At 45.4% G+C, this 143798-nt stretch overlaps 2 protein-coding genes across 2 annotated transcripts; both read left to right on the top strand.

Moving 5' to 3' along the window:
* The first annotated feature begins 13266 nt into the window (after nt 1-13266).
* Nucleotides 13267-39076, top strand: SLCO4A1 (solute carrier organic anion transporter family member 4A1). Its single transcript, XM_062009211.1, has 12 exons — nt 13267-13329; nt 26358-27336; nt 28378-28468; nt 29310-29431; nt 30137-30248; nt 34536-34690; nt 35379-35574; nt 36158-36323; nt 36920-37092; nt 37443-37507; nt 38047-38195; nt 38927-39076. Exons 2-12 carry the CDS (start codon nt 26511-26513, stop codon nt 39074-39076), a joined length of 2205 nt encoding a protein of 734 aa, XP_061865195.1. The 5' UTR covers nt 13267-13329; nt 26358-26510.
* A 28824-nt stretch (nt 39077-67900) lies between these two features.
* Nucleotides 67901-125735, top strand: NTSR1 (neurotensin receptor 1). Its single transcript, XM_062009388.1, has 4 exons — nt 67901-68650; nt 106738-106939; nt 118557-118647; nt 121025-125735. Exons 1-4 carry the CDS (start codon nt 67982-67984, stop codon nt 121272-121274), a joined length of 1212 nt encoding a protein of 403 aa, XP_061865372.1. The 5' UTR covers nt 67901-67981; the 3' UTR covers nt 121275-125735.
* The last annotated feature ends 18063 nt before the right edge of the window (nt 125736-143798 follow it).

Below are 143798 nucleotides of genomic sequence, written 5' to 3'. Positions count from 1 at the left end.
GGTTTCTTTCTAACTTGTGTGTCTGTTGCCTTGCCACATCTTTGGAGGAGTCTGTGTGCTGGCAAGCCACAGTGCCTCTGGAGTGGCTGCAGTGGAGGACAAAGGGAAGTTCTGGGCTCTCTCTGTAGATTGCACTCAGAAATGGGAAGGAAGCAAACTGCTCCTGTCTGGGCTGAGCTCGAGGGGCCAGGCAGTGCTGCCCTGCAAGCATTTCCTCCACCTTGGCCTTCTCTGCTGGCAGTTTGCAGGTCTATGGCCAATTGCCTTCTCACCCATCATCCTTCTCCCATGTGCTACACTGCAGGCTGGCAGAATCAGTTCATTGGTGTTTGTTCAGCCTCTTGAATTCTTCCTGTTAAGTAGGTGTTAAATATTATTATTATTCTTTTCTTTTCCATCCAAACCACAGTGACAAACCCTCCCCTGTGCACGTTTAACCTATCCAACAGAGGCCACTCGCTTCCTAAGTTGGGTTATTTTAAGAAGTCCTTTAGCACATCAAATAGTCTCCATAGATGAGATTTATAGGAAAGTCTTGAGAGCTGTCAGAGTAATGTTTTTCCAGCATCAAAAGCTTAACCTCCCCTTAGATCTTCATTGCTGCTTTGTCCTGGGTTTGTCATGTGAGGAGATGGTGTAGCTGCACCAGAGCTCACTTACAGCTATCAGGAGGAAGGAGATGTGTTGTCAGTTGTTTTATTTTTGATTCCTTTTGAATGTGTCAGTCAACTGCCTCAAATCAAAGCAAGTGAGAAGGAGACTTTAATAGTTGTGATATGGAAACTTCAAACCTACCTTTTTTTATAGATACTAAGTAAATGGTTGTTGGGCTCTTGTAAATCATGACGTTTCTAAGTATATCAGAGAGGTTCTCGGCCAAGCTGCTGGTGAGCACAGGATCTGTTCCCATTGACTTCTCCCCCTTCAGATTACTCATTACTCTTGCACTGAATCACTTCATGATGCAAAAAAATCTGGGACTTTTAACAAGACCAGCTAAGGCTGTGATTAATGAAAGTGCAATGTGAGCTACTGTACAGCTCTTGGAAACCAGTTGGCTAATTAGTGTATTCACAGAGGTGGAAGTCATTAAAAGACCATAAAACAGAGGTGGCCTAACAATAATGTTTTCTTCTGACCTAGAACTGGTGAGAATAGGATGGTTTACTGGGTTAGGAACAGAGACCAAAGGGTCTGGGATAATCACCATCAATGAGGTCTCAGGATTGGATCAGTCAAGTAGGAACAGAACAGATTTTTACAGCAATGCAATCCAGATTGCAGCAGAGTCCTCTGGCAATGATACTTCACATCACGGCATCCTTTTTCCACCTCTACCCATCACCACAAGTTTAGTGGCAAACTAATCAAGACATGGGGACCTGTGGGGACAATGCATCCAGCTGGATCTCTTTATTTTTTTTTGTTCCCTTTCTTCTTTCCCAGCTTATTAGCAAATATGTTATTAAAACTTCATTCACCTTGCAGTCCCTGAGCCCTCTGGGTTTGCTTTCAGGAAAGGCAGAATTCAGTGTCCTAAGGTGCTTAAGAAAATCCTGTTAGAGGATCCCCTATATTTATATGGCTTATAGTGAATAACATCCATAACTACACTATAAGTTTCAGAGCAGTGTAACAGCTGGTTGGAAAATCTCTTGCTAAGATGGAAAAGACTTTCTGGGCAGAGGAGAACAATGCAATGATTGATGAGGGTGTCCGTTGTTGCCAGAGCTTTTCCCAGGAGCAGACCCACCACCCTGTTCTATCCAGGTTGGTGGAGACAGCCCTGAGGCCTTTGGGCAATACTAGCACTTTAGTGTGGTGGTAAATCTTAAACAACTCCAAAAATATGTGCCTGCTGCTTCTCATTCATCTCTTGTCAATGAGACACAATTCATCTCTTGTCTGTTCACATTCATCTCTTGTCAATGAGAGACACAGGGTGGTGTGAGAAGCTGGAAATCACCCCTGGTGATTAGAAGTGACTTACCTTTTGCTGCTACATGAAGTATCTCCATTTAATAGGCTCCAAACAATCCTAACCAATACTCTTCCATTGGGATGGGTCACCACTACAGCCATCTCCATCAGCTCTTATCATCTCTGCCATAGGTTTGTGTGTGTTTCTTTTGACCTGGGTACAAGGAGTAAAGAATAAAGTAGCTGCAGACACACAATCAATGATCATCTGCTGAAGCTGATGAATATGCCAAGACTGCTAAGTGGGTCTTCATTAGCTATTCACATGCTAAGATCAATCCTTATTTATTCTTCTCTCCTAGGTGAATCTATTTTTGACTGTCTTTTGTACTGAGCTTGTCTGGGGGGTGGGAGGTTGGATGGAGGGTACCACCACTGCCAGCTAACCAGATTATTTTCATGAAAAAAAAAAGATTCTGACACCAAGTTGGCATCAAACTGAAAAGAAGAAACAATGTGATGCCATTTACAGAGGGAAGGAATAATTTTCCCTGGTGACACCTCTAGTGGGAGGCAGAACTTTATCTCCTCTTTGCAGCTCAAATGAAGCATCACAGCACCAGCATTAACTGTGCTTCCACATTTCCAGCATGCCTTTTCATTACATTATTTATATTGCTGTAGCAGTGAACATGTTTTCCAGGGAGGGTTTGCAGGACCATGGCTGGAGATGCAAGCCCAGGATGTCCCACCTGGATCCCCAGGCTGTGGCATGTGTGGGGCTATTGCAGCCAAAGGAATAAGCCCAGTGGTCCCTGCTGCATGTAGATGAGCTTACAGTGAAGTGAGAAAACCTGATACACATCTTCAAGCCCACTGGATTAGGGCTTTTGGAGCAGCAGGTCATGACCAGCCTTGCTCCAGGGGCCCTTTTGCCCTCCCAGCTCAGCTGTGTGAACAGCATCCAGGGATGTTCTCAATGGGAAAGTGATTAACTCCTGGCAAGGATAGTGTCCTCATGAGAGAAAGCTGCCTTTTCATCTGCTTGGCCCCCTTTCCCACACTGGGCATTACTTACTGGTAATTGCTTACTCATTTCAGCTTTTGTCAAAGCCCCCAGGTCCTGCTTTGTGGGGCTGTTGGCTGCAGAGGCTTCTCCCCTCCTGCAGCCATCCATGGCCAAGGCTGCCCTCTCCCGACACACCGTGCATCCCAGGGATGTACAGCCTGAGCTGCACCCCGGCCAGCACCCACCCTGCTCCCAGCTGCACCCTGCACAGTACAACTGTGTCCCATCCCAGGGAGCACAGACCAACACAGCCTCCTGCATCCCCCAAGGTGGCCTGGCCTCATCACCCACTCCTGGCCATGCTGAGTCCAACCTGCATCCTCCCCCTCCAGCAGCATCTGGGTGCTGCTTGAGAAACCACCCGGAGCACTGAGTTCCTCTGCAGAGGATTGACATCTTATCTGACCAATTCCTGCCCTCACAAACCTGCCCAGCACTTCTTGTTTCTATATTCTGGCAGGGTGGGAGTGTGTACCATACTCATCTGAGTTATCTTGTTCTGGCTGAGGCTGTTCTTGCTGCAGACTACGTGGGTGACAGCTTGGAAAAGCCAAGTTTAGCAGCGTGCTGCTCCAGGAAAGCGTTTTTGTACGAACAGCAATGTGAGCCAAGCACTTGCACCTCTGGGGTTTGTAAACAGCTGATCTATGAGAGATTACTTCTTTTTTTTCCTCTGTGCTTTTGACCTTATTTGCTGAAAATGATCATTTAACCTTCCAGGAAATACCACAATTCTTCAATCTGACATGAGAGCATCAATCTTCTGTAAGAGTGAATCAGTTCTGCATCTCAGGTGTCTGGGACCGAGTTCTGGACATGGGAGTGGGACTTGCAGCATCCTGAATCTGGGACAGGAGGACCTGAGCCTCACACCTCTCATATCCCCATGTGCCATTCCACTGACTGAGCTGGTTCTGCAGCAGTTCCTCATAGAAAAATTGGGATTTCATGGGCCTGAATCCCCTTGAGCATCTGAAAGTTTTGTGGGAGAGGTGAAACCCTTCCCATTCAGCTCTGTGGTTCTGACTGAAGTTAAACAGTTTTACAGCTCAAAGTAATCACCTTGTCCTGCTTCAGGCTCCCTTTGTTGCCTCCTGGAAGACATATTAAAGGCTGATGCACTGTGGGAATTTGGGGCTGTGCACATGCAGCCCCCAGCTGACATTACTGAATGTGGTTTCCTGAGCCCTGGGTCTGTGGGTTCCTCATCTTGGCCATACAATCAGCCTTAGTGGGTTGCACCTCCCCTTGCTACTTTGAAGCCTTTCTGGGAAGGCAGAGAGGTGGCTGTGGGGTTGAAAGGAAGCTGCAAAGTCCTGTCCATATTGGGCCAGAGCAGCTGAGAGGGTGGTTTGAAGGTAAAAGGTTACTTATGCGAAGCTGCGGTTCTTGAGCTGCTCTGCAGCTTTCTGCCTCCCACTCAGCACAAGTGGCTTGCAAGACATCATTTTGCTCAGGAAGTGCAGGCTTTTAAAGTCAGCCTGTTTTACCTGGGGGGTGTACACATCAGTGTGCAGACCCCTTTCCTTATTCCTGGAGTGAGGGCGTCCCAGACCCCGCTGCAACCAGGAAAGGATCCACAGTCCCCTTTGCATTCTGCTGCCTTTCCCCCTGGAGCAGGTCAGTGACATCCCCAATCCTCAGTGTGCTGGAGATGTTGGATTTAATTGAACCCCCAGTGATACTCCTTTCAAAAGCCCTGTAAGGCTAAAATTTCTTCCTTTCTGCCGGGACCACCTTTCCTTGTTTTACCACTAGATGGGAGAGTGAGACTGGGCTAACTGCTGCTCCCATCCTCATCCCAGCAGGAATTCCAAGGGGAGAGAGCTGAGAAATGCCTGCAGGTCATCCTGCACGTCCTCTCCCCTCGGGAAGGGAGTGAGCAACCCCCAGAATTCTTGCCTAACCCCAAAAGTGTATGGTTAGGGGGGACTAATGCTTAGCTGGTGCTTTCCCTCAGTACCTGTATCCTGACTAGAGCCACTCTGCAAGGGGAATTCACTTACTCAAGAGTAGATATATTCTTGGGGTAGAATACTTTTGTTGTTGTTGATTTCATATTCATCTGTCTTAGAAAAGAGTGAGGTGGGAAAAACACTTGCAATTCACTCCTCTCATCCACTCCCCCAACCCTGCTTCCCAAGAAGCCAGGTGACCCCAGCAATTGCTTTGAGAGTTAAAGTAGCATTTTCTCCTCCTTTCCTTCTACACATTCTCCCACAGGATTCTTGTGTAACAATACTCCCAGTGACATTATTTTCCTGCAAAGATTAAAAAGACTTATACGTACAGGAGGAGAATTTGTGCCCTGGTCTGATGCCACTCAGCCCAGGAGCTGCAGAGGACGAGGGAAGGGAGGGCACCCAGGTCATTCATGTCTCGTTAAATTTACTTTCACTGCAGCACTTTCCCGTCTCCTGAGACATTTCCTGGGACATTTTGCTGGGACTGAGTATATTTGGGAATTACAGAGTTGCAGAGTCACTTTCTCAGCCAAGCCAGATAGCCCAGACTTTCTTGTTGTTATAAGCTTTAGGGCTTCTAAAAATAAGCATTTCTCCTTCCTTCCTGAGCTTTCACAAGGTTCTAGAAGGAGTCTGGTATTATTCTCCAACTGCTTGCATACCTATGGCAAAATATGTAGTCCCTGTAACTTGGAACTTTTCTTTGTGGAGTATTTTGCTGGCTGCCCAACCTTCCTAATTTGCAAGCCCTTTAGAGAAGTGACTCAACTGATTTGTTTAATGCCTGGTACAGTTGAGCAATGAGATGAAATAATGCCGATAACCTCCCTAACTGCAGCACTCTTGTTGCAGTTGTTGGAATCTCCTGGCTTTCCTTTTACAAAATGTAGCTGTCAGAGACTTTCCTGTTACAAATAAACTTCCTCTTCCAAAGAAGCTGTTGGGTTTTTTTACTGGACATGACCACTCCTATTTTCCATAAGCAACACTCAGCCCCACCCTGTGTGCAAAGAGACCACTGAGTCATCAGCATGAAACACTGACTAGCTCCTGCACCTCGCCAGGGAGGACTCAAAATTCCATTCCCCCACCCCACAAGGAAGTGAAGAGACATTTTTCATCAGTTGATGATTACAGATGAAAAAAATGTTGCCTGGAAGCAAGTAAAATAACCCATAGACATTCCAGAACTGGCAGGTTCAGGGCTCGTTGGCTTGTGCAAATGCATCTTCTTGCTGCTGGACAAAGCCTGGGGTGACTGCAAACAGGGGAGAGGGGCTGAGAGCATCCTCTGCTGCAGTGAGGGCTGGGGCTGGTCTTCACTCTTTCTGTAGGATGGAAGTGAGAGCAGCCATAAGAAATCTGTAGTAGATAGTTATTTGTATGTCTGCTTCTGGCCATGGACATGTGTGGGAGAAGCTTCTGCCCTTGGCCAACTGCTTGTTGCTCCCTGTGCTCCTCAGATGCCAAATGTTGGGTAATAAGTGGGAAAAAATGATCTCAAATACTCAGGAGCAACTCTGTAGTAACTCTGACCTGCTTTGCTACACCTCTGGCCTTTATACTCCTTTCCTCTCTTATCTCCCTCTCACCATCCTGATCCCTTGCTCTGATCCTGACTCACACGGGCAGCTCCCGCTGGGATGCACTCCAGCCTCACAGATGCAGTCCCATCTCTCCTGGAGGCTTTGATCTTTCAAGAGGAGCTATAGGGATGAATTTTCAAAATGAGCCAGAACTAGAGGGATCCAGGGCCTGAGACAGCAACAGAATTACACATGTGATTTCTCCTCCATGTTTACAGGGGCAATATTTTCCTACAGTTCAAAGTCTTTCTCTGCAGGAAGCATGTCATGTGCTACACAGTCACACCATAGTTTTGGTGCTATGAACAACTTTAAAAATCAATTTCTGGAGCACTATTTTCTATGTTTGTAATCTCTGAACTAATTACAGGACTGGAAAATCAATAGCTATCTGGAAATCTTTCCAATACAGCTAACTAAGCACTCTACATATCATGCTGGAATATATTCTTCACAAACACATGATGCTTATGACTGTCTCCCAGACCATATGGGTAGATTATATCACTGTCAATAAGTGTCTGTACATCATTATACTGCAATGGCAACATTTACCAAAATCTGCAGGAGGTATTGGGCAGAGCAAATCACACAATGCTTGAGATCTGGAGCAACATTTGTGCCAGCGTTTCAAGCCAACAACAAAAAAGGGTTGAAAGACTCAGTTAGTTCAACAAGAGTCTTCGAAAAGATTATGAAACAAAGTCATTAACAGTTCATGCCTCAGTTAAAATGTTGGATTTTCATCAGGCTTTATTTTCTTTTAAAGAAGGAAAACCTTTGGTGACTGAAAAGAGCCTCTTTGGTCTCACAGCAAGAGAGCAGGGGTTTTACATGGGTTATTCAATGGCAACTACACTTCAAAAACACTCATGGAGAGGAAGGGTGTTGCTCTGATGAATACAGTGTCATCTTGCTGTACAAACACACTGTGTTGACCATGGCAGCTTGGTTGGAGTCAAAGCTCAAAGCTGATGCTCTGCACCACTTCCCACGCACCGCAGGCGTTGCTGGTGTCTTAATCGGGATGCTGCTGCCTCGCTTGTGCCCTGTGAGAGCTCAGCCTGCTCTTCCTTGATACAGTGGAGTCTGTGCTGCTGCTAAATATTCCCATCAGACACGATGCCAAAAGTTCAGCAAGTGGATAAGAAGCAAAGACCACAGCACAGGTGATTTTCCAGAGGCTCCTGTTTGCCCCACAGCTTGGAACAGCAGAGTGAGGAGTTCTGAGCTGCCACAGCACCACAAAATATTTGATCTTAATGTTTTTCTCTGATTATTCTTCATAACTTTTTCTTTCTTTTGCACCCAGTGAATGGAGCAGAGGAAAAGAGGGATTGGGGTACATCTCTACCCTTACTCCTTCCCCAAGCCAACAGACTCCTGCAGCTGCACCCACCATCCTCAACTCTCCGAGGTGGTGATCCTCAGCCTGGCACAGAGCTTCAGGTTAAACAGCCCAGCAAGGTAAGGTGCAGAGTGTGGCTCGTTCCAGCCCTCTCAGGACACAGGCCACTGTTTATAGTCCATCCTAAATGAGAACTTCCCAGGTTAGTTAAGCTCAAAGAATTTAAATTTCCAAGCTGGGCATGACCCATGTAATAATTTTGATTGTAATTATAGCTCTTCTTAATTAGTGTGTGCATTTCTATAGGACTCCCACATCCAGCTAAGGATGTCCTGTGCTCAGTGCAGCACATGGGCACAGAGAAAGGAGCCCGTGGAGCAGTGAGGAGCTGGAGCAGCATGGCCAGGATGTTTATGGGAACAGCACTGCCTCATCCCTACCCAGAACAAACACTCCCACGGTGTGGTTTTGCTAATCTGGGTTGCTTTCTGTCAAAAAGCAACAGTTACAAAAAGCTGGTGCTTGTCATCCTCACAGTCAAAGTCTCCCTTTTAATTCCCGAGGCTGAAATGACCTTGATGTTAAGTCAGAGCTGCCGGGTGCCACGTACCATTCAGACTCTATGGGAACACATCTACAGCTGCTGCACTGAGCTTCAACGTGTTTTCTCTTCAGATGATGCCACCTTTGGACTTTTCCATCTTTCTGGCCAATGTAATGTCGTATTTCATTCAAATAAAACTCAACTGGAGAGGGAGAAATCATTTCCAGTTGTCTCAGTGACAGGAAGGGAAGGTTGTGGTGTCTGTAAGAGAGGAGAAAGGAAAAGAGCTTGGACCCTTCAGAAATCTTTGAAGACAAGCTATGTATCTCCTTTATCTCTTTTAAAATGAACACATCACACTGCACATGCTCATCAGTGAAGCTGCTAATGTGGTTTCCTGATAACCCAGAGGTACAGCATTGAGTGCTGCTGCTGTCTGGGTTACAAAGAGGATGAGGGCAGGACAAGCACTGAGGGATTACTGCTTCTCACCACACTCCCCTGGCCATCAGCAACCTCAGACACATCCTGAACTAGAAGTTTGCATTCAGATTATTTGGTTTAACGGCTACACCAGAGCATGTGTCACCCACAGTTTTGTCTAAACCTTCCTTGAACACAGTTACACTTTCAGCTCTTCAATGCCCTGTGGCAATGTTTGCCACTGTTTAATCAGAGGCTGTGCATGAGTTTACTCTAAACCTCCTTATCCTTTCATTTACAGGATCCTTTGCTCTCATAATAATAAATGCAGCTCACAGTGTTGAGCAGGATGGATTCTGATGCTCCAGTTTGCAAACTCAACAGAGCCCTACAGAGGTATGATAACACAAAGTCTGGTAAAAAGCCCAGAGGGGAAGTGTATTTTCCACTTCAAGCCAGCACCAGTCACCCCTCTAGAAAAATCCCATCTTTATTCATTATTTGTGATGTGTTTCCTGTGAATGAATTTCTGGCTCAAATTAGGGTTATAATAAAACTCTAAAGAAGTCTCCTTTTAGAAAAAAAAGATGCAGTTCTGCATCTCCTTCCTGGAGATTGTTGCTTGTTCTGCACCAGGAGATGTGAATCATGGAAGTATTTATAACAGCAACATTAGGAAATGATAATTTAGGCTCCAGAAATGTGTATTAGACATTATGTCTTTAAACAGTGGCCTAATCTTATAAATACATGCACACTTAACTGTATTAAAAATGTAGATGTTCCCAGAACTGGACTTTACATGGTAAATATCCAAAAACTTCCCAGCTTTCCTAGTCAGCTCTGTGGATCTTGGGAAAATGAGAGTAGTTTCATTTGATGGCATTAATCAGGTTTATGTTTGCACAGATAGAGCCCAAAGATTGTCATGATCATCTCATGTCCCACGTGGCTTACAGGACTGAACTTGAAGAAACATCTTTCAACAGCTGCTGGTGACAGAGTGATTGCAGCTCTGGAAGAGCCTCCAGCCAACTGACTTCTCTTCCGTGGCACTTCGTTTGCATTCATTACAAGCAGAGTCTTAATGATTTATGGAGATTCATAAAAAATGGCAGCCCAGAGCTCCTGACACTCCCAAAGCTGCTGACAGATGTAGAACACATCATAAATCCATCCCAGCGTGAAATGTTGGATGGAAATCATTGCAAGGATACCTGCAAGTGTTAACATCACCCATAACATCAGGGTTTGTCAAACCAAGATGCTCAGAGCCTCCCAAACCTGAGGAGACAGTAGCCTATATAATAACAATATAATGATTATACTGTTAGTAATGATGTTCCTAATAGGATTACCAGTCTCCTTGCCATTGTTCATTACTGTCCCTACCCTGATAATTCACAGCTGTAGTGATCCTGTAGCCCCATCCTTTCTCAGACAACCTTTGTGCTCAGCATCCAGCCCCAGCCCAACAAAAACCTTCTCCCCTTCAATTTTAAATGAAAATTCACCAGCAGCATCAGCTGCTAGCAGAGCTCTGTGTCCAGTCTGGCTCAAATGGACAAACAAGGGAACAAAGGGAGGTTGTCCTGAAATGAGAGAGTAGCAGAAGTGAGCAAGATTTAGGCCAGATGTCATCAAGGAGAGCTGATGCACCTCCCCATCACCCCTCTCCACCTACCTTTGCCAAAGGGAGGCTGTCTGTGGCTTGCAGGAGGACAAGGACTATGCTCTGGTGAGTACTTTTCTAATTCTTCTGTAATGTATCTTTACCTTCACTCTCGTTGTGTCCTTCCCCTTCACAGGTTGGCAGAATCAGGAGAGAATCCAAGCAATGCACAACCTGAGTCCATGCCAAGCCCCAGCACCCTCACATTTGGGTCTTTTTCACCTGCCTATGCTCACCTGTGTCCTTATCTAGGCTCTGTCCCAACATTGTCCACGCTTTCCACCCCTGCCTCCCTCAGCTTTCATTGCATCACATTCATTGGCAAATGAATTTCACTTTCTCCTATTTCCCAAGACTGCCACAAAGATGCTTTGGATGAGCCCTGGGAAGATGCCAGGCTCTGAGGAGCCTTTTGCCACTCAGGCAGCAAAGTGTACATTGCCCCACAAAGCCTGAGCCCCTGGGGCTTTCAAAATTGGGTTTAAAACAAACTGGGACAGACTCCTCCTCATTTACAAGGGAATCAGCAGAGATGGCAGAACTGGTTTCCCAAGTCACTGCCCAGTATCTTTTAAAGATTTTTGTAGGAGAGGATTATTCCAGATGACATCTGTCCTTCCTCATGGTTACTACTAATTCATGGACATCTATAGGACAAGCTCCATTTCTTTCCATCTCCCTCACTCAAGAGATAACATATTTTGAGATGCTATATGCAAAATCACCAAAAATTAAGTGAAATAATTACTCTGCCCTTCTGAGGACAACCTCACCAAAGGTAGGATGGACTGAAACGTGTGTGGAGGAGAAAGCAGAGCTGAGGAGCAGGGATGCATCACCCTGAAGCTGAAGTCAGTAATGAATGCACTTTGGCATGGGTGAACAGGAAACGTGGGGGGTTTCCCCAGCTCTGAGGCTTTTGACATACTGCTTGAGCTTTGCACATCTGTTGTCCTTTCCACCCTGTTTATTTTAAATAGAAATGGTTTGAAACAGGGCCTTGCTCACCAGATTGTACAGCACCAGCTGAAACAGTGCACTAACTCAGGGCACAGGAAACCACTCAGATATGATAAAGAACAACAGTGTGTGTCCACAGAGCAAATGCTTTCTGGTTTTCCTGACCACAGTATGACTCAAACTGCAGGCTCTTCTACGTCTGATTTTGCTTAAAAAGCTTATTCAACAGCTCCCAAATTAGCCCAGTAAGTGAAAGCAAAACCTGCAAGAAGCCCATCCACCTCCACGAGGTTCAGCAAGGATGGAACCAAAAAGGCAGCACCTTCCAGCTCCATCCTGCAGCTGCTGCTTCAGAGGATGATGATGAGGCAGCAACGTAAATACTGCAACCCAGAATGAGCCCCAGCGAGCTGCAGGGTCTTCTTCTACCTCAGCTCGTGCCCTGGCTCTCCATCACCTGGGAGTCCCTGAGCTCTGGCAGCAGCTGTGAGAAAGATGCAGCACTGCTGCCTCTGCACCAAGCAGAAATGCGTACTCCAGGGCTCAGCACTGCAGCTGCATGTCAGCCCTCTGGCAGCATCTTTGTCCTCCTCACTGCCTTAGGTGGGGTTTTTCATTTCCCACATTATCCCTCGTGCTCTGGATAATGGAGAGATGATTGCACTTTAAAGAGCTAAACATACAGTGCTGAATTATTTATCTTTGAACATGCAGAAACAGGCCAAATTCCCAAGTGATGCAAAACAGCCCTTATAAGACATGCAAAAGGGCTTGCAAAATCTGCATTAATAGTCCTGCAAGACCTGTATGATCAGCCCTACACACGTGTCACATCTGCTGAGATTCTTCCTGCCCAGGTGATTTATACTCTGGAGAGTGTGGGATGCTCAGGTGTGGGTGCTGGTCTCTGTGTCTCTAAACCAACCACAGTGACAGCAAGTCCCCAAACAGCAGGGAAAATGGTGCAAATAAGTGTGTTAACGCAAATCAAAGGGGTTTGGTGTGTTCCCGCAGCTTTTCTGCACAGCTCCTTTAGATCCGAGGAAAGCTGTACTTCCCCTGCAATCATTAACCCAGCCGTGCCCAGCCGGATAGTGCCTGGCACTATATTGCACCAATAAAGATAATGCCGAGATAGCTGTGTTTATGCTCCAGATAAAATAATACCCATGCATCTGCTCTGGTAATGGGGTTTTTTTCTTCCTTTTACACGGGGTCAGCTCGTTGCAATAGCTGGAGATAAAGAGTGAGTTCCTGCCATTGCTCTCTACCACCGCAGCCACGGATGTGGCTCCTCTCAGCGCGATTTCTCCCGTCGCTCTGGTACACGGATGGATGGATCGCTCAATTTCCTTGCCCCTGCGCATCCTGGGGGTGAAAGGAGGATGGGGAAGAGGGTGGGGGGAGCAGCCCGAACCCTGCGGTCCCAGGTGCGCATCGGGACGGGAAATTGAGCGTTTTTCGTAAGATGCACCTGCCTCGCCGCTCTCCTCACTCCGCTTCTTCTCGCTCCTCCATCCCTCTCCCTCTCCTCCCCTTGCTGCCCCGCTCCCCCTTCGTTTCCCCTCCACAAGACGGGGCTCTCTCGCCCTCCCTTGCCCGCATCTACCCCCGTCCCTCTCCTCCATCACCCTTTCACCTTCCCCTCCGGCCGCGCTCTCCCCCGCACCGCCCGCTTCACCGCGCTACCTCTCTGGCCTCCGCCATTGGCCGGGCCGCCGCCACCCGCGGCCGCTGATTGGAGGAGGCGGCCGTCCGTCAGGCCGCAGTGCCCGCCCCGCGGCGGGGGCCGGGGAGTGCGGGGGCAGCGGGCGGGAGGCGGCGGCGGCGGCGCTGGCGGCAGGTACCGGCGCCAGGCGGAGGGGATGGGGAGGAACCGGGTCGGTACCGCGCGGGGAGGGCTTCCTGGGTCGGTTCTGTCGCAAACACGTGTCGGGACGTACCGGGCGGTGCCGCACGTGTCGGCGGGAGCGGCGCGGGGAGCCCCGAGGAGGCGGTGATGGGCGCGGGTACCCGCGGGAGGATGGAAAGCCTCGAGATGGGGCTGGCGGCGGCAGCGGGGTGAAGGGGGGTCGGGGCTGGGGTGAAGCGGTTCGGTACCTGGTGCCACGCAGGGCTCCAGCCTCGGAGCGTGCGGGCTTTTGTGTGGAGTCGGTGGCTTGATGGGAAAAGCCTGTAGTGCGTAAAAAGGGAGAAAAGAGTCACCAAAATAGCCAAACTCCCTGGAATTTTCCCTTTGCGAGCATCACTTCTGGTGATGCTTCAAACCCAGTATTGCTACCTTGTAACTGAAAATCGTGGGAACTGTTTCACTGTGGTTCGAGGTTTTGGTGCGGTTTGGGCGGGTTTTTTTGTCATTCTATTGGAAACAAAAAAGATGCTGGGAAAAGAAGAAAAAGTAATACATTAGTATGGCAAAATGATCCTTGCAATAAGTAGATAGTATGCTAACATGGTCCGTGTGTCAAGAGGGTGGTAGCTGAAGTTAGAGAAGGAAGTAGCAGGCAGCACACTAAGCTGAAATCAGCGCACTGTCATCACCTGACCTGTATTACTTCTGCTAACCTGTTCATTCAGATGGTACAAATCAAAAGCAGTGTTATAATAAAACCCCTGGTTTTCAGTTCCAAGAGCTCAAAAGGCTCAAGTGGACATTTAACATGGGAAGTTGTGCTTTTTTTAATACCATTATCATATTTTTGGCTTTACCAGGCAATGTGCTACAAAAGTGAAGTTTGTGCTTCCAGTCTGGCACCTCCTTTTTTGATTTGTGGGTTCCTATTTTCTATAGTGCCACTTGGTTGTAAAAACACATGTTAAAATAGCATTTGAGGGGGAACAAACACAAAGGAGAACTTTAGTGTAGAGATGCTGTAAACGTGAGAGAAAGAATGGAAAAGGGTGAAATGTAGGGAGAGTGAGTCAAATAATGAAAAGGGGAGGGGAAACTAGCTATTTATATACAGAGATCTAGCCTACAGGCTCCCAAAAACGATCAGAAACTGCAGCAGCAGCCCTCTGTGCTGGGCAGGCTGTGAGGGACAGAGCACAGCCACCTGCCTTGCCACAACTCAGTTGAAACTACTCATTTGTGACAAGAGTGTCTGGGTGTGACAGCATCATTGGAAGCCCTGTGAAACATCCACTCCACCGATAGTGCCTTAATTTGCTCTGCACGTGGGGCAAACCAACAAAGTGACAGTGACCAAACTATTCAGAGTGACCCTGGGATGACAAATGAAATGGGAAGCAGCAGTTCCTACCAGGGTTGCATATTTCTGGCCAGAAAAACCAGGAACTACCTGAACAAGTGCTTACTAGAAACCTTTACAGAGATTAGAGGTTTGCAGGCAAGGGGGAAGATGGGATCAGCCACCAACAAAAGAAATATTTAGAGGCTTAGGGATATCTGCATCCAGCTGCTCAGTGCCCTCATGATTCCCAATGGCAAACTCCTCAGGGCAGCTTTAATCTTTTTGTGTGTGTGTCTCTACAGCACAGAGCATGCTGGTGAGGAGCCTGCTCTCCAATTTGGGGCTTTGCATTCTGAAGCAGAATGACAAGTGAATGATGGCTCTGCTTTACAGAGCTTATTTTGCTCACTCCACAAAGTGTTGATGCAAACTTGTTTTCCTTTATTTCATTTGACTGTACCATGTTCAGAAACTTGTCTTTGCCTGTGGGCATGGTCATAAACCACAGCAGAAGGTGCTTGTATGCTAGATTGCCAAATATTCTGCTTTACCATTTGGGTTTCTCATCTTCCTCACCTGTTTCCTTAACTTTCTGTCTCTAAGTTGGTTATTCAGAGCCTGAGGAATTTGTATCTTGCAGAATTCCATTAATGCAATGGTGAACGGTGCAAAAGCTTTGCAAGATTCTGCAACCACTTAGCAAAGCTAAGGGCTTATTGCTGATGGGTTAGTGAGATGCTGAGTATGATTTCAGGGGACAGCTTTCCCCTTTGGATTCTAAGCTTAATAACCTGAGATCTCAGTGTTGAAGCAGTGTGTGGGAGTTGTTAACCATGCACAGACTGTTTCTGATGTGGGCTGCCCTGAAACACATTGTTATTCGGCTCTTGCTTTCGATGACCACCCTGAAGTGTGCTGTGCTTCCCTAGTACATTAAAAAATGTCACTATCTTGGCCTAGGGAAAGGCAGAGAAGCAGAATTGGGGAGTAGTAGTAGCCCAAACCCCACTGTAGGCAGGAGTAAGGGCTCTGCCCCTGGGGTTGCTGGCAGCACAGCTCTCCCTTGTGCCTGTATTTCAGGAGCTTCCCCACCTCTCCCAACCCTCTCTAGCTGTGGGATCTCCAGATGCAAGATCCATTCCTATCCTGGAGCCACTCTCCCTTTTCAAAACTGATTTATTGCTAGACCTCCTTGTGATATAATTAGTTTTGTTCCATCTTGGCCTCGAGTGACCTCCCTGTGTATGAGTGGTGATGCTGAACTGGAGGATTTGAGAACAAAGAGTTTCTACAAACACTTTCTAGGGGAAAAAAATGCTCTGAGAGAGGTCAAGGACTTCATCTGCTTTATGAATCCCAGACAGAAACATCCATCCTACTTTGGTAGCTGTGATGAGTGGTTGTAGACAAGGACTCGGGGAGAGCCATTAACTTCAGTAGAGTTTTGTGTCAAACCTCTTGTTAGTACAGCAGAGAGCACGAGACGAGGTGGTGAAGTGTTTAATATTAACAAGGTAATGTTTTTCTAACCTTAAATCTCTCTTCTGGCAGAAGTACCCCTAAATCTCAGGTGCTGTTATATTGCTGCTATTCAGAAATGTCATTCCACTTTTAGATTGTAAATGAGCCTGAGCAATGGGCATATGTTAGTGGTGGAAAATACTCTGTTTATTCTCTTTTGCCCCATTCAGCAAAGTGCTGAGCCTTTCCAGCAGTTTGGAAATTCCTGGAGCAGTGAAGACAATAGTCCTATTTCTTTTCTTGTACTATTCCATTGGCATATGTATAATTACAGTAAAACTGCATTTGATTGCTGTTGTATATTGCTGTATGGCATAAATGATGTTCCATCCTGAATTCTCAGAGCTTGGCTTGGTTCCTGAGAGAGAGAAAATGAAATGCTGACAAGCTTTGTTTGACAGTTGTCCCCTCGTTTGAAGGAGTTAAGGAGTCATTTCCATGTTGAGAAAGCAAGGCCAAACACTTTCTTTTCCCAATAAATACTTTGACTTTGCAGTGTTCTGGCTTAAAAAAGAAATCCAAGAAAAAGTACCTTTTGGCACTTGTCTGACTATGGCTTCATATCTGTGAATTCGAGTGCTTTGGGTAGGCTATGAGAGGAGTTAATTTTTCTAGATGACATTAAGAGGTAAAAAATGTATGTTTAGATTCTAGAGTTCAGGTAAGTGACCCCAACCCATGACACTGAAACAAACAGGTCCCCAAAGCATCTGAAAGACAAGGGCTCTTTTAGATTTTTTTTGTTCCCTGTCAGCTTCTCCTCAAAAGCTGCACCCATCTTTTTAGTTTGCAATACTCCATATAAATCAGATTTGAAGACTTAAGTCAAAATTTCTTTGCTTTAAAAGCCCTGTAGCAAGCATCTCAGCCTTTGTGTCCTGGGCATGAGTCGAAGCAGCTGCAAGGATGCTCTACCCCTTGGCTTAGCTGGAAAGGCTTCTGCTGCCTTTGCTCCATGACCAATCTCATCCTGCACATCCACTTCAGCACAATCAAGGACAGGGCAGATGCCACAGAGCATTATGTTGGTGTAAGAATTCCCTCCCACCCCCAGAACAAAAGAATTTCCTCACAGTGCTTTCAGAGCAACTTCATTGTCTGCTGTGGATTGCTGGAGTGGATTCCGTCTCGTGTAGGATTTGGATCCTTCAAGGCAGATGTGGGTTTTCTGGAGTCCTCTGATCAACTTGGGATCCCTTTAGTGGTGTGTATTTTCCTTTTATTTGGTGTAAAACTTTGAGTATTTTAAGATGCTGAAGAAACTGAATTAAAGGGAGTAAAAGGTATTCAGCCTGAGGTACACTGACTATCTGCTCAAATATTCTTGGTTTAAAACACCACCAGTTTTCAAGAGGCAATAGAAAGGCTTCCATGTCTACCAGCACTGATCAGTCACTTTTTATTCCCTGGAATTACCTTTTCCTTTCTGTGAGTGATCTTGGGAACCCCACATGAATGCCTTGTGTGAGCAAATGCTGCTCAGGGGTAATCAGCAGTGGCAGAATCAGGCCCATCGTTTCTTAGGAAGCACCAATTAAAAGTCACTCCTCAGTGACCTAAGTCATTACTCAGTGACCTGGTCCAAGCTGATAACCAAGAACAAGTTTATCCTGCTGTGACTGTTTCTTGTAGCATCATGGTGGGGGCTGTAGGATGGGAGTGGGTCCTGACCAAGAGGAATAAAGTTCCTGAGACAGAAATGGAAACCCCACTATGCTGCTGCATGGAAACACGAATCACTTGAAAGCAATTTGCAGACTTCCAAGTAAATTTCTCCTGCAACAGCAGCTGGGAAATGCTGCAGTTCCACAGGTATGAGGAGAGGGAGGCTACGAAGGAAAAGTGGCTCCATATTGCACAGGGCCAGCAAACCCCCCTGAATTCCAGCAGATGTTTTGGGTTGGCAATGGGAACATTATATAAGAACAGTATATGCCTGTTTATTCCTTTATCTCAGGAAGAAACACCATTTGGCAGCAATTTGCTCCCTGGCAGTACAAATGAATTACTGACCTGATTGAGCATTGTTGGATGAAAGCTGTGCCAGCTTGGCAAGAGGGGCAGCTCACAAACTATGGGCTGTAGTGGAGAGTGTGCACACACTCCCTTCTCTGTACATTAGGATATATGCTTGTGTGGCATTGCTGTTGCACACTGAGCTGGGTTTCTTAGAGAAGCCTCTTAACGCTGAACAGTATTGCTCAGCATTTTCCCACCAGCAGCTCTCAAAGGAATTGGTGGAGATTCACCTCTTCTGATCAGTGAGGATTTCTATTTGCATGCAGCCAGCTGTGGAAGAAACAGAGAGCTGAGACCAGCACAACCAAGGCTCACCTGCCTGTTTGCAACCTGTTGTGCTTTGTGGTCATCTGGAGATTTTCAATGCTTTCTATATTATAGACATTTGCTGTAGCCACTGTGGGAACCTGCAGCATGAGGATTCTCTGTTGAAACAGACCTGAGGTTTCTAAGGAAGATGTCACTTCATGTTGGCTGCTTCTTCCCATCCTTGATAGCAGTGATTAGCAGCCTCACACACTGCCAACATAATGCTCTCATGCTCTGTCCCATTCTTCTTTGAGTCTGGGTCCCTGCCCTTTGTTTTGTGGTTGTAGATGTAGTTTGTGGTTGTGCTACTGGTTTGGAATTTTGAGTCAGAGAATGAGGAGAAGTCATCCCTTTGATCACTTCCTCTCAATTACACAAGGGGGATGTGGCCTTTTCCATGAAATCCCCAAGTACACCACAATGTGTTGACATCGAGGGTGTTGCATGATCAAATGCAAATGAACAGCAAGATGGCATTTGTGTTTATTCTAAGCGAATGAAAGACCATGAAGTGTGATGAAATAAGAAGTATGATCCTTATGCTTAGCTCATCTTTGGAGGGCAGATGGGAGGAGTACTTGGTGTCAGGAAACTCAGAGGCTGCAAACTCCAAGTCAGAAGTCCTACAGCTACATGAGCCTGTGCACTGGTCTTGTGTAAACCCCTGTGTGCCACGTCAGATTTGTGGTGAAAGGGTTAGTTTTGCACCTTCTGGCTTTGTGCTAGATCAAATATTGGTTATGCTGTGGTAGCCAACATGAAGCCAGAATAAGCTCAGGGGAATTTGCTTGACTAATCCAACAGAAATATGATTATTTGCCCATTGCTACTCCAGGTCATATCTGCAGTAACGGGGTGATTTAGTAACACACAGTGCTTGGGGAGACATGGCTCCAGAGAACCTGAATGTCATGATCTTGCAGTGGGCAACAGTGAGATAATAGCAATGACAAACTCAAATTAGGTACTAAACTTTAAACAAGTAATTAAGTGAGAGAAGTCCCAGTCTTAATGCAGGATGACTTCCTCGGGAATCACCTGAGATGTAGAGATGAGGGTTATTTAACATCAGGCTTTGCATGCCCTGGTAACTTCCTAGATGCTAATCTGAGGTTAACCTAAAATAAACAGCTGGAGTTCTACTGTACTTTGCAAAATAGCCCCCTTCAAGCACTGAGTTCATTTAAGTGCTATGGGGGAGGCTGTGCTGTTCCCCTGCTTGGCAGGAATCTCAAGACTAATACCTAAGAGGATTAGAGAGCATCACTGAATGTTAAACAAGATCAGGCTAAGTGGTGTGCACCAGTGAGCTTGTGCTCTAGGGGCTGTTTGGGGAAGCTATTACTTGCTGATCTGGAAAAAGAAGTGGATTTGGGTGGGAAATGTTCTTCCCTCAGCTGAATCCTCCCTGTAATTTCTGTGTGTCTCGTGCTCCCACTTAATGTGGTGTTTCCACCCTCTGCCTGTCTCATGGGTTCTTGTGCTCATTGAGGATGGTGGCTTGCAGGGTATGTTGATTATCAGCAAGATTCTTTTTCTGTAATGCCTTTGGCTCTTTTATTATTCTCTCTTCAGCTCTGTGCTCTCTGATTTGAGAGGAAGAGATGGGCATCCAGCCCATCAACACAGGGTTAGGCTGGAGAACTTGTCACAAAAAGTTCAAGCTAGAGGCTGGTGTTGTCTGATTGAGACCTGGTGGTACAGGACCTTCCCCAGAAAATCCACTTAGTATGGAGAAGAGGGGTTGGAAGGCAATCTTGTCCTGGTGAAAAAGTGAAATACTAAGTAATTTAGATGTGACTTGTAACCCCCTGTGTCCACAGCATGTAAAAGGAACTGCATGGAGGCTGTGCCCCACACCAAATCTCTCCCTTTACAGCACTGCATAACTCCCAGGGTTTCACAGAGGTTTCTTCCCATGCTGCAGCAGATATCAGGGATTTAAGATTTGTGTTTCATCTCCAAAATTTGATCTATTTGATTTGAAAGGAATAAAGGATTAAGAACCCATGAGTGGCTCTTCAACAACAAGGGTTTGTGTGAAACTTCCTCAAACCTCTTCTCACTCACAGTGTACAGAGGCACTGGCAGGAGGAATGTCCTAAGGAAAAAACAACTGGGGAAATGGGCACATTTCTCTAGACTTTTTTAAATGGTTGACAGTAGAAAGGAGTGGTCTGAGGTAAGGTATAAATAGTTCTAGCTCCAAGCATGATTGTGTTTCTGCTGCTGCTCTTACAACCAAGCCAAAAATAGACTGCAGGAGGAGTGCAGCCTGGTGTAATACATGAATTGATCATTCAGTGGAAAACAAACAAATAAACAACCCAGATGAAGGAGCTATCTCAATGAAAAGGCTGTTACCCAGCAGCAATGTGAGAGAAAAGCCTTTGGAAAGGCTTTGACTGTTGTCATCTGTTTTAAAGGAGGATGCAGCAATTCTGTAACATTAACACACCACCTACAACAGAAAGGCTTCATCTTATTGATGCCAAATCCATCTTTTTGCAGTGGGACTTCCACAAAGTTTCATGATATCATTTCTTCCAGTTTTCCCTTGTTCTTTTTACCATCACACTGATCAAAGCTCCTGCAAGCCATGGTAGATGTCAGCATTAGTGTATTTAGCTTGCTCTCAGCATCCTTGCCTTGTGTAACACAGGATGCTGCATTTTTTATATTTTGATTGCTTCTATCTCTAGATGCAGAAAATGGTCATGGCTCATGTTCTTCATTTGGGTTTTACTCGTTTTGTATCATAGAGGATTTGCCTGAATCTCCATCTCCTATGTGGAAACAAGGAAGGGATGGCTGTAGGAACTAAGTGGTACTTGCTGGGAAAAGCTGACTAAGGGCTTCTGCAGAAACATAATCCTGAATATTGAAATCCTTAAATGAGTTGAAATAATCCAAATGCTGGAAAATAATGCCATGCTGAGGGCAGGGCTAGATGCTGGGAAAATGCCTTGGAAAAGCCACAGAGACATTCAGCTCTATGGGCCATAATGGTGGCTGAAGAGCACAGTCCAGGGACAGCATGAAAACCTTCTCATCCTTGATCAAACTTATGGTAGGAAGAAGATATTAAAGCGAGAGTTGACATTAGGGAGAGGGAATTAGGTATTATAGCAAAAATAAAGAGCCTTTTGTCTGGATAATCTACAGTGGCTTGCTTAAATCTGCTTTGTGCATTGGCACTGCATGTTTTTAAAGATGGTCTAGGGCAGCTGCAGCCAATTGTATTTGCACAGATAAGCTGGAACAAGTCAGTGAGCTCAGAAAAATCTGGCTAGATTTATCTTCAAAGCATTTTCAAGCAGCTAATTGAAAATTATCCAAGCCACCTTCCTGATTTCTGGCATGTTAGTGCATTAATGTGCCAGTGAATGGGAAAACATACAAAGGTTGTGTGAGTGCTAGGCTTTACTATTTGGAATTTATTTAATTATAAATGTGTCCTTGCTCCTGTGATAATTCAAAGCCAGTTTCTACTGCTTTCTTCCATACTTTAGACTCCAGTGGGATTAATCACATAAGAACACGTGTCTGACAGGAGGGGTGTGCCAGGGTATTCCTGTAGCTTCTAGATGCCTCCTCTCCTGCACTTCAGCTGTCCCTACAGCACTGATGGTGAGTGCAGTGTTGGATAAATGGTCATCTGGCTACTCTTTAGGTGTGTTTCTCTTTCCTGGAGTGTTTCCATGTGTGCAGGATGATGCTGTTCCTGTAGGAATGGTTTATGAAAGGCTCCAGGCTGGTCCCTATGCTGCTCCCAGCAATAGCAGCAGCATCCTTGGTGGTGGTAAACTAAGAGGATGCTTTGTAAAAGCATGGTAACAAATGCTAAGGCTCATGCAAGGCTCATGTGAGCTGGGTAAAATTCCTCAGCTGCCAGGAAAGAACTCAGTGTTGGACACAGCCGGATCACCCTGTGCTTTCTTTTATCTCCCTTTAACTGGATCAGTGTCCCGAGGACAAGCTCCATTCGTGGGACTGAGACGTGGATTTATCTCACTCTTGAGAGACTTTCCCATTCCTAAACCAGTGAATGGATTACACTGGACCTATATGGTGTTTATCAGCTTCAACAGAAGTAATTCTGATAACTCTCTGAAGCCAAACTGTACAAGAATTCAGAATGTGTTACAAGAGAAATTAAATGTCCAAACCCAGATGAATTTGTCTCTTTCTGGAGTAACATGAGCTCAGTCCTTGGAGGTCTTCAAGACCCACCTGGACATGTTCCTGTGCAACCTGATCTAGGTGAACCTGCTTCTGCAGGGGAGGTTGGACTAGATGATCTCTAAAGGTCCCTTCCAACCCCTACCATTCTGTGATTCTCTATGACTTTACCGCCGTCAAAGTATCTGTTTAGTAAGGTCAGGCTTACTCTCACATTGAGGAGAATAACTAAGGCTGCCCAACACAGCCACTGAACACTGCCTGGGGCTGCTCATCCCTGGTTTTCAGGACATTTTCACTTTCAATCCTCCCTTCCTGATCCTTAGCAAGTGTCTCCATGTATGCCATAAAACTGAAAAGAATCAGGTCTGCTCATAAATCATAAACTGTGCTCAGGTCTGGAGAGCAGAAGTTATAAATAGATGATATTTACCACAATAATACCCTATATAAAAGTAAAAAAACCCCATAGAGTGAAAGGGAAGATGAACTGTCATTGGGCACACTTCAGCAAATGGGATTATTTTGCATGTCAGTTATGAGTTAATTTGTAACATTAATCTAATTGCAGTCCTTGGCAGAGACACAAAATATTTTTAATTGGTCCTGTGACTTATTTAAATGATCACCTGATGAAAAGCTTGGAAGCTTTGCTGTTGATTTAATGCTAAATATTAGTAGAGGGGGAGGATTTCATCACAAAATACAAATCATATGCTTTCATTGCCCTGCTGCTTTTGCTGTGTTGACTTGGTAATGTTGGCAGCCTGGAACCAGCTGTACAGCTGGAAAAAATCGAGTGGAAATCTTGCAGCAAAATGAGTAAATCTGTAGCTGGGAGATAATAGCATTGGGACTGATTCAATGTAAGCAAGAAATCACCAGCTGAGTCATTAAAACCAGAGATGAATGGGAAGCAATAAATGGATGGCTGAGATGAATAAGAATGATTACAAGTGCATGAAGCTGGTTGGGTTTTTTCCCTAAAGATTATATTTTATTCTCTAAAGTGGCATATGGCTCCTATGAAAGCTAATATTCCCAGTGAATATGTCACTGCTGGTTTATAAATACTTTAAGAGATTAAAAGCACCTCAGTGGACAGCACCAAGCAGGAATGGGCTTCCAGCCCAGCACCTGGCTATGAGTTGTTAGCCCACATCCATGGGGACATGGCCAGGATGTGGCCTTTGGGGCAGAGAAGGCTTCTGTGTGTGGGGAAACATCTGCTGCTTGGAGGAACAACTGGTTTCTTGCTTGGAAATGTTTCACCTTGGGTCTGCTGTTCAGTAAGATCAAGGGTAACCAGAGTTGAAGCGGGGGATGATGCGGTCTCCTGGGTCTGGCAGCCCAGACTCCTGCTACTTCAAAGAGAAGAAAGCTTCAGTGAAAAGCTGTACCTACTCTTTCCTGACTCATAAAAGATCAAACTATCAATATATATTGATAAAGTATGAAAGGAGATCTCCCAGTGCTGGTGAAGAGGCAGGAGGAGTGTTTCCTCCAGAGTGAAGGTGTGCCACTTTGGGAGTTCTTGGCTCCTGGTCACATCAGCTCACCAACAGGCTGTTTCTAGCTACTGACATCAGTGATAGCAAAATCAGTCCCCAGCTGATCAGCCTTCTTTCCAAGTAAAGTCTAAGGTAACATTAGGCCTCTGACACAGAAGGTGTGCAGCTCAGCAGTTACTGTGCAGGAGGCACAGCTGATTGTAAAGTGAACAGTTCTGCCCCTTAGAGCCTGATCCAGTCCCTAGTAATCACTTCTGACTTTTATAAAGTTAGAGTGCTAAAACACTTATTGTTTCCAATACTGCATGCAAAGATGAGAGAACAGACTTAGAGCTGTAAGAGTCATAAGAGTGTTGGAGGGATGAAGAAGTGAAAAAAAAGACAGCCTGGCATCCAAGGTGTTAACTTTTTGTGCCAACACATTTTGACAGCCTATCTTTGCAGCAAAATTTCAATGCCTGCACTTAGGTTTTGCACTTACATGTTACACAAAGCTATCCTGCACTGCTAAAGTAGAAGTTTCACAGAGGAGCCCAGTGTGGACCTGAAAATCCAGTAAGTACCCTTCTGGCTGCCAAGCTCACCCTGCACCCACACTGTCATCCATCGTAGAACACCTTTGGTTGGAAAAGACCTTTCAAATCATCAAGTCTAAGCCCTCCCCTCACACTGCCAAGCCCACCACTAACCTCAGCTCCAAGGGTTTGCAATATCTCCAGGGCTGGGGACTCCCCCCTGTCCCTGGGCAGCCTGGGACAGGGGTTGACAACTCTCTCAGGGAAAAAGTTCTTCCCAATCTCCAATCTAAACCTCCCCTGGAGCAACTGGAAGCCATTAAAATCTGTACCTGTAAATATTCTGTGCACTGTGCTCCCCAGACAGAGTAATTAAGATAGAATTATTTGCCAACCAAAGGTGTATCTCATTTGTTTAACATACCTTAAGGATCAGAGCTGGTGTAGCACTACATGTTTAACACCTGGATGTTTAACATTTGCTTCTGTATGTGGTCTGTCCCCTGCCCTTCTTGGGAGGAGCAGGACCTTGGTGCTGCTCTAAGCATCACTTTCTGCCAAGTCCTCCTGCTCTGGTGCCTGCAGGAGCTGCTGCTACAGGGAGGCATGTCAGTGCTTGTGCACACAGTTACCTGCCAAGCAAATGTTGATAAGTGTTTGTAGCAACACATGGATGAGTAGCAATTTCTTCACCAAACGCTGCAGTGTTCCCAGGTTAGAGCCACCTGAACATGGGTCACTTTTGGGAGGAAACAAATGTCCCTTTTTCCTGTTCCTTGCTGATGAGGCTGATTTGTCACCTCAAGAGGGACATTTTTATAGGGGTCTCTCTAAGAGATATTGGCAAAAGGCATTGGGAAATACACATGCTTTGGAAATGCTCTCTAATAAAAGACTCCTTTCCTAGCATTTGTGTAAAACCAGTATTCAAGGGGAGAGCCATACTGGTTTCATCATTTATAGTTCAGCCAAGGCATTTAAGGAAAAATCCTCTTGGCTGGTGGCATGATCAGGTGCTGTGATGCACAGGTTGAGAGAAGGCAGGCTGCATCCGTAATCAGGGCTGGAGTCAGCTGCCTCTGCCCTCCAGCTCCCACTCAAATGGCATGTAGTCTAATTAGTTATAGAAAGGATTTTACTGAATAGTTGTAAACAGATCTGAGGGCTTGGAATCAAATCAATCTGACTGTGGAAACTTTTCAGGATAATTATAAACTGTTATTGGCAGAAGGTGAAAGAGACTAAAGGACTTTTACCAGTGGGAAACTTGGAGCTGTGGGCACAGTTCCCCCTGTGCACAGGGGGAAGGAGAGGGATAGAGATTGTGTAAGTCCAGTGTCTACTCAGGGTCTTTTTGAGAGGAGGGATAAGGGGCTTCAGCTGGTAGGGAAACTGCCTTTAGAGGTGCTTTTTTTGAATACTCTGGAATGTTTAGTTCTTTTCTGCAGTGTTAATGGTGTCCCCATACCTGAGGTAGCAACAGCCCCATGGTGCATGGCACACATCCAGCTGAACTGCACAATGAAATGCTAATGCTCTTTTTACTAACAAAGAAGCAAAATGTTAGGGGTTTGGGCATGGCTTTATACCAAGGCACGTGTGAAAATTCTCTCTTCACAGATCAGAATGGTCTTGGCTCAGACCTTCACCATCTCCCTACTGATATAAGCACCGAACATTGCATCTCCTGGACAGGCAGGTCCCCGCTGCCCTGCAAAGCCACCCTGGCACCAGCCTCACCTCAGCCTGCTGCTCAGCCCTGCCTTCCCATTCATGGCCATGCCTCAGAATTCAACTGGAGAAAATGGCTTTTGTTTCACCCAGACTCTCGACTTCCCTCACTCATCTCCTGCTGCCGGTGAGGCCAGACGGACGTTGGGTGCTGGGAGCAGGCAGGAGGCAGGTGCCACCCCACTGAGCAACGGCACAGCATCCTCTGGAGCACCCAGCCCCTCCGACTCGTGTGCTGAGCCCCTCTGCTCCATCACCCCAGGAGAGGACGAGACCCAATTCAGCGAAGGGATTAAATACGTGTCAGCTGAAAGGGAGGAACTGGCATGTGGCTGGGGAGGGTTCACCCCAGGCTGCTTACAGCTCTTTAACACATCCAAAGGCGTTTTGTTCTTCCTCTGTGTGGCTTCCTTCCTGCAAGGCATGACGGTGAACGGCTTCATCAACACGGTCATCACCTCCATCGAGCGCCGCTTCGACCTCCGCAGCTACCAGAGCGGGCTGATCGCCAGCTCCTACGACATCGCCGCCTGCGTCTGCCTCACCTTCGTCAGCTATTTTGGGGGGAACGGCCACAAGCCAAGGTGGCTGGGTTGGGGGGTTCTGGTCATGGGCTTGGGCTCCCTGCTCTTTGCTCTGCCTCACTTCACCACGGGACAGTACGAGGCACGTTCGGCAGTGGAGGTGGGAGTCTGCGGGGGGAACCAGAGCCTGCCCTGTGCCCAGGCTGCCTCCAGCCTCTCCAGCTATAGGTTTGTGTTCATGCTGGGGCAGTTCCTGCACGGGATGGGAGCCACGCCGCTCTACACGCTCGGTGTCACCTACTTAGATGAGAATGTCAAGACCAACTACTCCCCTGTGTACATTGGTGAGTGGAGCTGGACCTGTGAGCTGGGTGATGGGAGGGGGAGCTGCTCCATCTGCCTTGGCACCAGATAGGACACGCTGAGCAGTTCCACAAGAGTTGCTCCCAGTCTTTTGTTCTCAATGATGAGCAAGGTGGTAATTGGAGAGAAGTGGCAGCTGTTGGGGTGGGTTGGTTATTCACAGGCAAGAACTGTAGGTGCAACTGGGTATTTTCACTGATGCCTCTTGCTCTGGGCATTGGGCCAGCTGGGGAGAGCCCTCCAGCATACCTCAGTGCCTGCGTGGCATTACCATCTGTGGCAAATGACCATGAGGCCATCCATCCATCCATCCATCCATAACCCCTTCGGTGCCATAGCACGGCAAGGACAGCCACTGAGCTGCTCAGATACAGCTGGTACAAAGCACAGCTAAGAGAAGAGGCTGAGTTCACTCTGCTTGGTATTGCTGATCACAATTGCTGAAGACTTACAGTCCCATTTGGTGAAATTGCTGAAAGGGCTGAACTTTCAGCAATTTCCAAATGTAGCAGTCTGCCCATACAGTTGTATCAGAAGGCTGTGCAGGGAAAGGAGGAGATCACAGGGAGATCATCAGTAAGTTGATGATCTTTTTATGGCAGCAAACCAAAATAAGTGCCATTGGTGCCAGGTTTATCATAGAGGGTTGTGTATTGCCAGTGGGGAGACAACACTGCTGCCCATCCTGCCAGCAGTCAGGACGTGGCAGTGGGGTCAGCCACGTCCCTCTAAATGTGGTTTTCCACTGAACCAGTTCTGCCTGCTCCATGCTAGAAGAATTCCTAGGCGAGATGCAAAAGTTTCCCTGGGACATAAGTGTGAGATGAAAAACCTGTTAAAACTGTCTGGCTTTGCTTCTCAGTGGCTTAGGGAGAGGGATGTGAGGTAGCAGGAGGCTGAGCATCCTGGATCCAGGAGGGAATTGCGCTGCTGCAGTGGGGCAGGGGATGCTGGGCACTGCTCTGCAGCATCCCTGGCAGAAATGCTGCTATTTGTCTAACATGGCTTGTTTTCCCTTCCAGCTGTTTTCTACACTGCTGCAATCCTCGGGCCTGCAGCGGGTTATCTGGTAGGAGGAATGTTTCTAAATATTTATACTGAAATTGGCAGAGAGTAAGTGGCTAAAAAACAATCTTGTTCCTTTCTCCTTTCTGCTATATGTTTCCTTTGGGGTAATAACAGTAATAATGATAACAATAATGATCTGGAGGCTGGGTGGAAACGTGCCCATGGTGCTCAGCAGTGTCTCTGTGGGCGTGCTGAGGCTGGAAGGGTGACTTGTGTTAGTGCTGTCGCTGGAAGCAAACTGCTGACAAACCTGTCAGCTTCAATCCTTCCTCACGCTGCACTGCCTGTGCTAATGAGGCTGCCAGCAGCAGGTGAATTTTTTGAATGAGTTCTCTGATGAGTCAATGCTACCAGCAGTGCTGCTCATCCTCCTGGTAATCCAGCCAGGATGCTTAGTCTCTCTTTGCTTCATAGTATTTGTAATTTATTCTTATCTCCAGGCTCTTTGGCAGGTAAATGGGTTAAAAGGGGGGAGGGGGGAGTCTTTCCAGAGGATGGAATGGGTTATTTCCACTACTTTTCTTGCAAAGGGTGGCTCTGTTGTGGAACAGGAATCATAGCAACCCTCAAAGCTCAGATGAAATGGGAGGAGGTGAATGTGTAAACCAGAGATTAACGGGGAATGAAATGATATGACGTCCCAGGCTCGTTGGGTGTTCTCTCCAGTAAGGCAGACAGTGCTGTGGTGTGGCAGGAGGGATAGGGGGGCCCTGGCATCCCCAACAGATCACCATGAGACATGCCAGAGCTTGATTTCCTTTGCTGATGTCCCCCCTGCATCCTCCCAGCCCCTTGACAGCTTCAACCAGGGGCAGCCCAGCTGTCCCACTCCATCGCAAACCCCCATCTGTCTCTCTTCTATCTCTTTTGGCTTTGCTCCTTACAGGATGGACATCACCCCAGAGAACACGCTGTGGGTTGGGGCATGGTGGATTGGCTTCCTTGGGGCTGGAGCAGCCTCTCTCCTCATCTCCATCCCCATCCTGGGGTACCCCCAACGTCTCCCAGGTACTTGGCTCTGCTATGGCTTTAGGGAATTGGGGCTGGGACTGCATGATACCCACACTCACCTTGAGGCTCACAACCTTGTGTACATGTGTAGCTTGGGGTGCAGGAGTAGAGGAAGAACTTCCAGTGTTTAAATTGGAATTCCTACATGGATTTCACCCCATGGCTTTCCAGCTGCCTGTTTCCCTGCTCCTCCCTTGCAGCTTTTGGTGGAGGGAGGATGTCCCATTGCATTTATGAGGAGCAGCTGAGGGAACTGGGGGTGTTTTGATTGGAGAAGAAGAGGCTCAGAGACCTTGTCATTCTTTCCAAGTCCCTGACAGGGGGTTGCAGTGAGGTGGGGGTCGGTCTCTTCTCTCAGGTAAGAAATGACAAGACAAGAGGAAATGGCCTCAATTTGTGCCAGGGGAGGTTTAAATTGGAAGTGAGAAAAACTTCACTGAAAGAGCTGTTAAACACTGTCCCAGGCTGCCCATGGATGTGGTAGAATCCTCATTCCTGAAGGTATTTAAAAGCCATGTCGCTGAGGTGCTGAGGGACATGGATTAGCGAGGCAATGTGAGGTTAGTGGTTGGACTTGATGATCTTAAAGGTCTTTTCTGACTGAAAGGGTTCTGTGATTCTCTCCCTGCAAACCCACTGCCCCAGCAACATCCACATCCCTTGTCTCACGTGCCCCTTGTCCCGTTTGCCTCTCATTTCCAGGGTCCCAGCGCTACATCGTTATGAGGGTGTCAGAGGCTCATCAGCTCAAGGATGGGAGCCACAAAAAAGCATCAGATCCAGACTTTGGGAAAACAGTGAAAGATCTGCCTAGGTGAGAAAACTCTCCCAAGGAGCCCTCCCCACAAGTGAGAGCCATGGGCCCAAGGCGAGCTCGCTTTCTGTGATGTGAGCTCAAAGGTTTTGCCCAGCTTCAGACATAGTGATGCTGTCAGGCAGAGCAGCTCTGACTGGAGGTCTGGTCCCATCGACAGCTGAAGGCTCTCAGCAAATGCACTGAGCTAGAAATTGTGCTGGTGATGGTGTGGGAGAGCAGGGAACAAGTGACTGATCCTGTCTGTGGTTTTCAGAAGCTCACATCCACGTGTGAAAATCCACCTGCAGTCATATAACAGGCTGAGTTTCACCGAGAGTGGCTTGATGCCAAGCTCTAAGGGGAAGATACACAGGTGTTGCCATCTCAGTCCCCCTCCCCAGCAGCATTATTTCTTCCTCTCTGTGTCTGACCTCACCTGGCCTGACTGCATGTTTTCCAACATCTCCTCCCCCTCCCCTTGGGGCTTTTCTTCCTTTCCTCTGTTTTTGCTTGCGCTAAATCCCTGTTTTGTCCTTTTAATGAGAGAAGAAACAAAAGCCCTGACCCTTAGAGCTCAGTGCCAAATCTGAGGAACAAGATATCCTGCACTGTACCTTTCAGTTCCCTTTCTCTTTTGTTCTTAGTTTCCTTTTTTTTCTATTTCTTTTCCCTTAAATCTTCCAGCCACATTTTATGTGTTGCTGCTGCTTATCTCTCCTGCAAAGCAGTGATACAGCAGCAAACTTCATCCCAGGGCTGCTGCCTGGCTCTGTGCATGGGCAAGCACATCTGCACCAAAGGAGCTTTGGTAGGAAATAGTTTAAAGGGTGGGATCCTGGGTGGGAACAAATGAGTGGCCAAAATATAATGTGATCTTTTAACCTGGAAAGGTTTGCTATGGGCTTTTGAAATCCTTTCTGATCTGGGATGTTTTGGGGGCTTGTATTTAAATGGAAGCCAGGGGAAGAGGTGCTGCTTTATGTACAGCTGGTGTGCAAGCTCTGGATATTACAGAGATGTCTGGATGTCAGTTTGTTTTGGTGCTTTGCAGGAGATTTTTCCTTTCTGTACTTCTCTCAGGACCATTCTTAGGAAGGAGTTTACATCTATGTATGACAGCTGCCCAGTGTGAAGGCAAACGTTCAGTGTTGCCAAAACCTGTGCTGCTGCCAGCATTTACTTCTGAGCTTTAATTGTGGTGTTTTGCCTTTGTGCTGGCAGAGGAGGATTGAAGCAGGTGCTCAGTACAAGAGTTTTCAGCAGCAGTCGCTCTGTGTTGTGTCAGTGCAAGTGCTCACATTGGTCTGAAACTCTTGGAGACTTGGTAGGAAGTTTACCAGGGCTTAAGGCAGTTTTATGAAGAGTATTACAGTGAAGAGATCTCAATCCTGTTATTAAATGGCATTCTTGACTGGGTGCCATCTTCCGAGGTCACGGCTTGTTCTCCTCACGGAAATGAAATCCAAAAGCTGCATTTCAATGATGACAAGGTTATGACTGAAACCAACACAAACAGGGCAGCACAGAGGGATGGGATTCAGTGCTTGATGCTTTTCCTCCTTACCTGGAGCAAAGCTCCCACTGTTTCTCAGTGAGGGCTGTCTGACAGCAGCTACAGAGGCAGTTCTCCTCCAGCAGCATCTTCTTTCCCCCTCATTCCTGAAGAACAAACACCTGGAGGTGGGCAACTCAGATCAGCCCAGAACTTAGTGTGGTTTTTGTTTGAAAGCAAAAGCCCAACAGGCTTTTGTATTCCCTGCTTTTGATTAATAGAAGGGAAATGCCTTAAAGGGTTGCTATTCTGGAAACCTGCATTAAAGAGGAGCTCACATCTGTGTGTGCAGCTCTTGGAGACACGTGGACCAGGCTGCAGAGCAAGGCCAAAGGACACAGTTGCTTTTGTTTTAGTAAGGGATTGAATGCTACATGTTTTCTCACAGTACAGACAGTAAGAGTCTCACAAAGATAAGCAGAGGTACTGATGAAATAAAATACTATTTCATGCCATCAGGTCCCTTCTAAGTGAGCTTAATGAATTGCTGTGTTCACAGTGCTGCCTAAGAGCAGAAGCTTACAGGAATGCAGCCCATACAGCTTAATCCTCTGCCCTGAAGAGACTTCTGTCTTAATTAGTGAGCTGAAAAGGTCTGATAAAATAGCATTTCTGTTTCTCTGGTTCCATATGATTGCTCTCATGAAGTAACTCCTGCTGTCAGTGCATAGGGATTCAAGGAGAAGACACACAGAGCTGTGCCAGGAGAGGAGGCTTTGTCCTGGTGAGCTACAGAACAGAGTTGCTGAGGATTACTCACTGGTGTGTCAAGCTCTGATCTTCAACATGAGAAGCTACAGTCAAAATGTCATTCCTCCCTCCTGGGTTAGGTGGTAGTGTGAGGCTTTGGTTTGTCTCGTGGCTTTATGGAAGCTTCTGTGTGTTTTAAGGGGAGGCTGGTTTCTGTTCCTGTGGGTTGTGCTCTCTGTTCTCTTGGTAGTGGTGTCAGCAGGTGTTACTCTGTGCATGTTTCCATTGACATGTTCTAAGATTGCATAAATATCTGTGTACCATCAATGACTCATTAGCTTGTGTTCTGTTACAGCCCAGGGGTGTGCTGGGCACACAGGTGTTTCTGGGAGTAGCAAGCTGATTGTACAACTGGTCCCAACATATACAGCAGGACCATTACATGACAAAAGAATACCTATGTGTGCCCATGTCAGTAAAGACTTGCAGGATCAGTCTTTTATAGATGGTGAGATTCTTCTCTTGGCAATGCTGAGCCTCCTCCAATCCCTTTGGCTGCAAGAACTGAGAACAGTCATGACTATTCAAGAGTTAAGTGCTTTCTGGGTGTGTCTGGAATCTTAGTGATAGCAATGAAAAAGTCTGTGTTGACTTGATATGCCATAACACCTCAGAACTACATCATCTGTCTCCAAGCAGATTAAATTACATGAGTAAATCCTTACTCTTAGCACTGAAAAGAGTTCCTCTGCAGTTTCCTACCAGCATGTCTAACCCATAACCTTTAGCAAACAGGCACAAAGTCATGCTAGGGCCAGGGCCAGCTCCTTTCTTTTCTCCTGAACTGTAAAAAAAGTGAAGGCATTGTACATTTCCTACATCAGCCACAATGTCTGGGAGTGTTTTCTTGCTAAGAGATTAGTCTTTCTGCTTCCAAATAAAGCACAGCTCAAAAGACCATTCCTGAAAAATAGCTTAGTAACCTAACTAATCCCAGCTGCTAGACAATGGTTCTTATAAAGCCCCCTGTAATCAAGGTGTAAGAAAGTGTGCTATTTCTGCCTTTCATCTTCTTTCTTCTTTTGGTATAATGAAATTCTCCACTTGATGTGGGTAAAATTGCATCAATCTGCTGCTGAGCCTCAGCACGTCTCTCACTCAGTTGTACTAAGGCAGCTTTTCTCTGATTTCACGTTTTCTCTGAAGCAGTAGGTGGGAAGTGGCTGTGCCTTTCAGTTCAGGAGCATCTCATGGCACCCTCATGGCTGCCATTGCCACGGGATGATGGGGTTGTGCCCGTCTCAGGAATGGGGGAAATCACATGGCAGAATTTCAAGCATGTTACAAAACGCTCCCTGCAAAGCAGCCTCAGCCCTCTCAGTCCAATATCCGAGATAGTGAGAGATAATTGAGACCATCCCATGTGCCCAAGGGCGTTTCTGTGTCTCTGGATCAACTTTCTGCATAGAAATGACACATGGCAGTTTTTTTCAGACTTATCTGTGGCTCTGCTATATCCCAATGGATAGAAAGGAAAAGGTATTTGCTCAACTTACCAAGCTTAAAGTAAAACTGTGCTTGGATTGTGGGAGAAAGATTGCTTTCTATTTTCCAGTGGGATATGAGGTGTCTTCAAGGTGCTTCCTCCATATAGAAAGGCTTGCTTGGCATTTCTCCTGAGCTGCAAAACATCCATGCTTATCAGAGACTGTTATTCTCTGCCACTGAGGATGAATAAAACCTTTAACTGACTGAGATTTGGTGAGCAGTAATGTATTGCTTCAATCTGGCCCTGAATGTTGGAAAATTAGCACTGAAATCATTCATCTCCAAGTCATGGGCACCCTGAGTGGGAATTGTATCACACAGCACTGGTGTCTTCAGCATCCTGCCTTGGCTGGTAGGACTCTAAGTGTAAGTGGAGAAACTCGCTACTCTCTCAAGCTACATGAGACTTTGGTGGGATACCTCCTCGTCTTGTGGTCCTTCTGACTTGAAGATAGAGGACAGACCTGAGAAATGTGCCACTTTGATTCAATTCCAGTATTGTTTGTCCTTCCCAGATCAGTACTGCTGCTTCTGAAGAACCCCACCTTCATCTTCCTTTGCTTGGCAGGAGCAACTGAAGCCACCCTCATTGCTGGGATGTCCACGTTTGGACCCAAATTCCTGGAGTCTCAATTTAGTTTAAGTGCTTCTGAAGCTGCTACCTTCTTTGGTAAGAAAACCAGGGTTTTGCTATGTTTTTTTTTTTCATTTTGCTTGCAAATGTGAGAGCTCTATAGCTCATTTAGAATGGAGACAAACAGTCTGAAGTTCATTTACAGAGCACTTATTGTCTTCAGACACTAGATAGGATTGTTTCCTGTCCTCATATCTGTAGCAAGTGCATGTTCAGAGCTGTGTCTACTGATATCAGGAAGAGTAGTGTCACTCCTGTAGCCATCTGTTACCCTCTAGAGGAAGGCAAAATAACTGTAGCCTGTTCTTTCTAGTGCATTGCCAGAAAAAGTTAATGTTTCCTTTAAAGAGGAATGTCTGAACTGGGGGATTTAATTTGTCAGCATCCTGAAGCTGGGAAGATCCTCACTTACCTGCCATATTGTAGGCTGGGGAAATGGTGTCCAACAAGCATTAATACTCATGATGTGCTACTCAAAGAGTCTGTTTTAAGATCTCTGGATAGGAAAAGCTGCCTTGCCAGACATTCCACATTCCTTGAGCTGTTATGGAAGACCACCTGCTCTTTGCTAGAGCAGTCCACTGAACTCCCACCAAGAAGCCACACAGCAACCAAGGGGTTATTCTCATACAGACACATTGCAGTTAATGTGTTCAGACATGAAAACTCTTTGCTGACACTTCTAAACTTGCTTATGGTGGGGGGTTTTGCCCCTTTTTTGCAGGCTATCTGGTTGTGCCAGCTGGAGGGGGAGGCACGTTCCTGGGAGGATTCCTCGTGAATAAATTCAAACTCCGCTGTTCAGGAATCATCAAACTGTGTTTGCTTTGCACAGTGTCAAGTCTGCTGGCTATATTCATCTTCTTCATTCACTGCCCTAACATGCCAATGGCAGGAGTAACCCAGATGTATGAGGGAAGGTAAGAGCAGTCATCCCATCTGTCCTGGCTCTGCCTGGCTCTGGTCAGGACAGGGTAACTCCAAATCTTTGGGGCTGGTGATAGGCATGTGGGAATGTGCTGGTGATGGAAGATGTCTGGGCAGTCTTATGGGCAACTACTGACCTTGAGACCCAGAATATAGATGTCTTAATTTTTGCAGCCAGTTGGAGTTCATGGAAGAGGCTTCCTCTTTAGTGAGAGAGTGGAGAGCAGCAGTGCCAGAGTAAGAGATACCTCACTCTTCATTGCCTTTGCATGATCTCTATCCAGTGGGATAAAGTAGACTAAAAGTGGGAAGTCTCCTCTCCAAAATGAGGTGTCTCCCTATGATCTGGTCCCTTAAACTCCCTTGGTATCTGTGGGAAAGAGAGATCCAGGGCACAACTCCTGTTCGTTGTTAAAACTGGGTGAGGTGAAACCCTTCCCTGGCCTGGCTTCATGCTGCTTGGGGATCCACTGCATCTCCTACTGTACCCTCTTTCTTCTTCCCTTGCTCTACCTATTTCCTCCTGGAAAAGGCTGTTCAATGTCTCCCCACTGACTGCTCCTCTGTTTCCCTTAGTGCTTTGCCTGGTGGCCACCTAAACCTGACAGCAGCCTGCAACGCCGAGTGTGGCTGTCTACAGGAGACCTACAGCCCTGTCTGTGGGAGTGATGACATCATGTATTACTCTCCCTGCCATGCTGGCTGCAAAAAAGTGTCTGAAAACCTCAGGAATGGCAAGAAGGTATGTCTGAAAGCACTGTGAATTAGCAAGTTAGGGCCACATCATCTTTGAGGTGTTTTGGCTGACTGCAGAAGTCTTGAGCTTTGCTGCAAATCAGTGTAAGAGCCTAGTGCAGGGTGGATGCTCTCAGGCACAGCTTGGAATGAAGGCAGAAGGTACTCTGAGCTCCCTCTGCTTGACTTCTCTCAGTGTGTCCAACTGCTTTTGCTTCCCTCTGGATCAAACCATGCTGAAGTCAGTGGTAAATCACCCAGGCAGCTGGGGATCTCCTTAGGTGCCTAATTCCTCCCCCAGTTCTTATTTTGGTCTTCAATGAACATGATGCACCTCCTCATCCTTCCAGCATGTCACTCTTAGAGACAAACTAAGGTTTAATGAAGGGTAATTATGATATTCAGCATTCAAGGACTGCCTGGCAAAGCTCATTTGTCTTATTTAATAACCTGTTTTGAAACAGAGGTGTCTCAAGAATGAAGCTTGGTTGCTGTTTCACTCTGCTCTGGGAGCAAAACAAGCTGGTTTCTAACCTCCTTGAATCTTTTTCAAGCTGTGACTATCTCTGTGTTCTCCCTGGCTAAATGATCTTTCTTTCCCAGGTCTACCATGAATGTAGCTGCATTGAGAAAACTCTCCTGCCTGGCCCTGGCTATGCAGAGGCAGGGAAATGTACCTCCTCTTGTGTGAAAAGGCCTCTGCTCTTGTTCTTCATGTTTGTGGTGATCCTTTTCACCTTCCTGAGCAGCATTCCTGCCCTGACTGCCACCCTGAGGTAAGCACAGCATTGCCCTGTCCTCTACCAGTGCTGCAAGAAGCCCCAATATCCTCCTTTCCCCTTTATCCTGCTGGCTCAAGCCATGGGGAAGGTGTGATGGGAATCACCTCATTACTGGCAGCCTGGAGATGTCAGGACTAACTCCCTTCTCTCCCAGCTTTAGCACTGGCAGCTCTATCCTCTGACACTTTATAGCAGTAAGGGGAGGACATTGTGCTGGGGTGAACCTCAGTCTCCAAAGAGGATGGAGGTCCTGTGCTTGCTGTGCCCAAGCACGTGGTGTTGTGGGGTGGGAAGATGCTGTGCAGCCTGGCAGCCTTCTTAAACAATCTCCTTTTGCTCCCCAGGTGTGTTTCTGACAGACAAAGGTCATTTGCCCTCGGGATCCAGTGGATTGTAGTACGAACACTAGGTATGGGACAGACTCACTTTGGCTGTTGGTATGGTCTGTTGGCTTTGTGGGGCAGATGGCAAACTGTTACCCTAAGAGTAAACCACGTTGGGCTGGAAAATAAGAGGACAAGACACATGCTGCTGAAAGGAGGATGCTATCTCTTGTTTGCTGTCATTCAGAGAAACCTAATTCTCTTTGCATTTGATTTGCAAGCTGAATGAAGGGTTCTGTAGCATGGCACAGGGAGGGCAGAGGAGCAATGTCTTGACAATGCATCCTTATTTTAAGAAAAAGGGGGCCAGAGGCATTGAAGCTTCTGGGTAAGTCTTTTAGCTCTTGTTCAACATGTAGTTTGGGACAGTGAAAAGACCTGCTGCACCCTCAGGTCTTGAAATTCAGTGTATTTTGGATCCCTTGTAGCTCTAGGCTTTGCAGGATGAGATTGCTGGATGATGGAGCTGCAGAGCCTGATGCTTTCCTGCAAACATCTCATATCCTGCAAGGCTGGTGCATAGATGTTGCCCAAACTGAAGGTCCACTCTCTTCTCTTCCCACAGGAGGCATCCCTGGCCCCATTGCCTTTGGGTCCATGATTGACAAATCCTGCCTGCTCTGGCAGGACCAGTGTGGTGAGCAAGGTTCTTGCTACGTTTACCAGAACTCAGCCATGAGCCGCTACACCCTCATCGCTGGACTGGTCTACAAGGTGATGCTGCCTGTTAACTCCACTCTGATAAAGCAAGCAGGTCTTTAGGAGAGACAGCATTTTGCTCTGGGATAGAAATGTACTAAATTGGGTTGTCCTGATCTGCCCCTCAGCCCAAATTAGACCCTCACTCGAGAGATGTTTTCAGGGAAGGCAAAAGCTCCATTTGCTTCTCACCAGGTAATGCTCCTCCAGGCACCATCATTCTCTTCCATCCCCATTACTTTCCAGGCTTACAGCTTCTGTTGCACCATGTGAAATATCTCTTCTCCTTACAGTTCCCAAAGTGATTTTTGCTGGATATAGAGTAAAATATATAACTGCAATGTGTTAGTAAGAGTGAGAGATGGCATTGTGGACAGGCTGTAAATATCAATCCCTCCATCATTGATGAAAAATAAGAGAGCTTATCTCTGCTTCTTATTTATTGGATGAAAACCATCATTTTAACTGCCCCAAAACAAGGACTTGCCCTACATTGTAATGTCTAGCAGTTGCTGTGATAAAGAGCCTTTCAAAACCCTTACAACAAATGGGCTGAGGCAGTGTGAGTGTGGGACTGAACAGGTTTCACTGTCCCATTGCTATGGGGCTGACTGGACTCAGATTTTTACCCCTGATACTGCATCATCTCCTCCCCAAAGCTTAATTAGCAAATCTCATCCCAAATGAGGGCTGAGTGCCTGGATTTAGGGGGAGCAGAGAGTAATGGGGTGTCTTTGTGGTTGCAGGTGCTTGGAACAACCTTCTTTATAGTCGCCTGTTTACTCTACAAACCTCCCCCATCAGAGTCAGCTCCAGGCAGCACAGATGCATCTGAAAATGGCAACTGTGACCTCCAGGAACACAAACCTTCACTGCCAGCTGAAGAGGATATATAGTGCTGTACATGTGCAAGTGACTTTCTCACTCTCAAACATACAGTGAAGACATTGTGCAGTCCCTAAAGGGTTTTAAATTAACAGTAATATCACCTTGTTGTTTTAGTTGAAGATATAAATGAATTAACCACTGGTGTGCTTGCTAATTTCTTAAAGGCAGAAGCACAATTAAAATTGTGCTCTGATGCCATATGCAGATATTGACTTTTCTTTAAAGAAAGGGCTGCCATAGCTTTATTCTGTGTCTGTGACAAGCAAGGACTTGCCTTCTCCACTCGTGGAAATAAGCACCTGTAACTCCAATGGAGCACGTGGGGTTTAAACCAGCAGAGGATCTGGGCCCTAAGATCTCACCTGTAAAGTCAACTGTAGCAAAAACTTCTGTTGAGACTTCCTAAGCCTGAAAAGAGCCCTGCTGCTCTGCAGTCTGCATTGCAAAGAGGACCACTGGCCCTTCAGCCACTGTATGCAAAGCAGACAGTGTCATCCTCCTTCCAGTGACAACACAGCTTTGCTCCTTTTTGTTTAGGAGCAGGTTATCTGATTATGCAAATTCATCTTACCATGCAATGGAAGACAGGTTGGAGAGGAGATTTGTCTGGCAAACTCTTCAGTACACTACAGGCAGCCATCCCTTTGGCTGCCTCATTTCATTGCAGGGTTTACGCCATGCTGCCACTTCCTTTGGGGGTTTATTTTCTTGCATGGTTTGAAAGTGATGCCTTTTGCAATGTACTGCAACACTTGACCTTCTTTCTTGCCATTTGTCAGGTGTGGGAAGACATGAGATACAGATCTATGCAATGCTTCTCTTTTGATTTCTCTGGAAAGGCATTCAGTTGAGGTAGATAAGAAAAGTCATCATGAATTGGATTTGTCTCTAGAGGACTAGCTTCAGGGAGAGCTTGCCCTAAGGACAGGCTGCTTTATGGAAGGGGGATGCAGAAGTGTAACTGGCCTGCTCACAGAGTGCAATGACCTTCAAATGTGCATTTGCAATATTGACCAGGACCTTTCTGAGGGGGGAAAGGAGTGGAATTTGGGTGGGTATATGTCTGGCTTCCCTCTCTACCCAGATCAGGTGAGGTTAGTGCTTAGTCTGCTTATATTTGCACAGCCCCACGAACCAGGGACAGCTCTGGGGGGCTGCTGTGGATGGCCCCTGGGGTCCTACGCTGTGCAAACCATGTTCACTGGGACAGGAACCCTGTTACTGAGCTGCAAAGCTGATGCTTCTTTGGTATCAGCTGCTCCTTAGAATTACTTTGCAGAAGTTTTTGTATATTTTGTGTATTTATACTTTCATAAATGGACACAGGATGGGTATTTGTTTCCTTTATTAGCAAAGGACCGACTCAGAGCAGAGGCAAAGCCATTCCCATTGCAGTCAGGGATGGCAGTGCTGGGAATGTGGGCAATCTTCATTAAGGGTGGTCAAAAATGCAGCTGCTTCTATTCACAGATCCCCTTCCACCAAAGCCAAGCAGTGACCTTCTCACTTCCATGTTTCCCAGCCTGTCAAGCACTGGGAGAGACTTGAGCATCTCGACTGCTGGGAAAGCTGGAGATGCTCTGGGTGAGATGGAGAGTAGCTTTTGTCTGCTTGAACGTGGGCAGATGGCGCAGCTTTGATGGAGCACAGCGTTCAGGAGAGCCAGGTTTTAATCAGAGGATTAGACCCAGTGATGCAGGAGTTAATCCCAACACCACCTAAACACCAAAGGCATCTTCACAACCTCCACTTGCAAAGACCAGCCTGTCTCCAGGCCTTGCCTAGCCCTTGCCCTTCCCCACTTCCACAAACTGGGTACAAGCAGGGATCTTAGGTGGGGAAAATGCATGAATGTATTTTGGGAACATATTTTAAGTGTGATTTATTTATGGAAGGTAGAAGTTTTTTTTTTCTTAATGTATAAACGGATACTGCAATGCAATCCTAGTGTTTATAAAATGAGCTTTATCTGAGTGTGTTGTTTCCAGAGCAAAAGAAAAGCTCGTGGGATTCTGGGCATTGATTATGTTGCTGTGGGATGGGTAAGTCATGGATTTAAGTAAGGAGCAGGGCATTCCTGTGCAATAAACAGGTTATGTGGGTGTGCATGTAACTATAAATCCTTGAAAGTATGTTTCCCAGTCTCATATGAAGTGTTATATTGCTACAAAAGCATAGAAATATAATCAGTATTTCACAGATACTTCTGTGTGTGGTTTTCATCAGTTGTCCCCCCTTTCCCTTTTACTGTTCTCAGCAGGCACTGGCTGGATCTGTGCTGCCAGGGAAACTCATCCTGCAGAGCCTCTTGCCAATGGGGTCTGGGCTACCCCATGAGGGTCCAGACTTCACTACAGGTCATTGTGATGTCTCCAGGGATTTAGGTTTGTGCTTAAATCCTTAAAGCCCCTTGTGGATCCAGGAGCTGCAGGCAGCATCATCTGAGAGGTGAGATGGCAGGTGACACTGTGGACTCAAGTCTCCTGCTGACTTATCCCCTCCTCCTGACACAGAGAGTGGTTGTTTTTTGAGGGCAAAAGGCAATTTTTAGTTGTTGAGGGGGTGGAATGAAGAGAGCAAGGTAATACCTTTGCTGCCCTCCTTCATCCACAGACCAACCCTGTTAGAGCCACCGAGTTTCTCCCAGACCTACACTACATAAACGTGGTCAAAGTCCAGTGTCACCCAGGGTTTGCTTAAGGGGTGATTCACACTGTTGAAGAGTACAAACAACCAGTGGTTGGTATTGAGGAAAGGCCACAGGGATGTAAAACAAATGAGCAGGCAGAAGGGAGTCCGAGCAGGAAGAACTGAACGCTATTCATCATAGACAGCAACCCAGACAGTCAATGGGCTGGTTTTCTCTAGTGAAGGCTTTGGAAGCTTCCTGGAGGTTTTAAAATGACAGTAAATAAAAGCTTTGAATGTGATACACAGATGGTTTTGCAGAGCTTCCTCTCCTTGTCCTGCTGCTCTGTCCTCTGCTCCACACCCGGCTGTGCAGAAGCGCCTCGATGCCCCTCGGTGCAACGCTCAGGCTTCATTTCAGCCCTAGAAATGGGGGAAATCCTGCTAATTCGCTTGTATACTTGAAATTAATAGAGTTCAGGAAGGGGAAAAAAAAAAACCCAACCAAACCTGAAGCATCAGAAGAAGAAAAACAACCCCGGAGGGTGTCCCCGGTGCCACTAGATGGCAATGGAGACGGCAGCACGGGCAGCGGGGCTGGCTCCGGCTCCGCGGGTGCCGGGTCCAGAGAGGCAATTCCGGGCACTGCATTCCGGGTTGGCACCAGCACACCCGCAAATAGGTTTTAAAAGATTCGAATAAGATCCAAAGTAAAATGGTAGCATCTAGAAAGAGCTTTTCCCAGGGAGAGCAGGGATGGGTTGTAAGCAGAGCGCTGTGCAGTGGGTGAGGGTTCAAACACACCAGCTGTGTTCTTTTTCACAGAATCACTGAATTTCAAGGGCTGGAAGGGACCTGGAAAGCTCATCCAGTGCAACCCCTCTGTCAAAGCAGGATCACCTAGAGTAGGTCACACAGGAACTCATCCAGGTGGGTCTGAATGTCTCCAGAGAAGGAGACTCCACAGCCCATCTGGGCAGCCCCTGCCAGTGCTCCCTCACCTCAACAGGGAAGAAATTTTCCCTTGTGTTTCTTTAGAACCTCTTCTGTTCCAGCTTATACCTGTTGCCTCTCATTGGCCCTCACTGAGAACAGGCTGGCTCCATCCTCCTGACACCTACCTTTTACATATTAGTAAACATGAATAAGATCACCCCTCAGATTCCTCTTCTCCAAGCTGAAGAGCCCCAGCTCTCTCAACCTTACATCAGAAGGGAGATGCTCCACTCCGTCATCTTTATGGCCCTATGCTGAACTCTCTCCAGCAGCTCCCTGTCCTTCTTGAACTGAGGGGCCCAGAACTGGACACAACATTCCAGATGGATGATCTCTAAAGGTCTCTTCCAACCCCTAGCATTCTGTGATGGTGTGGTTTCATGAGGGCAGAGTAGAGGGGGAGGAGTACCCCACCAATGGTACGGCTTCAGGCAGTGAAGCTGCTGGGCTTTTTGGAAAACATGACTTGCAAAGACCTAATTGATGGTGAAGGGGGAGTCAAGGCTGTTAAAGGGGAGCACTGAAGCTCTCTGTGCCCTGCCCATGCTCACCAAGGGGTATGTGGCAGCACCAGAGCAGTCTGCATGATGCAAAGAAGGATTCACAGGTGATTTTCTATCTACTTCTCCCCATAGCATTTTTTTTTCCCTTGGCTAACACAGGCCAAGTGGTGTTACTCTGCCCATGGCATATTAGCCATCCTGGATCTGACTCTCTTCTTGCTTAGGACAGAAATCAAATTGATTGAAGTCAACTAAACACCACAGAGTGAGGAACAGAAGTGAAAAAGATAATTAAACTGCAGGAGGATGAAATCTTTACATCCCCACAGGAGATCCATGTTTGTTTTTGTTGTGCAGAGAAGCCTACCTGTGTTTTCCCACAGTTATGAAGGATGTTTGTTTTGGAGCACAGCAATAACCCCAGGGTGCTCTGGTCCAGCTGAACTCAGTGGAAAACCTTTTATTGAGCCCAGTGGGCTCTGGGTCAGGCTCATAATTAATAACTTCTCTGGCTTGCTTTAAAACCAAACAGCAATACAGAAGAGTGGCAGGTTAAAGGAAATGTGTGTATTTTACCAGAAGACTCAGCCCAGCAAATGTGGTGGTGGCCAGAAGCTGTGTGGGGTGGCTGTGGCTCTGCTGCTGGAACAGCACTGGGTTGCCATCAAACAGTTCAAGGGGCTTTGAGAGGACAGAACATAGTGGCATTTTCTGTGGCCAAAAGAATTTCATCTGGAACAGAATAAAAGCCAAACGTTTTTGGTCTTCCCTTAAGTTCTCATCTTGACCTGCAAGCAGTGATTTTAGAAGGTGAAAATGAGATTATTCTACTTTTAATGAGGTGCTACATTTCTTCTCCAGCTGGGGACCCTCCATCCAGTTTCCTACAGACACACAGAAGACTGAATCTCACATGAAACTAAAATGTTCAGTTGTGTTACATCTTGCCTGCTTCATCACCAAGTAACACTCTGCCAGTTAACAGAGGGTGCTGAGAAAACTCTTCAAAATATATACAAGGGGAAGGGTCCACCAAAAACTCCCACTACAGAGCTGCCTTTCTAGGAAAGGGGAAGCAGAGCTCTGATAAAAATAATACTGCAGTAGCTGAGTGAAACACCAATGCACTAGTAACTATAGAAACTGTAGCTGTAGTCATCAGTGTTCAACATGCTAATGTGCCCTGGTTCAAACTCCTAAGAAAAATGTGATGTCTTACTATTCCAGGTATCTGGTTTAAAAATACAATCACAGTTCTAAGTGGAGCAGTGATGAAATCACAGGTAAAACCTTTCACTTCAGCAGAGGCAAGAGTTAACAGTCATGAGCTAGCTGAGCCTTTATGGCATTACAGATACAATTTGCCCAGAAGTTGGCACCTAAGGAAGAGCTATGAAAAACATTTTTCATAGGAAAAGAAAACTACCCATGGTCTTTGCCTGCCTTTATTCCTAAGGATGCTCAGTGGGTTTGGCTTGGGAGATGCAGACACTGGGTTTTGTTTTACTTTGGGGGAAAAACAAAGCAAAAAAGGAATAGAGTTGAGCTGGATGCTCTGAGGGTGGATTATTAACTTAGAGTGGGAAATTAGCTTCTTCTAGTGAGCAGTGAGTCTGTAGCAGCTCAAGTGCAGGTCATCCACTCACTGAAGGCACCAAATGGAGTCAGGGTAAGTTGTGCCCCTTTGGCATGGCCAGGGGAGAGCTGGCATTGCATAGAAACACAGGGAATTGTGCTGCAATGTTTAGACTCCAAGCAAGAGGCTGTTGGACACGTAATTTTATGGAGTTTTACATCAGTCAGGATCAATTAGAGGTCATCCATCTAACTCACTTATTGAACACTTGCTGCTCTGCATGCAGAAGAGCAACTTCTGAGGAACAGCCAAAGTTGCTGGAGAAACCCAGTCTGAGTTTTTCTGATGCATGCTTAATTTTTCTTTCCAGTATGTTAAAACTTTCTTCTCTTTTTCTTTGTGTTTTTCTCTTTTTTTTTGCCATGATACCCCACAATTCCCAACCAGCTAACTGGGAAGACTTTGCTTTTTCCCCTAATCCTTCTAACAGTTCCTTTGTAGATTCTCTCACTAAAACACTGCAGAAGACTTCTTTCATTTTCTCTCTGTGCTGGGTGCCAGGCACTGAGCAGTGTGTTACCTGCAGCTGCCTAAATCAGATCACCAGGAAGAAAATTGATGAAGAATAGAGGCAGTTTATCAGTGTTTCTCAGGGATTCCACACTTTATATGACAGTATTTTTCTCAACTTGTGTTTCCAGCATCTTATCTGCTTCTTGTATTGCTCTGAATCCAATGATGCTCTTCTCTTAGAGATAAATTTCATCTTATTTTTTTCATAGCCTGTTATAAGTGTTAGCACAGAGATCTCTGTGTGTGGGATGGCTCAGGGGAATGCCCAGTGGGGACTGTCATTCCTTGTGAATGCTCAAGAAGCAGGAGGGCATCTGGTCCCCCCTGAGAGTCACCTGAACAAAGTGCTCCCACTCTGTGTGGGCTGGGGCTCAGGGGAGTCCCTACTCCAGCCCTGAACAGACTGACGAGCTGTTAAACCTCTGCCTTCTGCCTCAAAAAGATTAAAACTAGAAGTAGAATTCTTCCCACAGAGCTTTCCTGCCCATCCCCTGCGTGGCCATGGGAGGCTGTGGGTATGGGCACAACCCAGCTGCTCTCCACCCTGGGGTTGCTGGGGGAAATATCTCCCTCCAGAGCATCCCAGGGCCATATGGGTGATGCTTTTGGGAGACACACACTGGAGAGATGGAAGAGGAGGGGGGAAAATGTCTATACCCATGTTTTGCTAATCTAATTAGGCAAAAGAAACATCATTACTGTTCCTCTCGTGTCTAATTGATTCACATTCCCACTAAGCACAAGGCTGCTCTCATTAGCAGAGCTTCAGAGCTGCAAATGCCTCTCTGCCTGAGGTTGCAAATATGTGGTGTATCTAAAAGGCACATGTCTTTATAAAACACTTAGCACTTTCATAGGACTGGTAGTGATGAGGAGAAAGGGAGGAGAAAGGAGACAAGCCTTAAGTACAGAGTAAGCATTTAAAAGAATGCAAACCAGATGGATGCAGCCCATGGAGTTTGATGCTCACCTCCTGAGGAATTGCTGGTGAATATTGTTTGTTTCTTTGAGAGGGTAAAAATAAAGTTACCTCCAAGAAGCATTTGCAAATCATTGTGCATACAGAAGTGTTTCTGCATCCCTGGGCTCTCAGGGGAAGGGCACTAGAAGTGGGTATGTTGTGATCTGACTCACAGATAAACTGCTCAATGGATCCACTTCCCAGGCTGCTGCTATTTTAGTTTGGCATTTGTTTACTGGTTTTTCCTTTCATTTTGCACATTTCCTCTTCCAACACCCGCCTTCCTGGCATCACCCACACTTCTCATGTCAGCAGGAGAGAGAAACCAAAGGCTCAACAGGTTAAAGGAAGATCTCATTGCACATGTCTCATGTTAGGAGGCAGCTATGTGTTATTGAAGTTTATTCTTCTCGTTCCCAAAGTATTGGAGCTCACTGCAGCAAAACTCAGAGCTGAGCAGACAGTTTTCCTACCTGGATAAGGAGCATTAGGAGATGAGCAAGCTTCAAGCACCAGCTTTGGGACATGCTTTATGAACCTTTCTCTTGCAAGCAGCTGTCCTGGGGTTTCTCCTCTCTTCATACCCTCCTGCCACCTCTCCACAGAGCTTCAGTCTGCAGCAGAGCAAACCCCAATGCTGTATAATAACAAATTCTCTTCAACAAATTATCTCTGCAACTCAAGAATAAGCACAACATCCCAGACTTAAGGGCTCAGTTCTTTTAAAATACATATTTTAGGGTGTTTTCAACCTAAACCAGACCTTCTGTGGATTGAAGAGTTCCTGCCTGCATCCAGCCCAGCTTGGGTTTTTAAAGAAACACCACATTAGCTTCTCCTGCCCAGGATCACAGCAAATCCTCTACCTCTTGAGAGTTTTAGTTACCAGCTTTCATGGAATGCTTATACAAATCCTGTCAGTAGATTAAACCACTGTCTGAGCAGTTTATACTCCCCAGGCTGTGGGGCCAGCACTCCAGTCCCTGGATATAGAGCATCCCCTGCATAGCCCAGTGTTAGGGATGACTCTCCCCAAGCTTCTGCTCTTCTCACACCACAGAGGCTACTAGCTCCTGCCTTCACCTTCCTGAAATCCCTGAACAAAATAAGACAGGCAGGAGGTTTTCAGCATCCCCTGGATGTGCTCAACATCAGGAATAATTGCCATGACAACATGATTTTCTGTGTGCTCTATTAAACCAACCTTGGGGGTCACAGTCCCCATGAAGACTTGATTGTCCCAGAGGTTTTCTCTCACATCTTCCAGCCTTTTTGGGGTTATCTCAGATACTAAGGGGAGTCCAAAGCAGCACATGTTATTCAGGCACCTGAATCTTCCTTCAACTGTTAGCTGCAGAAATCCACCTTGCTTTCCCTCTGGCATTAGGTTTTTGCTTTATATTGTGTATTGCAAGAACTGAGAGCAGGAATATGCACACATATGTATAGAGGAAGAAAGAAACACTTTAAATGAAAGATTGTTATGAATTAAAGACAAAGGAAATGTAATTAGAAACCAACTGAGGGCATGCAAACACTGAAGTGGATGAAGAGGAAGGGCTCACCCAGCAGTGTTCTGTTTGCTTCTGTAACATCCTGCTTATTGAGATAAATCTAAACACAATGCTTAGCTTCAAAAGAGCAACATTTAACCTTCCCCATGCCAAGTGTTTTGATTTAGGCATCTCTTAATGTGCCAGGTATAATTAAAACTCCTCACCAGCTGCTAGAAGTGGTGGAAAATATATCCTCTCCTTCCTGCAGCTGCTCAAAGGGTTTAATTGAAAGAAGGCAACTGAGAAGACACCAGAGAGAGATCATTCATGTTAACCTTTTCTCTGTGCACTGCTCTGACAACAGTTATGTTTAGGGGTTTTCCTTACCTTTCTCTGCTCTGCAGCACTCCACACCTCACTGCCTGAAGCTGTTTTCCTTTACACACCTGAAGTTCTGAAGTGCAGACAGGGCACTCAAAGGGACCTCTGGGGGTAAATGCATTTGTTGCAGACTCATCTTAGCAGAGCCACTCACAGTAGGAAGAGGCTAAAACTACATGTTCTTGCTGTCCCATCGGCTAATTAGACATTAAAACCCAGAGTAATGGCATTAAATGGATACAAGCTGGAAGTTTCCTTGGAAAAGAGCAAAGTGAGATCAAAGCTAAATATAATATGAAGATGAAACCTTGTATCAAACCCAAATGCTGCCAAACCTTCAGTTTTGAAATCACACCAGATAACACAAGCATTTGTGTAGCAATCTGAGCAATGCTGCGGAGTTCAATCCTGCCTGTGCCTTTGAGGGCTTTGGATCTCAAGCCTCAAGGCTATTTCTGACTCTCCCCTAAATTGCAATGTCTGCACAAATCTTGCAGGAACTGAAAAGTTTTCTTTGTCTTTTCAGTTAATATGTGAGAGACTGAATTAACACACAGGTCATTCCTCCAGGCCAATGCCATGTACTTGGAAAACATCTTCATTTCACTAACTTGGGGGTTTTTTAAACGTGATTCCTGCTGAGGAAGATGCCAGAAACCAAAAAACACATGGTGAAATGAGTGCCTGAGAGATAAATGCTCTTATCTCATTCTTACTGATTCATACCCTTAAGTTTCTATTGATCCAACTAGCTTCAGCTGCTTTTCTCCTAATTAATCCCCTTTGGTGAGTAAACCTTTCCTCCCACTGGCTTCCCACATGGGCTCTTCAGAGGTGCTCTGAATTCTCAGCTGTGCTTAGATTGTGGTCTACAAAGAATTAAGAGAGGAAGAACAAGATATTTCAGGGATCCCATAGCTGCAGGGAACCTGTTCTGATCCCCAAATCCCCTGTGTTTTCTCCTCCTGCCCCTGACAGCACCTCCCCACTTCTTGGTCTTGCTTTGATCCTGCAAAGGTTTTCCTGTGTGTTTGCCTACAGGATTGTGAGCTGTGCTCTCAGCTACTAATTTGGGTAATATCATCATTGTAATCAGAAGAGGCGAAAAAAAACCCCTACAGAAAGGAGTCCTGGGGTGTGCAGGGAAAATGGTGAGGCTTGTTTGTGATTTCTCATTGCTTTCTTGATCTGATCAGTGTTTGCAGTAAATAAACACACACATACATAAATTCACATAGTCTAGCTTTCTCCAAAGCATATTCTCCACAGACACACTATAAAAACCATCATCATTTGATACTATAAGTGGCATGAAACTACTTGACATTTTTCACTGTGAATATCAAGATTGTTTTCTTGCCACTGCAAATCCCCAAGGATCCATTAAGCCTGGTTATTTCCTTTCAACACATTTCACAGGGGGACATGTTATAAGCAAGGCAAGACTGACAAAAATAAAAATTCACTTGAATGTAGAAGACAAATCTATTTCTTGTTTGGCAGGCTCTGGCAACTGAGACTTAAACAGCTCTTCATGCATATCAGATACACACACAAGGCACTTCAGCTGCGAAGTAGTTGCCTTCCAGTCTGGAGGAGAAGCAGGCACTTTGCATCACCCTTCTGATCCTGGATCATCACAGCTCAAGTTACACAAAAGCTGCTTAAGTGTGGTTCAGTCTGGGGAATTCAGAGCTGCCTTTGGGAATTGGCTAGGCAGTTTGTACCAAAGCAAATTGTTTTAAATATCCCACCCTTGCTGGGCTCAAATCTACCTCTGCCTGGGTTGAAAGGGGAGGGAATTGTGGTGGAGTTCCAGCCATAGCCAGTGTACATTTTTCCCATCATTTCTGGTAGATATGCTGTCTTCCCCCACCAGGAATTAGAACTGGGAGAGCCAAAACTCACTCCAGGACTGAAAACATTACAAATTCTTTTGCCCAATGCTCCATTCTTGTGGAGATTCATCTCAAGCAGAGAAAGAAAACCAGTGTTTCCAGTGCTGCCTGGTGGACATTCAGTTTTGTGTTCTCCCTGGGCACTTCATCAGTCACCTCATCTCCTGAGCTGCCTGCAGTACCCAGAGCTGTGGGAGTCAGGGCTATGGTTGGGATGTCCTCACCAGAGCCCTGGGTAACTCAAAGCCAACTGGCTGGCACGGGGGTGGCAGCTACAGACACTCACCAAGTGGTATGTGAAGGATGGAGAATGGGCAGCAGAGCTGGCTGACTCCCCTGGGTCTGGTGGGCAGTAGTCCCAAGGCTTTGCAGTGAGTGAATCACAGGAACAGAGTGTGCTTCATTAGAAGGCTTTCTCATAACTTATTAATTATTATTTAGCCTCAATACCAGACAGCAAAATTTAATCAGCCAGCATTGTGAAACAGCAGTGAGGGAAAACTCTAGTGAACAGCAACAAATTACCAGAGGCACTATGAAATTGTCCCTCTGGCTTTAACTACTCCCTTTGCCATATTCAATAGCACTTCTGCTCTGCCTCTCTTCTTTCTGCTAAGGAAAGGCTGTAAGCATCCCTCTTCTCCATGGGCCAGGCTCTCTGCTGACCTGCTGAGGCACGTGGGGAGAAGAGTAACCCAAGACTTTTTGATGATGTATGGACTATTTGGTGTTGGCCTGCAAAACCACCTCTCCTGCTTCTTGAACATGTAAGAAAATGAATGACTTTTCAAAGTGACCCACCCAAACCAACCCTGACAGGGATTATAATGCCAGAAGAATATTCCCAGCCCTCCCTCCTGTTGATCAAACTGGCAGCAGAATCTGACTGCCATGAAGAAGATGTAACTTTCCCTCTCCCCAGATCTTTTCTATTTGCATTTCAAGCCTGTTGACTTGTTCTCAAGGCTTCACTGACTTGACAATAACATTGTTGTATTAAGATCGTCATTCACGTCTCATTTTCTTTTCCCTTTTGCTCACTGCTGCTGTCATGGGTGAAGAAGAGAACCCTTTAAAGTGAAATGTGATTAATTACCCTCATAGCTGAGAGATGCTGAATTTCCCAGTCATGACTTCAGGGATCATTTGTGTTGTGAGAACAGCAGGAAGGACCAACTGGGCTGCTCTCACTTGCATTTGGAAGGTGACCTTTTAATTAAAGTTAAAGGCACTACAAGAGGATTATTCTGCCTGAGATGCCAGCTCTGAAGGGTGAGCATAGCAGATATACAGGCAGGGGGATAAAGAGAAGATGGCTGCTAAGCTGATGGCAGAGAGCACCAAAGGGTCTGCAGAGAGGGAAACACCCAACCTGCCCAGCAAGGGAAAGCTTTGCAGGCAGACACTGCTTGCTGCAATGCTTACTCAAGCAAAACTAGGAGAAATCATGAGATAACTTCAGCTTCTGTATCCCATTTGGAGCTCACAGGGGTTGCAATTACTTGGGAAAAGTTTGTTCTTTCAATGTGCTGAACCACAGTGAAGCCCTGAGAACTTCCCATGCTATTAACGCAAATGGAAGTCATCACTGGTGCTGCCAGGGCTCAGCTGAATCCCCACCAAGAAGGAAAGGGAAAATGTTCTAGTAATTGCTTTTACTGGCTTGTGGCTATTCAGAACACTCTCTGAGACATCTGTGTGGTGTCTGGGAGCTTTGTGATCCTTCATCTGAGTCCTCTCTCTGGTTAAAATTGGAGGTATTCCTTTCTCATTTGGCCGATCTCCTGGGCAGGCAGCAAAGCCACAAGCTTTTTAATACCTGTTGGTAATCTTGATAACAGAAATCCCAGGCCTCAGAAGTCTGTTGTTTTCATTTGTAATGGGACACATTAATTACTCCTGGGACTCAGGAGAAGCTTCTTGCAGAGTCTCAGGGCTGATTCTCGATATCCATGTCAAACGATGCTGAAGGAAAAGGAGGGTAGTAAATCTCCCTGAGCTTGAAAGGCTAATGCATCAGCTTACTGCCTCCCCTACCCTCACTAACACCATAATCTGATGGAATTAGGAGAGATGGTCCAAAAACCAGGAGAGTGGATTTTTTTTTCCTCCAAAGCCATAGGTAGCCAGGAGCCACTACTGCACATCTCCATCTTTGCTGAGGATCCTGGGTGAGAACTGATGCTGCTGTAGCAGAGCAGATGTAGAGCAGCACAGCCATATGTTCTACTGGGTTATGGTTCCCAGGGGTGGGAGAAGGTGGGGTGTTACTGTAATTGCTGTCCTGTGGACTGCAGACTTTGTTAGGAAAGATAATACAGTGGCTGAGGCAAAGCATCTTGACAGCAGATAGTATCACAGTGGTAAAAAAAGAGTGTTTAAGGTCTCTGTGAGTGCCTGGAAGAGGTGCCAGCCTTTTCTCACCAGCTTGGCACCTCTTCCTTTCTCCTATCAGCACTTGGAGGGGCTCCATCCTGAAGCTTCATCTACTCAGCTTCCTTCAGCGAGAGCTCCTCTGCAGACAGCCTTCTGCTCTGCTTGCTGCTGGGTGAGTGGCACAGCTTCTTTGCCAGCCACCTGGTGCCTTTGTTAAAAGAGGAGTAAACCTCAAACTGTTCTCATTTCATTTCTGAGCATGAAAATTGACAACTTTTCTCATGTGTAGAGTTATGAATATGTAGGAAATTCAGAGACAACATCAGATGCCTGATCCTGACTTAAACCTAACCCTCAAAGAAAGACACATCTGCTCAGAACTCACTTGTCCTGGGCCTTTAACTATTGTGCAGTCCAAGCCCTCTCCCCTGATCCTTACCATGTCCTTAAGTTCTGACTTGGGTTCTCACTAAATTAATGAAATCATACCTGTTATAGAATGGATTTGGTTGGAAAAGACCTTAAAGATCATCAAGTCCAACCCCTGCCCAGCCCAGCACTACCCCATGGCCCTCAGCACCTCAGCTCCACGGCTCTGGTATCCCTCCAGGGCTGGGCACTCCTCCACCTCCCTGGGCAGCCTGGCACAGGGGCTGACACCCCTCTCAGGGAAAAAATAATGTTCCTAGTATCCAATCTAAATGTCCCCTGATGCAACTTGAAGCCGTTTCCTCTTGCCCTGTCACTTGTTACCTGGGAGAAGAGACCAACCCCCACCTCACTCCAGCTTCCTGTCAGGGAGTTGCAGAGCATCACTGGAGAATATCGTGTCTCTAGGACCACAGGGCTCTTAAAGCACTACCCCAAGCCACAACAGCACTGATTGTGCTTTGTAATTCACTGACTTTTGGGGATGATATTTTGCTTAAAACCCTGCAGGATCTCTTGAACCAAAAAGACTTTCTTCAACATAAGAAGGGATTCCAGTATGGTCACAGCCTTCATTCTCCATTTCAGAAGCTTCTTAAAAGTCTAAGATGACATTTGTAGTTCTAGTTGAGATCTGGAGACTAATGAATAAAGAAGAAACCAAAGGGAAATTAGATACCAACCACATTACATACACACTCATCCCCAGGCTCAGCCTTTCTGCAAAGAGAAAGCTGGAGAAAGCTGATGTGTACAGATTAATCAAACTTGATCTTGTGCTAGCCAAAGAAATAGACATTTGCCATGCCACACATTTGCCACTCTCTCTCTGTTTTCTATTGCTTTTTATTTTCACTTGCCTGTAGCAGAGTTTAAACACTGATTCCAATGTAATGTGCTTCCTAAGTAGCATTAGTGCTGAGTCTAAACCAAACATTATCTGATTAAATCTTGACCCAAATGAGTTTGTCTACTTGCTGTGCTCCTAAATACATATTTACCATATGTTGCCTCATATGCTGCTTTTCCCTTTCACTGATGCTTTGATGCAAATGCTGTAGTCATCATATGTTGATTTTAGTCACGAGTCAAAGTTTGTAACCACTTTTACAACTCTGGAAATTAAAAAGCCTCAACATCCTGGTCAGTCCTGATGTTCTCACATTTTCCTATCTCCAGAAACAATGGACAAAGCCTTGGTGGACATGTGTCTTTCTTTCTCTGTGCTCTGTCTGCCTGAGCACTCAACAACATGCAGCCTCCCTAGGATCCTTTTCATGGTGCCAGATGGGTCACCCATTATGGCACAGATGGGTTAAATGCACCTAATTCTTCAACAGAAAGCAGTCCACAGCTCCAGATAGTCCTTGCTGCCTGCATCAGGTCTTGGTGATCCATGAGTCCTTTGCATGGAAAGAGTGGTCAGGTGCAGGAGGACCCTGAGCCAGGTGGGGAGCCAGAGGCACTGCAATAAGAACACAAACACCCCTTTGCTTTCTTGGAGTTACCATGCACAGCTGCCTTAGGTTGGGGATGATGCCTGCTCCTGCCCTGGCTGTCTCTGCAGTTTCATCTCCTTTCAGCCATGGGAAGAGCAGGGAGCTGAGCAGCTCCTGGTCACTGCAGCCCATGGGTCAGGAGATCTTCATGGGCTCTCAAACCCCCAGCTCAGCAGTCACAACACCACAAGCCTTTTAGCAGCTGCTGTCCCTCCAGCCCCAGGTCACACTTGAATTCTCAGATGAATCATTACAGAAATGTGTCAGATTGGAGCCAGGGCTTTGGTTCAACAGAAACAGCCTGGCTGGTCTTGGGTTCCTCCAGCCTCCTGCAAGGAAAAAGCACCTCATCTGCTAGGGAAGGCTGCATTCTCTCACCATTGCTTCATCACAGCTTATACTCCCTGCACATGCCCATGCAGCTTCTCCAGTAAATACAGCCTCTGCTTCAGAAGCTGCCTGTTCTCCTTTACACACAGGAGGCAATGCCCAGCAGCAAGGAGCAGCTGAGATGGCACTGGAGAGTTAGGAAAGCCTGGCCACATCCTGGAACAGAGCTGGAGAGGTCCCAGCCATGAAGCTGCAGTGGCTGCCTTTTCACAAGTGCCTGACCTCATGGTTCCCAGCCCTCTGGGCTGCCATGCAGACAGGCTAAAGCATCCCAGGAGCTCTGTCAGTCACCAGGAGCTGCAGAAGCAAGAAGACAAGCCAGAGCCATTTTCCTGGGTGATGCCTCCAGCTCTGGCTGCTTGTCAGCTCTGGACCAAGGTAGGAAGGAGTGTGGGGAGGTGTTTTGCAGGTATTTATCAAACCTTTCACTTGCTCAGCCATTCTCTGTTCTCCTCTTCAAGGCTGATTATAAAGTCTTCATGTTAGCTTCAAATAAGTGTCAGTCAGCAGCCACAGCAGCAAAGCCAGAGATTTTGTGAGCTTGGGGGTATTTTTATTCATTTACAAATGGCAAGCAGAGGGACACCATCTGTTATGCAGATTTTTTACTTTGTTTCCCTCCCTACTGATTGTTTCTGTGTTTGCAGCCATGGTAGTCCCATAACTCTGTCTTGCTAGTCTTCAGCAACTCTATAAAAAAAGCCCTAATAGCATTAGAAGCATCTCAGCAGAAGCTCTCACTGTATGGTTTGCATCTTCCTGAGGTGTTAGCAGGAAGTTTCAGACATCTGTGGGTCTGGACATGATGTGGGTGGTTTTTTTTCCCATGTGGTTACATATCTGAGATGCAGAAAAGGAGAGTTGAATTCAATGGCTGAGATGTTATCAGGGAGGATATGAGAGCCACAAACACACAGAGAAGTGGTGATGTCAGAGGTCATGCTTCCAGGATAAAGAGAAATGCTTTGAGTTTCCACCTCTGTTTTGGTTTACATCAGGTCTGTGCCTCCTTGGCTGAGGCTGGCTCTCCTCATTGCATGTCTGGTTTTTTTGCTCCTATCTGAAGATTTCCAGGCTGTTTTACATTCCCAAAGCAAAGCCTCTACCCCTCAAGAAGATTCCTCACATGGAGGTGGAGTTGCTCCAGCCATCAGCTCCTTCCTTGGTCAGATGTATCAGTCAGGTCAAACCTTTCCTTAGGTTCCTGGCAAACCTCTGTTTTGTTCACATCTCCAGAGCAAACATGAGAAGATTGTATGGATCACGTTTCTACTCTGCTGCTTTAAAGATGTCTTGCTTTTTAGGCTCCTCACTAAGCTGCTTATGTATATATTCCATAAATATAGTATTAATCTTGTTCATCAATGAAATGTTGCAATACCCATGAAACCTTTGAATCTCTAAATCTATTCCAATGTGTTTAAGTATTGGCACTGTTGAAGTGAAAGTGGACACCAATGCAAGTCTAATACTTATCCCAGTTTGTTAATGGACTTATTTTCAGGGTTCTCTCCTCCATGAGGGTAACATAAATGTAACAATAATACTCACACTTATTTCCTCTCTCTCAGCCCTCTTTATGATCATGCTGGTTGCTCTTCCTTGGGCTTCTTTTTTGCACTGTCTCCTAGCAAATTGTAGCTATAGGTGAAGTATTTTCTAGTTCAAGCCAATTTCTAGACTTATTCAGGCATTTAATTTAAAAGCAAGCATGTAATTATAGCAAAGTACTTCAGAAAATGTTAATCCCTATACCATGAAGCTACCTTGGGGTTTTTGGGAGCAGAAACACACCACCTCAGCTCAGGCTGAATTGAGACCCCAAACATGTGAGCTAACAAGCTTCAGCTCCAGCTCTGTGGTCTTGTAGCAGATTCAGTGTTTCTTTTGGCTGCTATGAAGATGGTCCCATTAAACACCCCTACAAAAGAGCATCTCAAGGGAGTGGGTTTCTGCCTGAATAGCAGAAGTGACTGTGTTTAATTTAAGCATTTAACATCCTCTCACCCCAAGCTCAGAGTTTATTACAAGTGTAGGGATTTCAGTCTTCTCTCTGCAGGAGAAAATCTTCAGTGGGCAGGAACAGGGAAGGAAAGTAAAGGCTACTGTTCCTCTCATGGCCCCAAAGTCACATGTGCTGCCCAAACCACATTCTGTATAGTATTTACATGGTTTATGCATACCATCCATGATTATACTCCTTATTGCCCTGCTCCTGCTGAGCCTGACACTGGGAACAGCAGCTCTGAGCAGGTTACCTGCAGCTTCACTGCTGAGCTGCCAGCTCTCCTCGCTTTATTCCAAAGCAAGAGCATTTCTTTGCACATCATCACACAAAATTCACTCCACTCCTCTGTGCCAGGGTAGAAGTTGCTCTCCAGAATGCTGGAGTGCTGTGATTTTATGATGGCAAAGCTGTCATAAGATGAGTTAACACCATTTAAGCCATCCAGGACCAACGATCGCTGCCATCAGCAAAGCCAAGGGCTGCAGGAATTGGACTGTTTCAAGGGGGGTTGGTTTTGAGGTGCTTGCTTCAAAGCCAGAAGCAAGCATGAGGATTCGTTGCCATTTTCTAGGTTGGCAAAAAAATATGTAAGCACAAGCTGTAATAATTAGATAGTAAGATACATGTACACTGAGTTAGAGGAAGGGGATGGATTTTGGCCCTGCTGTTTCTCCACTTGTTTTGATACAGGCTGGTGGCATGGGGAAGCTGAAACACATCTGTGGTGATATCTGAACCCAGCCTGTTAGCTCATGGAGCTGGCTGAGAGGTGGCAAAAATCAGATTCCTGATTTCTGAAGCATGTCTGGGCAGTCAGGGAAGCAGCAGCATGGGGCTCACCTGTGGAGCCCAGCCACTGATCCCAGGCACAGCAGAGACAAGCCACTCAGTCAGGCTGTCTCTATCCCCTCTCCATGTACTGGCAATATTTGAACTTAATTTGCCTTGTAAGGAGTTTCATGTAGTGTTTTTCCAGACATGCAATGTTTTTCAACAGCAAGACTTGTGATTTCCTGATGAGAAGATCAAAGATGCTTAAAAGCAGTTCTTGTTATTCCTGCCACATTCTGAGGGTCTATCAGATAAGATCACAAGGAGGATGCTGATTATTGGCATCATTAGCAGCTCCTGTCCAGTACAATCTAGGGATGATTGATACCAGTGTTTGTGGACAACTGTGCTCCCAGCAAGCCCAGCCAAGCCCATCCACTGGGACAAAAGGACAGGGCATTGCAGCAGGTCTGGATCTGCTCCACCTTTCTCCTCCTGATGAGACACAAGACAGATGAAACACTGCACATGGCTGTGCATTGATTTGGGTGGAGAGCAAAGGACAGGACTGCTGTACTGAGCAGACACTGGAGGGAAATCCTCATTTTGGGAGAATGCCCTCCTGATCCACCTGCAGCTGGCTAAGGCATGGGCAGGCACTTCTGCTTGTGGGAAAAGCTTTAGCTTCATAACCCAGAACCTCCACTTCATACCCCCTTGCATGTCCTGGACAGTGGATCTCCAGGAATTTGCAAAGACATTTCTTTGTTTCAAACTTTATCAGCCCCTTGGAGTCAGCAGGACCATTCCCCATGGATCTCTGAAGCCCTGAGGATACCCTGGCTGCACCAAGATCTGGAAGGGACGTGTCCATCAGCAGCTGCTGTCTGCCATAGAGCTGAGCAGAGCAGCTCCTTACCAAGTAAGAGAAGAAGCAAAGGATTGTCTCAGTGCAATCAGTGGTCCCTGGAGGAGTTATAATAGTAGGCTATCACATGGTGAGGCTGGTGGGAAGGTGGGCAGAAGCTTGTCAGTGAAGAGTGATTCACTGGATAACTGTTTTACAGGAGAACTGGAAGCACTAATCACAACTTCTCAGTTGCTAATGGCATAGAAGAGTTAAATGAGGAGTGCAAATAGCTTCTTGCTGTCTGAGTCCTCCATGAGCATCACACTTGTGAGGAAGCTGGCAATTAAGCATATTAGGAATCTATAGAGAAATCTTCTTTCAACCTCTCTCATTGACTTTTAGCACTAGAAGAAGAAAATCAACCTGTCAGGAACTGAACATGAGACTATTGCACCTCTCCTGAATTAGGAGCACTTCTTCCTCCCAAATCCTCTGTGGTTAAATCCAGAAGCCAGAACAGAATTAGGATTCCCCAAGAAAAAGTACTCACTTGGACTCCTTATCTTCAGTTCTTCTGCCATTCTTTGAGGCTGGACAAAGCCAAGATAAAGCTGTGAGAGGCTAAAGCAGAGTCATGAGTTAAATATCCTGGATCCCATCACGGGCAGCAGAAGGGAAGGGACCAGCTGTGACAGGACCCTGCAGCTGGGTTTTGTGGTGGGTACATTGGTCTGCAAGGACAGGATTTGCACCTCTGCTGTCTATATCTGCTCTCCAAAATCTGCTCCAAACCAACTTTGCTTAAATATGCAAAACTGTCTCTTAACATAATGCCTTTAAAATCTTGAAGCAAGCAGGCATTTGATGGAAATGTTGCTTCTTATGCTACTCAGAGCTCAGCCTGAGACGTGTCATGCAGCTAACTCAATACTCAGGAATGCACTTCATTCCAGTACAAGATCAACAGATAAAGTGGCCTCATATTGCAATGGGACGTGTATTTTATTTCTTATAAGCCTGCTCTTTTTCAGGCACATCCTCAAATCTCTTTATATAGCAAACTATCCATTTCATATCCTATCTGGTATATTAGGCTCAGAATAAAATGTGTTTGCATTCTTCCCAAGAAAGCAGACAGCCTAGCAGAGGGCAGGGACATATTTCTAAAGCTCCTTGAAGGGGCTTCTGGAAACTGCAGCTCTCCATTAAGGTCTGGATACAAGCAAGTGAGCACTACACACCTTCCAAATGTAAGTCCTCATAAAGATGCATTTAGGACTTGTTGCTTGCTCAGCTTATTTGCCAGCTGTTTCAGAGGCTCACCAAGTGCTGTTTGTTGTTCTCCCAGTTGTGATCCACCGTTGAAACACTTCAGGTGCCTCTTTCTCTAGCAAGACACCCAAATGAGACAGCCCTGGAGATAAAGTTGTTTGGAGCCAATGGGTGAACAACTCCTAATAATCATTTAAAATAGCTCCTGACATTTATGGCCAAAATCCCTGCATTTTGTTATTTGCTACATGTTATTATATGCTCCCACAGCCCAGATTCATTCCCCTCTCCAAACACTGGAGAAGTACTTCCAAGGGGTAGCCTTGCTTTGCACATTCAACTGAGGAGGTGAAGTGTGGTACTTGTGCTTCTAAAATTAGAACTTGTGCAAACAAAAAGGGGACAGATTCTGCCCCTCTGACTTCAGCTTGGCATTTGGATTTGAATTCTTGATATTCACCATGTCTATCTCTCTTTGTTCCTCACTGGCAGAGGAATATTTATCCTTGCACTGAGGTCAAGCCACTCGTCTCGTGGGCGTAGCTCCCGGAGAGGCTCAGCCTCTGTCACTGCACCATCGCCTTGCATGAGATCCCTGCCAAGCTGAGTGGTGGCTGCAAAGTGTGCTGAAGGATCAGAGCAAATTCTGGAGACTCAAACCATGTAAAGAAATCTTGTTGTTAATGGAGTGCTGCTCAGCTCTCTGCTCGTTCATCTCACGGCTGGTTTTGGGGCAGACACTGGCATTGTTATTTCTGTATTTACCACATGGTTGAAATCCAACTTTCTTGGTGAAATGATCATTACTGAGGAAGAGGGATTCCATCTAAGTTTTCTAACCTATTTTGCATCCTTGCCATCAGTGTGGCTTTGCTGATGTTTAGGAACATCTTGAGTGCACCTTTCTAGCAAATCATCTCCTGAGCTTTGTCCTCCAGCCCTGGGCTCCAGGCTGGGTGAGCAGCTTTTTCTATTTCACTGTAAAATCATATACTGCACTAAAAGAGAACTGATTTTTGGCTTCAACATCCATACATGAACTTTGTGAAGAGAAAAAAAATGCAACTTCTGTTCTTGCAGAGATACATGTGCTGGGAATATGCCTTGCATACACATCTCTTGGGTGGCTCAAGATTTCCTTGGCTATAACCCTACTTCTCTGCTATGCTGCTGCTCCTCCTATAAAATCTCTCCCAGGATGTACAAGATCTCTGTATTTCCATGTGTTTGGAGGAATAGAAACACAGTGATTAATTACTGTTAACATACATTCATGTGCTTCTCTTCCCTTCCTCCCCTAGTCAGCCTGTTCACTAACCCATCATCCTAACCCATTCCTGTGGCTTTTCAGTAGCACTGGACTGTGCAAGACTGCAGCCTGGACAAGGTTCCTCATCAAGACTCTTCAAATGCTGCAAAGTCTGAGCTAGAAACAAGTTGTTCTTTTAAATTGCCTTTGCGCCAGTGAAGAACTCTTTATTTCAAGACAAGAAGGGGATTGTCTTCTAGAAGGTATTTTAGAAGAACCTGAGAAACAGCTTGTACCAGATTTTCTTTGCACCATCTGCTACAGAAGAAGCTTTCCCTCATCTCACAGCAACAGCAGCGTGCCCTGAGGAGCAAATTATCAGTTCTAGCAAAGGTACCATAGGATCACCCCTTTGCTTTGGCCTTAGGGAAAGACAATTTATACAGGACAAGAGGTAAAGGTGTGGGGAGAGACTCTCTAGAAGAAAGAACATGCTGCAGCAGTAGACATGGCTTTCTGTAAGATGAGAAAAACCACTTATTTTTTAACAATGAAACAGATGGAAATATCTGTCCTTGGAGCCAGAACAGTTTGTTAGTGACTGATGAGAAAGTTTAGAAATACAGCTATTGTCCAGAGAGTTGTCCTTCTCAGTAAGCATCTTACCATCCAAAAATCAACCAAGGGTTTATTTCACACAAGCTGTGTGTGGGTTTTTTCCACATTTATCAGCACCCGCAGTTCCCCAAACAGCTCTGGTCAGATTCACAAAAAGAATCTCAGGCACTGAATGCAACTCCAGTCAAGCCCCAGCATCAGGCTGAAAGGTACCAAATGAGCTCCCTCTCTGCTGCAGGCTGACCTGAATCAGCCTCCCTGGCCATTTTTGCTAATCATCTTTTTTTTCACCTCCTACCTCCTTTGTCTGTTTTCTTACAATTTCACTCAGAGCAGTGCCAGGGCTGCTCTTGGTTACAGCCTGGGACAGGGGCTGTTACCCAAGCATTGGAGCCCTTTCCCTTGGGGCAGCTGCAACAACCACTGAGCCATAAGAGAAGAAGAAAATCCCTCTCCAGGGATTCTCTGCCCACTCCAACATAATTAAAGCTATTTTTTTGTTATCTCTGGGCCCAGATGTTCAAACTGAGAAATGGTCCAGGTTAAGTTTGCCCAAGAGGAGGAAGAAAATCAGCAAAGCTTGAGGGATGTTAGGCTGGGCTGGCTGTGAGCTGTGCTGTGAGACAGCTCAGTGAGTGCTTTAGGAAAGAAATGTCCCCAGGATAGCCCACAGAGGAATGTTCCCAACAGTTCCCTGGCCATGGGGGTGTGAATGAACCTTTCTTAGGCTCACATTTGCCTTCAGAGCAGCAGGTCCTGCAGCAATGTTTTGAGGGGAGCAGCAGGACAGAAATAGGATGTGTCTGGGCTGAGGTCTGCCTGTGCCTGGGCATTGCCTGGGATAGCAGGGATGGAGCTCAGGGCCTCTGCAGTCACTCCTTTATCCTACTGATAATCAGGAGGAACCTTGTCACCACCCTCAGAAGCTGCAGAACACTGTTAGCATCCTCTCCTTGAGAGGAATGCCAGTGTGGGCTCAGAACAAGCCCAGGCTCAGGCAAATCCAGGCAGCCTGTGCTGTGAAAAATGGGAGGATGTGGGCTCTTAAAGGGAAGAATAGCAGGAACGAGCCAGATTGCAGAGTACAAATGATATGATTTACAGCGGGTCACAGTGTGCTTTGGAAGACACAAAGTGCCAAGTTTTTGAGTCTGCTGAAGTGGCACAGAGTGACTTGAAGCCAGAGTAGGGTGTCCCAGGAAAACTTCCACTGGGAACTTCTGTGGGGCTGATCCTGCTGCCTCATGCAGCCCCGTTCTTCCCAGCATCAGGAAAGGACCCTTCTGGGTGTAAGGGTCCAAAGCTGAGAGGTTTGTCTGCACAAGTGACACGTGGCCAAGGAGAAAGCCCTACCAGCCTACATGGTGGTTCCAGCATTTAACAGGAAAGAGCACAAAGCATGCCTGATGCTTTGTGTGTTTCCTGCAACCCAGAGCATTTCATAAGGATTTGGGAGCATGTCAAAAGTATGGGAAGGTCACAGGGAAAAGGCAGCAAAGAGTGTTTGGGTTCCAGGAATTTTTCCTGTGCTGCTTTTTTATTTGCCTTTAAAAATTGCCAGGCAGGCTGACACTGTGGAGAAACAACAGGAATCATTTAAAGCAGAGAAGGGGGAAGAAAATGAGGTTAATCTGTGCCTCCTGAGAGCTGTTGGTGGAGTGTAGGGGGAGAAAGGTTGGTGCTGAGCTGGGAGCTGGAGCTGGAGTTGTCCCCAGCAGCGAGGGCTGTGCTCCAAGCCAGCACCGCTGAGCGGAGCTGTTGGAAATGCCACTGGCAGAGCTGTTGTGGCTGCAAAAGCAGATTAAAGCCTTTAGAAAGAGAGTAAAAAGCCTGCTGCATGTGCACTGAGTGTGCCAGTGCCGTGCCTGGAGCTGAGGTGGAGGCTCATAGCTGCAGCAAAGGCAAACTCTGCCTTTGGACTCCTCCGTCCCTTCACTTTGTGTTTGGTCCTGGAGTAAAGCAGAGGAAAACCCTGTGTGCAGTGTGTGAGCACAACTGCCTGTGTCTTCAACACTTACTCTGCATATTATAAGATGAAGTGCATTTCTTGCCATGAGGGATCTGATTTGGGCTTGTTGCAGTAACAACTCAGGGGACTCAAAACCTACTTTTACCTCTAAACTAAATCAGTTGCTACCTCCTGTATGTATCCAGTTAGTGTATCAGTCCCTGTCTGTTTGAGACAAATCTTACAGGCTCTGTCAGCCAGCACATTCATTAATTTAAGGGAGTTTTGCCAATGTCAAGGAACATCTGTGTGGTGCTTAACTGGCTGGCTGGGGTTAAGCAACCCTGCAGCACACAGAAGACGGGACTGTAAGTGTCTGGACATAAATTTCCCAGCTGTCCCTCTCCAGAAATTGATCCTTCTTCAGGGTAATTCACTTGTCAATATCCTCATCTACACCTCAGTGTGTTCTGCTTCTCAGAATGCTTCCTTTGGGTTTTTTAAAACCTGCCCAGGGACAATAATGCTGTGGGGGGTGATCACTGCTCTGCTCTGGGTATGGTCTGTCTGCTTTGCCAACCCACACACCGATGTGCTCACACTGTGGAGTCTCAGCAGGTTCCTCTGCTATGAAAATCCCAGGCAATAAATATCTCATGTATCAACTGGTTTGATTTAAAATGCTCTCCTGAAATCAGTTCAGCCAAAGACAGTAAATAACATGCAGCCACTGGGAATCTTTTGCTGCTCATCCAAACTAGCAATACTTTATTTTGCAATATGTGGAGTGGGGAGGAGGGATGCACTTTCATGCTTGTAAATAATGATACAGCCAGTATTGTCATCAATAAAGCTGATCTATGTCCCTCTTTCTGTCAGCCCTTTCTCCCTCACTTCCTTGTTTTTCAAGTGTAGCATCCTTAAAAAGGCTCTGTACACTCCAGGAGTTTACTTTCCTAACCCACCTTAGACACTCCTGACTTCCCACTGCAAGCTGAGTTTGAATCAATCCAGCATTACCTTGCTCATGTACCTGATCTAACAGGTATTTGAGGCTGGGTGCTCAGACTTCAGTAGGAAAAAGGCTGATGCTGTCTCTTCAGCATCCGCTTCTTGCAGAGCTTTTTCTCTGCTGCTTTCTGTGCCCTTCAGAAAAATCCCACCTGGCAAAATCAGACAGGAATAGGATTAATGTGAAAAGTTCTCAGTGGTCCCCAATTGCAACTGGAAAAGAAAAAAGAGGAGAAAAATACTTGGGTCAACACAAAGGAGAATGAGGCAACCCATGGGCCTCACATCTTGGTCACTGTGGGAGCCCTGGCTCAAAGTCTGGGCAGTTTTAATAGATGAGGTCTTTGGGTGACATTTTCCTGCAAGATTTTAAGTAAATGCCTTGCTGTAACATTTGAGATCAGGTGTCTCTTGGTTTCCATGATTCTTTTCCTTTTTAAGCCACAGACACACACTTACAAAATGTATTAAAAGGAGCCCAGCTTAGCTGAAAGGTCGCTGGTTGAGAAACAAACAGCAGGGATTTGGGCTGGAGGCTTTGGCACAAGGAGAGAACCCTGCACCTCCAGCTCTGCTTTTGCTTGAAGAGGAATATGGATTAAAACCTTAGAGGGAGCAGAAGGGAGAGCAAAAAGAGAGACTCTCATCATTCACTTCATCAATGACAGGAAAGGGACTTCACACATCCCTCAAGCCACACACTAACAAAAGAGAGGGTAAAGCTGTGTTCCTACACAGCGAGGTAGGAATGAGGATGAAGTCTCCCCTTGGCAGGACCAAACCTCTGCCTGCTCCAAAGCCAGGGCTTGCAGGGAGTGCAGGTGTGGGCCAGCAGTAGGTGTCTGGCTCTCCAAAAGTGATGTGAAGACAGAAGGCAGAACCCACTTGGACCAAAAGCTTCCTAAAAGAAGAGGGGAGAGTTTGACCCTTTTCAGTCTGGAGAGAGAAAACATTTGCTTTTGTTTGCTCCTTTGTAAGGAGTGACTTGCACTTCTGCACAGGGAATGGTGAGGCTGCATGCCAGAAGAGGAACTCTTTGCTCAAACCCATGTCTGTATGAAACAGAGGAGAGCAGAGCTACCTGCCCATGAGAGTGAGAATAACTCACATGTGGCTCAGAGACTTGCCAAGGAATTAATGGAATCCCTTAAATGAATTAGCACATAGAAATACACTGCTGAGGCCTTTGATGATGGGACCACCCAGCTCCTTCAGTTGTGGGGGAGGGGTCAGTACTTTCTAATGTACTTTTACAAAGGAAGAGATTTTGGCTGGTACAAACTGCACCAACCTGTTCAAGTCTTGATTGTAAATCAATGGCCACATTGCTTCCAGGTAGCTGTTATTTCAGTGTGTAATTAGAATGATTTTTAAACTATATGTCTTGATATTCCCTGCCAGCACTTGCCATAGAGAGAAAGGGGAGGAGGCAGCACATGGAACATTCAGGAACAGCTGCTGGGACAGAGAAGGGAGATGCAATACTCTCCCTGTTAGCAGCTGTGCTTGTGTGCAGAAACATGAGGCAACAGAGTCCAAAACAGCATTTCTAGAGACAGTTATTGATATAAACGTGCACATCCACACTGTAAAATTAGACCAGCAGATGAGTATCTTGCTTGTGGGGATAGTAATTACTTTCCACAAGGTCAAAATGAAGTTAGGGGACCAGGAAGGGACAATAACTCTTCAGTATAGACATAGATCCCAAAGGAACTCACTTGCTGCCTCTGTGAGAGAAATGCTTTATTCCAGGAGCATGGGTTTGCTCTTGGACTGTGGGATCATAAGCTTCCCCACCCATGAGCACCCAGGAGAAGGCACATCCCAGCAGCTGTTCTCCTTCAGACACCACTACAACCCACCGCTTGCTCCATGTTCCACTCCCCTTCTTTGGCATAAATATTCTTGATCCATCTCAAGAACCCATCCAAGCACCAGGAAAGAAAGGGTGAGACCAGCTGGGAACACCCACCCTGCCAGACTCCTCTGGTCTCACAGAAATTTCATAACAGGAGCTTTTAACTGAAAGGAACATTGGTGTTAAAGAGATTATTAGTCATTCTTTGAACTAGTGTGGGATGAGCACCGGAAAACATTTCTCTCCAAATTTGTATGAATAATGGCACTAAATAAATCTGACTGTGATTAGTTCCATGGGTGAACCTATTGGATAGATTTCAGATGAGGAAAGTTTGGGGCAATGTTGGCTCCTGGTGAATGGTTGGGGAAAGTTCACTGTCTGCACACAGAGGTGATTTGATTGACTGAAGAATTAGACATCTTTCAGCAAACAGATGGACAATCTGCAGGACCTCAGTGAACACAGAACCCACTGGCTTTTGGGAACCAGGTATCTGGTATCTGCTAATGAGTAAAGGGGAAAAAATGACATCTCTTTGGATAAACCAGTGATTCCCTCTTTAGCATATGTAAAGAGTTTTATCATGAAGACAAGTGGGCAAACAACTCACTGGAGTTTTACAGGGCATCTGTCTGGCTCTGTGCCCCAGGTCTGAGAAGGTAACCCCACCACAGACCACTCACCCTCCAGAGGCCTTTTCATCTGTCAGCATCACCATGGCACACCCACAGCCTCTGCCCCTGCAACAGAGCAGCCCAGAGAGGATCCTGCATCCCCAAAGCTGAGGATATGGGATAAGGGAAAAGTCACTGATGGGGATCAAAGTAAAGCAGCTCACTGCTGTCACTGCTGTGCCATGGTGCTGAGGGTGCCTCTGGTTTTTTCCTCCTCCTTTTAAATGCATTTCTCCTAGCAGCAGCAGCAGGTGGGTGGCTATTTGGGGACTGGCAGGACATATGGATGTCCAAGCTGTGATGAAGCATCCCTGCTGCCTCTACTCTCCCCAGGAGAGTGAGTGGTGGAGGGGTGGCTGTGCTCCGACCCCCTGCCCGCCCTCCGCTTAGAGCCGTGGCTGTGCGCCCGACTTTGGGAGAAGAGGAAGGGGTCCCAATGCGGAGGGGCTCTCCAGCCCAGTCCCCGATGTGTTCCCTCCTTCCCCTCCCCGGGCCCCAGCTGGGGGCCTGAGCTGCGCCTGCAAAACTCACCTCGGCGGCGGGAAGCGGGGAGGGGAGCGAGCCGAGGGACCGTCCCCCGTGGGCGCGGGGGGAGCGGGGGCTGCGCGGCGTCTCCCGGCGCTGCTGCGGGTGCGGGTGCGTGTGTGTGCGTGTGCGGGGAGGCTCCTGCGCTGCCGGGGCACATCTGAGCGCCGGAGAGGTGCGGGGAGGAGAGAGCCGGAGCTGTGGGCAGGCGAGGCTGCTGCGGGCGGGGGGGGTGTGTGCGGGGGGTGTGTGTCTCGCACACGCACACGCACGGCAGCGGCAGGCGCCTCCTCCCCGCCGCATTAAAACCAGCCAAGTTTGCAGGCCGGGGGCAGCGGCACGTCGGGGCGCGGCGGCGGGTCCAGGAGCGGCGGCGGTCGGTGCTGCGGCCCCGGAGGCGCTGACCCGGCTCCGGGGATGCACCTGAACGCCACGGCCCCGGCCGTGCCGGGCGGCCCCTTCCACCTGCACCCCGGCGGCTATGCCAACGGCTCCAACCGCTCCGACTTGCTCCCCAAAGGGCCCGACGAGGAGGACTTGGACGTCAACACCGACATCTACTCCAAAGTGATGGTGACCGTCATCTACCTGGCTCTTTTCTTGGTGGGCACCGTGGGCAACTCCATCACGGCGTACACGCTGGTGCGCAAGAAGTCTCTGCAGAACCTGCAGAGCACCGTGCACTATCACCTGGCCAGCCTCGCCTTCTCCGACCTCCTCATCTTCCTCCTCTGCATGCCCATCGAGCTCTACAACTTCATCTGGGTCCATCACCCCTGGGCTTTTGGGGGGGCTGTCTGCAAGGGCTACTACTTCCTCCGGGACGCCTGCACCTACGCCACGGCGCTCAACATCGCCAGCCTCAGCGTGGAGCGCTACATGGCCATCTGCCACCCCTTTAAAGCCAAGAGCATCATGTCCCGCAGCCGCACCAAGAAGTTCATCAGCTGCATCTGGATCGCCTCGTTCCTCCTGGCCATCCCCATGATCTTCACCATGGGGGAGATCTACGGCAAGGACCAGAATCCCGACTCTCTCATCTGCACCACCATCGTGGACGCCTCCACGCTGAAGACGGTCATCCAGGTGAGAATCCCGGCGGCCGGGACTCCCCGAGCAGCAGGAGCCGGGCAGCATCCCCCTTCCTCGGGCTCGGATGGTCAAACTTTGCGGAGCCGGGCTGGGCAGGAAGGGGAGGCTGGCAGGGGGGCTGGGCAGGAGGAGGAGGCTGGCGGGGGGGGACTGGCTTGGCCATGGTGTGTCCCAGGCAGCTCTGACGGAGCGGACAGACCCGGGGTACTGGCGGGGGTGGGGGGAAGCGTCTCGGCTCTGCTTGTTGTGCACTATCCTGCACCTCCTCCTGCCCTGCAGCGCTGGACCGGGGTAAGTCGTGCACCGCGGTTAACCCTGCCCCGGGCCGGTGCAGCTCCCCGGGAACTCTTCTCCGCTGTCCCGCACCAGCAGGCGCTGACCCCGCCTTGCCGCCGGCTCGGCCCGGGGATGCTCGGGTCCGCCCCAAAAGTGGCTGTTCATCGCCAGAAAAAAAACCCGTACAAATCTCCTGTGTGTTGTGCATCTTCTGCACCTCCTTTCCTGCTGCTGGAAAGCAGCCAGTAAGATCGAGCAAAGTAAAACCATCTCTCCCCCTTCCCAGCTCCACGGGTTGCTCCAGGGCCCGTTTCCTCTGAGCGGCGACAGATCCTGATTGCAGAAAGTTTTGGGAACAAGGTGCAGCATAAGCATCTGATAAGGAACTGCATCTTGAAAGTAGTTTTTGTATTTGTGCTGTTTTGGGGTAATCCATAGCTGGTTTAACTAGCAGATCTGACTTCAGAAAGGCTTTGCTGGTCTCCACACACTGCTTAAACTAACACACCCGTGTGTGGAAAGGGCTTCAGCATCAACACTTGTGCTCTGAGGGGCTGAGGCATTTGTTTACTGAAGCATTAGGTTTGAAAAATGTAAGAGACATGGTAGGAGAAAGAGGGAAAGAGCAAGACACCAATTTCCATGATCCCTTTGCTGCCAAGCTCACATGTGATGGCTTTTCAATCTCATATTTTGAACATGAATTTCAGCTGGGTTTCATCAGCAACCAATTAGAATTTAAAGCTGTCTCTGTACTGAAGCCTTTGAGGTTTTCTCACAGTTAAAGGGAGAAAACAAGTCAGAACCAATTCTCCCATTAAAAGCTGGTGAGGGTACATGCAGTTAGATTTAAGCCCAGAGCCTGGAGATGTTTAGGGAATTCTCCTCAAGTTTCCCCCTGTACTGCACCAGTGAACACAAATCCATTCCCCACAGAAGCCCTGGATTCCCTCTGCATTTTGCTCTGATGCCTAACTTGCATTTTGAGGTGGTTGGGACCGTATTTCTCCTGTAGGTGCTTTGTAGGGTTTGTCTGTGGCAGCCCAGTGGACTTAACCCAAATGCTGTACTCTCTGAGGCACCATGAGCCATCTGATTTGAGAACAATGTGGCTGAAATGCATTATTTCTTCCTTTTAGGATTAAATTGGTGCTCATTGTTACCATGATAGGGCTAAACCCAGAGGATTATTTCCTAGCCATGTCTTTGGAGATTACAGTTTAAACAATTCACAAAGTATTTTACAGTCTTGCTGTTATTCAGGCTATACCTTATCCTGGTAGCCAAGTCAGAAGTAGATGGATGTGAAGTTCACCTGTGGGCTTTTCCTTGTGTTGTTTGCTTGTTTGGGTCCTTTTTTTTTTCCACTTGTGAATTATTTCCAGAGTAAAAAGAAAGAGGCAGCTGTTGCAGGGGAAAAAATATCCAAACCCTTCCATACTGTTTGTTCTCAGGGGATTTGGCCACAAAAGTAGATTTGTTAAGATAGGAAGGTTGTTTAATGGCTTTGCTCCATTCCTCTGAGCAGGGGAAAGCAGCACACGATGTGATGCAGGTCCCTGAGCTGGGGAAAGCTCCAGAGTGAAGCAGCAAAGCAGCAATGAGACAGGTTTGAAGTGCATTAATGGAAAGGGCTGCACAGCATGAGAGCAGACAGCCTCACCTCCTGAGCTGGGCAGGGGGGAAAAACAGACAAATAATGGAAAACCTGTGAAAGAAAGAGCAGTGGTGATGTGGGGAGTGATGTGCAGAGGTCCTGCCAGTTGGCAATCTGGAGCCCTGGTCTTTTTGCAGTGGATTCAAGCTGCTTTAGAGCAGGTCTTTGCATCTCTTTGCATTCATTTGCTGTCTTTAAATTGAGCAGAGCAGTGATGCACTTGTTCAAGCTGGCAAATCACTTGTAATAAATCACTCAACATATTTCACTCCTCTTCCTGTTTGGCAAACTGTCTAAAGCAAATCGGGATTGGATGGTTTTTTGTTGTTTGGAAGCCATTAGTTCTCCAAGAGGTTTTATTTGTTGACTGATTGAAAGCCAGTCCCAGAACAGAGCAATTGTAACCATTTATAGACTCGGAGCCCAGCGTAAGCCATGGTTCTGCTGGGATCATTTCAGGAGAGTGCTCCTCCCTGAACTGGAACAGGCTTCCCAGGATGAATATTTGAGTGTATTAGTTTAACTTCTGGCTTTTTTTTTGCATATGTCTCTCACTATTTGTTTGGCATATTTAAGTTCTAATGGACATTTCTGAGTGAAACCAGACTGTGTGTCCACACGATATCTGGCATCTTGGATTCTTCCTCGTATTACTTAACTTTTGCACCACTTGAGCTCCATAACAACTGTAAGAAGTAATTACTGGTATTCTTCTAGTAATTACAGATTGCTCATCTCAGCACATACTCCTAAGCAGGAGGAGCAATAAGGGAGGTGTTGTGTGGGGTGTCACCATGTGTCACCACCGTCAGCACAACCGGACGCTGCACATCCCACCTCGAGCTGTTGAGTCGTAAGCTCTGTCTGCCCTCTGATCCTTCATTCTTTACAGCAGTACTGCTTCTCAGCTTCATTTCTCACTCTCCTTGCAGCTCCTTAAATCAGCCTGTGCATCTGGTTTATTACATATTCTTCATTGCCAGGTTTGCCTGTTACTTCTGGCAGCCAGGAATGTCTGGTTTGAATATTGGCATCAGCGTAGGCTCCGGTAGTGGGGGTAAGTCCATTATAGGCACATTATTTAGGTCTAGTTAACACTTTAACTGGCAGACTTCCTCTAAAACACACTGCAGCCAATTTTAGGATTTTTTCCAACACAAATTAAACACCTCTTAAAGCCATCCCTGTAGAAGTAAATTCATGTTTTCGTGCCACTTCAGCTGGAGGAGGTTTTAAAAGCCATTCACTGTGCAGCAGCAACAGATAGGAGAGCTCTGAGGCAGAACGAGATGTTTCCTCTGACTTCTTGTGGGTCAATACTTGTGGCTTTGGCTGCTTCACAGCCTTGCTGTTAGATCTGGGGCTATCTCTCCTGAAACAGGAGCCCACTGCCTCCCATCCCACCACGTGCAGCCCTGCATGCCATCAGCATCGTACACTCTTGGCCCTGTTTTTCAAGAAGGTCTGAATTTTAGTGACCAAGTGGCTGTGCAGACCAATTTTCTTTTATTGCTGCTTGTTTTTTTTCCTTCATACCTCTTTTCTGGAGAGGTCCTGGGCAAAGGGGGGAAGTTGAAAGCAATTCTGGTGCAACCCCTCAACCTAACATCCTGGGATAACTGAGCCTGGATCAGGCACATGTGTGAGAGGAGCCTGGATGTGGGTAGCTCTCCAGCACCCCATAGTTCCTGGGAGAGTAAGGAATGTGTTTTTCCCCCTGGCATGGAACAGTCTGTGCTGCAAAATGCCCCCCAAGTTACAGCAAGTGCCTGGGTACGTGGTGTCTGACACATGCTAATGTTTTATTTTCATGGACAGCTGGTGTGAGCCCATTTATTAAAACACATAGCAGCAGGCCCTGTGCCTCCATAAACTGTCACAGCTCCATCAGCTCCAAGTTGCTCATTTGATAAGGCAGCTTCTTGGGCTGGGAACTTCTCTGGACCTCCCCACAGGTTGGGATGCAGAGCTGGTTTGCTGCAGTTCTGCTCTGCATCAGCCCACCCCGATGGCCCTGCAGCTCGCCTCTCCCTCCAGATCCCTTGTTTATTATGTTTTATGAAGTCTGCTCATAGTTGAGATGATTTGTAGAGTAAGTAACTCCATACACAAAACAACCTCTTCCCCAAGAAGATCCTCTGCTTTATTTCTTCCTATGTTTCTTCTTGCCTTTGAAAGAATGTGCCAAAGTCTGAAGAGGATGGGAATGGAGGACCAGGAGCTGGGGGATGCAAGATGCAGCCTGGCCTCTTTGCATCCATTACCATGCTGTGGCCCATGTCTTGGTCACCGGGAGTACCCCTTGCCCTTAGCAAGATCTCCTGCTGCCTGCCCCAGATGCTTCACTGATGTTCCTGCACGCTTTTCCAAGGACATCTGTTCAATTCCCATTTGTCTGAGAGGCCCACAGAGTTACCAGTTCCATGCATGGTGTTGCAAAAAGTGCCTTACACTTTCCTCTGGTGAGGAGCACCTTGGCAGGGTGGTGTCATGAGCTTTCTGCTGTGACAGCACACGGCCATGTGAATAAAAATGACAGGTATCTCTCCATAGGACACAAAAATAACCACCTATAAACACAAATGGCTCAATTCTCTCCAGGTTTGCTGGCAAATCAAAGCCAGGATTAGTCAATGGCTTCAGTTCAGGAATCCTGCATTTAGACTGATGTTGACTAGAGGAGCTGAAGTTAGGGTTTTTTCCTTAGATCACAGCCAAATTCCTACTACAGCTTTTTATAACAGTACTGCCTTAAATCACTCACTGCAGCTCCATGCAGGGATAATCCCACCCTTCAGGCCTGCCTGATAAAACTAGTTTGGCCACACACAGGCTCTCTGCCCACCAGAGCAGCTCATGCCTGGGTGACTTTAACCCCTCTGGTAGCACAATAAACAGGCATCTTCGTGGCAGGACCATGTCCCATGGAAGGTTTCCCATCAGGTCACGGTGCTGCCAGTCCCTTGGGCAGACAAGAAGATGTTGGTGTTTAAATGTGTCTGTCTCTGTCCCCACAGAGACACCCCAGTGAGGATTCTCATCTGTGGTGGCATGAGCATCCCTAAAAAGCTGCCTTGGACTATATAGGGAAGCCAGGGCTTTAATTCAGCATCTGCATGACAGCCCAGCCTGCCTAATCCCAGCCTGTTTACACCATGGTCTGTCTTGCAACTAGATCTAAATTAAATAAGCTTTTGTGTTCATTGCTTTACATAACCACTTGGCCTGCTGTGTTTTGCCAGTTCTTACATAATTTCTTCTCTTTTTTTTTTCACCCCAATTGATTTTAATTCATTTGATTTCTTTTTTCCCTCCCCCTTCCTGAGATGTCAGCTGGAGGGATAATAAAAGAATGAGGGTTCCCAGCAATTTATCTCAGGTTTTCCTCTTCCCAGCAGCTTGTAAAGGCAGAAGAGACAAAGGTAATCTAGTGGATCCTCTTCCCAGAGGAAAAAAATACCCACAAAACCTGCAGCTGCCTTTAATCTTCTTCCAGATCACTCAAAACAGCTATTTAATTGTTTTCTCCCTATTTCCCCCCTCCTCTCCCTTAAAGGCTTTTACTGTCGTCTCTGTGCAGCATCTGCTTGAGACTCACAGATGGCACTTTTGCTTCCTGACGTTTGGAAACGCTTCTGTGTCCCGCCTGAGGCGCGTGTGACGGGCAGCATCCCACTGCAGGACACGTGGGTGCCTGGACAGGAGACAGAGTGGCCTTTGGGCTTTCACTGTGTCACCAACTCACTTTCCCTACTGTGAAATTACCTCTCGTTGAGGGGCACAGGATAAAGGGTGAGCAAAGGTATCTGGAGAGGATGGGGAGCATGCTGGGGTCCAGGACTGATACGGTGGGAAAGTCTTGAGTGTTGTGGCTGTCTAGCCCTAAAGCAGATATTATTACATACAAACCCCAACAGTCTCAGTGCTGGCCTCTCTCCTTTCCCTTGCATCAAGCAGATGAAGCTGTTATTATATTCCCTGGTTATTATAGTCACTGCAGTGCTACATCCCATTAATTGTAACGTAATCAAGAGCAAGGCAAGTCTGGAGTGCTGAGCTGAATCAATGTGGTCTCAGTACTTGGTAGGACTGTCATATCACCCTGTTCCTTCAAAGAACCCCTTTAATAAGTCCATGAACTGTTAGAGCATGTTCAATACCAAATTAAACTGCTTTTCCCTCATATTCTGTGATTTTTTTCAAAGCCATCTTATAAGAATGCAACTCACACAGGCACTGGGAAAGTTTAGCTCATTGCTTGCATCACTCTATTGATTCCTCCTGCAAAGACCTTACATTTTATCCACACAGGGACAATTTATACATTTTAATATGCTCCTTTCATTCAAAAGAGAAACTCACAGGATTGAGTTTCCCTCCCCAAAGCCCACATTCATTTTTTTATCACTGTCACTCATGGGTTTATGATACTGTCATACTTACTTGTTCCTTAACTCCAAGCCTGTGAAATGTGATAAAGCACTGTAGGAGGAAGGGGAAATACAGGTTCAGACTGATAAATAGATATTTGCCCTGAAGGTACAGTGGTGATGTGTATGCCCCAAACACTTAATAGGCTGCAGCCAATAAGTCAGGGGACAAACCCTACCTTGGGCTTGGTCTCCACAAACGTTTTGGCAGCTCACAGGTCTTCCCAGGCAGCACAGGATGGAAAATCCCGTGAAAGGGCAAAAAAAATATGCAGGAATTTGGTCAAAAAGCAGCAGCCCAGCAGTCCTGGTCTAGCACAGAGACCAAGCCATACAGGGAAACAAATCCTGTAATACCTGGGGCTCTGAGAGGCAGAGAGGAGCTGTGGCAGAGAAAGACATTGTGGAAAAGCAGCAATAAAGTAGTAGGTTCACTGCCCCAAACCTCTCGAGCTCAATCCCAAACCTCTTCCCCAAAGACCTTGTGCCATAGGAGTCACTTGACTTAATTGTCACCATCAAAAGCTTCAGCTCTGGCTTTTATGCAGTTGAGCCCATCACTTCAGACACTCTGAGGCCAGGAGCAGCTTTCTTCAGTTATTTGCCCAAATGAATTCACCTCAGTGCAGCTCAGCACAAACTTTGCTCTTTTTTCCTTCAGCAAGGCTGACTCTGTTGCTATGCATACGATGTTTATGTAGCAGATGAAAAGACCAGTGCACTGCAGGTAGTTTGCTGAACACCAGCTCCAGCAAACATGTGCTCTCTTCTGCCCAAGCCAAAGTGCCCACAATACACCCAAGCACTGCCAGAGTTTGAGCTGACACTACCAGCCCCACTAAGGGAGTTAATTACCCCCTAAACTGACTTCCTCAGCTCCTCAATGATGTACTTGGATGTTATCCTTTCCTCCAGCGTGTCAGACAGATAACTGACTGTACAATCCACTGTGAACAGCTCTGCAGTCAGCAGTGGGACAGTGTTTGACTTAAATACGGCCTTTAATTTATTTATAACTCCATATCCAGCACTCAGGATCATATTTAATGCAAATAGCAGTCAAGTGAAATCCCCACTGAGAGGCATATTTTGAAGATTAACAGCCTGGCTTTCCTGTTACTGCTGTTTATATGGTGCTGATTTGTGCTTGGTGCTTTACAGGCAAGTGTTAAGAATATTTGAATCAAGATGACTGCCATTTTGCAAATAACCAGTGTCTGAAAGCCTGCTTGTGGCTCCACAGCCAGAGGAAAGGGCTAGAGGCAGAAAAACCTCTGGGAAATGCTGACATCCAGGTAGGCAAGAACCTCAAAAGGTGATTTCAACTGATCAGACAACAGGCTCTCTGTGGTAGGTTTCTTTCTTTTCATTATATAGCCCACTTCCCTTTTAAACAAGATGTCAGGACTCACCAAGTTGAAGATGACACTGAACATGTTCTCATGCCCTGCAGTTACCAGGAGCTGTTTGATTCCTTTGTATGTTCATGTGATGAATTTGTTGGGTGTAATGCTGTGGGCTCAGCACCTCATTATGGACTTTATGAATAGGTTTGTGTCTGATCTTCTGTCTGGGTCTTTCTCTGTCCCTCTCACCCTCTAGAGAACTGAAGGCCCTTCCCAAAGTTCACTTTTCATGGAGAAGAAACATGACCAACATCACAGTGTGAATTGTGGCCAAACCCCTTCATTGCCAGGACAGGAATCACTTTTGTTTTGCTTTTCACCATGGATCACACTTGCTCTCCAGCTCCACAGAGAAGCTGCTTTGTGCTCTACCACACTGAATAATGCAAAGGGGCCTTTTGCAGAACGTTGGCTCTGCGACTTGTGTTGAGACTTGTTTTGGCATCTGCTCTGCAGGTTGCTGTCAAGGTGCAGTTATGAGATGAGTAAAGGAAAGACACAAAACTGAGGGCTTAACCTGCTCCTTGGCTGTTGCAACTACACAGCCCTGTGCTTTGGCTTGTGTGTATTTGGGACCCTGAGTCCCTGGCCCCCACACACTTGGTATTGCAGGAACGTTAAAGGATGATGCATGGAGGTATTTAAAAGACATGTGGACACGGTGCTTAGGGACATGGATTAATGTTGCATTTTGTAGTTTTAGGTTAACAGTTGGGCTCGACAATCTTAAGGGTCTTTTCCAACCTCAAATGTTCTGTCATTCTCTGTGCCAACTCATCACAAGTCCAACTAATCACCAGAGTGATGCCACTTGTTCCCTGTGGCATCCTGCTGATGCTGGCTCTGTCACTCACACACTTGTTGCTCACTAAGACATTGCCTCTTGTTGCAAAGGGGACAGGAAACCTCTCCCCACCCTTCTCTGAGAGGCAGTCCTGCAGTGATAAGACCTCTTCAGGGCAGGTATTTCTCCAGGGCAACGTTGGGGTATTGGAAGGGAATAAGCAGCCCAGCTTTAACTGGGTGCAGGTCAATGCAATGGCAGCATGGCCTGAAACTCTGCTTTGTTTTGCAAGAGCATCCTGGAACCAAGCAAAGAGAATTTGTTCTTTAGTACCTAGTGAGAAAGAGGGTTCATCTGAAGAAAGAGCCCCAGCAGCTACAGTAGCTTTTTTTCTGAGAGTCAAAAGAAGATGAGAGAAACCTGCCAGACCTTCTGTCTTACTGCTAAACACTCAGCTTGGGAAAAACACTCAGCTGAGCAAAAAGCTCAGAGTAGTTCCAGCAAGAGCTCCACTGTGGATGTATTTTCTCTTGGTTTGTCACCAAGCCAGAGTACAAGGGTCTCACTGACAGTATGTCTCAGGGCAGTGCTTCCAGGGAAAACAAAACCATCCTTATCCAAAGAAAGGGGACTTTTTCAAAGGGCCAGGGCAGAGAGTGGTAATAATGATAAAACACAAAGAAGCTGCAGCTCCCAGCACTCAGCTGTCCAAGCTCAGCACTCACTCTACCTGCCTGCACCCTCCCTAATCCCATCAGTTCCTATTGGTTCTTCCCCTGTTTGGCTGAGGTTTCAGCTTGGTCCAATCCCTTAGCATCGTGCTTTTTAAGTCCCTTAGCCTCTCTAGGGTGGCTCTGCACTGCATGAGAGGAAGGCTGAGGGCTAAAGAAGGTGCTGGAAGGAAGAAGGAGTGTTTCAACCTATTGAAAGGGCTTTAGGGTCAAGTTGCTGAGGTATGTCTGCTCCTTTATAATGAAGAACAAGCATCTAGTTCACTAGTGATGTTAATGCTAGGGGTCCTGTAGGAAAAGAGAAGAAAGATGAAGCATGGCAGGAGCTATTTATTTTGAGAATGAGATGCCAGGTGCATTACTGCTTGCCAGCTCTGTTTCTTCAGCAAATGAAATCTCCCAGCCCTGTCACTCCCTACCTAGCCAGAGTTCCTCTAAAAAGGGTTAGAGATGTGATCTGCAGGGAACAAGTGTATCACAGGGAGACAATGCAGAAAGTCTTCCACTTCCATGAATGATTTTTATCAGTGGAGATGTTTCAGGGAAGACTATCACATATATAGTGGTGTTACTGCCAGAAATAAAGCTGGCTTGTGTCTTCATTACCTTGAAACCAGTATGTTTGGGAGAGGGAAAATTGCAGGGCATGCTGTAGAGGTTTTTCTCCTATCATGTAGTGCTGTGCTGAATTTCATCCCTTAAATATTGCCCAGGAAACAAACTTGCTTTTAAGGGCTCTCAGGAGCTGCCCCTCTCCTGCTGAGATTGTGTCTCTTTGCTCTTGCACAAAACAAGTTCAAATTATGTTTGTTTTCTGGTCTGAACGTTGCTGTTCTCTTCCCTGTGAAATAGAGGAAAACTCATGAAGTATTTAGGGAAAAACATAATTTACTCAGTTTCAATTAAAACAGAGAAACCAACCCTGAAGCAAGAAAAAACCCAGTGTCAGCCTATAAAAGAGTAGAAGCAAAGAGGAAAGGGCAGAAACAGGACAAGAAATGACAGTTTTATATACCTCCTGCTGGGTGGTGCTAGGAGAGGCCTTTGTGCCTGCAAAACAAAACTGGTTTTCTATTGAAGCAACTATTGACTCCAACTCTCCAACTGCAGCTGTAGCTTTGCCCAGAAGCTGGTGCCGCTGCCTCCCAGCTGAGTGCAGCTCTTTTAACAGACAGGGACTGCTCTCCCTTGGTGCTGTGATTCAGAGCTGTGCCTTCAAATTCAGGAGAAAACAAAAGAAACAATTGCAAGTGATTTTTCAGGAGCTGTTTTGGGTGATGTGCATGACTTTGCCTGTTTCCCAGTTCTGCAAGGCTGGACCAAGGTGGCTGTGACAAGGAACTTTTGCTGGGGCTGTGTGTGGAAAGGGGTCAGTCCCTGACTTTCTAAGCTGGAACACAAAATGTTCCACTTCAACATAAGGAAATACTGCTTTAAGGATGAGGGAGTCCTGGCCCAGGCTGCCCAGGGAGGGTGTGGAGGCTCCTTCTCGGGAGGTTTCCAAACCCACCTGGACACGTCCCTGTGCCCCCTGATCAAGAGGAATCTCTTTTAGCAGGGGGTTGGACTGGATGAGCTCTGGAGGTTGCTTCCAACCCCCTCATTCTATGATTCCATGATTTTCCATGTACATTTGCACTAATGTCTTTCCTGAGCCACTCTCATGACAGCAGAGAGCAGCTTGTTTTTCAGGCCATGCATATTGATCCAGCTGCAGAGGTTATTTTGACTTGTGGCCTGGGGGTACTGTGGATACAAAATTGAAGCACAGCTGAAAATCTTCTGGGCATTAATTCCTTTTCAGCAAGGGGCTGCTTTGCTCTCCAGGAGGCTGAACCATACCCCAGTGCCTCACACTAGAGGAAAACCTTAATTTCCTCTATTTCTGCCCTGCAAATCACACACAGGCATGTTGGCAAAATCTGTTTGTGCTGCATGGAGCCCTTGCTTTGAGTGGCTGGCTACTCCTCTTCAGCCTCAGCATCCCCTTAGGAGCAGTGCCAAGATGTGGCCCATGTCAGGGGCTTCTCAGGTCAGTGTCTCAGCAACAGCAAAATGATTCAGGTGGAGAATGGCTATTTCTGCCTGACTGCATTTACTTATAAACAGACACTGGCAATGGTGGTGGTAGGATAAAGCTGGTTTTGTTCCTTGGAGGTGAGTGAGCCCAATGCTTCCAGCATTGAGTCCCTACCAGGTTGCCAAGGCTGCTTTTATTGTGCATGTATGTTACACCAACATATCCTTTGGCATAGATCATTGTCTCATGGTGAATCACCAGGGAGATTCCTGAGAGCCCCCCAGGAATGGGGATGCCAATCAAAGTCCTCTTGTAGTGAAGGGCTGTGCTTGGTGTCCCAAGAGGCTGATGGAGATCAAATCCACCAGTGCTTTCTGGGAATTCACCTGATGAAAACTGTTACCAGCAAATATCAAGGAAGAAGCCCTGAAAAATGACTTTCCAGACTGAGACAGTGGTGGTTTGGACAGTTATTGTACTTCCATTTGCTATTCCATTGAAGCTTTGCTGGAGATAAGCGACCTCACAGAAAACAGGGCTTTTGTGTCCAGTCACAATAATGAATTGCAAGCACTGCTGAGGAAAGCACAGTTACTATCCAGAGAGACAAGAAATTCAGCTGAAAACAAGCATGGCTTTTGCATTTCTAATTCTAGTCAGAAAGCTGGCTCCAGCCATGCTGATTGGGCTGGAAATGGAGCAAACCAGTGATGAAATGTGCATTGGTCACCTCTAAGAAACCAGCTTGTTCCAAGAGTTACTCACAAAATGCTTCCAGCTTCTCCTCCTGCTCACAATGCAGCACTCAGCAAACATGGGATGGTTTTTTAGGAGCACATGGTTAAGGCAGTAGGGTAGATAGGAAGCAAGGCTGCTGCCCTGCCAGCCTCTCCCAGCTGTTGGGTAAAGTTGTGTGTTTGTTTGAAGGTGAATGAGACAAGCTTGCCTGGAGCACCAGCATCAATCTCGTAGCAAAACCAGACTGATTAAATAAACAGAGATTTCCCTGTTATTAGTACTGTTTAGATAACTTTGAAATGCTTATTATTCAAAGTAAATGAATTACATAACATTTTCTCCTATTTTTGGCTCAAGAAGGGCTCAGTGAATTTCCTTTTTCAGAGCAGAACATTTGTGCTTTTTAGCAAGGTTCAGGGAACAGTTTTGTACTTTGAAACCAGTGTGTGGATGATTCAGGCTGACACATTTTGTGTTGGCAACAGGCTTCGTCTCGAGAGCCTCCACACAACGTGTGCTCTGGGCCTCTCCAAAACTTGAGCCTGTAGTTGCAGGGACAATGAGGGAACCAGCTACAAAGGGAATGATCTCAGGACCACACCAGAGTGCAAGTTTTCATCAGAGCTGACCAAGGCAGCCTTTCACTGCCTTGTGTAGTTACAGCACACCTTGGTATCTGTGAAAAGTTTCATGGGTCACTTCACCTCCAAGTTTTCCTTTCTTTTTTTTACTTCTTTTCCCTGCTTCATACATGCAGTGGGTGCCCACTGCTGCTTTCTCTCTTCCCCTCCATCCCCATGCCAGGGACACTGGCCACTGCCTCTCTTTTCATCCCCGTGTCTCAACGTCAGGTCACGTTCCAATACACCCAGATGTGCATCATGTTTTATGTGCTGTCCCCCTTATTTAGTGCTTAGTGGGTATCCTCTGGTTTGGAGCTGTGGGGCTTATTTCCATCCTGTTTTAATGCAAGACAGGTAATGTGGCAGGAAGGGTTGGATCTGCTCTCCTGAAGGCTATCCTTGCTGCACTGGAGGGAAAATCATTTCCTATCCTATCTGTCCCTGGTTTCTATCACTGTAAGTGAGAAGAGACTGAGTGGTACAAAAAGTGTTGTGGAAGCTGTGCTGTTTGAGTCTCTTTAGTGTGTTATCTATCAAAGCAATTACATGTGGCTCGGGAACCTCAGACTGCTGCAACAATAGCATTCTCCTGTAGCTTTTCTATTTCCATCTAATTAAAATGTTATTGTTTTATTCCTGTTAGTTTGCATTTTAAATAAGGACATAGGGACAGGGTGGTTGATTGATAACTTGCTGTCTGTGTGGGTAAAGATAAGCATTGATCACCTTGTCATACTCATGCTTTCTCTTTCCTTATGAATCTCAGACATGAAATCCCAAATAAAAAGGAGAAATAGCCTGGGTCTCAATGAGATCTGATTCATTTCCCTGTTGGGTCTCAGAGAGGTACTTGCTGACTGCACATGAGCTGCATTTTGAGGACCAAGGGAACTTTCATCCTGAAGCCAAAGCTCTGCTTTAGAATGTAATGGGCTCCTATCTCCTGTTGCCTTTCATCTTTGTTAGATGTATTTAGGCTGCCACGTGCCTGCTTCTTTGGCGTGTCAAGGCAGAAGAGGGTGGAAGCAAGACTGAGTGTGCACTCAGCCTTGTTAGAAGCATAATCTGAAATCATTTGCACCATAAGATGGTGAAAGCCCCTCAGAGCCATGATTTACTCCCAAAACAGCAGGCACACATCCACACCAGCCTTGGGAGGCTCAGCAGCCTCAGATTCCATCAGCCTTCTCTGCTCCCTGGGCACATCAGCCATGGTGGAGGTGATCGATGGAGGACTGGGCACATGAAATGGGAGCAGAGGTGCAATACTCAGCAGAGCTGGGTTTGGAGGTGGGAAGCTGGAATCTGATCATTTAAAATCTCCCCTGTTCTAAGTGTTTCTGTAGCCCTGAAGCACGTGTACTTTTGTAAGGTATTTTTAGCAAACTTAAGTTTACCAGAGGTCACAGAGAAGTAGAGCATCAGCATCTGGAAAAGCTGTCACTCTGCTTCCAGTGTAGCAGGAGTAACACATTGACTTATTTATGAGAGCAGTCAGCTCCCTTCTCTCTGTGTGCAACAATCTGCTTTACCTCTCCCAGCACAGAGAAATCATTTTATTGTCAACAATCGTGTCCTTAATAAAACCTTAAAGCAAATGAAGTGAGATTTGAGGGAAATGGAAGTGTTCCCAGGTACCTTTTCTGTTTTTCTCTTCTTTCCAAAACATCCCCCTCTTTCACTGTCTAAAGCAACAACCAGCAATCAGTGCTCTGGCCAAAAAGAGAGGGAGGAAATGGTTTTTCAAAGCATGAAAGCTGATGGATAAACCCTTGGCCCCAGCAATTCCCAGTGGCTGTGCAAGCCTTTGGGTGTTAATGGCATACTCACATTCGTTGATTTGGGATCCTGTTTTGTATCCAGCTGCATCTTTCACCTTGGGAGTGAGACTGGCAGCATCTCAACCACACCAGCAATTCACAGCTACTTTCATTCCATCTCTTCTGAGCTGCCCCAACAATCCTTCCTCGTGGGAGTAAAGGAGCTTGAGTGCAAAGCAAACTTTAAGCAGTTCATTAAATCTTGCAAGGCAACATCCAAATACTTTGGACCCAGTAGGAGAAGCTGAATCTGTTAGCTGGAAAATGCCTGTGTCAGGAATGACTAATGTGAGCCCAGACCATACCTGGAAAATGAAGACATGTGATGCTCCCTGCAGAGAAAGAGCCATCAAAATCACAAGAATTGCTCAACAAGCATGAAGAGGGAGAATGCAAGACATGACAGCAATGTCTGGCTTATATATGTGATTGTGTTATGTCATTGGTGTTGATGCCATTAGGAGAGATTAGAGAGAGGTCATGGGGAGGTGTCCATGGCCAGGCTGCCCTGGGTACATAGTGGCTTCCCATTTCTGTCCTTCAACCCCCAGGACCTTCCCTGGAGCTGTGATTTGCAGCAGCTCCAAATATTTTATTCCAGGCCCAAATCAGAGCTTGTGTGGCCAGGGATGAGAAATTGGAAGTGATGGGAGGGTGAAAAAGAAGCTAAGGAGAGGAGAAATGAGGGCTGCTTACGTGTCCCTGGGTTGCAGACTTCAACCACTGAGTGGTTGCTGCCTGTGCTGAGCTCTACCCTGAGCAGAACCTAAGTCTGCCCAGACCTCAGTGTGGCCTTGCACAGCCAGAGAATGGGGATTCACCAGGATCTCCTGGAGTCTCACACATCCTCTTAATTTCTCCTGGCCAGCCTTGATGAGTTTTGGCCATCAAAGGGTTTTTTTCAAGACAAGACCAATATCCTCACATCTTCAGTAGCCTTCTGGGCTGGTGTTGTGTGATACAAATCAGAGACTCTGTGCCCTGGCTCTTGTGAGCCTTGCCTTCACCTAAAGGGAGGAGAGATTAATCTGTGCAAGACAGTGAGGTCTGTGGCCTGGTTCCTTGCCTGTGGCTGGTACACTGTTTAATGTGCTCAAGGTCCACTGCAAGATGGGTTATCAGCTTGGAAAAACTGTTGGTGTTTCCTGACTTAAAGGTGAGATATCATCACCTCTGGCTTGATGAACTTGCTGATGTCCTCACTTAAATAGGTCTCTCTGCTCTTCATTGCATGATCCAGCATACCTGCTTCACTTAGAAACTGGGTGTACTTTGTGCTTCTGTCACTCATTGATTGACAGAGACTGCAATCAGTACAGAATGTTTTTGCCATTAATTCCAGTTTGCAAACACTTTGTGTTAGCTGAAGAGACTAAGTGGAAAGGGGCAGTGAATGAGTGTGTTCAGAGCTACAGACACTGCCCTTCTAGCACAGAGCAGCCCTGAGAGCTGGTTTGAGCCTCTTTGGGTGTAGGTGTCCCACTCTCACCCACTCACTTCTCACGTGCACTAACTGGGGTGAAACTCCACAATAAACTAGAAGGTAGAGAAGGTTTTGTAATGAGCTGTAAAATGTTAATAAATCACCAGGAAGTGCTAAAGTAACATGATGTGAGATCTCTTAGAGTAGCACACAAATTATGTGTCAGCATAATGATCTTTAGTTGTATTCTGTATAAACTATGAGGCTTAATACAGTCCAGGCTCTTCAGGGCCCCTCACCAACACAGAATGTTTCCTCCTCCTTTGTTTCAGTCTTGATAAACTTTCTTCCTTCCAATACTAGACTTTTATTCTCTTTTGTTTTTGTGGCCAAAATATTCTGAAGGTGCTGACAGTTCCCATTTGAAAACGAGGTGGTCTTCTTGTCACAAACTCTGCACCCAAATGCTGATCCTCACTGATGTTCTGGGAGAAATCTTGACCTTCTGTATGATGTTAAGAGCCTGGAGAGATGTTGGATAAGCAGGCTGAGAATAAGATCATAGGCTATGGATGACCCATAGCACGTTGGTGGGTTTTCTGCCTGAAGTGGGCACTGTATTTGTGTTTATGGGGCAGCCAGCCTGAGTTCATTGCTTAGACTTTGATGGGACATCAAACATTACTTGCCATGAGTATGACTGGTCCAGAGCTGGTTAGTTAGGGTACAGTACTTAGGACTGTCAACCATGAAGATAGGCTTGGCTGAAAAGCTGGAGACTCTAAGCTGGAATGTCCTTGTGCTTCATCAATATAATTATGTTCATGAAAAAATGCCAGTTCTTATTAAACAATTGCCTGTCAATTGCCTCTAAAGCTGTCATTACCAAGGAGTCAGCTGTCACTTGCACAGATGTGCTTCTGGAGATGTTTTTGCCTAATTCTAATGAATTGCCCAGCAGAGCATTGCTACAGAATACAAAGATAGCCTTTGGGCACAGAGGAGAGTGATAATCTCTGCCCTGCCTTTCCCCAGACACTGGTGTGGTGTCCTCAGGCTGCAGCAGCAGCAGAAGCTGATCTTCCTCACAGTTCTTACTCATTCCTTAGTGCTCCTCACAAGAACACTGCAGTCAAAGACTGTGAAGATGCATCTGCCCATAGCAAGAGCTACATTCCTGTTTCCAGCACTTGTGGAGCCACTATTCCTCCTTCATCTTCTTTCCACTGGAGATGTTCCTCCTGCACTTGGGAAAACAATGGGGTTTGTGGTTTCATGCTGAAGCATCTCATTTTCAAAGGAAAGAACATGCTTGTGACAAACCAAGGAGAATGAATGAAGAAATTTATCAGGGATGAAACAAAGCAATTAATTTGGGGTTGACCTCCAGCATTTTGTTTGCAAATGAGACATCTAGTTTGAGCTGAGGAGAATCACTTTCCTTCATTTTTGGCTCATAACCCATCTTCTGCTGCTTCTTTCTTTTTTAGCTTAGGACAATTCTGAAATAAAAGAGAAGTTCAGCACATTTTTTTTCCATTTCATGTTTTGAAATGAAACGTGTTGATGTTTCCAGAGAGAAAACAAGTGTTTATTTGAAAGCACTGAAATAGTTCAACATTCCTCCCTCCCTCTTATTTTGGTCAATATTGTTTATTGAATTATAACATGAATCCTCAAGTAGATTCTGTTTTCCTTCCAAAAATCCAATTTTCATCAACTTTTCCATTCTCAGAAGGAGATGAGTTGTCTCTAGCTCCTGTGTGCTTAAATAAGGGCAGAATCCTGGACCTCCAAGGCTTGTTGCTCCCCATCCTTTTGCATCAGCCCTCACCTGAGTGTCTGATGTGAGTTGCTGGAGTTGAACCAAGGACCTCCAGAAGTAAGATGCCAGCATGTTACCACTTGCTTTAAAGGCTCCATTCTGTAGGGGGAGTCCTAAAAGACACAGGTTTTGTAACAAGGGGGCATATGGCAGCTACTCCCAGGTGACATCACAGGCATAATGGGCTTCAGGGAGCACAAGATTTGCTCTTTCACTTAATCATGGCAATTAGGACTGCTTCAATTATTAGAAAGTCCTTACAGGACAAAGACACTTTCCAGTTGTTTTTATGACTTGTATTCTTGCACCTGCTCAGTCCCTGTACTTTTCCTTACCTTATGACAGTGTGTAATGTGTCCTTAAATGTGCAAAGCCTTTACATTCTCCTAACAGATCTTTCTGGCTATATTGTCTTTGTACAGTCTCTGTGATGAGTCAAAGCATGTCTGACTTGGCTTCATCAAACCCTGAGCAAGGTTCCACTTCTTTTAAGCAATTTAATTAGTGTATAATAAATAAGCTACCAGCTACATAAAACATCCCCTAAAAGTTTCACACAATCTCCTTGGTGGTCTCTCTTGATTCATTTTGTTGAAAGTATCTGTTTTCTGTGTGTCTTTAGTTTACCTTTGCATCTTCATTGCTAAAGATCAAATGTTTCTCTTTCTGTGTGCTGGGTATATACCAGGCAGATCCTGGAGGAAGAGTATTTAATAAGGTCTCTAACAGGCTTTAAATATAATAATCCAAATAGCCCTCAATTGGCTGGTGCCTTGATGTTTGGTTCAGGCTCTTTATTTTGGTTCTCAGGTTGTGAGACTGACTGTGTCATTAAAGATCAGACAAACCCCTTTTTTTCATCTATATGATCCCTGCTTTACAACAGCTGTGCAGCAGAACACAACTTTTGAGTGCCTTTTCCACAAGCCCCAGACAGGTCTTCAACTGTGAAACATTTTGATGCATTCAAATTAGGTTTGAACTCTACCTTTGGAATTAAAGCTGGTCCTGGTATCACATGCACATAGTTATACAAAAAGCCATTTCTTCATGCAAAAGGAGAGAAGATCAGAAAAAGTAGCTTCACAATTACCCTGAAAGAGCTTTTGTACAGCCAACAGCCTTGTAGCAACTGCAGCTGCAGAGACCTGAATGTCCTGCCCATGGGTTTGGGGTGAGTGAGTGACCTACACTTCTCAGCTCCCTCATGTAAGCTGTGAGCCCGATGAAGTGGTCAAGGTTGCACTAACCCTGTCATTGCAGCTGTGCTTTTCCAAGTAAAGCAGTGCAGGAAATAGAAAGTCAAATGAGGAAGAGTTGTAAGTGATGGGGAAGAGAGGTAGTTTCAAAACCAGGCTGGGGACCCTCAGAGGGAGACCATAGTGTGATGGGGCTGGGAGTGCAAAGTTGCTGTACAAACAAATCAAAAAGAGAATATCAAATAGACCTGGATCTGATGGGAGAGAACCAGGTAACCAGCAGCAAATCCCTGTAAGATTCAGATGGTCAGTGAGGTCAGGGAGAGCAGCAGGAGAAACATGCCTTGATGTGGAGATGTCTGGATCTGGGCAGCCCAGCTGTAGTGCCTTGGCTGTGGAAGCAAGGAGAAGCAGCACATCTGAAACATCCCCAAAGGAAAACATTTGCAGCAGTGATAAAGTGATGCACAGCAAATCCTCTGGGCTGGCTGAGATCTGGCTTTGGCAATTGCCCTCTTCTCTGTCACTCACATGTTGATAGTAAACAAGAGGCCAGCAGGGAGTTGAGTCTTGAGAACATTTAATTTCTGTCTTAAACAAAATCAAGTGATACCTCCCTGAGCTGGTAATTCAATGGAAGCTAAATGGAGGGAATGACTCACATCAGTGCTTCCCATTCCCACCAGCTTTACCTTTACCTTTACCAGCTCCATTTAACTGCATCAAACATGAAGGAAGCAGTATTTGCATCCTTCCTTACACCTATTCTGGAAACCACTTAAAAGACAAGAGACAGTTAGGAGGAAAATGTATTACCACTCTTCCTGCTTTACCTACTATGCCACCCTTGCTGAACCTCATTTGCCCAAGATGTTATGACCCATTGCTTCATGAGAGAGATCAGAGGTGTGTGTAAAACAAGCCCTCACTTTCATTCTTGCACACCCTGCTTCAATATCCCTCCTCCTCCTTCAACACTTTCAGTGCCAGTGGAATAATTAAGGGCATGGATGGTTTAATTTCCATGGCTTGGCTTCAGCATGAGCAACGTACATCAAACAGAAGAGTCACATCTGCAAAGGACCACAAATTCCTTCAGCCATGAACACTGTGGGCCAAATTCTCTCTGCATTGGTGAAAAGGCATGAGTTTATTCCTCAATTTTCAAGTTTGCTTTATTAATTTATAATGGCTGTGTGCTCAGTCTGCCAGCCAGGCATTTCAGCCCTCCTGTGAATGTTTTTATTGCCTTCAGTCAAAGCAATACTACCCAGGAGTTAGATTGAGGTGTGGGAAGTCAGACTTCCCAGGGTCAATTTAGGGCTTCATTTAAGAAGAAACCTTACTAGAAAATAGAGAAAGTCATTGTGGAAATGCTTGTGGAGAAGAGATTTAGCTCAGATCTAGTTATTTTCTACCTCTGTTTATTTACCCGAAAAACAGGAATAATAAAAACTTTCTTGTACCCAGAAGGGAATGAACAGTTTTGCTTAATGAGTCAGTTAATGTCTTTGGCCATAAAATGCTGAATAAATTCAACATACTTGCACCATTTCAGTGCTATGTGTGCTGTTCTTGGGCCATGCAAATTCACTGCAGCACCTGACTACTGAACACTAATGAGAATTCTCTGCACTTAAAGGGCTGAAATGAAAATACTGCAATTACTGAAATCTCTTCCATTCAATGGGATTCTTTATAAGAACTTGTCACTTCAAAGGCTCATTTTTTTACTCAATGATAAATCTGGAAGTTTCAGGCTGTTGTCACATGGGGGGTTTTCTACCAGAGTAACACAGGAGCATCTCTTCTACATTGCAATGAGTTGTTTGGTATATTAAGTTATCCAAGGTTTCTCATGTGTCATCTCTTACCACTGTGGTTCAAGCAAAGTCTCTCAAAACAATTCAGAGCTGAAGAAGAGCTTCATCTTCACCAGTTTTTATGCTTGTCCTTCTCATAAATGATCCTTCATGGAAAGTCAATCTGGAAAAGACTTTGATTTCTTATCCCGGCATTCAATGTAGTCCTAGGCGTTGGCCACAGGGAACATCACCCCACCAAATAACGACACCTTGCAATATTTTTGGCAGACATAGACTTGAACTTCGTATCCCAGATCCTTTATGCTGCTTCTCACATCTTCAAAATGTACAGAGTTCATTTGCTGAGGCCACGCTCAGATCACAGATGAATGAATCACCCTCCTAACACTTTGGGGCTTCACTGCAAGCAGTTTCTTTGCAACTGGAAGAGGTGAATTAATATTAGAAGTGCATCTGTTGTCCATTGTGAGGCATCATTTTGTAAGCAGAGCAAAGATCTTTTATTAAAATAGGGAATTGGACTGTAAAACAAGGGAGCAAACAAGAGACCTTGTGGAGTTCCTGAGCAAGCAGGTCTTGGAGCTCAGGTGAGAGGAGACACCCCACTTGAGTATGAGCAAATCAATCTGCATGTAACTTTCCTGTTACCAGGTCATACTCCATCTTGTGCTGCTTAAAGCATTGACTGGGGCTTGTCTCAGAAGTAGCTGCTTATGCTTAGAATAGATTCCTTGGTTTAAGGTTGGAGGGATCGTTGTGAGTCTTGGAGGTTTAGTAGCCTTTTGCAAATAGAGATGGATTTGAGATGGGAGTGGTAATACTGGCGCTTCTCTGACCCTGCCTGATTGCTGAAGAGAGAAAAAACACTGGAAAAATTAATTGCATTTGAAAGGAATCAGCTTGGGAAAAAGTTGAAGTCATCAGTCACTGAAATCAGGAGAATGTTTCATTAGAAAGCCAATTTGCCCTTTATTGAGACTGACATGTGCAGGATCTGTCAGCTTTCAGCTGTGAGGCTCTGAGCAGAGCCAGCCCTCTCCTTCACAGGTGGGGCTGATCCTGTCCCTGCCCACACTGACCAATGGGCTCACAAAACCTTGGATAAAAGTGGAGTCTCTTGCAAGTGTTTTGAGGTGGAAATTAGTCATTAGAGAGATCTGCATCAGTGAGGGCTGGAGCAGCTCACCTCTTCTGCTTCTCCCCTGGGTTTCTGCCAGCAGCTGAACTTCTGCATAGGGAAGACAAATGGAGTTTGGCACATCACTCCTGGGAGGCTGCCAGTCCCCATGTGAAGCAAGGCAGCTTTCTCCTTTGTCACTGACATGGTGCCAAAGACATGGAATGAATGGGGTGACTGGAGAAGAGCAATAAGAGTCCACCTCGACATTACCACCAGAAGGTAGGAGGATCCTTCCTTAGCCCAGAGCCTGCTGGGTTTAACTGAGATAGTTGGGGGTGATATGCTGAGGGTGACGCTTTGTCACCTTGGGCACAAGCTCAGGGCCAGGAAAGAGTCAGTACATTCAAATGAGCTCACAGGATAAAAGCCAGGAGGCACCAGAAAAGTGCTTTTATCACAAATCCCTGGGCACTTCTTTTCAGGAGGCATCCTGCCTGTGCCAAGCTGGGGTTTGTGTGCACAGGGATTTGCATGCAGGGCAAGTCAAACATCTTCTGTTTGTATAACTGTGAAAGTCTAAATGCTCTGCCTGCCTGAGAGGAGAGACCAGACATAGTGATGCCAACTATGGCACGTGGCAGTGGTTGGTGCTGGCAGCCACTGGCTGCCTGGAGAGCTGCTCTTAGGGTTTGTCCTGACCTCTCCTCATTCCATGCAGCAATGGGCATGACATATGCTAAAACAATGGCAGTGTTGTCCACTAACTTCTACATAAAAGGAGCTTTTTGCAAACTGATGTAAGGAAAAGGCTCAAAGGATGATTTCACTGTCAAACTTGGTTCAACAGCAGCATTGAACAGAAACACAACATGGTGATTGGCTGAGGTAACAAAGCCAGGTGCTTTCTGAGCTCCAAACATAAGGTGCCTCATTTCTCTGGGCTTGATCTGAAGCCACTTTTTAGTAGTGAATTATAAGTTTTTTAAAAATTCAAGCCTAACTACTCAATTCTTGGCCATGAATATTTATGACAGTATTGGACTTGCAAATCTCAGGTAATTTAAATGTCAAAACTGGTGTAAAGTCTTGCCTTTGGAGAAGTCAGAGAAAATTAATCTTGATTACAAGTCATAACATTGGGAAATGAGCATCTTAAGGCAGCAGTGATAAACACTCCTGTACATCCCCTTTTAACATCATCTATTTTACAGAGATGAGAATTAATTTTAATTAAAAAATAGCCCCTTAATTAACCAGTTAGGTAATTATCAGGGAAACCCTGGTTGCATTCATGACACTGGTTATTTCATCTTGCTGAATCACCTCCTCTTCTGCAAGGACTCTTCCTTCATAACTGTTTGGAGAGGAATGGTTTCTACCTGAGACTGAGTCTCATGTTTGGGAAACCTGCCTTGGGGATAAAAGCAGCGATCTTTGCACTGAAATTCTTGTGCTTAAAAAGGGAAATTGGTTTAGCTAATGCATAGCAAAGGCCAGTGTGAGCAAGCACCAGCAACATCAGCTGCAGTGTCTCTATGAGCAGAGGATGATGTTCCAAGCAGCCACATTCAGATCCTTGAACAGGACTGAGAGTTACTGGGTACCAGGAGAGATTTAACTCCTGGTTCTTGCAGAAGTCAGGGGCTTGGAAGCTGATTACTGCTTCAGCTTTTAGGTCATTTTCAGCCATTCCTCCATGGACCCTTGTGGGTTTGAGAAAAGTAAACCTGAAAAACAGTCCTCCTGTGAACAGGCTGCAGATTGCTCTCCAGGAATTTGAGCTGCATAAGGAAATGGTGATTTCTCTAAACTTGCAATCAGAAGCTTTAATTTAAGCAATAGCAATTTGTATCTTTGCAGGCAGCCATGGCTCTATACAGAAGATTAACCTAGCAGCTCAGATTTGCCTCACCCAGCAGACTTTTAGCCAATCTCAAATGCTGGCTACAACCAGATACCTTGGGTTAAGATGCAAGGAAATTTATAAGAGAAAAGAAGGCACCCCACAGACAAAACATCTTCCTCATGCCAGTCATCTGGTAGCTGGATTATGCCTTAAAGCAAAGCAGGTTATGGTATCTGTATCCAGTAATGACTCCTCAGCAGCCACAGCAGAAACAAATCTGACATTTGGCTTATTGGTCTCATTTGCAGCCTGATCCAATAGCATTTGGTCCCACATGTTCATTTTGTGCTTCAGAAAACAAAGAAAATCAATTTTGAGCAGTGGAAATACAATCAGGGCTTGTCTCTGCTGCAGTTTGCAGTGGAGAGCTGTGACCTTCTTGATCTGTTTTGCCTGAAAGACCATGTGGATTTGGTTATGGTTACAGTGGCCTCCCAGTTGTCCAGCTTGGCTTCAGACATGCAGCTCATTGGGACCTATTCAGTGCAGTGGGTTCTAAGTAGCCAACAGAGATGTCACCAGGGAAGGATGGCTCTCATATTTGCTTCCTTCTCTATCTACACTCTATTTAGGGTTTCTCTCTCTTGTTACCACCTTTCCTGGCTCATCACTTGAGTCAGTGTGTACTTCCATACTGTCCTTACTGTGTGTGCATTTACCTGCTGATTTACCTTCTTGGTTTAGTGAGGTGGCAGATCAGCAGCCTGCAACCAGTAGATCTTTTGAGCTCCTTAGAGGTCTCTCTGCAGTCCCACTCTTTGTCTCATCTCCCTGGCAAAATGGCTCCTCCAAAAACATGCCTCCCCTACCTCCTCAGGTTGACACCTGTAATTCTGCAGTAAGAGCAGCAGAGTGCATAGTATTACTGCAAAATTATTAAACAGGCTGGTTTAAGTAGTCTGGAAGTCTGTGCATGAATAATCATCACAGTTTCTCCTAGGTAGCTTCTGGTTTCCCATCCAATAATGTTTGGAGACCCACAGCAGCTCTGAGTGCCTGTTGCAGGACAGGTAGACCCATCTCAGCCAACTTTAATAGCCTTGCTTGTGGAAGGTTGTATTAGCTGTGCATGGAATTGTCCAGGATGTTTGTGTCTATCTGAGAACCTCTTGCAGCAGCTGCTTCTTTCCCTGAAAGCCCCACTGTTGCAGTGCAAGCTAGTGAAGACAGTGCTCATGGATGGGGTCTCATGCCTTGCTGCAGCTCCAGTTCCTGGCTGGGTCAACCTTTGCATCCATCTCACATGGAGGGCAACCTGTCTCAAAGTTTCAGGCATGGAAATTGCTCACTCAAATGTAAATGCACAATTGCATCTAGTTCTCAAGGCTTCTTTAGGAAAAAAATAGCTCTGAGCATCCTCAGCCATTATGCTTTCCTTTTTGTCCCTTATTTCATCTTTACAACATAGAAAAGAAGAAAAAGTGATACACACATTGACTGAGAATGAATGGGCTTTTTTTTCTACCCTCTGGATAGATTTCTTCTCTTTCCTCCACTAGCTCTTCACATGCTCAGCTCTCCATCTCTGTCTTACTGTAAATATCCATAGCAATGGATGAACTCAGCAAATGTACTGAGGAACGTGCAGTGCTGTGGAGAAACCAACAGCCACACTCAGATCACAGAGGCTGGGCTAAGAAAGCACCTTAAAAATGATGCAGATTGTTAAAGGTCCTCCTCAGAATGGTAAGCTTACCAGGGTGGAGACTGTTTCACATGCAGCCAAGATCTTGGAGCTGAGGATGCTGGGGCCAGGAGGAGGACTGAGCAGCAGCCACAGTGCTGAGTAGTAGCCCTGAGAGGTTGAGGGGACGTAGTTGCCTTCTGACCTCCCTGATTTCCCCCAGGAACACCCTTTGGATTTGAACATGGTGACTACGATATGCACAGACAAATCTGTTTATTCAGTAACAGCCACTGCAAGTGCCCTTCAGGAAAAAGACCTTATTTCAGTTGCTCCCAAAGTCACCAGGAGCAGAGCTGAAAAAAAACCAGACTGTAATATAACAATATAATGAGATGTGTGGTGATTAAAGCTGGCTGAGAAGGGCAGACATACCAATGCACTCCCATTCACACTAGGAACATGAGAGGACCAAGTTGCTCCCAGTTCACATTGTATTCCTATTTTTGTCCCACTGGCATTCAGTGTATGAACTGGGGGATGGAGTGTAATGGATGGAGGATACACAGCTAGTGTGTGATAAGGAAGAAAAGCAAGGGTGAAAAAACAAAAGGATTTGGCTAGCATATAAAGGAGGTGCTCCATGAAATACAAAGGTACTTTCCTGCTTCAAAAATAGCAAACTGCAGGGAAGTGACTGAAATTCTCTCGGGTTTAGTAAGATCTTAAAGAACCTGAGACCTTCATGAATAGACCCAGTATGACAAATCAGCAAAATGAGTCTATAAACAAAAATGTGCTGCTTGATTTGCCTTGGTCCCACTGCTCAAGCATAGCAGAGAGGGGTAATTATCTTCCTCAAGACATCACCTAGTCAACACTTTTTCTTGGTAGCTCATCCAATTATCCTGATTAAGAGATGCATAGTTGTGTACTGGAGGGGCAGGAGAGCGATTCAGGGGAACTGAATGCACACTCAGCACTACTTGACCTTGCTTGTTTTTGAGAGGTCAGCCAGATTTCCAAAGCAGAACATTTTGAAGGAGAGATCTCCATCTCTCCAGCCCACTTCAGAGCTTGATGAGAGGGCAGGTATTGGGAAGGACTGCTGTGGAAGTGGGGACTTAAGAGGATCTTGCAGCTTTAACTTGCTTGAGAGAAAGCTAAAACCTCACTCTGCTAAAAGTCACCACTGTGCCAGGGTTTTACATTGATCATTTTACTGTGATGTTAGAGCAGGATAGGTGCCAGTTGCTGTCCCTGGCTGTGGGGCATGAGTTTAGGCTGCAGTTGATTTGTATAAATGTAACAAAAGATAGAGAGAAAAGATCCACACTGCTACAGCTTAATAATGCAACTTGGAGAGGAACTTCAGCATTTTCTCTGTAAACTGAGAAGTGTTCCAAACTTCAGCTTTAAAGTTCAGACCCCCAGAGAGATTGTTAGATTTTAATTGCTACCTTAATCAACACTTATTAGTGCTAACCAAATCTCTTCATGGATTTAAAATTCAACCCATTTGTCAACTACTAATTATTTTAAGCAGACAAGCTGTTATTTTACCAGCTCTATTAATGTGATTTTTCAGCACATGTGAAATATTACAAATAGCTTCATAAAACTTGATCCTGAGACATAATTCAACAGATAAATCATTCTTTGCTGTGATCTCACTTATCTCTCAGACACCTATGGCACCTCTTGCACTTTCTGCCAAGAGGTAAATCAGGGTAAAGCCAAAATCAGGCCCAGTGTGCTTTTTCAGTTGGGGAATGATTTGTTCTTTCTATTTGTTGTTTCTTATATTAACTCTCTTTTGAGTCCTTCTGTAGTGTGCCTTATGCATCAGGCTGAAGGCTTTAGTCGTCAGCTTGGTTTATAGCAAAGTCGTTATCTTACATCTTCGGACTTGTCCTGTGGGGGTGAAGCTGATCTATTAATTACCCTGCACCCTCTAATGAGTGTGTGCTCACCTGCCATCCAGCTGCTGCTTGCATCCTCATTTTCCCCCCATGAAAGGCAGGAGAGAGGGTCACTGGAGCTTTACATGCCCATTGTGGGACTTCCCCTGCGCAGGCTCACCTGGGACAGTGGTGGCAGAGGGAGCCCAGCACCCTGCTCCTGCACAGCCAGGCTTGGCTGCGGGGTGGCCACGTGCTGAGTGTAAAACTGAAGCTTAATAGTCACCATGTGGGCAGAGCAGACCCACAGTTTTCTCTGTAATGATCCATCTTCCAAGAGAGTGTGGGAAGAAAGCAAGCAAGCACCACTTGGTTTAACTTGTAACTCTTTGGAGTTACAAGTCTTTGCTTAATAGACTCCCATGCTTGTGCCTTTTGCTTTATTTTACTCTTAAAAACATTGACTGGAAATCTGCTCCCTGTGAGTGACTTCATGCTCACCTAGGCAAAAGCTATCCCCTTTGATTATCAAGAATGAAATAACTCAGTATTAGCAGACCAAGGAAAGCTGGGGGATCGCTCACTGTCACCCTGGTTTGATTCTTTTATTTCAACGTTGTCTGTGAAAGAATTTCTGAGTGCAACAGGCTCATTCATTACAAAACTATCCCAAGCATGAAACAGAGAAGTGTGGAATAACAAGCAGGTGTGAGAGAAGTGAGGATTGGGGTATAAGATTGCAAAATTAGCTGCTGTGATTCAGTTACATGGTGATACACCCCTAAGGCACACACATGGAGTCTGCACTCTCACGAAGGCTGCGGTGGCTTCAGGAGCATCGAATGTGCTGAGCACTTGTTGTGGCTAACAGCATAGGAAAGAGGATGATTTTGCTGATTTTGACAAGCTCATTGTTAGCTCTCCTCAACAGAGAGCATCAGCCCACATCAGGGGAAGCACCAAGCCACGGAGGCACTTTCTTTGGATGAATGTCCCCACGGCTTGTGCAATGCCTGATGGAAAAGAAGACAGGCAAGAGGATAGACAGCAAATAACTGCAAAATCTGGATTAAGATTACTCAGATGTCAGGAGCATTAGGCACTGTAGGAACATTTATTAAATTATTTAGAGGGCTGACAAGCAGCAGGGCTGGAGAAAACCTAAATATCTTGTGATAGGCGATGGGCAATATCCCTTTGGCAAAAACGAGAAGGAACCAAAATACCAGCAGATAGTGAGAACTGAAATCCAACTGCACTGGTAAATTATTTAAAGCATGTTTCCAACCTGTCATTTGAAGCTGAAGTATTATTTCCCCTTCAGTAGGATATAGCTGCTGGGGAGGGTGAGGGGGAAATAATAAGAGAGACCTGCATGTTCAGAGGGAAAATCAAGAACATTATTCACTGAGTTTTTGTTCAACCAAAAATATTGCCCTAAATAGTGCTGTGGATAACTAGATCTGAGGAGCAAAGCTGAGGCCAGTAAACTGACAGCATACAAATTGACTTTATTCTGGCTTGCAAGCAAAATTGAGTAAATTTAATTAATTTACCTTGTAGCTCAATGTACCAAATCACAGGAAACTAAGGAGGAAGATTTCCTGAAGGAGAAAGGGGGAGGAAGGTTTGAAGCTTTCACGTTAATGATGACATGATGGAAGACCATCACTGTTGCTCTATCACTTCTTCCTTCCTCTCTCACCAGGTACAGGGAGGTAGCAACCATCCTGGGCCAAAATCCCTCTGTTTTAGCTTCCATGTGTCCCTCAAATCAGTGGCAGGAGGTTCAGGATTAACTGAAGTGAGATGCATAAGACCCCCCCAAATCCATTGCCTTCATCAAGTGTAATACTAGTGAGGATTTGGAGTTTTTTTGGCAGGAGGTAGGAACTTTTTGGTAACTACTTTACTCTTTCCTTTCTTAAAGTAAACATCCTTTTATCCTTCAGTTTTATTGAGTGATGGAGCTGAATATCTATCATGTACTGCAAGGCATTCTGCAACACACAGTGTCAAACCTTAAAACCTTCCCATTTGCCCAACTGCCAGTCCATTATTTCCAGGATTTCCTGAATTTCACAGCTTTTCTCTTTCTTTGGGAACTGGAATTAGTAAAAACATTCAAGTTTGAGGCTGGTGCCCAAAGATCAGGAAATAAGGAAATTTGCTCTTATGAATAGTTATAATGCAGAAGATTCTCTGGCATTTAGCAAGGTGATGAAGAGCTCTGAGATCCCCAGGGAGTTAGATGCTTAGGTATCTATAAGGAATAATAAACTTTCTATCAAATACTTCTGGATGATTCATACCTTTTTTGCTGTTACTTATGACAAATCTGAAAATACCTGAAGCCACAAGATTGCAACCATGCATAGAAATGAGGTTAAATGATCTCTTCAGGTATCCAGTCAAGCTCAGGAATGCCACCGTTAGTCAGTGCTCTGACATCTTTGCCAACCCATCATGAGCAAGAGATCCATTTAAGTTGTTCAGCATCAAATGTTGTTTATTATGAACAAATGTTTTCTCCACAGAGGGAGATTTATGAATGGGAAAGCTGGTTGGAATACTTTTGCCATAGAGATATGACGGATTCTTTTTTGCCAGTATGCAATTTATTTCCATCTGTTCTGTATCTGATTAGCTCCTGCAGAGTATGTGATTAACTTAACTTCTCAAGATCATTAGCTGCTCTGCATTGCCATTATAGTTCATCAGTGCGGGACCACACAGAGGCTTGAAAATGTTACATGTGGGTTATTCTTTGTATCTTAATCCACATTGACTGGTCATTCTCTCATGATGGCCATGGACCTAAAGAGAGAAGGCACATTACCAGGAAAACATCACTGCTCTGGAGCAACCACTAAATGCTCACAACAACAGAGTTTAAGCAGATCCTCCTCCTGGTTTCAATGCTAGAGCTAAATTAAGCCCTTTGGAAGAGTTCATGTCTGGTGTTAGCCAGCTGGAGACATCAGGGGCATCCAGCCAGCACAGAGCAGGGAGGACTGCCAGCCTTTTGCTTCCTGTACATTAATTACCACATTGTACCAAACTAGTCCTGTTTTTCCATTAGCTTGCAGGTACTTGCACCTTGTAGATCTCAAGGTACAGCACAGACTGCAAACAGCAGTGTCATGGGGCCAGGACCTAGTCTGGTCATTTGGGAGCATCCATCAGCTCCATCTGATAGTGTATCTTGTCCTCTCTCTTTCTTCACCTAAACAACAGTACCTGCAGTCCTCTATTCCCAGATCCCATCCAAACCAAGAAGAAAACTCTGACTACTTGCAGAGGTCTGAAATAGAGAGTTTTGGCTAATTCAAGTTTCTGTGGCTGTTGCCAACTGAGGTCAGCAAAACCCACTAAGTTATTTAATCAGAGATGGTTTGGGCAGGATGTACTTGAAATTGAGGCTTTTGTTGTCATTCTTGTCCCTTGAATGACACACATTTGATGTCCTGCTCATCTCTGTGTTTAGATCAGGCTCACATGTGCATCACTGCCCCAGCTCCCAGAGGTTTGGCTGCTTCTGCCTGCCATCCACCCCCTTGTTCCTGGCAGACTTGTCCTAGCTTCAAGGTTTGCCTCTGTAATTTGTAGCTGATCTTAACATTTTTAGATCGGATACCTGTGCCTCTGAGCAGTGTTTCACATCATTGTAACCTTTGTTTGAAGTGTCTGGGTTTGATATTTAACGCTTTTGAAAAGGCTTCGCTGGGGCAGAGCAAAGGTGCTCCTCCGTCGCTCCTGGTCTACACATAACAGCTCCCAGAGATGAACAGAGGAGCTGTTTGGGGTGAGATTAGAGAAAGTCACATGATCACATTCTGTTACCTTGGGTAAGATGTATGGAATCTATACTCATCTATAGCTGGATGTTACAGGCATACAATGTGATAACAACCAGAGGCTTTTGTGGCCATTGCTCAGAATGGTTTAAAAAGCGAAATACTGGTTGGCTTTTAGTATCTTATCTTTGATTACCCATTAAGCTCATGATGGGATATAATGTCCCATCACCTGGATCTACATCAGATATTTACATTCTGATCCTGGTTAGAAGGCAAGGGGAGAGTCATTTCACTCAGCTGATGGAGTCCTTCTGGTATGTCAAGGCAGAGTGGCTTGTGTTGTGCTGTCTGATGGTACAAAGGGACCCTGCAAGGATGCAGGATCTGACCATACTCACATGCAGCCTGCACAGGGCACCTAGTGCTACCCCATCCACATCAGCAGGCAGCCTCTGAGGGTGATGACTGTGTCACACCGTAACACACTGTCAGGGCTGCTTGAGACAGCAGCCACCAGAAATAAAATGTGACAGACAAACCTGCCTGAGTTAAAACTGGCAGAGTGTAAAGAGCAAGCTCCTGCTCACATACCCTGTTAGAGCTGCAGATCTGCACACAGGCTTTAGCACTTGGCCCTGTGCCTATTTATCCAGGATTTGGGCTCTCACACCACGATGTGTCCGAGGTAAGGGCTGGTGCCAGTGTCCCACAGCACAGGTCCCCCTTGGTGCTGGATACCCACTCAGATTCCTTTGTTTCTTCTCTCTCTTTCCTACTCAAGCTTCATCCTTGAATCTGCAGATTTAATTTAGATGTTTACAAAATGAATGATCAGAGAAAGATTTCCCTGCTAATACACTTTGAAATTAATGAAGTTCCTCAGAAGTTTCCAGAAAAGATGAACACCCTTCACAGGCTGCAGATTTCTGGCTTCCACATTCCTCCCTGTACCACTTAGTGGCTACAACAGCAGTTGTTATTTTCTTCCATCGCTCACAAACACAGACCTCCCCTGCCCCGTTGTATCTAAGGAAAGGCATTTAACTGATAACCATGAGATACTTGGCATGGAAATATGGAAAGCTATGCAGAGATGGGAGTTAATTAGATGGTAATTTATTTACTGGGAGGAGAAAACACCTTTAGGTTTTTCATCAGATGCCTCCTTCGAACATCAAACACGAGTGCCATGGCCAAATGCTCCTTTTGGCATGCCAGCGCCGTGTGCCTTTCTCTTTCCTGCTTTGTCTTCCACAGATTGCTGTATCCAGGAATGTGGTGTTGTGCTTAATAAAGGCTGAAATTATCCACTGGGTGTTTTAAAAAAACATGCTAATTCTGGCCACCGAGTGAGATAACTGATAATTTTGTAAAGTACATTTAGTCAAATAAGATTTTTTGGCAGCCGAATGTTGATGTAGCAGAATGTGCTTTTCTGATTGACATATGCTAACAATACTGCCTCCACAGTCAGGGGGAGGATCATTTACTTTTCATTTCCATTGGAAATGAAGTGAACCAGAATGCAGTAGATTGTTAAATCCCAGCTATATGGTTTAATTGATTTGCACAAAACCACAAATCAAGCGATCCCCTGCATCCTCAGTCTTCTCCAGCGTTGCTTACAGGAAGCTTATGAAGACAAATGTCTTGAGCTAGGTTTCAGGTCCTTCAGGATTCCTCATCCTTTTCCCCAGGCACGTCCTCAAGGGATGGCTGGACTGGAGAAGAGTCTCTGCAATGAGAAATCCTCCCCAGCAGAAATCAGGAGGGCTGACAAGCGTTTCGAGGCATTTCCCAGTTGGCAGGCAAGCGTGCTGCAGGGAAATGAAATATGGGAGAAGCTTAGTCAGTCTGGGTGAGGTTTTACCAGCATACCATCATCCACACTTCTTTCCATTTTCATTGCTCTTCTCACATCCCTGAAGAGGAAAGGGGGAGAATTGCTCTGAGCATCCAAGTTCACTGCTGGAAGGAGACACGTCACTGATGGAGACCAAGAATTTGGCTCTGCTGTCACCTCATTTATCAGGCAACAAAGCAACATCTCTGTTCTCTGCCACAAAAGCACTGTCATCACCCAGGGCTAAAATGATCCCTAAATCTTAGCTGTCCCCCTCCATCTGCTCCAGGTGTCTTGCTCCTGCTGGCAGGGAATCCCAGCTGCTGCTTCATGGGATGTGCTGCTGCAACTGCCATCTCATACTTCATTTGCCTTGGGGGACTTGACTTAGCAAAAAGCAAAAGGTCTGAAGGAAAACACAAGACACGTTCAAAAATCTTTCACAATCTCAGTAATGGAATATTTTCTCATCAAAACTCTTTCAATGAAAATATTATGAGCAGTTCTGGTTCTTGGCAATTTTGGTGTATTATGAATACTTCCAGTGGAGGTGTTGAACTTGCACCTGGACCTCCAGGAAGAGCCTTTAGACTAATTTTTTACTTGTAACCACTTAAGTGCTCCATAAAATGTCTACAAGCACTCATTGACAGTTCTCTAGCCCTTCTGCCCCTGCTGGCTGTGGGAACATTCAGCTGTAGGTGTCTCAGGTGACTGAGCAAAGGTGACTTGTAAATGCCTGTTACATGCAATACTTCCTCTCTTCCTCTTCAGATACATATAAGACAAAAGTCTGGGCTTGTGGGAGAGATGGAAGAGCCATCTTCCAAAGTGGCCTTTGAATCTATGTTCCTCCAGAAGTCACTTTGGAGCACAAAGGAACAGACCTTTGCAAAACTTGTGATTTACAGGACTCATTGAAGCCCTGTGGGGAGTCCCTGTGTGAAGATACTTGCTCATCTTCTCCATCGCTGTTGCGAGGGAGCTGATGGCTGCTTTTAGTGGTATCCCAGGGAAACCACTGCAGCCAAATAACTTAAGGGGCAACTTGGCAGAAGCAAATCACGTCAGCATGATGCTCAGCAGAGCCAGGGGAGCAGTTTTCCGTACAAATGATTTAGGAAACGTCACAAATCCCAAGAACTGGCTCTGCTTTTGTGTCACTTGATTTTTCTGGTCCCTTCCCCCGTGTCTTTCCCACGCTCTTCTTTGGTAGGAAGAGGAAAACTCACACCATGCTGACTTCTCTAGTCTGACAGTTTAGTTTTTGTTGAGCTGAAAGCTGCATTTTTTTCCCTTCCAGAATTGTGGCTTTATTTCCATAACTTTCTGTTTGCCTTCTCATGAGCTTATGAAGCTCCATCTCCAGATTTACTCTGTTTTCTGTGTCCTGCAAAACCCTGTTTCATTTTGATGCTTCATGTTTAATCACCATTGGCAATAGAGTGCTAAGAGAAAGCTGGGATGAAAAGCATGTCATTGTTAGATAACCATTGAGGCTCAGTGCCTGAGTAGGACAGGACTCCCATGGCCACCAAGATTGGACTGCCAAGGTCAAATGGCATTTGTATCTTCACCATCCTGCACGGTGTAGCCAGAGAAGAGAGTGTTACTGCTCAAGCAGTGCTGGAAGGGAAAGTGACTGTTCTGCATGAGACAAAACATGATTTGGTCCTGAGGACTAATCCCATCCCACAGATGCTGCCAGCCTGGTGCTTGATCAGCTTTTCAGACTGCACTGATTACAGGAGCAATAGCATGGAAGTGGGTTAGTGTTTCATTCTCTCCTACTAGTGACAAACATTGTAGTATTGGATTTGCTCAGTTTTTTTCATGTGGCTTTAGCACACAGTTACAGGATTTGTGGTGTTGGGTTCTTTTTACACTAGAGAGCAGCCAGTGCTAAGCCTTTCCATGCACAGGCTTGGTTCTTCTGCAGTGTCCTCATCCTTCATGTCACTGTCCATGGTGGTGCTGAGCAGAAACCTCAGGGCTGGTGGATATACACTGATGTGAACACACCAGGTTTAATGCAGAGGAGAATCAGGCTGAACCATGCTTGATGAGAGCAGAGATGAGACCAGCTCACTCCACTTGTGCATCCAAACAACCCTGAATACAGAATTAGTTTAGATCCAGTATCTTTTCTGTGGTGAGACAACAAAAAGCCTGAGACTTTCAGGTCAATAATGATCCTGCACACTGTCTAAATTCTCCTTCCCAGGGCCAGAGGGATCTATAAAGGATCCAAAGGCTCTCCCACTGATGTTATGAGTTTCAGTGCTGTACAAAATACCATTAAACAGCTACACAAGTCTCCCTATTCCTGAAGACCTTTGAATACATAGTTCCAGGAGCACAGACAGCTCCTCTTCGAAGCTGGGAGAAACATTCCACTGGCTTTGAAGAGGTGCTTGAAGCATCAGCTCTAGCAGTGTGCAAAGTCACCTGGAAATGAAATGTTATTGCACTGACAGGCACAATGTTCTGGGACCCAGACTCACATAACCCAGCAAGCAGCTCACCAGAAAGACCACTGAACACAGAGGGGCTTGCAGGAGGAGAATTAGCTTTTCTAGCTTTTACAGGCCTCAAGGGTTTGTGTTTGCAAATAATCCTTTCCACAAATTAAACCTTCTGCTTCTGGGGAAAATACTCATGTTTTTTTTCTTGAACTATATGAGAGCTCTGGTGCAAATCAAGACATGGGAAAAGATCTTTAAATATAGCCTTTCATAGAAAAGCATGCAATTTTCACACTTACAACAATTCTTAAAAGGGAAAGTCAATGCTATTCTAGACAATTTGCCAAGATCTTTATAGACTTCACAATACAATTATGGAATTGATTGAGGCTTTAAAGAAAGCTCAGAAAAGGCTTTTTGACTTGTGCATAGTTATATTAAGCGAGACTAATTTATAGCTAGGGCAAAGTTATTGAATGAAAACCAGTAAACTCAGAAGCTCAGGTGACAGTGAAGCACTTCTAGAGTTGTTTCCTTTTGTGGATGTGCAAACAATTGTTCAGCAGTAGGAGAGAAAGGCATTCAGCAGCTAAAGCCACAGAAATAGGGGTGGGGAACTACAGGGTTCATTTCTTAACCTGACCAGGTAGATCTGAACAAATCATTTTCACCCCTGTGTGCACCAACTCAGCCCAGCTGTAGTGTGAAGGTTAAATAAATTAAGTGGGTTTTTTACGAGCACAAATTACTCTCTCAGTGAAAACTGTGTCATTTTGTACCAGCAAGAACTTGGTCCCTACTGCTTAATGATGTCTCCTAATGTCTCGAGATGACTCCAAAAGATAACTCTTCTTTATATGCAGAGGCTGGGAGGTCTTTTAAAAGCTTAGAAAATTGCTACATAACTTAAGAGGCCATTAACAGTTTGTAGTGCTGGGACATATCTATGAACTTCCTCAGTCTACAGAGGAGCTCTATTGCTACTACCAGCATGAAGGAGACATGATGTTCTCACCATGTGAGTGGCAAAAGACAAAACCCAGCTGTTACTTTTGCTAAACACGTCGAGCTCTGGAGCACAAAGCTGTGTAGAGGCTTGATCCATCTAAAGAAAACCTTGACAACAACAACAACAACATTGCCTGTCTTCACTAGAAGAGGAGTTGTATCTTTCTCAAACTTAGTGACAAAGAAACTGAAGTGTTTCTAACTGCCATTGCACCTGCTCCCCACGTGTTTAGTTTGGTTCTTATTTCTTTCTTTAATGAGTCCCCTGTAGCATCTTGGGGGTGTGGTTGGATTCTTCCTCCAACTTTCCATTTATCTCTCACATTCCTGAATCCTTCCAGAGCAGAGAGGCCACACATCTGCACCAGACACTGGATGTACAGCAAATGCTTGTATGGTGAGGTGATGGCCCTGTGTGGGTGGATGGAGAGGGAATGTCTCCATCTGAGCAGACCGAGCACTCGTTTGTAGACGAGGCATCCCTGGTTTTGCAGGCTGCAGAGGGATCTGGGGTAGGCTTGGAGTGCAGGGTTTCTTCTGTGGTATTGAGCACCGAGGTGCAAAATACAGGGCTTGTGTAGGAAAGAAGCCTGCATGCCTTGTAACCCTACCACAGGGCAAAGCTCCCCATTGGGTTTAGTACTTTCATCCCTTTGTCATTTTGTTGCTTCTCATAAAATTGCTTCCACAGTTTCATTCCTCATAGTAGCTTGTCATTTTGAAAGGTTTGGTTTATCCCACAGTCATCTCAGTGGTGTGCTGAGCCTCCTCCTGAGCTGTACAGTGGAGAGGATGAGCCCCATGAGCACCCAGCCCCTCCATGCTGCAGGAGGGTTAGCACAGCAGCTCATCATGGCACCTCAGCATCCCACCACAGCAACTCACCATCCCACCACATCAGCCTTGCCACAGACACACAGGCAAATCCTACACACACCCCTGCTTGTTAAGCTCAGCTCCAGTGGGGTTTTTAGCCAGCCCATAAGGCTCACAAAGCCTTCCTGCACTTATCTGACACAAACAGTGACTTCCACTTGATTCAATCACTGCTTAATTTGATCCTCCATTTAATTTTATCAAAACCATAGTAATCAAATAATTTGTACTAAAAACATTATGACTTCCACTTGTTTATTCTGATCAATTTTAATCCTTTAAGGCACAAGGTTTATTGGGTAATTTGGTTATGAGATAACAAAATGCTGCTTCCACAGGGGAAGGATAGAACACAAAAAAAGAAGTTAAAAGATCCCAAGGAGTGCTCATAATGGAGAAAATATACAACAGCATACTCTTATTTAGAAGTCAAGCTATGCACAATGAAAGCCAAGCAGCATCCTGCTGCTTGTGAGATGAAAAGATCAGTAGCATGTGTCGATTGAGACATTTCTAGCAATGAAGTGCACTGAAAAGGGGAAGGCAACATAATTGGATGCAAATGAATTTGCCTTGTTTGAGTGTTGACCCATGAGAGTGAACTTGTCAGGGGTGTTTGAGTTTTCCCTCCATGCCTTCAAAAGCCAAAGCCAGCAGAGTAAGAGGAGGGAAAAGATTCCCACTGCAGGCTGTTTCTCTGTTGCTTTGAGAAGTAAAATGCAATCTCCTGCTCCACTGATCCTTCTCATCCCTTGACCTTGCCTCCTCTCTCCCCTGCAGGTCAACACTTTCATCTCCTTCGTGTTCCCTATGGTCGTCATTTCTGTGCTCAACACCATCATTGCCAACCAGCTCATGGTCATGTTCAAGCAGGCTGCCCAGGAGAACCAGGTGTGCACCATCGGTGGGCAGCAGACCATGCTCAGCATGTCCATGGAGCCCGGCCGCGTGCAAGCCTTGAAGCACGGTGTGAGGGTCCTGCGTAAGTATCCACACAGTTTGGCATGGAACTGGCCAGGTCATAGAATCATAGAGTGGTGGGGGTTGGAAGGGGCCTCTAGAGCTCATCCTGCCCAACCCCTTGCTAAAGTAGGTTCCCCTCCATCAGGGTGCACAGAAACACACCCAGGCAGATTTGGAAACCTCCTGAGAAGGAGCCTCCACACCCTCCCTGGGCAGCCTGGGCCACGTATGTGTGTAGTAAAAACAGTTTGAAGAGTAATAGGTTGATATTTACCTCAAACATGTTTTAAATGAAAGTGAGCTCTCTTGGAAAACCCAAATTGCCCCCAAACACTTCAACATTGGCCAGGATTGCCCAGTTCTCATCTCCAAGCCTCAGACTTGGGGAAATAAATGTCTTTGTTCCCTTGGTCTCTTCTTCATCTTTTTCTTGATGAGTCACCAGGAGTTTACTAGGAAATTTTATCATACTTTTCCACTATTTTCTTTTGCTTCCAAAGTCACTTTTTCTGAGTCCTGATCCTCTCTTAAACAGAAAAAAAAATCATGCAGAGAAAAGAAGCTATTTTTTTCTATTCCTGGCCAGCTCCAGCCTGAAGATCTCTCTTTCAGCTGATGCTGGTTTTAGGCTTTGAGTATCACTGACTGACTGATGTAGTTCTAAACCCGAACATTTCATAGGATTGAGTCTGCAGAGATCAAGTGGACACATAGACCAGGGTACACAGCCCCCCTGGTATTGCCCATGGTAAATTAGATGTGAAAATTCCTCTCAGCTGTCAGAAGCAGAGTCTTTGGAAACCTAATGTTGGTGATTTCTTTCTTCTGTTCCCACAGTAGAAGCAGGATATGTGCTGAAGGTATTCTGTGCTTCATTAGAGGTGTGTGGAAAATCATTTATCCTCTGGAGATGCACCCTGACTGTTCCCCTGAGAAAAGAGATTCTCACAATCAATCACAGCTTTAGTTCAGATTTCAATTTTTCTCTCAGGAAGAAGAAAAAAATGGGCAAATCACTCATCTTTTATTAAAAAAAATAGATTTTTTGATTAATTCAGACTCTTCCTAATGTTTCTCCTCTCCAAAACTCTGCTAACAGCAACATTGATTTGACAGCAAAACATTCCTCACACAGCCCCATACACCAGATGTTTTATAATATCCCAGAAAGAACTTCCCTGCATGCTTGAAAACCCCAAGTGAAAATGGCAAGGGTGATGGCTGTGCTATCTAGAGGGAAAGAATTCCCCACATAACATCTCCCCAAGTCAGTTGTTCAGCTCTGGGTAAGGTAACTCATTCATTGCCTTTCCTGGGGGCCAAATGCCTTGCTATAAACAAAGCAGAGTTCAAGGGACACGTGTGGACCCTTCTGTGAGTTGCACTTTACCTTCTCCCACCAGATATTCCACCCAGTGTTGTCCAGACTCTGATCCAGCTGATCACAGTAGCCAACAAAAGGCACTTTTTGCCCCAAGCCAAATAAGTATGCAGCAGATCTTTCTCTTTTTTTAAATGCTGCTTCTCATATGATTTTTAATGAAGCTTTGCAGCCCTTTGAGGGCTGGCTATCTAAACACACTCCAGACAAACTCCCAGGTCTCATTCTGGAAATACCTTCATCTATATTTCATGTGCAATAAAAGGTTCCTGTTTGCACATGCAGTGTCTCAGACAACTGATAGCTGAGAGCACATGTGGCCATTTATGAACTGCTCAGGTGAGCATTCATAACTTCATACAGAAACTAGCCAGAGCTGCCATCTCCATGGATGAAGACAGAAAGAGATGAAATGTATTTCTTTACTCTTCCAAACAACTGCATTTAGGATAATCAGGAATGATCTTTTCCTTTGCCTTTGCTTGTTGATAGGTAAAGTTTTAACTGTACAAACTTGCTCACACACAGAGGCTGTCTCAGAAAGCAAAACTAGCCCAGCATTTTAATCATTTAGTCAACAGCAAATTGCAGATATCACTTTATTCCTTTCTTTTTCTGCAGAGCTTTGGTTCAAACAAAGGTTAAATAAAAGATCCTGCACCTAGGAATTGAGCTGTACTGCAGAATACTGGGTGGCTTAATTAAATAAGCTGAGGAAGAGACCAAAGAATCTGGTAGCTTAAACTGACAGATGATAAAGAAAAAGCTGTTCCAAAATAGCACCCAAAAAAACCCCTAACAAAGTGATCTGCTACTGCTTTTAAACTGTGGGAGTCCTCATGCACTTTGAATGGTGAGAGTTTGTTAGCAGAAAGCTTTCTGACTGGTGCTTTTCATGGCAAACTTCTTGATAGCTGAACTTCATTGGCCACATTTTCAAGAGTGAAAGAAATCCCCAGAGAAGGCACCAAGAACCTCCATGTGATTCTTTGCAGCTGCTTTTTGGGAAGGGCCATATCCCACACTGCACACCATGCCCATGCCATAGGCAAGCCCCCACCTTTGAACACCACGCTGGGAACTGCCTGCTGAGCAAAAAGAAGAGAAAAACCCAGAAGACGTGGCATTCCCTGTAATTATCTTGTTGGGCTGTGTTTATCTGCTGTCTCTGCACCCTGCTTAACCATCATCTGCATGGGGATAAGGAGTGAGCCATCCTTATCCATGAGGATAAGGATGGGGCTGTGCAAGTCCTTCAGTTCCCTGCTGTCTTCTGTTTCTTAACGCTTCTGCCTACTGCTATTAAGTGAGAAGCTGCCTTTTCTCACTTGTGCTCTAGCATGTCATATCTCTCTCTCCTTTTAGTATTGTATACTATTTTAACATCAAGAAGAGGGAGCCCTACATGAATAATGAGAGACCTGAATTTACACCTTTCTCTGGGCATTGCTCAGTGGTGGTGGAAGAATCCCTCTCACCAATGGGTCCACAGCACTGAAAACCAGCCCTTCTTTCTCTGAATAATAAGAAAAATCCTTTTGTTCTTCTTCTACTTGCTTTTGTTATGCACTGCAAAAGCTGAGAAAAGTTAGCAAAAGTGAGAGTTTCCATCTGGAGCCTGAAATGGTGCAAAAGTGGGTCAGATGTGGCACCGCGGGCAGTAATGCTCAGATATTACGTGCATCTCTGCAGTATCACCCCAGCAGCAGGACTGAGCTCCCTTCCCTGCTGGGAAGGCAATGAGCAACTGCCTGCTTGCTCCTTTTCTGGACTGAGGAAGCTCCAGCAAATAAGAAATCCACTGTTAGTTTTGTCTGTGACTCACCACGTCATGCAGAAAGGCTTTTTTTATCTGCAAGCGTGAGTGAAATCCTGTTTCATCTCATTTTTCAGATGCATTCGATTACTGGAGATGCTTGATTCACATTTACTTTTGTCACCTGATAAACCAGACCTCTGAGTTGTCTGAAAAGAAGCAAAAAATAAAACAAGGATGCCTGAGTTATCCTGGGATCCATAACAGCCCAAACCATGTACACAGTCTAGATTAGTTTATCAAGGAGGATGGGAAAAGAAAAATGACACTTGTCCACGCTAATAAAACTATTGGCACAAAATCAGAGCTTCATGAAGGTCAAAGTGTTTTCTATTTCAAGCAGTGAACTTTGGCTTGAAGTACAGAGAGCTTGATTTTATTTTAAGCTTGAAGAGTTTCAGAACTTGTAAAACTAGTGCTCAGAGAAAAAGATGTTTGTAGTTTATGGCATGGGAAGTTGTTGCATGAGATCAGAGCAGCAAACACCTTCCTTCCTTCCTCCAGATCTGCTGAGAATATGTATTTATGGTACATTGAAATGGGAGCTAAAAGTGGTCGGGTTAACAGCTTCACTCAGAACATCCACAATATCATTTTCCTCAGCTCTCTGATTGCATTTATCTGTTTCCTTGGCTCTGGCTGGCTTTGGTCATGTACAAAACAATTAGAGAGATTAGGATCAAGGAACGTGTCAGCTCTGCTGCCTGGGAGCCGCCTCGTTAATTCATTAAGCATGTGATTTGTGATTGTAATTCCCTGTCTACTGTCAGCCTTTGCCAGGTGTGGGGATACAAATTCAGAGAGCTCAAGGTGCTGGCAACTTCCCAGCTCTTTCATGAGGATAACAGGGCAATGTTTGCACCAATGCTGCCACTAAAAATACCTCCTGCCCAAAGATTTCATACCCTACACCATCCATCCAGTACTCCTCCCAGTTCTCTGATTATAAACCACCTGAATGCTTTGTTGCTTTTCCTCAGCTACATGTGCTGGGAAGGTCAGTCTCTTGGGCACTGTGTGATGCTTCATGGACAGGTGAAGCTTCTCTGATTGCATAGTCAGATAGGCTAATCATTTGATAACATCCTAAATAAATCTGCAACACACACATGCACACACACCCCCTTCAGAACAAGCAGCCTTCAGCGAGTAAAACCTCACAGACGCTGCCCAGGCCATTGTGTATTGTATCCAGATGTAGAGAGGCAATATACATCTTCATCTCAAATCTCATATTCCCAAGCAGCTGCACAAAAATCAGGCCATATTTGAGCTTGGCTCAGGTCAAAAAGCACTGTTTGGCCACAATGTCTTCTCAAAAGGTGATGGTTTTGTGACAGGGATGAATTGTCACCATCACCACACCAGCCTGCAGCCCATCCTCCTCCAAGAAGCCCTCAACACCTCCCTGACTGCCTGTCAGATCAGTTCCCACCATGGATGGAAGGAAGGAGTTATTGAATGGCACAGATGAGCTCTGATAACCATTGAGACAAATTGATGGACATCAAGGGGAGGCTGTGCACATTTCTGGCTGGATGTGGGCTACGCCTATTAAAATGTGATCAGTTCCAGGTAGTGCTTGCTCCCTTACATCAGCTGCTTAGTGAAAGCAATTATAAAGCACTTAGGTTTAACCAGTTCAAAGAATATCCTCCAGTGTCCCACAGCTGGCTGGGTGATGCCTCAGGAAGGTGCTTTTTAGGAGATGATGTCAGATCACGGGGTTTTTACTGAACATCTAAGAATCGTTAAGTTATGATTTTGGAGTGTCTGCATTTCTCCAAAATGAGACAAAAGCCAAGTATTCATGAAGTATGCATCCTGTCTGCATTTCATTAACTTCTGTATTAATCATTCCCCCTCTGAAGAAATGTTTGGAACAGTTCATTCATTTCTCCCCACTGATGTTCCAAGCCTCAGGCATCCATTTGGGGAGGAGAATACTGCTGGAAGGTTTCATTTAACCATCCTGCAGACAGGAATAAATAGCTAATACTTTGCAGCCACAATACACAGAAGAGCACCAATCTGGAAAATCTGCTCCTTAAGCAGTTGTATTTTGTAATTCCTCTCTTCTAAGGAAACCAGGTTTGTCCGTGAATCGTTTCTTTTGCAAGAAAGGAACAAAATTAATGGCAGTTGATATCCCTAATAAAAAAAGTCTGTGCAACTCCAAGCAGAGTTCAGCAAAACCCCCGTGACATCAAGAGTGAGTGGAAGCTGAGTTTAACAGCTGAAGTGTCACATTGAAATTCCAAAGGATAAATTAGCCATATAACAGTTGTATATATTTCCCAGAGCTGTTTGTACGTGTAGATTTACATTACAGCCTGCCAAGCGACACAGAGAGCGGTATTGGAGCATGCTATAAACACCCTCTGAGGAGCAGAAAGGGATGATGGCTGCATCTCTTGGGACAGGGAGACTCCTTTTCTTCTCTCCCAAAATGTGGCCCTCTGTTAGCACTGCAGCTTGGGCTGGAAAAGCATTTCTGCTGGGATTCAGGCTCTTGTGGCTGCACCTCAGAAGATAATTGTAGGGCTGGTCATGCCCAGCAAGCAGATTTTCCAGGTGTTAAACCCTGTCAATGTGAGTGTTTAAAAAGCTAACTGATGTGGTTTTAAACATAAAGTCTGGCCAGGGCCTTAGTCACTGCAGAAGCATGAAGTAAATACAGCCCCAGGGTCCCTCTGGTGAGCAGAAACCCTTCTGAAGGAACAAAGGACACTTGAAACTCAAAACTGAAGGGGAAAGAAGAGGCTGCAGAGGATGCCACTTTGGGTTATACCTGATTTTATCAAATAGAAAAAGCCTTGAATTGAGTGAGGAGAAAATGGGACCCCCTATCTATCTGTCAAAGGAGAAAGTTTATTTCTTCCTTCTTCTCCAAACACTCAGACATCCCCAGGGGAAATGATGCAGTTGAAGTTGAAATGGAATCAATCAACTTCTCCTTTAATTTAAAAATGATAAAATTGCCTTAGAAGGAAAGCAGGACAGAAAACCCAGTTTGCACTGGCTCAGCGGTGACGTGCTGCTACTTGGAGCCTGTTCTTGGGCTAGCTTGAACCTTCATTTGCTGCCTGCTCCTTACACACAAAACTGGATGATTTCGTCACCAGGGACAGGAATTCATATCCATTTTCAAATTTGTCAGCTGAAGCCATTGAAAATCAGGACTGAAGAGCGTGGTCTGAGTAAAATACATTGGGTTTGCATGACAAAAGGTTCTTCTATTCACTCTGCTCTCTTGCTGCCATTAACAAAGAAGTATTTAGGGGAAGATGACTCCTTTTCAGCAAGATAGCATCTTTTACCCCTTAATCCAAAAAAAAAAAAGAGACAATTCAACAGCAGCAGGAGAAAAAGAAGGGAAAAGATACAGAAAGACAAAAAGCAGATCTCTGGCTGCTGGGAATGGAAATTGAGTCATAACTGATGTTTACCCTGCAAAAGCACAGGGGAAGTGCATCCAGCAAGTGCTGCTTTCAGTGGTTCCTGAATGAGCTGAGGGTTCCCCAGACCCATTACTGTTCCCAGTTTCCCTTTCTTTGCTCTCCTAAGTACTGCTGGTGTGTGCTGGTGTTCCCCAATCTCTGCTGGTTATTATCGGCTTTTATGGAAATCCTTTCTTCTGCAGCCTTGTGACCCAAATACCAGCATAAGCAGTTTTAATTTTACTAGGCTCATACCCACCCTTGCAGCTCCCATAATCCCTAGTTTGGGGCCCACTGGTGTAAATATTGCCTGTGACCTGTCAGGTAGTGCATCATCTTAATATAAACAGTGCCTTGAGGTTTAACTGTGCAGTGCCAGATCTCCACTTGGCCCAGCTTTTACCATCTCTCATATCTAATGGCATGGTGACACTTGCTCCCCTTTCTGAGGGATTCTCTTGCATGGCATCAACTAAATCAGTATATAAACCCCAGGAGCTTTGAATACACAGGGACTGTTTCTCCAGAAATCAGCGTGAAAGCAAATCCCTGACATGAGCCACGTAACACTGTCACATACGTTATTAGTACCAGCTGGTGTGTGCATTCCTTGGGCAGCATTGGAGGCATAGGGCCACTGAGGAGCTGGAACACAGAAGAAGGCTGAGGTGTTGTTGAGATGGGCCATTCCATCCCCAGACAGCTCCTGCTTTGGCTCAGAAATTGCAGCCCACTGTTCCCCAGCTGTGTGAGCTTCAGCTCCCCTTGAAATGCAGAGAGAAGGAAAGAAGTTGAGCAAAACTATCAAGGAAAAGATAGACCTGAGCTTCTCTAGAGGTCTTAGCAACAAAGGGAGCAGCATCTCTTTTCTCCTCCTCTTTCTGGAGGAGAGAATGGAGGGATACCCTCTCTGAGAGCCACCCCAGAGCCTCAGGGCTGTGACTCAGCATGACCCTGGAGGGGATTAGAAGAGCTGAAGTGAGGAGGAAAACACCAACCTGGCGTCTGGCACATCACCCATGGCTGTCCAGGTGCTCTGAGTCACACTGAGCCTCAGATGGCCCCAGAAGAAGGATGAGGGGTTGAAAAATCCCTCCTCAATATGTCTCCCATGCTCAGTCAAACCAGACACTGAGCTCTTGCCGTGGTCTTTTTGCACACGATCTATCGCTCCATGCTCGTGCCAAGCCAGCATCACTTTTTCAAGATGTTGGCCTTGGAGAAGGGCTGTCTGCCAGCCTCAGCCACAGGACATGCACCAGGTAAAACAAAATACTCAGTGCAATCTAATAGAATTTAACTTCCAGGTTTGCATCCACATCCAGTTTAGTCTGAAAATCAAGGCTGGCACAGTTTAAATCTTCTTTTGCACAATGAAAAAGATGTAGCTCAAAATTTATGTTCCCCTCTGCAGAACTTCCTGCACAGTAAACAAACAAGGGCCCATCCTCCACCACTCCTCCTTCCTTCTCTCCCTGTCTTCCCTGGGATGTGGTTCAAACAGGCAGAGAATACAGCCATTATAAGACAAAACAGAAATGCAAGGGATGCAATAATTCAGGTTTGAATAGACATTTAAATTGGGAGTTTGATTTAAAAAGAGAACTGAAGAGGCAGCTCAGTGGAAGGATCATTCCCCAGCATCCCTGGCACACTGGGGTCAGCTTGCTCAGCTCACCTCTCTGCTCCCCCACCCTGGGCTGATCCCCAGGTTTGGCACCTTGTTTGCTCAAGGGTGGGAATTATCAGAAGTTCATGTAGCAACCCTGCTCCTGTTGAAATCCCACTGAATTAATTAGAAGTAAAGGATGAGTCTGGTTTATTTTTAGTTCAAAAAACAGAGACAGGATATTTCCAGCCTCACAAAGACCATCCTGGACAGTCACCCCCATCATGTGTTGGGTCAAATCCTTCCCCTGCAGGGCTCAGCTCCAGCAAGTTGTGATGCTCCATCTTACTCCACCAACAAAAGCCCCATGTCAAGCCTTTGATGCAGCCACTTTGCTCAGCTTTTTGTTTAAAGCTCATCCGTTTTGATAAGCATGTGTTTATCAAGGGAGGCACAAGACAGCAGCAAAAGGTAGCAGGTATCTGGGAGAAAAGGATGCTTTCATTCTCTCTTAGATAAAAGTTCTCACATTCCCACATTTCTCAGTCATCCCTGGGGAGGGGACCCGACAGGGCAGGATTGTCACCCTAAATCTGCTTCATCCCTTGTGTGCTAAAATTGAAATATATGGATTAAGGGTGACAGATACAGGTCAGGGGCTCCTAATCTGCACAGCAGAGGCTGACAGCACAGAACCACGCAGCATAGTACCCAGCTGGGATTTCCAAATCAGACCATAAGTGTCTCCAGTGCACTTAGCTGTGTGTTTAATGGTGTTTTAATTGCAGAGTGATTGCGTGTGATATTACACAATTACCACAGATTACTTAATTGACTATTCGTTTGCTGAGGTTAAGCAAATATTTCTCTCAATATGTGTTTTTTCTGCTATAGATCTAGGACTCCATATTATTTGGCACAGCACTGTCTGAGCAAAAGAGGCAGAGATCTTTTACGAGGAGAAAAACACTTCTATTTAACATGTTGGTAAATTTAACAGGCAGATGTGTGAGACTTAAAATTGGCTACAGAAAGGATCCAGCTCCTGCTGTTCTTTAAGAGCTGCATACAGGGGTAAGCAGCTGGGAAGTGCCAGTGCATGGAGGTTTCTGCAAAAATTATGATGCACACAAATGAATTTGTGTGGGGAGCCATTTGGGAAGCTGCTTTCACAGCCTGCAAATCCAGCTAGTCCTGTACAGGCACTGGGGAAGCAGATGGACTGGAGCTGTGGTGTTGGCTCATTCCCATCAGCCTGGGGCTGATGGATGGAAGGGGAGAAGCTGGAGAGTATCACTTCTCCTGTGGCCCCTAGCAGGGATCTCTTGGGGAGTCATGGGTGAACTGCTCCATCCAGGGCAAAGCAAGTTCCATCCGACAGACAAAGGAATTGCTGGAGGTGGCCAAAAGCAGGTGCTCAGAACTGTGAAAGAGCAAGGCAGGCATCCAGTGCTCCCTCCGAGCTTCCCACTGGACCTCCCCTCTTCTCCTGTGCCATGTGTCATCTAGAGGCTGTCCCCATCACAGTCCCAGCAAAGCTCCTCAGGGCAGGATCAGACACAGGTCAAATTCATTCACTTGATGGCGTCTGAAGAGCTGCAGGCTGTCTGGTGATGAATTACATCTGTGATCACAATGACCAGATAGCAGCCAAAAATATTCAGATTGAAATAATGAAGTCACTTGGACAAGAGAATAAAAACAGATCCTCTGGCCTTCTTTCCAAAACATGTCCCTTCAGTTGCTTGAAACTTTATTGAATAAATGGCTTTTGCAGCATTCCTGGAAGATGCTGTCACACATTATGCTAAAGGAATCTGTCTCCATTGTAGCTGTGTCTTTAATAAAAGAGAGAGCATAAGGAGTGGGAGAAAGGCTGTGAGTGTAGAACTGGACAGTAGGAATCTTTTAATTCCTGTACAAATTAGGCAGTGACTCTGCTAGTGATGACATCCACAAAAATAGGGCACAAACACTTCCATCCCCATGGTGTTGCTGAGGTCTCCCCTGTGCTTTTTGGCCAACAGTGATGGGGAGATGCAACAGCAACCAGACTTGCTCCCCCTGGACCGTGCTTTTCAGGGGAAACACGGCTTCTGTGTATCTCCTCGACAAGCTATGGCATAGTCCTTGTGGGATGGCAGCATCTGGGACACATCCACACAAATGTTTTCAATCCCAAGGCAGAAGGAAAAGCAGCCTTTGCCTCCACGTGCCAAATCCACGTTGCAGCAGTGGTGCATAGCTCTGTAAGAGCTTTGCTGCTTCTTAGCCCTTTACAGGTCACCTAGAGGACAAGAGTGATGTGGCCCTTATTCTCTGTAGAGCAAATTTGGGATAAAAAATTAACATAATTATTTTATTTAGCCTTGATTTTCTCCTTGTCTTTTATTGTGTTATGTTTTAACTGAGATTTCTTTATTTCCTGCTAGGATTCTGCCAGAATCCTGGCATTTCATACAGAGGTTGAAATGCATATTGCAAAAGGAAACAAATCTCTCCTTTGGTTGCCTGATATATCTCCTTTTTAATCCGAGTTGACAAACACACTCTAGCAACAGCACTTTTATCCTTCAGAGTTTTTGCATTGCTGCTTCCCATTATTTGCTGGCCCTTGGCTAGAATCTGGGAAGGAAAAGAAAAACCAGATTGTCTTTCTCTGCTCACCCTTTAATTAATCATTTGTATTATGGCAATGTCTGGACCCCAACACCTCCTAATCACCATCTCAGGTATTGCACAAAGGCAGAGCAAAAGGACAAGCCCTACCACCAGAAAGCAGCTCCTGAGGCTGTTTAATGATCCCTAGCACCATGGGGACTGTGGCCAAGTGGCTCCACGTATCAAACTAATGGGATTATAGTGTCCCTGGCTCCTTGTCTACCTGGATAAAAAACATACACCAACCATCTGCGAGTTCTTTGGACAAAATACCAGGTGCCACAAGGGCATGAACACAAGGACAGATGCAAATACAGTTTCATTTAAGGCAGTGTCTGAACTAGGCACCAGCAGTCCTTTCTCTGTATCATACTTTCTTTGTTCATAATGTCACTGCCCCCGTGCTTATTGCTGTTTTCTGTTATTTCTGTTATACTTGTTTTTACAGGTATTTGCAGGCTGGTTGTCCCTCAGGGTTATTCATTCTTTGCACAACAGCAATAGAAGAACAAAGTGAGGCTTTAGGAGAACAGTTTACAGTGATAAACAACACACAGACAAGAGTGTTTCATTTTTCACCCCTGATGAAGAATTGAGACAGATCCACATAAATCTTTTCAGTCACAAGGCAGAAGGAAAAGCAGCCTTTGCCTCCATTTGCCATGTCCTTTTTCACCCCCAGTGCAGGATTGCTCTCAAGAAGTAATGGGCTTTTTTCCTACCTTGCAGGTGCTGTGGTGATTGCCTTCGTGGTCTGTTGGCTCCCTTATCACATACGGCGTCTCATGTTTTGCTACGTCCCCTCCAGTCACTGGACAGAGTGAGTCACAATGTGGGGGACGAGCTCCCCCTGTGCCAGGATGGGATATGGGGCCAGGCTGGATCTGGGGCTGTTGGGGCAGCAGCAGATTGGGGATGGAGGTGGAGATCTGGGAGCAAAGGCGTTCTCCATACAAGGAGTTGAATCCTCAACCTCCTAATGGTTGTTTTGGTTTTTTTCTTTTGGGTTTCTTAGCATCCTTGACAGCTAAATTAAAAGTCCTAATTTTATCATCTAAATCCCCCAGATGTGAGTGAAAGAGGCATTAGCTTGAGCTGAAATGCATCAGCGTGCCCTTCCTCTTCCTGTGGCTGCAACCACAGAACAGCCCCCGTTAGCAGCAGCGATGGATATCCACCTCTGACAGCTCCTGAAATGACATTTGGACAGTGGGGGTTGTACATCCAAAGTAGGTTGCTGTCTGTATACTGGAGATATTGATCACCAGCACTAAAATGGAGCAGCTCCTGTCAACACACTAATTGCTAAATTAGCTCCACTATGCCACATTTCCTTAGTGACAGGGGAGATTATACAGGTGGGGAAATAACTGTGCTGCTTGCTGAGTTTGGGGCAGGTTATTTACTGGGTTTTGCAGGGAGTGGATCGAAATTAAATAGTAGCAGTTGCCATGGGTTAGAAAATGTGCAGCTTCTCTGAGGATTCAGGGAGCATTACACACCTACACTGAATGCCTGTGTGCTGTCACGGATGTGCAAGGGCACACAAACAGCTCCATGCAGACTTTTTACCATATCAGGCCAGGTTCCTCAGCAAAGGAGACACAGAACTGATTATTCATTTTAAATAAGCAATTAAGCATTCATGTTCTCTGGGGATACACAGACAGGTATCCTGAGATGCCATGAGATGCTCTCAGTGAAAAATGTATCTTTCCTCCCATGGCATTATGTCTTTTTCTCTGGGACTGGGTCCATTTCTTGTAATGAAACAAGAAAAGGCAAAAATAAACATGCAGTACCAAAAAGCAGCACATCTAGAAGACATTAAAATGTCATCAACTTGAAGGACAAAAAATAGCAATTTACGATAGAGCAATCTACTGGCTGGAATTGTACATCCATCCATAGTAAAAGCCAGATCTTCAACCATAAAAACAAAGCTCTGGGCATATATTTGGACAAACTGTTGTTTCTTTTTCGCTTTCCTATATGGAAAGCACTTAAAGCAGCAATCAATTACATAATGACCTCATCTGCTTTGAGCAATAGGGGGGAGATGCCTGTCTGCAGGTAGTGTGAGTCTGTGCATCGTGGTGGCATTCACATTGAGGGTTTTCCCTTCTTCTTTTAAAAGCTATGAAGAATTTTAGGAAAGCATTGAATTTACAGGCATATAACGGGTGGCAAAATATCAGTATGGTAGCTAATGAAGAGCTTGCAGCAGCTTGACTTGTTCATTTATAAATGCATGTGCCTGCCCCTGAAAAAGAGACTTTTTTGCTAGGTTAATTCTTCACAGCTTCATGCAGAAGCTCTGCTTGAAAGAGATGGGCCATGCAGTACTTGGCAGTGCTGAGGGGGTGTGGAGGAATTAGTGATGTATTCCAGCACATGTCTATTTATCTTTTGTTACACATGGCTCAGAATAACAAAAAGGTCTGTAATTTCCACGGAGATAAATGATCCCGAGGAACATCTTCCCGAAAACGAGCGCCACATTGATAAGAAACCCTTTACCAGCTCAGAGCTGTTGATCTCAGTTGTCCCAAGGAAAGACATTTCCAAAATTAAAAAATAACTAAGCATTTGCAAGTGATTCTAATTGAAAACATGATACTGTGATGGTCAGGATATGTTTCAAAAGCATACTGTCTATGGCTTGCCCACAGAATAGAGAATGCTATCCCAGATTACAGACGTACCCCAACCCAGGGGCACATTTAATGAGCTGATAGAGCTCTCACTGCAGGGAGATCTGCCCCTGTTACTGAATCTTTGCTCTTCTGCAGGCCTTGTAGACCAGAATTGCAGCCAGAAAGTCAAACTAATGTGTATGCATTACACAGACACAGTTTCTCTGTGGCCTCTCTGTTTCACGCGTGTCTATTTTCAAAGAGAAATGAAGGCAGGAGGTAAATATCACATCCAGACCCAGGGCACACTGAAGTTTCTAACTGCTAGTGACTGGGGCAAGACCTTTGTAGAGTTATTTGACCTGCATTTGGCCAGTCCCAATTGAAAACATAGTTTATTTTCCTGATGGCTCATGGACTGACTTGCACAGGTAAGCTCACATCTCCAGCCAAGGAGGGTTAGCTGAAAAAACAGCTCATGTTTTTCTCACCCTAGTGTCTTTGAATTATTTCAGATCTCCACAGTCTACTTAGATTTTCATCTTTCATCTGTTCTTCCAGTTTCCTTTTCAACTTCTACCACTACTTCTACATGCTGACAAACGTCCTCTTCTACGTCAGTTCGGCGATCAACCCCATCCTCTACAACCTGGTGTCTGCAAACTTCCGACAGATCTTCCTCTCTACACTCACACTCCTGTGCCTGCCGTGGAGGAAGAAGAAGAAACGACTGGCCTTCACCAGGAAATCCAACAGCATCTCCAGCAACCACACATTTTCCAGCCAGGTCACAAGGGAAACTACATACTGATGCCAAAGGAAGAAGGGAAACGCATTTCATCGTGGAGTCGAAACTTGAGAGAGGCCTCTGTGACTTTCATGCACGGTCTCTGAATTCACGTGACACCAATGTGTTTAGCAAAGTCCTTTTTGTTGGAAAAATAGGCTTCATTGTGCCAGTAACTTTGAGGTTATTTTAAAGCATTGGCCTTGCCTCTTGTGCGTAATGTCTACAAGTTTTGTAACTTCAGTCTGGCATAAATCCAGGTGCAGTGTTAGCTGGGAAGCCCAAATCTGTTCAACTTAGGTAAAATCATACTGCATTTCATCCTTTTCTCAGCACAGAGATGCCATGTGCACATCCAAGGGTTCGAGACCACGTGTCTCAGTGGCACCAGAGTGTGAATGAGGAGGAAGCAGTTCCAAACAGAAAGGGATATTTGTGGAGAACGGATGTGCTCATCTAGGAGCTCTTCAATGAATGAGTGAAAACTCAGGGAGCCAGGTGGTTATTTTAGAAATATGTCTAAATTATGATTAATGTGACTGAGGTGCTCAAGAGAGCCACTCTGGCTTCTTGAAATTAAATAACAGATGATGCCTTACCTAGATTGGGGTGGCTGTGGCCGGGGGGAATGGGAGTCATCTTTCACTTTAGGGCACACATAGTGCCTGGCACAGTGAACCCTCTCTCTTGTGGGTATTGCTACTGCAGCACCAATAAATAACAAAGTCTCTGGCAAAATCAAGAATGCAGAAACTGTGCCCAGCTGGAGTGCTGATATCAAACAGAAATGGAAAATCTTACTATTGCTATACAGCCAACCCCCTTTTTTTTTACCAGGGAGAACAGTGAGCTGTCCTACATGAAGAAGTAAGAAAACTCCAGGCTCATGAGGGCTCCAGGCTGCTGAGTTAAGAGCAACCTGCCCCAGTTCTGTGGGACCTTCAGATTTTTCCTGTTCTTATTCGAGTTCTACTTGTTTCCTCCCCAGTTCCACAAGGATGATGTCTCATAGGTTTCCAGTTGTAGGCTCATGCCTGCCATGTTCCACCTTTATTTCTTTTTGCTACCAGACCTGTTGGCACACTGATCTGCACACACAAATCTTCAAGTAGCACAAATGACAAACATAAGAAGACCTAAGCTGGGGTGTTTTGCTTCTAAACCAATGTTTAACAAGCCAGAGGAACAGAAGCAAAACCTGAAAACTCTCTTTGACATTTCCCAGCTGGTCAGGATAGGTAACATGAGCTTTTCTCCCATATGGTTGCATCTCTAATAGCCCACTATGTGATGCAGCAAATTGCTCCAGAGCCTGTAGCACCAGAAATCACAGGCCTTTGGGCCAAGCTAAAGGGCTTTCCCTGCTGTCACATCAACAGGTGGTAATGTTCCTCAACCTGGAACCAACTAATCGTCCTGTGCAACCTCTGCTGTGATTTTGCTGGTGGTGACCTTGTGTCTCCTTTCACATTACACTTCATTGGAGAACAGGGTTTGCCTCTTTATGATGACAAACTAGAAGAGTTGCTTGGCTCAGTTCAGCTTTCTGGGCTTTGCCCATACCCTGTCACTCTTCAGCTAATGAGCATCCACAGTCTCAGTGCTGGAGGTGTGAATCTGGCCCCAGTGACCCATCCCACAATGATGGAGACCAGTTACTGAGCCACTGAGTACTAATGATTCCCGCTACAGGTGTGATATCTCATAGGTTAGTCCCTGTTGGGCTCAGGGCATAGAGCAAACACCTGTGGGCCATTCACTCTGAGTTTCAAGCAACAGCTGCCTACTTCCAAGGCATTTATAACCTGGCAGTTGCACAAAGCTAACTACCATGGTAGACCTGGCTACCATCAACTATGACCTCCAACCACACCTACCAGAAATGAGAGATTTCTTCAATGCCTAGTAGAGAACCCCTCCAAAAGAAAGGGCTCAAAATAGGAACCAGTGGGGCTTTAGTTTTTATGTGATTCAGCCGACAGGCTCTGTCCTGTCATGCCTTCTTTTAATTTCTTGCCCTGGTTGTACCAAACAGAGGGCAGAGATTATATTTGACAAAGCACTTTGGTTGCTCATGCACAGTTGATTCCTCTTTGGTAAGAAAAACAACAGCACAGACATGGAAGAAAAAGGTAAGAAGGAAAGTGGTCTGTTTGGAAGGGTATTCTGTGAGAAACCGTCAAATGTTATCTGTGTGTGTGTGTTAGAAATGGCTGAGATGGGTTGGAAGAAGCAGCTCTAGAATACCTGTGGTTACTGCCTTGTGGGAAAGTCCAGGTAAGATGAGCAGAGGAAGAGGAGTCTTAATGTCATCCACTTAACTTTGGCCTTCCAGGCAAGACACTTTCAATTTTTCTGGAGTGGACCCAGACTTTTTTTAACTTCACCCCTAAGTAGAGTCAACAGCTGGGAGATGGTTTCTGAAACCTCCCACAGAAGCTGTAATTGTGTGTTGCTTTGACTTTTATCAGGATTTAACATCCTGTGTGTCTCAGTTGCTTTTGGAATGTTTAACATTATCAAGATACCTGTTCAACACCAACCTGCTGAAATGTGCTTGATTATCTCAGAAAACACTGGACAAGAAATGTCCTTCCACCTAAGATGCTTGGCTTAGATTTTCATTACTGAGATACACTGGCAGCTTACAGAATATTTGATCACAGCTCAGAGAAACTGTGAGGTTTATTTTTGGTTTGACATGAAAATGGGAACGAGAGGGAGTAGAAATGAATTTATCATGAACTCTTTCTGCAATGCTTGTTGGGCCACTCGAGTCCTGAAGAGATGACTGGAGGGATTTATCCAAGCAGTTTGCTGGCTTCTACAGCTCTGTTCCTGCAGTTTAATGTGGAGCAGACCTGAGTCTATGGCCTTAATCTGAGATTGCAGCTCCAAGCTACCTCTTTCACTGGCCAAACCTGACTATCTTGAGCTGAGAAGTACAAGTTACAGCTGTTTTCATTCTCTCTCCCCTCCTCACCTAGTTTTGCCACGTTTACCTAGAGAATTGTTTCTGTTGAGCTCAAAGTGAGGATAACTCACTGCAAGATGGTTTTGAGAAGGAAAGCATGACACCATAGAGAAGAAAAAGGTACAAACTGCCCAATATATACCAGAAAAATGGTTCTTTCCATGCCTTTTAACAACATTTGATCTAGTAACAACAAGGCTTAACTTTAAACCTAAGGGAGTGCAAGTGGCTTTTGCCATCAGACAAAATGCATATTCCATCCTTTGTATTCCTGTCTTGTCTGAGTCTCTGCTGGGGCAGAGAGATGAGTTTTGGTGCAGTGTGCTCTTTATCTATGCAAATTTCCTGGGAGAGTTTTGGACTGTTTGTTTTGACTAAAGAAACCCATCTTTCGAACCTACTGATGTGAAGTGCTGCCAGATGGACTGTGAGAAATTCCCATCTGAAGAGAGTCTACAGAGTGACCTCTTCAAATAACTGGTTTGAGGTTTGGTTTCTCTTCACAGTCCTCTTGTCAGGGTATCCATTGGGCAGTGTGTGAAATCAGATTTACAAAGTCATTAAACTGTTTGGAAACTTCCCCCAGACAGGACTTTCTCACCAAAGTCCCAGGATGTGTCTGAATGCTCTGCTGAGCTTGTCTTTTTGGTGAAGTGCACAGGCCTCACTTCAGCCATCACACCCCTGAAGGAGAAAGTGAGTGAGGAGGATTAGCAGGACACATGCTGATAACATGACAACAGCAGGACCTTTGCATTCATAGCATCAGTCCTTGAGTGAAATACAACCCAAGGTGTGCTGTTGCTGCAGACAGCTTTTGTGGCAGGTTTGACCCCATCATCTGCCATTGCTTCCTGCCCTTGGGGAGGGACAGACACTGGAGCTCTCCTCTGCAACACCTTGAATGTTAGTCTGGTATCTTCTGGTTGTGTTGTTTGGTAGCTGTTGTATCTTCTGGAGCTCTGTCTGGTTCTTAAACATTGCAGCTCAACAAGTTTCTTCTGTTCTCAGTCTGGATTCGTTTAGTATGAAAACAGAAATTGCTAATCCAAAATGTCATGATGCTGTGTCCTGGCTTTGTGACCAAGAGTCCTTCCCCAGCTGTGCCACCTGATAGTCCTGCACATATTGTATTTATAGCAAACATATTTTTTTTTCAAGTGCACCTTTTATTCTTTGATTTTTCTGCAATACAAGTTGTTGATGTGCTTTATTTTCTGTGGCCTGTTGTGCAATGGGAAAAAAACCAAACATGAATGTTAAAAGTGTGTCAGCGTCTCCTTTGTAGTATTTTCTGTGACAAAGGGAAAGAAGAGGGTGTGAAATCCTTCTGTGTGGCAATGGGAAACACTCTTTCAGTATAACATGCTACTATTGATACTGTATTTACTGACCAAACTGTAATGAAGTGGTTGCTTCCTGATGTAGCCTTTGTATGATATGGTATTTGATTCTATTTTTTGTCTCTTTTTTTTGGTTTGATCCTAAGAAATAAATGTTCAAATTTCTGGCTTGGGCTGGTTATGCTTGAAATGGCAGCTGTGCCCTTATCTTGCAGCCTGCTTACCAGCACAGGCTACCTGGTTGTGGTCTAAACTGGTGAAATCCCATTGACTTTGGACTGACCTTTGCACCTCCTCTTAAAGAGAAGTCCTTGAGTGCTTCTCTCCCACAGCCTGCAAGCACTGGCTATCCAGCACAAGCACAGCATCCTAACACCAGCTGCAGCTTGTGTCTGCAAGCCAACAAACAAACTGGGGAACAGACCAGCTAGGCTTCTAAGAGACTTTTGCCCTTAGAAGTTTGCCCTTAGAAATCCCTCCTGAGACCTGGCAAAACCAAAGAGGGTCTGTGCTGCTTTACAGCCCTGCTGTGCTGTCAGGAGCAGCCACAGAGAGCATCCAGCTCCCTTTGGTTGAACCCATGGGCTTTGAGCATGTCACCTACACAGGCCTGAAGTATGAGAGTGAAGATCTGGGCATCAAGAAAGACCTTTGCTGCACAGTGGGCATCTGCTGTGTTGAGATCCGAGTGACATTACAGGAATGTGGCTGTTTTCTGAGCTCCTGCTTGCTTGTTCTATCCACTTGCTTTCTCCTGTTGCAGGACAAATGTTAAAGACATTACCTGACCATTATTTCTGCAGCAGCTTTGCCCAGAAAACTGAGCAGATAAAGGCTTTAATGCACTAGGAGCTGTAGGTACACAGAGAAGGAGACAACTCTCACCTTGGTGCATTTGTTGCTGCAAAACAGAGCAGGTTTACTGTGCCTCGATGGTTAGATTTCCCTTCCTGCTTTCCCCTCTTTTGCATGACCCATGTCCTCCCTGGCATGCTTTTTTTCTAACACAGATGTAAGTTTATGGGAACAGAATACTTGGGTATCACCCACTGTATTAAAGTATCTTTACACTTAAGGAGCACAAATCAGTCATTTCCATACTCCCCACAGCTCCTGGTTAAAGTTCAGTTGTGAAACAGCTCAGCATTAGGGAAATCCACAAAATCTTCATCGTTTGTAGCCACTCAAGCCTATTGTTGTGATTTCTGGCAGAGAGGAAGGTTGCTTGGAAAGCAGAAACACCATAAAAATGAAGTATTTGGAATCACTCATGCCTGGAAAATTCATCTTCTAAAACCTAGCTGAAATGCCTCTCCAAAAGCATTTTGGTGCTTCTTCCAGATGAGAAGAGCAGGGGCCTCTGTTGTCCTGACATTGTTAATTATTAAAGAGTCAAATCATTTATTTTATGAATCCTTTCAGTTGCTATTCAGCCCTGCTCTGTTAAAAGGTGTCTTTTCATTCTGCTGTCCAAGGAGCTGCAGGCTGTGTCTTCAGCAGTGAAAATCCACAGCACGTGGCAATGTCCTTGTGTTCTGGCTGCAGGAGATTTTTGTGCTAGGCAGGATGCTCCCAGTAGAGCCTCCATTGCTCATACAGAAATCCAATGCTCAAGCTGGAGTGAAAAATGTTGCCCTCTGCTCATGACTCCTCCAGCTCAGGGCTGACCCTTTGAAAAAGCAAAACTCCCCAGAATCTAAAGCTCTGAGCTGCTCCCATGCAACCCTCCCACCCCATGCCATGCATCACATCACACTCAACCTGCAAAGGAAAACAAAACACTGTGGAGAGCCACTGATTTTCTGGTTTTCTTTTAGAAAGGCACAGGGACTGTACCTTGAGCAGTGAGGGATGATTCCAATTTGGCCTGTCTTTCTCATTTCAGTTCTAAAAGCAATTTCCATCGTTCACAGGAGGAAAATTTCAGGCACCTTTTGAAACAAATGTTACATTTTAGTAAATGGCTTCATAAAGCTTAATAAACATCCATGAAGAAGTTAATTTGTTTAAAATGCCTTTAACTCCTCCTCTGCCTTATCAAATCTGTTTGAACCGTGGATCAGGTTGTAGTATATCCATGAGGGTATTTAAGCAACAAGGCAGCACATCCTGGTTATTACTCCAGGTCTCCCGAGGACTGTGCAGTATGAAGCAGAGCGTGATGTGACTTTGGGCACTCAAGTACAAAACCCCTCCAGAAGCACACGAACGCAGACACAGCTCTGAGTGCTGTGGGGTGGCTGAACCAAAGTGCTGGGGTTGATTCCTGGGTAAAAAACTACTCAAGGTGAGCTCACAGCAGCCAGCCCATTCTCTGCTGGCTGCCAGCCCAGCCCTGGGCTCACTCAGCCAAATGCTGGGTAGAAAGGATGGTTTGGGACAGAGAGGATGATGATTAAATGTTTAGGACAGGTCAGCTGAGCCCAGTAGGAACTATAGTTACTAAAGAGAGAGAAAACACAATTGTTTCATTCGTGAGTATAGATTTACTGAAAGCCAAAACAAAGGGGGAAGAGTCAGAAACACTTTATGAAACTTAAACATGTCAGAGATGGCCAGAATGTACTCACATCAGTGATGACAAGAGCTACTTACCCATGCATACTCTTACTGTACATTTTTGGTCTTCCCAGCAGGGAGCTCTTCCTCCTTCTTGAAAGTACTGGCTGGCTTGGCAGGTTTGTATCACCAGTGACATGACATTTAATTACACTTGGCTGCTTCTCTATGAAATCCTGAAGAAATGGGAAGCAAAATCCTTCACCCTTTTAACACAAAAATGTAACACCATCTTGTAAAGCAGGAACAGTCCACTCTGCTTTCACGCTGCTGCTGCTCTGCTGTGCACTGCTGAGATGTCTCAGCTTTGTTGTAAAGTGAAGTTACATAAAAGAATGATTATGAACACATAACCTGGAAGATCTGCTTCAATATCTGCAAAGGTACAATGAGAATAAAGAACTCCTGTCTTGTGAGTAGCATTAGGATCTTGGATGGATCATTTCATCCTCCCTCATCTTGATGAAATGCAGCATGAAGATGAAAGGACTGACACACCATATTTTGCCACTGCATTAGCTTCAGAGGCATTAAGGGCTGAACCAATTAGCCTGGGATTTCTTTGCTCTTCTCTTTTCTCCTGTCTTTGGAAGCTGCTCAGTAGGGAGGGTATGTCCAACACTTCTGCAATGCAGCCTTCAGCCTTAGGCACTGCTATAACACATTATAATTAATCAGGAGCTCTGATTGCTCTGCATCTCATCACTGCTCCTTAACTATGTCATCTCCAATGAAAACAGTCACATATTGCTTTTTCTTTATGAATGTCTCAGTGATGAGTAGGTATCAACGCTGGCTGACACAGGTTTGTGATTCACCTCCCTGCCAAAGACAAACATACAAGGGAAGAGCCACAGGGCCAGATCTCTTAATAACAGGAGTGTAGGTTGCACAGTGTGATATTCGCTCCTCTGAAATCACAGTTGCTGTGGAACAGCTCCACTGGGCTCAGCCAGAGCACTTGGCTATTTCTGCTGTCCTGTACCTGTGTTCTGTACACAGTCACCTGGGGACTCACCAGCCCCCTAACATCTCATTAATGTAATCAAGAACTAAGAGCCATTGTTGTCAAGATTTAATAGCGTTAGCACACTGTTACTAACCTAACATGCTTCATACCCTCAGCACTGCCAGGGTGCTCATGTTTCATGGTATGGATTTCAGGCACAGAAAACTTCAGAGGTTCTCTCAAGGACTGTGATGCAATCTTCTTGTAGAGCAGAGATTCAAAACCTCAGTGTTTCCAGCACAGTCAACTCTGATTCATCTTTCACTTCATTCAGCATAAGCAGGTAGTCCATGATCTATTTTAAACCTCCATTCCAAGACATGTATTAGCAAAACATGCCAACCTTCAACCATTAAAAAGCAACTTCTTGCTGGTTGACGGCAACAACCTTGGCATATCCCCAGGCAGCTTTCAGAGTGTTCCTGACAGTGCTGTTATCCTTGGTGCCTGTTTCAAAATGATTCAGGAGAAGGTGAAGCATTGTGTTTTGAATTGAAAAAAATACCCAAACAAACTCTGTTAAATGGGATTGACCTTAGTGGTGCCATGGAGAACTATGATGAAATCTGTAACAGCTGACATTTTCGATGTTCTGGTTGTTCTGTCCACCTGAAAAGCAGCTAAAACTGTCAGCAGCATTTTTAGTACAGCTGCCACACAGAGTATCCACTCTTGCAAAGTTCCCCATTACTAAATTAGACAATGTTTTTCTTCCTTCAGTCTGGAAATCAGGATAAAATTAATTTCTCTGTACCGTCATCACAAGCATGAAATTAGATTTGTTGTGACCATCCTAGAAAAAATGCCTGATGTAGCCAATGATGTTTCCTGACTTGAGACTCTCTCCCTACTCTGGGCTTAACCTGGATAGGTGCAAGCAAAAGGGAGGAGGGTTTTAAAGCTGGTTACAAATGGCACCACAGCAAAGCAGCCACAATGGTTAACTTTCTTGCCCAGCAAAGTTAGCACCCTTCACAAAGAAACCTTCTTTCTGGTTTTAAGCAATGCAGTCCAGCTTTATTTGTTTCTCATTTTCTGAGGCATCTTTTTAAAACACCATTTAGCAGTTGATTATGTTCACAGCTCCACAGCCAGTCTTAAATGCCAGAGGTGCTGATCAGATTAAATCAGAAATCACAGTTTGTAGCTCGTGTCTGGAAGGAACAAAGACTCCAGTCCTGATTTTGATTGAATAGAAAACAGTATCTCCTGCTTATTGTATATATTACAACAGCAAGGAGGGAAAGCATTTATCAGAGTATGCCTCAGTGCTTTTTAATATACTGTTTATCATATGGAGCTCACTGGCATTCACAAAACACCCTTGCAGATTTCACTTTGTGTCTTAATAAGTTTTCAAGGACTCTGGGAGACAGAGAAAAATCCACGTTCCCATGCTGCCACTCTCACTCCAGTTACACACCATCAAAACCAGATCTTCATCCAAGAGTGATGTCCTTGGCTTAGTGGGATAACTTCTAGAAATTCCTCCTGCCCTTGCCCCAGGGTGACATGGTCTCTGTAAGATCAGCCACCTTGTTATAATCTGATTCCTGAGGAAGAAGTGCTGTCTTCTGCTGTGAAAACATTTTAGTAAGCTTGAGGAAGAGTAGGTTTAAGTGTGAGTGGCAGCTTTGTACCTGTGGTGAACAGAAAAGCCAAAGCTACCCATAGACAAACACTAAAATAGGAATTGTGAAGGTCTCTGTCTGCACCACTCATCAGTCTGGAAGGCAAATGCAAAATTAATGAACCTGTGCAGGGAGATAGAGGTAGAAAAGGTTTCTGCAGGAGATCTCACGTTGTTTGTCCCTTGTTGAAATGCATGCCAGCCCAAAAGCTACTGACTTTTTGATGCTCAGCTTTGAGGAAGATTGTGCCATATCAGCTTAAGATGTAGGATAAAGGGTACAAAAGACTACAAATATCTTCAGAAAGTGTGGGTGAAATAAGTGCACAATGGTAATTCTATTTGCTTTCTGTGTTTCTATGTACATCATGTCACCAAAAGAATTTGCAGCCTTTTTCCAGAGAGAAGACAGGTGTATTAGCAACATCAGCATGAAACAAAAAACACTGGGAAATGGAAAAGTGGGGGGGGGGGGAAGAGAATACATTCTGCTTCTGTCTGACTTACACATCTTCACAAATCAGTCAAAGGCTTTTCTTTTCAACCAAAAATCTCACTTCCACTTGTTTATGACAATTCATGCCCCCGTGCTATTCATTTTCCTTGCAGATTGCCTCCAGGGCTCAGGGTCTGCCTGATTTTTCATATCATCTCCCCAGGAGGCACCATAGGGTTTGAAGATTGGTTGTCTTGATCAACACAAAAAGGCTGCTTTATGTAAGAAAGGGCTGTGAGTCACAGCAAGACTTTGATAAGCCCAATAGACTTGCTTGGTGATTGGCATCAGAATACTGGAGAATTAGGAGCAAGAGGACTGAGATGAAATACTGAATCAGATGATGGGGTGGGCAAAATGATTCACTGGGCCAACAACTGATACAGCTGAGGATACTGCATATTTATTTGAGATTGAGCCTAGTACTGAGGAACAAAATGGAGTTTATCAGGAAGCTGTTTAATTGTGCACAGACAGACTAAAAACAGGTAGGACTATGACCAATATGAACTAGAGGGGAAAGAGGGCTGGCTGACAATGCACCTGATGCTGTGGGATGAGGGAAGGGCGTGTGTACAGCCTCGTTAACCTGCTCAGTAAATCATCCTCTCACTAAGCATCAGAGTAAAGCAGAGAAGCAAAGAGTTAAGTTTGCTCAGTCTCCTAGCAAATGCCTGTTCCCACAATTGCTGTCTCTTTTTTGGCCAGAGTTCTGTGTTTTTTAACTGTTCTCATCTCTCTCTTAGAGCAATTATTCCAAAGTGCAACTGAGGACATTTTCCCTTCTGCTCACATGAAATTCACTTCAGTTTGGTTGTAGCTCCCTGAATCACCTAGAAGTGTCTCCTTTCTTTAGGTTCTAAGTCTGTACATACTCAGTTGCAGGAGAGCTGCTGAGACACTTGGAAAGTCAGTAGGAGCAGAGAGTAGAAGGGGAGAAAGACAATCTGAGCTGATGCTGCAGAAGGGAGGACTTGGGCACTCATCAGGCTTACAAGGAAAAGTGGGATAGCAAGCAAAGAGCTAAATATTCAAATCTGAGGCTGTTTGCAGGATTATCTGCTGCCAAATACAGCTCAAGAGCATGTCAAGCTGCACCTTTACCAATATGCCCTTTCCCACATCCATCTTTCCAACAACAGGCATTTTCACTGTCTCCAAATGTTACATTTGGAAAAAAACCCAATCAGCCCCAAACCCTTAAAATGAATGTGTGCTTGGTTTGATTTGTTTCATCTCCACTGCCAGTGTTCACATCTTTTCAACCAGGTCCTTTACTTTAGGATTAGCAAGTAGATGTTTCACTTGAGCAGTTGTAGTTACAGCTCATGAATGTTTAAATTGGGGGTATTTTTTGTTTCTGTTCCTATCAAAGTATCTGCTCTATCAAGTGGCTTGAGTCAGTCCTACATTGTTACTGTTTGTGGGTAGAAATATGTCTGTCTTATTGGCTTTGTGGACAGATTTATTCCTACCTTTGTTTCTTTAATAAGGCTGCAACTTTAATAAGATTTAAATGCTGAGATTTACAATATACAGAATTCAGATCAATTTCTTCACTGGCCAAAGCACAAGAGAGAAAATATTTCAATTAAAGTGAATATTAGCTTCTATCTACTATTCTTCCAGCAATGGTGGATTTGCAATCTAAGATACAATTCCATTCTAGCCATAAATATTCATAGCTAAAAGTCCTTATTTTCCCTTAAATTGCTCTGTGCTACTAGAAAATCTAATGCTTCAAAAGTCAGACACTGAGACCTCATCATAACCAGATGTACCCAGAAAAACTGTGATGCAGAAAAGTGGATGTCATCTCAAATAAATCATGAACTGTGGTGAGGACAATGCTATATACTAACAGCTAATGTATGAAATCTGCATAGGTACATGGAAAGCAAATCCAGGACAGGCAAAACTGAGATTGGACAACCAGGATTAGGTGAAGAGACTGAGATATCACAGACAGATATTCTAGCCCCTTCATGGAGATCATGAGCAGCTCATGGGTCTCACTTTTGCAGCTCATCTGAAGGATAGCCCTGATGTTAGCAGAAATCAGCTGCTTTTTAAGCATTATTTTGAAAGAGGAGCTCACTTTTGAGGTGGAAAGTTTACCTTCCCTAACATCTCCTACAGACTCTAATGCAACAGCCAACTGTCAGACCCTGCTTAGTGTCAGAAGTGTCACAACCTCCACCTCAAAAGTAGCTGTAACAGAGATTATAATGGTCACAGAAAGCAGAAGATGCATCAAAACCTTCTGATTAGCAAAGGAGAAGTTCAAAGGTAATGCTCACACACCTGTATGTGAGCAACCCACATGTCCTGTGCCAAAGGGCTTTCAGCACTTTTGGCAAACAAGGACCAACCTTGCAAGCATTACATTTACCACCAGCTTCTTGTCAGTACAGGGGACTAAGCTGCAAACAGCCAGGTTTTCGGTCAGTATTAAAAAGCTGAATCAAACCTCCACCAGTGAGAACCACGAGCTGTTACTGCCTGTGTGGAAGGTCCATGGCCAAGGGCAGCAAAAGCTCACATCCTCTGCAGCATCCCCCAGCCATCCCTGCTTGCCTGCCTAATGCTGCCTGACAGTGGGGACTTGCAGTGCCAACCCTGCCTGTGTGGAGCCTCAGTGATGGCAAAATAACCAGAGAAGGCCAAGTCTAGCTCTGTATCTCAATCCTGTCAATCTGCAAGAGGTGATCTAGGATCCTGGTGCATGAATCTCATGTTTCCTCCTCTCTGCTCCCATCTCCTGGGCTGACAGCTCACCATCTCTTTTAAACCACACCAGGTGTTTGCAGTTTGACATCCTCAGGAAGCAGGAAGGTGGGGACTGAGATATCATGAACCAGTGCTCCCATCCTTAGAAAGAGAGGCACATTGGGCTCTTTGCTGAGAGTGTTCGTGCACACAACAGCACCAGGAGAGGTGAAAGGAAGAAAGGGTGTCTCATAAACCCCAAGACAAATGAGAAGACAAAGGTAATTCAATTTCTCTGCACAATGATATTACCAAAAAGGATGAAGAACTTAAGTAGATAATTGTTTATCCTCTGTTTTCATTGTTGATTCAAAACTAATACAATTATTTGTGCAGGTGATGTCTCAGTTCTGATCCACGTGGGGGAATAGTGCTTCTTGTGCCTTATGAATAGTTAATTCAACATGACAGGTTTGATCTGAGAACACTAATAATGTTGTTGTCTCGGTTGTCTGTGGACACAAAGCTGGCCTGATACATTCTGTCCCACTAATTCAGGCATGTTTGTGAACGTTGTGGAAGTAGAGATCTCTTGGGTCACAGCTCTGTACAAGGGGAATTTCTTTCCTTTTCCCTCCCCCCCTTTTTGTTTATTTCTGCAAAATGATGCTGCCCCATCACTTTAAGATCTCCTCCTTTTGCTTTGGTCTCACAATTTGAGTCTGTCCTGAATTATAACTCCAGTAATGGAAGAGTTATGAGTGAGGAAATCACCTTGGGAAAACAAAGCTGGACAACATGGCTGTGGCTGGGTTGTTCACTCCACTGCCTTCTACTGTTGGCAGAGCAGAATGATTTCTTTTCTCCCAAATTATCCCTGGCACTCAAATGGCAAAATTCACACACACATATGTTTTCCATTTGCACTTTCCCATGAGAAGCAGCAGAGCTTGTGCCAGGGACCCTCCTCTTTGAGCAAACCCAGTTTAAGTTTCCAAATACTCCCACACAGCCCCTGGCAGGTGTTTCCCTTGTACACAAGTTGAAATTCAACCCCAGCCACCTGTGCTCCACTCTTTTGTGGTCCAGAAAGTACAAGAAGAACTTTTCAGGAGCCTGAGCAAGCCTCCAAGCCTGCATAACCTTGAAGATAATGATCCTTCAGGGAGAGAGAAGTTCAGCTCTTCCTTTGTTGTGTCCTCCTGTGGTTTGACATGATTTTACTCTGCCACGAAAACTTTCCCCACTTGTCTGCTACATCCTTCCACCAGAGAGAGCCCTGCACTGAAAAGAGAGGCTTGTTACCACAGCTGGTGTGAGGTGCAGGGTTGAACTCCCCGAGGTTCATGTGGTGTCATTTCCAGCCTCCTCCAGGAATGCAGCGTTGCTACAGGGCCCAGGATCAAACCCTTGGAGCTGTCAGGATGGGTCTCTGAAGGAGGGCTGGGAGTCATAAATGCTGGGTGTTATCAGCTGCTGGATGTTTTCAGAAAATAACCTTGTTCATCTCTGTGGATTCATCTCAGTATCTTCTTGTTGGGCTGAAGAGCTCCACTTAGCACCAGGAATCTATATTTAAATGTATATTCCTTTAAATGAAGGAAAACAGGTGAAGAAGAGTTAATCCTCTTTCTCGAAACCTTTGCAGTCCTACTCACCAGTAGAGATGAGCTTGCTCCTGGAGTCCCAAGGACAGGACAAAAGCTCTGTGGGCTCCAGCTCTTGCCTCATGATCTGCACTGCTGGGAACAGCTTCAGTTACTACATTAGATTTCCCAGTTCCCCTTGTTGCCCTGAGCTGAGGTGGATACCATGTCATTGGATAAAAGACATGTACACACACAGTGAGTATTCCTCCTTGTGGTAAGCACTTTGGCTGGTTCTCTTTGTCAGATGATTACTTTCCCTCACAGACCAATATGGTGGTACCTGGGACTTTCTGAGGATGGACAGATCATCCTGGTGATCTCACTTTATCTGTGCAGAGCTGTTGAAGCTTCTTGATCCTTAAAGCTAGGGCATGGATCACAACAGCTTCTCAACAGCATCCAAGGGAAACGATTCCCAAACACAGATCAGACACAAACTATCCCCCAGGAAGCAGAGCTGTGGGATGTCTCTTCTCACAAACTCCTCCACTCCTGCTGACAGCGGATGCTGAAATAAACTTGCTCAGATGTCACATTGGAGCCTGGAGCCAGGCCAGTGGGAAGGGAGGAGGTGTGGGGGTGGATGAGGGGGAAGGATTTTTTTTTCTTCTTGCAAACATCCAGTTTCCCCACTGACAAGTCTGACAGGTGGAAACCAATTAAAAACCAACCCTACTCACAGATGCTCAGCTTCTGTGGAGAAGTTGCTTTCCCCACTCCTTTGTAGGAACTTTTGGATGCTGACACAGGGCAAGTGAATTAAAGCAACCCCAGTGTCACAGCCCTCTTGCTCATCCAAGGACTGTGCTGAGGTTTTTGACAGCTAATGTGTCCACAGTCCATCTGTGTGCACGCTTTATGGGACCATGCATCAACTACTCTGCTGCCCACGCTGCTTGGAATAATGCAGCACAAAGGTTGATTGCAGTCTTTTGCTCTTGTTTTCCCATGAGATGCTAACAAAGTGCCTCAGAAAAACATAAGCTATTTCAGTTTGATGCTTAGCAAAGCAAGGACAAGGACTAGCCCATTAAGATGGGTCATTTGGCTTCAAAATTTCATTTTCTATCACATACTAAAAAGGATCCAAGTGAAAATCTCTGTCAGAAAGGCAGGTCCTGACAATTCATCATCAGACAGCCTTGACACAAGAGCAGAAGATGGGTTCCTCCCCTCTGAGGGTTAAGCTGGAATTTAAACACACATATTCCTGGGAATCCACATCAAAGATCCTAAACAGCTCATAACAGAAAGAGCAAGACAGGTAAATAGTGTTATTCTTCAGCTACATTTACAAAATCCCCATGCAAAATAAACATGCACTGAGTTACACTGCAGCATCTGTGAATCACAGGCACCTCCCTGGTGAGCTGTGCACTGCAGGGTACTGAGCAAGTTTCTCCTGCACCCTGAAGTCAGCAAGGGTGCAGAGCTGCCAGTGTTTTGTAGGACACAGCTTTTTTTCTGAGACAGGAAAGCTTTTCCAGGTGAGTAACTTGCATTTTGTCATTTGCACTTCAAAACCATCACGAGATTGAACCCTGCAGACTCAGGTAGAAGCAGTCTGTGTTTAATGCCCCACATGCAGAGCAGACAATAGCATTTACAGATGTGACACAGCAACACTATGAGCTGCTCCCCCTTAGGGAAATATTAATATTAGCTGTGGAGACCTTGCTAACAGCAACAATAGAAAGAAGCCACTGGCATTCCTTTTCCTGCAACAGAGATCCCATCTCAGTGAAGAAGTCTCAACTCAAGCAAAAGAGGTCCTTTCTCTTCCTCCAATGGCCTTGTCAGAGGTCTGTTTTGCCTTGTGTTTGTTCAGGGATGCTCACCAGGGCCTCTGTGGATGCCACCCACTCACTCTTGCTCACATGTTAATCCATGAGAGATCTTATGAAGCCCTTCAAAAGGTTTTCCCCTTAATGAGGGCCACTTCTCTGCAAGGAGCCACCCTTGATCACCCCAGATGATTAAAAACCAACATCCATCATCGAGCTTTGCTGTTATAAGCCCACCTTGCTGCATTGCATAGCTCATTAATACCATTTGCATTCATCACCAGTCATTACACATAGGGCTGGCACTTTGAAATGCTTGGCAAATCACACAGCAAAGTCCCTTAACCCCAGCTTACTCATTCCCTCCCTAAAAAAAGGATCTGCAGAGTAATGACTGACAGAAGGTCTTATTGGCCAATGTCTCTTAGTCTGCACTCATGAATTTTCATCTCAGTGCCTTCCTCACAGGACTTCCAGAAAGCCAAACTGAGTTTATTGAATGTGACAGGAGATAACAGTGCCTTATAATAATTGCCTCTTTTTTTTCTTCCCATCATGACAAGTATCTAACACAGCAACCTGGAGCTCACTGCTGAGCAAAGGAATGCCCTCCTAAGCCACAGCCTGTATTGTAAGCAGCTAGAGCTCTACTTACCCTCATTAGATCCCACTTAAAGAGGATGACCCAGGAGGTTAGCACTGATGTCCAAAGCATCTTATGGTCAACAAAGGAGACCACAGGATAGGAGTAGAAACACACTGGAATGCATCTCCCTTCTGAGGGTCATCCTGCTAAGATGGAATATGAACTGAATGTCTTGCTATACCTTCTTATTCTAATTTATTCCTTGAGATGGGCTGTGGGCTGTTGGATAATGCCAAAAAGAGTCTTTTGCACATGGCCAAGACTCTCAGTTTGTTCCACTCCTAATATTCTTCCTCCAACAATAATGAAATCTATGCTATCTTCATTATCCTTCAATTTGGTGTGCATTCTAAGGAGCAGTCTTGGAAACTGATGCAGTGAGTGTGCTGCTGTCATTTGAAAGCAAGAAATGATTGAGAGGCCTTCAGCTAGTCCTCAGATGTGGCTCTTGGCTTAGCATAGCCATACTGCAACAATGGCAGGACTGCACTTGTAATGGCACTGAGCTCCAAGGAGGCTGGGGGACACTTCCCTCCATGTCCACATTGCAACTTGCCCAGTGTTGTATGTGCATACAGATGTGCATTCTGCAAGGTAAGGGTTGCATTCATTCTTCAAACAACACACCTGCATTCCTCCAAATGCACACAGCAGATTGGCTTTCTGACTTGTGACCTACACCAGAGCTTCAGTCTCTTTGCAATGCCCACTTGACCGTTCTTTGCTTGAGATGCTGCGGTTTCACCTTGCTCTCAGGAAGCTACGATGCTTTTTCCTCATGACAGCTCTCTGCACCAGCTTGATAGCAAGAAGCCAGAGAAAAAGAGATGTAAGAAGTTCCTGAAAGAGCAGCTGATTCTAGGTGCACTCATTTAGCAAGACATTTTATGATGCTGCTTGTGAAGGACATTGTGTGAAATTAATTGCACTACACTTAATTAGCTCTCTGTCTCTTTTGCAGGTCTGCTACGTGCATATTTCCTTTCTTCCTGATCAGTTATTCTACATTACTCTCAACTCCTTTTTGTCATTTAGCACTGTAGCTAATTCTGTAGCTGCTTGTTTACTTCGGAAAGTAGAACTGAGGCAATTTATACAGGAAGAAAAAACCACCCTTTTTGTGCTATAACATGCATTTCTAGTGGCAGTTGCCAGACAATCTCTTTCTGCTTCCACTTGTACACCCCAAATAGCTAAAATTACCCCTGATTGCAATATATGAAGCAGGGCTGCAGCCTAGCTTGGAGTTGTGCTACCTCCTTGGCAGCATTTTAAAATCAGGAAGGGCCAATGACAATGGCTTTCTATCACAGCAAAGGTACATCTATCCACCTTTGGATAGAGAATATGTCTGATTAATTTTTGCTTAAATATCATTGTTGTGCTGTGTTGACCCATCTGTCTGGGCATTGTGTCCTTGTTTGTGTTAGCAGAAGTTCATATCCATGTGCTGGAGTGATTACTACTCTCAATTCTTGTTTTTCAGCTGTAGCAGTGTCTTTCACTAGACAGAAGGAGCAGAGGAGCAGAGGAGGAATAATCCAATGAGCACTTGCTAATAGAAGGGTTTGGATGAGCAAAGCTCCAGGAAGGTGGTTAATGAGATGATGTGTGCTGTGTAATCAGGGACAATAACACATTAACTCCTACCATCATGGGCAAATACTGGTTAGCAAGCATATCCCAGTGTCTAATATTATATCCCTAGAAGCAACCTGCAGCTTCTACTGTTGGAGGATGGTGACACTGAAAACAGACAGTAATATAGTCTGACCAACTGATGGCAATGAAAGCTGTGCAGCTTTGCTTTGCATTCACAGTGAAACAGAGATCTGCCCCTCTCCTGCCTCTCACTCTGAAAATTGATTTGAGTGGAATCTTGACTATTTCTCCTTTCTCTCAGCTTTGCTAGGATTTCTTGGAGATGTAGATACTGCCATAAGAACCAGCTGAAGTGACTCTCAGTGAGTTGAGATGGAAAGCCAGGCTTCCAAAGCTGGACTTTATGCAGAGAGGGAACAGGTCCTTATTTGCTTTTGCCAGGATCTTAACTTTGATGTGCACAAATGCACAAGTGTATTTGTTGAAGAAGTGAGTCAAGGTAACAGTACATGAAAATGCATTAATGCTCTCTTTTCTTTCCCAATAAGAATTAAAACTTCAGGACAAAGGACTGTTCTTCACTCAATTTTATTATGTGGCCTAGATTTAATTGTGAGCATCATTTATCAGCTCTGTTCATTCTCTTCATCCAGATGCACACATAAGGACATACACTAGTCCTCCTCTGCTATTTCAGCTGTCCCTGAAATACTTAAGCACCAGGTTTCAGGGCAGCATCAAGTGGCTCCTGGGATGCCAGAGGGCAGCTTAAATGAAGCTGAACAAAAGCATCTAGCCAGTAAAGAACCTGCCATGTTATAGCCACATGAAATAAATGTTGATGTGGCTGGAGGAAGAGCAGGTCTTAACATCAGGCTGTAGTACAGTGAGGACTTTAAAATAAGATGGAAGGATCTGTTACTGGAAAGTCAGCCTGGGGAAATGACCACCAGTTTTATTTACCCAGTTTTACCAACAAATCTGCTTTTTCTTTGTTTATTTGTCACTCACTCAATTGTTCTGGGTTTTTTTTTTTTCCTCTCTCTGTGCCCTTACAACCTGCTTTCTGAAGTTCCCATCACAGGCTGGGATCAAATGATACTGACAACATGATTTTGTAACATAAAACTTCACCACGAGCTCCTTTCCCCTCACCATTTCCAGCATTTTAACTCAGCAGTGGAAGCCTCAAAATAGCATTACTGCCACAAGTCCATACTGAGAACTGAGGTCATGGCCACAAGGACCCTTTATTTATGAATCCCAGTGTTAGCAAGCACAGCCTAAACCTCAAAGGTAAAACGTGAGAAGAGTGTTTATAGTACATAAATGCTCTTGGTCAGTGACACTGAATGTGGTACCAACGTTCCTGTGAGAGATGGGCTTGTAATTTGGGGTCAGAGCCAAGTGAATTCAAAGGATGATTTCCTATCATCTCTGATAGGCTTTGGGATCAAGCTCTATTTGCCTTAAATCAGGCATCTGGCACTTATATAAACTAAAAGGCTTCTTAGTTTGTGGGTTTCCAGTCAGCCTAGCAGCAATATGTTGTGCAAAAAGAAAGCTCTCAGCTAATACTCCTGCCTGGCTATAGCTTTGCCCTGAGATGACAAATTGTTTTCAAATAGACTCACATGATTTAATTCTATTACAGATGCTCTGTGCATCTTTCATGATGGGTGTTTCCACTTCTTTAAGCTCCTTCAGGAAGCATATTTTCTATTAAGTGTATTGATTTACATCTCTCAGAAGCCATATGTTTAAAGGAAAAGGACAAAGCAAGTTCATTTGCTTTTTTAGGGAAAGACACAAACCAGAAAAAAAGATGCAGGAAATAACAGAAAATGACACAACTCACAGTGTGTAACAATAATTATCTGCTGAAGGAAGAAATAAAAGCTGTTGCAAAGCAAGATGAGAGCAGATCACCCTGGCATGAAATTAGACCTGGTTTTATTTACAGAAGTGTCCTGTCGGAGATTTGTTTGTTCAGTTGAAATCCAGTTTCAGCCCTTGGAAAACCCACCAAGCATTTGCACAACCTGACTGGCACAAATGAGATGCTCATTTTGGCCATACAGAGAAGGTTGTCAATTGTGCTACATTACCCATTACATTATCTGACTTGATAATCAGACTCCTACATGTTAAGAGGATCTTGACAAGACCCTTCTGACACTGCTCTTCCATCATGCTCTGCCAGCTTCAAGGAGTGGTCGTTTCAGTTCTTCTACACATTGGACATTCAAACAGTTCATCTGCTGCTGTTTCACCAGGCACAAATTCCACAGCTTTGGTACAGGAGGAATCAAGCCTTCTTGCCTCCAAGAGGCTCTCATCTTAGTTTGTGTGTCACTAATCTTTTACCCTTTTCCCTGCTGAGATGAGCATGCATAGAAATAAATATATACATCAACAGCCTGGCACTGAGTACCCAGAGGGTCTGGTTTTGGCCAAGAACATTGTGCAGGGAATTTCATGTGTTAAATTCTCTGGATCACAGTTAGAAAAGGCAATCCCTAATATTTACCTGTTTCCTTTAGATCTTTGGTTTTCACAGCCTCTTCCTTCTCAATGACTCAAATAGTTCCTGTCATGTCTGGTTGATAAATGTGGCTGTAATAAAACCTCTCTTAGTGTTATTGATCTCTCATGCAGAACCAGGTGGGCAGAGCCCTCAAACTTACCAAAGCCTATTTTGAGACCATTTGAAATCAACTCTCCTGTTGCATCTATCCACAGATCAGGCTTTGAGAGCAAAAATAAACATGAGAGCTCATGTAAATATGCACAGGGAGTTGCTGCAAATTCTCTCTGCTCATGTTGGGTTTGTGACTACTGACAATCATTGTGTCAAAGGAACTCACAACTACTTCAGTTATATTGATTAAACAACACAGGTACAAAGCAAAAGGCTTTAATTGATTGCTGAGTCCAGTGAAAAGCTCTTCTCAGGAAGATCCATGGATGTAATCATAAAGATGCACATTGGCACACAGTGTCCAGCCTGTGTTAGAGCAATGGGCTGCCCTCTGCAATTTCAATCATCTAGCAGGCTTGTCTCCCCATGTTCTTGCCTCTCCCAGATTTGTAGTGACATCCACAGCAGGAGCTGCTGAACCCTTGAGCTTTCTGCTATTCACTTGCCTCTTCTGACATAACTTGGATGTGTCAGGCAGTCCTGGGGGAGGCTGGAGGGCAGGGAAGCAATTAGCAATCGATCCACTATGAGGATGAAACCATTTAATCTCAAGCAGCTGTGTGGCAGCAGCTGGAAGGAGGGTTTTATTGAGCAAGGATCCTTCTTATTGCTCTCTTTTGGGAGGTGTGCTGGAGAGTGAGTGTGAACTGGGGTATTTGGGGGTTGTTTGTTGCTGGGTTCTGTCTTTTGACTGACTAGAAAAGAGGTTATGCTAAAGTGTTCTGTGGAAGAAATGAAATCTTGCTCAGTGTTGTACTTAACACCTTTCTTGAATCTTTTGGCTAAGTGGCCAGATCTCCTGGCACTGTTTCTCCTTCCCCACTCCTGGAACTGATGGTTTTTTCTAGTAGGCTGATTTCTGGAGTTTCTATTAGCTCTGTTCAATGCAAAACTGGTGTCTGCCTGGAGAATGAAAGCATCACTGTGCCCCTGGGAAGCAGAGATATGACATGTGTGAGCTGTGGATGTGTGATGTTTCTTTCCTGGCTCTCCAGTTAATCAGAAAAGCTGGACAAACTGATGCCATGAACATCTACCTACTGGTAGAATCTACCCCTCACAAATGTTCTTTAGTTTACTGTCTCACCTAAAGACAGTGAAGCCAGAACACCTCTGGAGTTGATGATGCTCTAACTTGGACACTCCCTTGCTTATGTTTGATTTTCCCTGTCCTCAAGATTTAGAAGTCCAAGAGTACCAGATCCAAAACTCTCATTTTGGGCTCATCATTGTGACAGGTTGGTGAGTTTTTCTCTTTCTGTGGTTTGCAGATAAGTCATTTTTTTTTCCCCCAAGCATCAGCATAACTTTTATTGAGTCTTCACAAGAAAGATTCTATTGTTTAGTCAGTGTTATTGTTTCTGGAAAATGAATGATTGTCAGTGCTGCTGTGGACTTGTATTTTCTCTGGCTTTGAATTGAATTAGAAGTGTAAATTAACAGGCT

The sequence above is a fragment of the Colius striatus genome, chromosome 16, assembly GCF_028858725.1.
Source record: "Colius striatus isolate bColStr4 chromosome 16, bColStr4.1.hap1, whole genome shotgun sequence".
In the NCBI taxonomy this organism is placed as follows: Eukaryota; Metazoa; Chordata; class Aves; order Coliiformes; family Coliidae; genus Colius; species Colius striatus.
This window is presented reverse-complemented; position numbering and strand designations above follow the sequence as displayed.

Coding starts and splice junctions, on each gene's coding strand:
- NTSR1 (XM_062009388.1), top strand. CDS start 67,982: ATGCACCTGAACGCCACGGCCCCGGCCGTGCCGGGCGGCCCCTTCCAC. Junction 106,940..118,556: donor GCACGGTGTGAGGGTCCTGC/GTAAGTATCCAC, acceptor CCTACCTTGCAG/GTGCTGTGGTGATTGCCTTC. Junction 118,648..121,024: donor CCCTCCAGTCACTGGACAGA/GTGAGTCACAAT, acceptor CTGTTCTTCCAG/TTTCCTTTTCAACTTCTACC.
- SLCO4A1 (XM_062009211.1), top strand. CDS start 26,511: ATGGCCATGCCTCAGAATTCAACTGGAGAAAATGGCTTTTGTTTCACC. Junction 29,432..30,136: donor GTACCCCCAACGTCTCCCAG/GTACTTGGCTCT, acceptor TCTCATTTCCAG/GGTCCCAGCGCTACATCGTT. Junction 38,196..38,926: donor TCGCTGGACTGGTCTACAAG/GTGATGCTGCCT, acceptor TTGTGGTTGCAG/GTGCTTGGAACAACCTTCTT.